This window comes from Astatotilapia calliptera, chromosome 5 (genome assembly GCF_964374335.1).
Source record: "Astatotilapia calliptera chromosome 5, fAstCal68.1, whole genome shotgun sequence".
Classification (NCBI taxonomy): Eukaryota; Metazoa; Chordata; class Actinopteri; order Cichliformes; family Cichlidae; genus Astatotilapia; species Astatotilapia calliptera.
Window position 1 is genome coordinate 16,140,721 of NC_137426.1, and position 122,623 is coordinate 16,263,343.

The 122,623-nt window shown below is 39.5% G+C and overlaps 9 protein-coding genes across 9 annotated transcripts; 4 read left to right on the forward strand and 5 right to left on the reverse strand.

Annotated features, from left to right (window-relative positions):
* The first annotated feature begins 4,882 nt into the window (after positions 1-4,882).
* sema3fa (sema domain, immunoglobulin domain (Ig), short basic domain, secreted, (semaphorin) 3Fa) lies at positions 4,883-49,609 on the forward strand. Its single transcript, XM_026167515.2, has 19 exons — positions 4,883-5,399; positions 6,787-6,940; positions 32,094-32,254; positions 32,340-32,402; positions 34,640-34,759; positions 36,145-36,234; positions 37,240-37,333; positions 38,648-38,767; positions 40,112-40,251; positions 41,251-41,365; positions 45,791-45,860; positions 46,681-46,825; positions 46,917-47,139; positions 47,431-47,519; positions 47,654-47,695; positions 48,139-48,296; positions 48,477-48,538; positions 48,648-48,781; positions 48,877-49,609. Exons 1-19 carry the CDS (start codon positions 5,004-5,006, stop codon positions 49,303-49,305), a joined length of 2,805 nt encoding a protein of 934 aa, XP_026023300.2. The 5' UTR covers positions 4,883-5,003; the 3' UTR covers positions 49,306-49,609.
* Positions 49,610-53,246: 3,637 nt separating this feature from the next.
* On the forward strand, positions 53,247-57,245 carry gnat1 (guanine nucleotide binding protein (G protein), alpha transducing activity polypeptide 1). The gene is made up of 9 exons (XM_026167517.2): positions 53,247-53,772; positions 54,786-54,828; positions 54,919-55,060; positions 55,156-55,313; positions 55,414-55,542; positions 55,649-55,778; positions 55,868-56,021; positions 56,106-56,322; positions 56,420-57,245. The coding sequence occupies exons 1-8, from the start codon at positions 53,667-53,669 to the stop codon at positions 56,294-56,296; spliced, it is 1,053 nt and encodes a 350-aa protein (XP_026023302.1). The 5' UTR covers positions 53,247-53,666; the 3' UTR covers positions 56,297-56,322; positions 56,420-57,245.
* Positions 57,246-59,567: 2,322 nt separating this feature from the next.
* On the reverse strand, positions 59,568-70,022 carry edem1 (ER degradation enhancer, mannosidase alpha-like 1). Its single transcript, XM_026167516.2, has 12 exons — positions 69,414-70,022; positions 65,946-66,018; positions 65,161-65,264; positions 64,779-64,950; positions 64,448-64,631; positions 64,137-64,311; positions 63,599-63,719; positions 62,972-63,142; positions 62,808-62,881; positions 62,577-62,673; positions 61,099-61,284; positions 59,568-61,008 (listed from the first exon to the last, which is right to left on the reverse strand). The coding sequence occupies exons 1-12, from the start codon at positions 69,875-69,877 to the stop codon at positions 60,919-60,921; spliced, it is 1,911 nt and encodes a 636-aa protein (XP_026023301.1). The 5' UTR covers positions 69,878-70,022; the 3' UTR covers positions 59,568-60,918.
* Positions 70,023-72,095: 2,073 nt separating this feature from the next.
* On the reverse strand, positions 72,096-77,446 carry arl8ba (ADP-ribosylation factor-like 8Ba). The gene is made up of 7 exons (XM_026167518.2): positions 77,186-77,446; positions 74,206-74,286; positions 74,043-74,116; positions 73,854-73,947; positions 73,657-73,724; positions 73,162-73,232; positions 72,096-73,067 (listed from the first exon to the last, which is right to left on the reverse strand). The coding sequence occupies exons 1-7, from the start codon at positions 77,306-77,308 to the stop codon at positions 73,018-73,020; spliced, it is 561 nt and encodes a 186-aa protein (XP_026023303.1). The 5' UTR covers positions 77,309-77,446; the 3' UTR covers positions 72,096-73,017.
* Positions 77,447-78,009: 563 nt separating this feature from the next.
* On the reverse strand, positions 78,010-81,910 carry LOC113021677 (tumor necrosis factor receptor superfamily member 3-like). Its single transcript, XM_080301742.1, has 7 exons — positions 81,760-81,910; positions 81,442-81,564; positions 81,215-81,346; positions 80,610-80,718; positions 80,451-80,521; positions 80,183-80,305; positions 78,010-78,657 (listed from the first exon to the last, which is right to left on the reverse strand). The coding sequence occupies exons 1-7, from the start codon at positions 81,887-81,889 to the stop codon at positions 78,521-78,523; spliced, it is 825 nt and encodes a 274-aa protein (XP_080157868.1). The 5' UTR covers positions 81,890-81,910; the 3' UTR covers positions 78,010-78,520.
* A 7,040-nt stretch (positions 81,911-88,950) lies between these two features.
* On the reverse strand, positions 88,951-92,899 carry LOC113021678 (tumor necrosis factor receptor superfamily member 4-like). The gene is made up of 7 exons (XM_026166377.2): positions 92,563-92,899; positions 92,309-92,419; positions 92,021-92,152; positions 91,862-91,931; positions 91,500-91,747; positions 91,316-91,420; positions 88,951-90,945 (listed from the first exon to the last, which is right to left on the reverse strand). The coding sequence occupies exons 1-7, from the start codon at positions 92,720-92,722 to the stop codon at positions 90,860-90,862; spliced, it is 912 nt and encodes a 303-aa protein (XP_026022162.2). The 5' UTR covers positions 92,723-92,899; the 3' UTR covers positions 88,951-90,859.
* Positions 92,900-99,026: 6,127 nt separating this feature from the next.
* Positions 99,027-101,940, reverse strand: LOC113021895 (tumor necrosis factor receptor superfamily member 4-like). Its single transcript, XM_080301506.1, has 7 exons — positions 101,934-101,940; positions 101,510-101,573; positions 100,741-100,838; positions 100,488-100,598; positions 100,201-100,332; positions 100,042-100,111; positions 99,027-99,927 (listed from the first exon to the last, which is right to left on the reverse strand). Exons 1-7 carry the CDS (start codon positions 101,938-101,940, stop codon positions 99,612-99,614), a joined length of 798 nt encoding a protein of 265 aa, XP_080157632.1. The 3' UTR covers positions 99,027-99,611.
* A 4,030-nt stretch (positions 101,941-105,970) lies between these two features.
* On the forward strand, positions 105,971-116,293 carry ddi2 (DNA-damage inducible protein 2). Its single transcript, XM_026167520.2, has 10 exons — positions 105,971-106,281; positions 106,437-106,608; positions 108,842-108,971; positions 109,134-109,400; positions 109,486-109,612; positions 109,773-109,900; positions 110,543-110,671; positions 110,850-110,953; positions 111,139-111,331; positions 113,704-116,293. The coding sequence occupies exons 2-10, from the start codon at positions 106,471-106,473 to the stop codon at positions 115,209-115,211; spliced, it is 2,724 nt and encodes a 907-aa protein (XP_026023305.2). The 5' UTR covers positions 105,971-106,281; positions 106,437-106,470; the 3' UTR covers positions 115,212-116,293.
* Positions 116,294-116,858: 565 nt separating this feature from the next.
* LOC113022293 (rho guanine nucleotide exchange factor 19) lies at positions 116,859-121,512 on the forward strand. Its single transcript, XM_026167523.2, has 12 exons — positions 116,859-117,118; positions 117,404-117,574; positions 117,651-117,715; positions 117,817-118,091; positions 119,448-119,608; positions 119,697-119,849; positions 119,932-120,061; positions 120,140-120,214; positions 120,455-120,547; positions 120,635-120,783; positions 120,928-121,092; positions 121,176-121,512. The coding sequence occupies exons 1-12, from the start codon at positions 116,988-116,990 to the stop codon at positions 121,219-121,221; spliced, it is 1,614 nt and encodes a 537-aa protein (XP_026023308.1). The 5' UTR covers positions 116,859-116,987; the 3' UTR covers positions 121,222-121,512.
* Positions 121,513-122,623: the final 1,111 nt, after the last annotated feature.

Sequence of the window (122,623 nt, forward strand, 5' to 3'; positions counted from 1 at the left end):
GCTGAAAGAAACTTCAAAAAGAAAGAAATGGATTAATAAATTTGCACAATTAATTTTTTTCTCTTTAAGTAATTAAAAAACATCCATCCATTCATCTGACCAATTAGCCATCCATTTTATTCTGTTTATCCAATTTAGTGTTGTGGTAATTAAAACTAGACTATGTCAGTAGCAATTAAGTTTTATCTATTCCCCATTCGAGACCACAGACAACAGTGGGTAAAGTAGGACAAAAAGAAGTCATTTTAGTCTCTTGTTCTGGCCAGAGACTTGCGGTAAGATGCTGATGAAGAATGACTGACAGACTAGACTCTCAGGAAACTCAAGCCAGAAACACTGCATGGGAAAACTATTACAACCCACACATACACAGACACCCTCCAAACAACCACAGGTTGCACGGCTGGGTCACCTTCATCCATGACGTCATGCTAAATAGAAAACTACTATTATTATTTGCAGTATATTTTATTGAGAATAACAAAAATGAGGGAGATGATATAATGCACACTCGATAGTGGTCTAGTGAATTCACCAGAAAAGCAAGGGGCAGGATCAGACCCTGTGGAGCCTGTTAGGAAACAGCTTTAATTCATACCAAATCATTCCACCACAGCTGCCCTCCTCCCTGTGTTCCCAGGCAGAAGACATATGAGCCAGATACAATGAGACAAACTTGTGTCGTTTTAAAAAAAGGCAGCTGTCCCATTTTTAGCCCCACAAAGCTCCAGCTGAGTCATAGTCAGCTTCTCTGACAAAAGACAGAGGAACAACTACAAGCAGAAAAATGACAATCAGCCAAGCACAGTGAGATCTGGATGGGGGGAATATGCAAGAAGAAAAGAGCAGCATTAATCTCTAGCATACAGCTCAACAGGCACATCATATGTGAGCAATTGTAGAAAAAGTACATTTTAAACAGAATTTACATTACAGCATACACATCTAATTAAAGATTCACTTAGCAAGCAAAAGCAATGCTGTGTGTTTGTTAGCATTACACTGAGGCTATTGTTGCAACATCACGTTGTCTTGCGTCTTTAATTGTTAAAGTCAATATGATGCCAGGCCAACAAAAATTGGGTAAATACGAGTTATTTTTCTAGTCTGGGTTCACAAGTAGTGTGTGGTTTGAATGGAAATCTAGAAACTGGGACTGAATGTCTTTCCTGTCGGCCTGAGTGCACTTAAAGAATAATAGACAAATAGTGCTGTATTTATTAAGAGAGCACACAATGTGGTTTTACTATTAACAAGAGAAAAAAAACTGGAACTACTCCAAAAACAAGAAACTGACCTCAGAGTCAGCATTTTTTTATTTGAGTGCTTGGTTCAGTTACATTTTTCTTATTGTTTTGCTAAGTATATGAACAGAAAAATGGCCTAATTCCCACTAAATCACTTTTACTTTTCCACAGTCAAGAGAAACGGTGCTTTTTACAGACATCTAGAACTGCTGATGTTTTATGTTTCTGGGTTTAAATACAAATTGACATGAATGAGCTCATTCTTCAACACACTACCGCAACATAACATAATGTGAATGTCTAGAGGAGTTACGTCAAAACAATCGTACAACTTTAGTAACTATTCCCAGGATGTAACTGTTTAAAAGCAGCCGAAGTTTCCAGGGTTGATTCAAGTTTTTCCTCTGTTTGCTAGGTTTGTGAAGGAGGTATGACTCTGCGAAGTGCAGTGTTATCCTTTTCTTATTTAAATGCTAATGAGCATACTGCCATACCAGTCAAAGCGCTACAGAAACAGTGTGAATTTTTAATATCTTATCACACCAAAAGGTAACAGCTCTCCCGGTGAGGTGGAGGGATGAGTACATGTTCCCTCATTAAATTCTACACAATCGATGCGTCCCTCGGAGTGTGCCATGGGCCAGTCTCCGTGTCGCAGCATCTTCGGCTGCGCGTGTGTGTATTGCTAGCATAGGGTTAACGGTCAGTTGTGTGAGGATGTGCGGCACACATCTGTCTGTGCCATTTAGACGTGTGAGTGTGTGTGGTGTAAATGCAGATGTGCACAGCAGTGCGGGGCTGCACTTGTTTCTTCACCTCATCAGTTATGAACAGCTGTTAATTTGCCAAAGCCAGAGGACCGAGGTTGAGGTTGTCGCAGCCTGTTAATAATTACTTTCCAGGAATGATGAAGTCATTGGTGGCAAAAGGTTAGAGGAAGAATTCAGTAAATATAATGAAACTCATATTAGAAAATGACCTCTGCTCTCATGCTGTCTGGATTTCTAGTCTCTACGGGCACCTGTTTCCATTAAAACCTCCACTGTAAATGTTAGTGTAGTTTCAGTTTCTTTTCCTGTTATTTATCATAATGTTGCAGTGGATAAATAAATGCACAGTGTTTTGTTATTAAAAACAAAATGCTCAGAGAACCCTGAAAGAGTGATAGCAGTAATCTATGCAGTGTTGCTTTCATGTCCTCCAGGAAAATGACAACATTTTTAAATAGATGTGTGTGTTCAACTCAGTGTCAGAGTGAAGAGCGGCAAAATTAGTGTTTGCTGTTATTGTTCTTTAACAGGGATATTAAAAAAAACAGCCAACAGGTGAAGTGATGTAATAGCTGTAACAAAACTTAAGAGTTTCCCACAGTGCAGTATTCAAATTCACATTATTAAACCTGGTTTCTCCCCATGCTGAGCAAAAGACTTTTAACATCTCATTTCAGAAAACCCCTCTAAGTGTTTCACTTCTGCGGTCTGGCACCTAATGCTGATGTTTGGTTTCAACTTTGTCGCATTTTACTCCTCAGATAGCTGCAACAGAAAACTGGATGAAGAACTGGAAAGCATGAGGGACTTTTCATGAAGGCGGGCGCTGCTCAAAGCCAGGGTTCAATAATTGCTTTCTTCTAGTCTCACGCAAGTGACAGATGGTGAGGCCACCAGAGGCCTGAAGATGGGAATAATGTTGTTGATTAAAAAGAAATATAGGAAACAACATGCAGCTGTTGGCTTTAGGACAGAAGAGTAAAGACAAAAAGAAAGAGCAAAAAGAGGAAAAAAATAGTAGATCAATTTGGGAATAAAAGACAAAAGTAGTAATGACACAATTAAACTTGGCTGGTCCACACACATTTCACTGGAGGTCGTTTGAACTTCTTGTACGTGAGCCTTAGAGAAAGTTTTTTTTTTCCTACTGATTTATTCATAGTGGGTCTTATGGGAGTTGAAGTTTTCTTCCAGATATCTATAAAAGTTGTTATTTATTTGGTGTCTCCAGCCTTCAAACACAAATAGCCACCTGTACATGTTAAGCTGTGTGCTTCACTGTGTTATATCCATGAGAACGAGAGTCTGATGGTCTTTCAAGATTGCACAAGATTCAGACGGACTGAAACGTATCAGTATCACCCACCCTATGCGCACAAGCTCGTGAGTATGGGGGTAATTGTTTCTCAGAGCTTTTTGCACATATCAGGGGAAATTTAACACTTCTAATGGCAAATGCTGATGCAGAGCACTCCTCCTTTCTCTGCTTTGAGCATCAAAGCCAAGAGGCACACTATGAAGCCTCTTTTGCATAGCCTGATGCGGTGATTGTCTTTCCAAGGCATCTTTCAGAGGACAGAAAACTCAAAAATCTCACCCAGAGAATCAGTGTAGTTTTTTGAGGGTTTTTTTTTTGTGGAACTAAAGGGTACTTTAGTGGCTTTTATGTAAGGAATTACTGCAACATAAAGTTGAGGACAAAGTAACATAATAAATATGCAATTGTCACTGTTTTTTTCACACATTTTACAGAAATATTTTATGATCCTTCATTCGTATTAATAAGTTAACAAACACATAGCAAATGACAAACCAAGTCTAGAGCTGTGACTGAATGGGCATTTATACCCTCTATGTTCCTGTACTATTCTACAACTGCTCTGTCAAGCAATTGCAATATCCCCTAACATTGCATGAAACCTAAGCTACTGCATGTAGCATTTATGGAATAATAAGCATGTACACTGGGCATCAGCTGCATTGTGTGTTGACTGAATAAGAAGCAAAATAAGCCGGTGTGATCAGGGTGGGAGATCAAGTGAGATTAAAAGATTTAAGGCTCCATTTGCCCATGAATATCTGATGCCTGTCTGAGGCGAGAGCCAGGGATCCACTGTCAGGTCGCCAAGGTGTTTGGGGAAATCTACCTCATCTGCATCTGGCCATTTTTTAAACAGTTTCTCATGTGAATAACGTGAGCATGCTCTCATCTCAGCTGTTCTGTTTCTTTCTTATCTGCCTGAGTCAAAAAAGCTAGTGAGTGATTCATGGGGCATTCAAAAAGAGGAAGTCCTATTCCATACAACGACACTGCCAGGACAAGACTACTGGACACGCAGGATGTGCAGTACTATAGCTCTAAAGAGCTGTGTGACTATTATTGCTGTAGTTTGGACAGCCCATTCAGACATTATCACGGGTTCCCTGCATTCAGTGTTAGATTCTATATGTGTTTATTATTATGAAATCAAGTCTTGTGGTGTTGAATTAGAATTATTAAGCTAGTGTGAGAGCTTCAAAGGAACTTTTGTTTTTGTTTTGATCTACCACAAACTTTAACTTAATTTGCCTTGTTGTCACACAGATAAATGCTTACAGATATGAAAACACTGAGTGAACATGAATAAAAACTCAGCATTATTCATGCTCTACTATTAACACTTAAAATTCCAGAAGATTCTGAATATATGGAAAATGTGATATGTTTATTACAGGCAGTGGGAATGCAGATGTTCCCTGATGCAAGTCATTAAAGGTAAAAACTGATTCTTCTGTGAGGCTTACTTATAGTTAGTGGTTGTGACAGTTGTAGCAGAGGGTGCGCGACAACTCTTCTATGCAATGTGGAAAGTAACATGAAAACTCACTAACTTGCAGGCGTCATGCTTTCTTTTGAGTAAGTTTACCTTTGTAGCCACCTGGAGTGTATGAAGGTGCAGAGCAGAGACGTTTTCTCTTCAATTTTGAGCAGGGACGACGCACACGGATGCTAAAGGTAGGTTCCCTCCCCCATGGGTGTGTCCACAGCCGGGAGACCTCAGCTTATCCACCTGCAAAAGCCGCTTCCCAGCACTACACACTTGAGCGTCGCTGCGCACGGTTGAAGATCCTCCCTTCTACGCACCAGGAACAATTCTTTCTTGGTCACCTTCTTGACTGGAAAATACAGATTCTGTTAATGCGATTTAGTGATCACTTCAAGTTAAGGCGGCCGCTTCAAGTTGATTTAAACCCAAGCTTTATTTGGCTCTGGGATAATCGTGTGGGATCTGCGGCGGATACACTGATACTCCTGCCTGCGGACAGAGGAGCTCAAACAATCTGTGGATGGTTTTCAGTGCTGACCAGCTATATCATAATATCCTCTGGACGTCACCATACGGTAGGTCATAATCTAAGTGCTTTTCAGCTACATGACAAGTTAAATTAAGTATTTATTTTCTGACAGATGCGCTCTTAAATCAATAGGAAGCCACATTTAATGGAATCGAGTAATAAGAATGTCTCCGTGTGTGCAAGATAGAATCTGTAATAAATAGAAGATGTATTTGAAATGTCTGTAAAATAATTTTTCCTTGAATATTAGAAATTTTCGTGTTTAGCACAAGCTTGCGCATATTTATATTTTGGTGTGGCTCTCCGGCGCGTGTGGGAGGTCGTTTTTAATGAGCGATACTCTGAAATACTGTTTTGAAATTTTGCAACAGCCAAGAGCAGCGTGTGTTTAATCACCAGTGCGAGTTTCTTTTAAAGACCTTAAAAGTTCTGACTTCGTGTGATGTCGTACCTTCAGAGGAAACGTATGTGCAGTTTTCAGCGGATTCTTTTTGACCGCTTAAAATCCCCGTTAACGTTATAAATGACACGTGGTTCATGTTCGTGTCCTCATAACTCAAAAGCCAAGTCAGGCTTTATTTTGGTTAACGGTCGGCTTTGGAGTTCTGCCTTCGGGGCTTAATGTGGAACTTGATCTTAAACCCTGACTGACAGTTTGACCTCATGCTCGGATCCGCGTTTACAACATCTGTGGCATGCGCAGACAATTACGGCAAAACACCTTCGCCAAAATTGTTTTTTATTGTTTCCAAATCTGGCGCTTCAGATGGCATTTCTCGTGACTTTTTGCGCTGGCGTTACGCGCATTTGTGCCGCCTGATCCACACGCGGATACCTCTTCAGATTCTTTTATGAGGACATTATCTTCAGCTCTCTTTGTGGCGGATAACAGCATGTTGATGCGCTTTGTGATTTAGTCTGTGAGCACTGCCGGTGCGCGCCAGGCGTGAGGGGGCAGCTCCGTGTACAACGGGTGAAACGAAGCTCTCGCTATAAACTAACAGTTACTGTTTTAAACTCTTAAACGTTTATTTATACGCACGTTTCATTGCACTGTTTCGAAAAGTAAAGATCTGCAGAGAGTGGCTAGGGGCGGGCAGCGGTATTTTCAGCTGGAAGGAGATTCCAGCCCATTCCCTGCTTAATAAAATGAAACGATCAAGTTGCGATTCCACCATATGATAGGCAACCAATTTAAAAAGGAAAAAAAAACTACACTAATTCATATCCAATTTTTTGCCATGTATCTCACTCATTGCTTGCTGTTCTGTGTGGTCTGACTTTAATGAAGGCAAAAGTAGCTGCATAATGCACCATTGATTGCAAGGAAACAACCAAATTACTTTAGTAACTACGAGTTGGTTACTGTACGAGTTTTGTGAATTGAAAGGGCTTTGCTCATTGTTTGATGGTCATCCCTGTCTGTCCCTCAGCTCCTGGATTCTCCTTTGTCCCTGTTAACAAACAGAGGAACAATGTTGTGGGACAAACTGTGCTGGTTGCTGGCCCTACTAGCTTTATCATCTGGGGGGCTGCCCCCTCCCAGCGAGCCCCTGTCTGCTCCCAGAATTTTCCTGTCCTTCAAAGGTAAGATATTGAAAATAATGCAGTGTCTGTGACCTAGTTGGTGTAGTTCTGTGTTTCTCTTCAGACATGCAGATTTGATTGCCACTTCGGTCAGCACTCTTTGATTTCGTGGGTTAACTGCTGGCACCGACTGAATTCAGGTCTTGGCAAGCCTGCCGTTTGTCCCTTCAGTGGTTAACACTGAGTTTGATTGTGTGATTGTGTGAGAGAGGCTTGATGAGCGGGATGAGGAGATGCGCTGCTGATTGTCCTGACTATTCAGGGTAAGAGAATATGTCTTCATCCAATCGCCTGGATGCAGTTTGTTCCCTAAACAGGCCTTTTTTGTGACCTCGGCTCTCTTCTGAAATCAAGTCAGATTTAACACTTGGCTGAGCACAAACTCAGGGTACACATCCAGCATGTTATGAATGTTAGCCAGTGCCATATGAGACCCTGTGTGTGTTGATCTGTCCCGTTAAAAGGCCTCAGTGGCAGTGTGTCGAGTGCTTTGTCATTCCATTGTTGGAATAGTCATTGCATCCATAACTGTTCTTGACATGTTATAGTACTTGTCCCTAAAAACACTTTAATAATTCTCAGATGAGGTCAGATCCTGGTCGTTTTATGAGATTACTGCACTTCAAATCTCATCTTTGTATTAGAAATTTGCCTAAATGTGATCATCTAGGAATGCTGAAGGTAAAAAGCAAGTGGGGGGGGGGATTTCATTTTTCTGAAAATGAAATCACAGATATCTCAGACGGTAACTTATGTTACATGTCAAGTGTTTTTACAGCACTGGTGTTTGCTTCAATTTCAATTGTGTTACTTGATATTGCAATCTTTATGCTAAGCTGATTTTAAAAAGCTCCAGGGGCTTTTCCGATTCTCCGGTTTTTCTCCTCAGATATTTTGTTTATCTGTTTGTTTTTCTTCATCCCTCGAATCCCATCTACTTCTCTTTGTCTTTAATCAAGCTGGATTTCACACACTAATGGTCGCACATTTACTTGGTAGAAAAGAGTTCATTTATTTTCTACTTCTTTTAATGAGTTCCTTTTTGTTTTTAATTAGTTTTCGAGGTTACTTTATGCCTCACAGGGCAACTTCAGATAACTGAAGACTAGAAATGCACCTAAGCTCTGCATTCCCTAATTGTATTGGTTTTGCACAGTACCGCTGGGAATACTTGTGTAATGTGCTTTTATTAATGTTTTTTTTAACTCGTCAGTGTATCACACTAGCGCTACCATGCAAATATGTTCACTTTAAATATTCTCCGTATGATAACATCCAGCTATTTTAACAAGCATCTCAATTTTGGAGTTAAAATAAAACACAGAGATACTAATTTATGCTGCCAAGTGTTCCCAGCTGTTGTTTTTGTACTACAATGCTGAATTTGCTCATTATGACCCAGCTTCACATATTTATCCATAAAGGTTAGACAGTATCGCTTTCTACTGATTATTTGCATTTTGTGAAGCTGGAAGAGAAGATTTTGCTGCGTTTGGCTAAAATCCAAGTTTGTTACAAAAAAACTCCACAATTTGTCTTTGCCTTTCAAATGTTTGCTCCCTATCAAAGCAAAAGACTGTGGGTCATACACATAGCTACACACAGTTGTGCATAATAAATATTACAATAAAATACACATACAACTTTAGTACTGCGTTTTATCCATTTATTTACTTTCCTTCAAACCCATTCTACATGCACTTCCACATATAGTTTATTAACGATGAGATTTAACTGTGTTTAACTGTGTTTTATATTGTTGATTCTCTTGGGACTGCAAAGAAAAAAAGTCCTGCACTATTATTGCTCGACTCTGGGCTTTTTTACTCGGCCTTCTAATTTTTAATTTTGTTTTTTTGTGTTGTTTTGTTTTCTTAACTGTATGGATTGGTTCATAATTTCAGTTTTGCTCTCTCTGTCACATAAAATAAACAAAGGTTTGCCTTGTAAACCACAACTATGAACCTAAGCCGATAAGTCTGACTAAAGCAGCTACTGAGTATGTTAGGGCAGGCTGAGTTATTAACTGTGATAAGGGCCAAGTGTGCAAACAGAGGCTAAGACCAAAGGAATGTCCATTCAAAGCAGAACATCAACCCAGACTTCAAAAGAGCTGACAAACACATGCAGACACACACATAGCATGCATCACTCTGTCAAGCAGCACATAAAGTCCCCCTGGATCCTTTACTCTCCTTGTAGCTGTAAAAAATGTGAAGTTTTAATACTCCCATCTAAACTCCCATCTACAACAAAAGTCACATTTATGCAGTTATGTACATGCACTCTTTGTCATAAAGACTGAGCAAGAATGGGTTAGATCAGCTGCTGAGAACTCCTATATTTACTTTTAAACAAGGCCTATAATCACGTGCTATTTTAGTGTGCATGGCTCTGAGAGGTTGTGACCCTGCAAACAGAAGCCAGTCACACCCGAGGTTAACTGCCCTCAAACTGTGGGAGAATGGCACCATATTAACAAGTAATAGCTTGTTAGGCTAATCCTCAGGCACATTTGAAAGTATTTAACTTTGTTTTTCTTCAGCCTCTGAACACCTGGGTGCAAGGTTACTTCTGAGAAGAAAGCAGCAGAGAAACAAAGACGAAGCCAGGCCGTCCTGTAATTGGACTAACTCTCGGGGACAGTCCTAATGTGGCTTCAGTCTTTGTACTCTCCCTCCCAAACAGACTTTTTGTCCCATCTAATGAGTCGATGATTGTCACGCCTGAACAAAGACTTCACTATCTGCTCATCTCTCCCAGCAGTTTTCAGAGTGAAGATCAGAAATACTGGCATGTCCCTCATGTCTTTAATCTATGGATAATTGGAATTTTGTTGCTTGTTCTATTTCTGACTACACAAATGGAGTCCTTTCACTGACTCTTGTGACTATAGGTACATTTATATGGTACATGTCAAGAGAAATTTGTCCTACATACTACATGCATCTTTTTGACTCCTGTGTTTCAAGTAAGCATTTTAATAATAACCCTTGCTTCACCGTGAGATAACACATCATTTTCAACAGATTATCAAAGGGACACTAATGAAACCCTTTTCCCCTTGCACCTCTTCCAACCTGCTTGCTTCTTATGTAGTTTTGACACCGGAGACAGAGTTAAGAGCCTCAGCCAAACCTGCCTGCAATCAAGTCTTAGCAATCAATGAGCTGCTGAAAGCTTATCCACAGCTAACCTGCATGCTTGCACATGATCCTTGGCTGCTCAGGCTGGATATTAAGCCTGGGAATATGTTTTTGCCTGATTCATTTCAGTAGATGTTAAAAAAAAACACGTGCAACCTTCTTAAATTGTCTTATTCGGTCTCCTTCAATCAAAGGCAAAGAGGTTGCACCAAACCATCATGTTATACTAGCAAATCACCGGGGAGATGGCAAATGCATTCAGCCAGCGAGTTTATAATTCTAAATCTTCTTTCTGTTCAGTTACAAAACTAATGCCTTTAATTAGTTTTCTCATCAGACCACATTGCACATTACATTGGATGTTATTGTATTACATGCAGCATCAACGGAGATGTTAAACATAATTGATCACACAGAGAAGCGTACAGTGTACATTACCACAATACAATCATTAATTTAGCATTGAATAAATAAAGATTATCCCTGATAGTGAGGGGTGCTTATGTTATTGCTTTTCCTAGTGATGAATTATTTTGTGTGTGGAGCTATGTGACTCACCTAAAGGTGGAGGGAGCTGAGAGTGTTGCTCTAAAGGGATAATTCAATTGATCTGAATGTGAAAGTTTTGCACAGAATCTTTAGTTCAGTGTGCTGCTCCAGGGTGACTCACCTGGTTTGTTGTTTCACTCTTTCAGATAGTTTTAAGTATTCACATCCTTTCCATTTCTTCATTATTTTTATTTGAAGCAAACTGGAGTTAGAAAAGTTTTACATTTTCCTTCTACATTTTTTTTCGCCCAATATCACGAATAAGTAAAAATTTAGAATTAAATCATTTGTATTTTTAAAGATAAGTGAGAATATTAGGCAAAATTGAAATTGCGAAACATTTTTGTCAAACAACTGATGTTTGTTTTTAAGACAGCTTGTAGTAGAAGAAGAAGAAGTAGTTTTTGGCAAACATATACACGTTTTGTCCCAACTAAAGTTCACATTTACGCTGCTCTAACCGTATACAGCATTGTCAAATTCAAACCTTGTGTGCGACTCTGCCTTCCGGCTGTGCATGTTTGCTTCTTTCCCAGCACAACGTCACTGGTACCTGAGGTTAACACATTTAGCACAACCCTTCACTTCCCCAGCCGACATGAAAGCAAATTCTGTGTGAAGATGTAGGTTGGAGGGTTCAGGGCTTTTTTTAATATATATATATAAATGTCCCAAATTCATATTACTATTTAATTAGCTGAACTATTTCAATATACTCCACTCACTGTATGCATCCATGCAAGACTGCACCTGTTGGCAGTTTGTAGGTTTTTCCTAGTATCTCCATTACAGAATGTAATGGTATCAAAAACGTTTCCAGAATGTAATATGTGCTGACTGTGGCACGCAAGCCCTCAGCAATTATTACTACACTTTGCTACTTTCTCTCAAGAGACGATGTTTGTGGAGGAGGGGAGGGATGTGCATCCCAGCAACCTCTGCTCTGCAGGATACATTCTGTCAAACTATGATTATTCAGGAGAGAAAAACAGAAGGCGACAGCTCCGGTGCTAAATATAGTGTCCTTCCTGTCTGTTTCTTTCTCTTTTTATCTTCCTCTCCTCCTCTGCCTCGTCATCCTCCTCCTCTGCCTTTACTCTACACTCACACCCTCTCTCTACTTGCCTGTTGATGAGACTGGCAGTGTGAGCAGCGGGAGGAGATCACCCCATGTGCAACCCACAGCAGGAGCATGTCGTTTTAGCACGTGCAAAACGCAAAAAAAGGGGCAGCTGTTTTGCCCAGACTTTACTTAAGAAGAAGCTACAACGGTGAGCTAGCAAGTGAATGTGTAAGTGGGGAGTGGGTGGACATCTGAAGGCTAAAGAAGGTTTCACGTACCAGCTCAACTAACATGCAGTAAGTGCTGAAGCTTGAAAGGAAATTATATGTGTGCATTATGTAGCCCTTTTATAGTAATTTTCACTCTGTAAATTACTGGCTCCCCACTCTTTAATGATGCCACAGAGACTAATACACACACACATCATTGCTCTCAATGAAAGGCACCACATTGAAAACATTTTCCCTCAATTTAAATACTTTTTCTGAGCTGGCATGCAGAACCCCCTGTCCCCCTGTGGTGATAAAAATGCTCAACATTCAAATGAAACTGTAATCACCCTGCTATTTATGATTCCTACTTTTAGGCATTTTAATCATAGTTTTAATTATTTGTAGAGGGGAGGAGCAGATATGATCATCTAGCTCCATCAGGATAAGCTTTTAGAGCAGATGCGACTAAAAATGAACATGCAGGGCACCCGGACTGTATCTTTATGTCATTTCAGAGTTGAAACTTTTTGAGTTACCGACATGAGTTTTGCTATAGGTGCAGACAATGCCCTCCCTAACTATAAATTCACATATTTTAACCTCAATTTGGGTCTAACTATTTTCACTCCCTATGTCTGGGTTTTGTTTACTTTTTCCTCCCCTTCACCTTGCACTGACAGCTTTATGACGATGAAAATTTGTGCTTTGATCAATGTATGTTTTTGTGTGCATGTGCAAAGTTTTCTCTGGTGACCCACAAAGTACACGTTAGACTATATTATAGTTAGAACTACATTGTAGGAGAGAGGCCTCGAGTTTAGGATTTTTCTTAACACTGTTGGCATTTTCATTGTTTTCTTTTAAAAAGAATCGCTTTGTTTGACCAATAAAAACAATGAAGTTTTATGACAGCCTTATGAAAGGTTTCTACATATAATATGAACATGCATATATTATATTAGATAGAACGGTTAGTGTCTGTGTGCCGCAGCTGATTGGTGCAAAATTGATACCATGATGAATTCAAGTTGCCCAAATTTTAGTCATTCCACTGGACAATATTGACCTTGACTCATTTAAATTGCAAAACTGGTATCATCATACTATGAATCATAATCATTAGCTTTGGCACAATATCACTTTTGTACACATTCAACCTTTAAGCTTTGTGTTTGGGATGCTCCACGGCTGTTCGGCATGCAGGGGATGCATTAACAGCTGTTACAGTTTCGTGAGTTGTGTAAAGGGGGCAACACTCAGCAGGGACAGAAAGACAGTCACACTATGATGGATGCACCTCCATGTGAAGGATGTGTAGGGGAGTGATAGAAAGTCTGAACATGTGTACATCCTGGTGTTTGTGTTTCAGGTCCCTGCTGCACTCTCTTTCTTTCTTTCTTTCTTTCTTTCTTTCTTTCTTTCTTTCTTTCTTTCTTTCTTTCTTTTTTAATCGAAAAGTGGCAGACAAGATAAAAATAGATGTCAGACATGCTTTTTTACTCCTTCATGTTAGAGAGACATATTGAAGAAAATTAGTTATTGTAGTCTTTGTAAGGGATAGTTCAATAATAAGCCGGTAATTTTTGAGGTGTGATTTTAATCCTTATTAAAGGCAGATTATTTAGCAGGCTGTGATGAACCTCACCACCCGCAGAACAGGCGGGACGGCGAGGGAGCGGAAGAGTGCTTAAAGATGGAGTTACAGAGGATGCTGCGGTTTTCTTAAGATTCAGAGTGACAGGGAGGAATGGGAGAGTCTTCTAATATTCATTTTAAGTCCATGCGGTTATGTCTGCATTGTTTGTTTGTGTGTGCATGTGTGTGTGTGTGCATATGTGTGTGTGGGTGCTCATATGCTTGCAGAGCTTCCTCTGTAAAGAGCTGCTATCTATGACACTGCTTTGGTTTGGTTGCCATAGCAGCATCTACCTGTCACTCCTCACAAACTGAATCGGGTTCAAATGATTCTCTCTACAGAGATGAGGTGGGATGCAATCACAGCTTTGTGCTTATTTCCCCAGATGTTTGCTGTCTCGTCTACTCTCAGGCAACCCTGAGGTAAAGCAGCAGCATCCAGTCTTCAAGGCTCAGTTAAGACAAATGAGACAATACATTTGTTAAAACAATAGACTTTGATGAGGTTGTGGTGTGATCTTCTGAAAAAATAGAGGATTGGGCAACGAATAAATTAAGGATTTAGTTCTGTGCAGAGGCTCCACCGGGACTAGACTTGCTCTCCAGATGTGACTGAGGTGTGGGAGTCTTCACGGGTTCACAACTCAGACTGAAATTAAGGAGACAGGGGGTCAAGGGCACCTTTCTACTTGTTTATCTTAGACAGCTATCATTCATTTTTATTTGTCTGTCAGTGTTTGGATCTAGTTACCGCAGTGCCAGTGACCTCATTCCTATGGTGCCCATTTTGAAAATATTAGATGGTATACTTTTCAGGGTACATACATTACTGTCTTATATGGCTTTAAATGTATGTGTCTGTGTTACTAAATATAAACTACCTTGAATAGCAACGTAATGTTGCTTTATTTTTACTTTGGAAGGCTTTCAAACATTTAATATCCATCCATTTTCTCTCGCTTATCCAATTCAGGGTTGTGGTGGGGGTGGAGCCTATTCCAGCTGTCACAAAGCAAGGGGCGGGGTACAGCTTGGATAGGTCAACAGTCTGCTGCAGGGCTAACTGAGAAAGACAAGCATTCACTTTCACATTCACACCTAATTCAGAATCACAAATTAACCTAGCATGCATGTGTTTGGGCTGTGGGAGGTTGATAGAGTGTCCAGAGGGAACCCAAACAGGCCCTGGGACAAAATGCAAACTCCACACAGAAAGACCTGAGTGACCATAGATCTGCTGAATAGCTTTTTCCAGTACAAATAATACATAAATTAAGCCTTTCAGATGTGAGTGAAATTTCCCCAAACTTATTATCATGTGAATTAGAAATTAGCAACTTTAATGTATCCCAAGCAAAAATACTAAACTTTTGCTAAAAGAAGCGTTCCAAGTGCAAGGATTTGTTGTTGTTTTAGCTTTTATCAATAGTATCGGTTATGGCTGAAACAGTAATATTTATAATCAGAACATATTTTCTCCAAAATCACTATCCAATGTTTTGTTTGAGACATGTACATTTATCTGCATAGTACATTCTGCAGGCAACATTTATAATCGGCTTGATTGGTCAAGCAACACTTCCCACTGTACTGCTTGTCTAGTGTTCAAACCATTGCATTTTACAGAAAGGATTGATCTCGTTGGATTAGAACACATACAATCTTGGAGTCTTCATCCTTTTGGGGGGCTTTTCCTGTCAGCCTGGTCCTATCTGCAATAACAGGTCTGTTTGAGAGTGACTTTGCATTAGAAGCGATGATGTGTAGAAAAGTTATCAGTGGTATCATGTGTCTAAGAGGATTTTCTGCAGCTGCATCACTCTAGTATTATCTGAATCTGACTTGAACTGTGATAGGCTCAGTTCCCGTGATATGTTCAACTTTAATGAAATCCAGTTAAAAAAGAAAAACTTTAAAACTTCATTTAAAGTACATAACAGATATCAGTATGCATAGCACAGAACTGTAGTCGCATACACAAGATAGTGACAAATAAAAGTTGAAAAATCAAAACGTATAAAGCACATAATAATGACTGTAAATGCTATAAAAGCCTTTTGAACTTGCCTTGTTCCAACTCAGATATCTAGGAGGACATACAGAAAGACAGAGAATGCCAGATAAGGGTTGAGAGAGAAATGAGGATTGTCGGGAAGACAGGCTGAGAGGAGGAAAAGGTGAAGGGAGCAACAGAGCTGATTCAGAGAAGGCTCTAAGAGTGCTAATGGACTACAGGGCATCAGTGTCAGGTTTGCTATCTCAGCCCGAGCAGAGTGGATAAATGGAAGGATTTGAGAATGAAAAGGAGGAGAGGAGCGTGGGTGCGCAAAAGGCATACTCGGGTCGAATTTTGCGTCTGCTTCCCATTAGTTGTATATGAGTGTTGGATAAGATGGTTTACTTCAGCTTGTGCCTTCATGGACAGCCTCCACAGGTCAGTCCTGTGCCAATGGCCTGGCTGTAACCTTGTGCTGCGAAGCCTAATGTTGGAATCCATAAAAACTGCTGTGTGTTTATTCACATGCACATATTGTCATACAGATTGGCTTAGGAGTGCTCTAAGAAATTTGGACTAAAGCCCCAAGTGTGTCACACATGTCTTCACCAGCAACACAAAATGTTTTGAAAGCAAAGTACAAACTTGTACAAATATTTCACAACCATTACACATTGCCAAGTTGGTTTTATGGGAAATGCTTGCTTTCCTAAGTGATGGGCCAAAGCTGACTTTAGGCAGAAAGCCGAATAACATCAAATACCTGTAATCGTATGATTTTTTTTTCTTTTGCAGGTGTGGGAGATGTAGTCTGTTAAAGTCTCTGAGTATACACACTGGATAACTACCAAGTAGCTGTCTATGTGATTGTGGCAGAAATGAGGCCTATGGTTGAGTCTGACCATGAGTCTGTGGGAGGCTGCAGCAGTCTCACTATTGGATTAAAAAAGGAGGAGGAGAACATTCCTCCTCCTCCTGCCTCCTGTCAGAGTTGTATTTCATCATTTAGTTACTAACCTCTCCCTTCATATGCTCTACATACATTCTCTCTGCATGATGCATAACTGGTGAAAACCGAGCCTCTGTCAGATGCTAACATCATTACCAAACCCACCTTCAAAGTTTGAGATGTAAATGCTCAGTAAATAGCAAAGCTTTCCTTGTCAGATTGATTTCGCTTGAATCGGATTTGTATTTCCTACGTTCCATTAGCTGCTTTGGCTTCAGGCAAGGAATGACCGAGTTTCAAGGTCAGAGCTTTGAGTGAGATCACGCTTGTGTGGCCAAGAACCCCCCTGAACCCATTTAGTCCTGGACGAGCAACAGAGAGGAACTGGGCACAATAGGAAGGGCAGAATGGGGTAGAACATGAGTTTTCCAAGCTGTGTTTTCTGGGTTTATACACTGATGTGCTTCCTGATAATGTGTCGATTGTGGATGGGAGGATATGGCCTCTCATCCGTAATCATTGTAGCGTTTGCATTGACACGATGCCAAGATTTTTCTCCATGCCTGGCCTATTTACGCCCCTTTTCCTCCAGCTTTGTTACTCAGCCCTGTTCTCAGGAACCTTCTCTAGGTGTCCTTAATGGTATGTTGGCAGTGTTGTCCATGGTGTATGCGCCATATGTGTGTGCCTGTGTTACTGCATACATATGTATGAATGAGAAATGGGAGTAAAGGCCTCCTATGTTGCTGTTGTTATTGTTGTTGTTGGTGTCGACGCCTCACTCATCCCCGTGAATGGACTGCTTGGTCTCAATAGAAGAGGGGCGTTCATGTGGGTTGGGTCCATCATTCATTTACTTCATTCATGTCCCCAGGGAGGCAGAGGGGGAGTGGCATACATTGGCATGGCATTAACGCTCAAAGCATCTCTGTCTGTCCTTTGCCTCCCTCTGCTCACACTCCCTCTGCCTCTCATCATTCTCGTCTCTCACTTTTTCTCCTCTTGGCACAAATGGCAAAACAGTCATTACTCAAAGCTTGGCTATGATCCTGGGCTTTCATGTTCTGTAGGATTTCATGTTAGATGGATTGATGCTCCTCTGGATCTTGTGCTTCACCACACTACAATGATGGAAGACCACAGACAGCCTTTCAGGAACCTTAGAAGAGGCAGCACCTCTTGGCACAAACACAGAGGCACAAACTATTTTCCATGGCTGACAGATTTAGTTTTAATGCGGTCAGTTCAGCTGAGAATCAGACAGAGGAAACAAAAAGTATGATCTCCAATCCAAATGACGCTTCGTTCAAGTGTTATCGTATTTAGAAAGCATGAGATGCTTCGAATTCATTCGCCTGTGGCTCTGATTACACGAGTGCCATTAGCAAACAGGATTGGTGCACAGTGTGAAATTTACCATTTCACTACCGTGGCGAGATTACACCGTCCTATTAAACCTTCTGTTCATGCGTATTCACAAATCTTTGCAAGACATTATGAGCAAATTAGACCCTAAAAGCAACAGGATCCTTGTTTGCTTTTCAACATTTTTTGCATGGTTTGGTTTTTAACTGAATTATGTTTATTTTTGCAGTGAAAACTAAATGGTAAATAGATACTGGTGCTTATATAGTGCTTTTCTGCTCAATTTAAGCTCTCAAAATGATTTGTTACTACAAGCCTCATGCACACACATGTGCTTTTTTTCACTACCTTCAATTTTTTTAACCTAACATTCACAGACTTACTGAATCCAGAGTTGCCCATGATGAATCCACGTCTTGCCCACAGATACTTTGACATACAAGTTGAAGGATCTAACCACCGACCTTTTGATTAGTAGACGATCCCAAGTCACAACTGCCCCAAAACTACTGCTGTATGTGTAGTCAAGCTGATAGTCAAAATGTAGCACATGGGAGCAGCAGATCCCTGGGTTGAAAACTTGCTGTCTTGCTCTTTTCCTCAGCGCCTGTCCTTATGAAATAAAGACTCAAATACCCCACAAAATTACAATGCTTCAGTTCCACAGAGAAGCCCAGCATTTTTACAAACACACAGAGTTGTCCAACAGGAAGTTAAGCCTAGTGGGTATTGTGGACAGCAAAATGAAATTTCTGTGTAGTAGACAAGATATAAATAATACAGTATGGAGTGCATGAGAAGTGTAATTTTTCCCTTAGGATGATAGCTTCCTCATGCTCCAGTGCTTCAAGGATTTTAAGTGTTAAGATTGCCTAATATAACCTGAGTGAGTTATTTTTTTTATCTGAAAGTGATAATGTCTGTAAAGGTTATCTCAACGCTAAAGGTAATTGGAAAGGTCATTGGGGAAAAAGCACTAAGAATATTTCCTCAGCTATGAAAACACATAAATTGTTAAGATAAGAAACTAGCTGCGGGGATTATGTATTGCCTCGCCTACCAAATATGAGATAAACTGCGCAGCATACACTTATTGTATCGCAGTAGTCTCTTGACAGCCTATTTTCAGATTCAGTTTAAATATCTTTGTTGCAAAATATTTTTCTATTGCAGGACCCAGTTGCATGACAATCAAAAGACTATCCCTCAGCTCTTCCAGCTCTATCATGTGTGAGTGCTGCGGATGATTCACTAGTTCTTCAGATGATCATAACCAGACTGCTGGAAAAGCTACAAGAGAAAATATGGCAAGCTGCAAACAAACAAATCTCAGGCACAAAAAAAAAAAGAAAGAAACTTGTCTGCCGTTCAGATCTGATGAATGAAAAAATGATAACGAAGACAGGAGATGGGAGTGCGAGTGGGTGAGAGGGGCCACTCATAAAGGAAAAAAGTCTCTCTCCATTCCTGATGTAGAATAGTCTGTGTTTGGGTTCCTTATCAGTGCAGAGCGGATGGCTAAGCACTGATTTATGACAAGGTATGACAGTGCAAGATAAGAGCATTTTTAGCCTCTATGTGTCTGTGCAATCATTGGCCTCTTTCAGCACCCCATGCAAGGAGGGATGGAGGGTGACTGTGACCAGCATTTCCCACTGTCACGCAAGGCGCCTCCTTCCAACTGATAAGCGCCCTACCTTCCTCTCATTCTGTTGCTCTTCGTGTTTCTCTATCTGTCGTCATCGTTCTCCTATCAAAACGTGCTTCCAGCTAATACTTTCTTTTGTTAAACATGATGGATGTAAAAGTGCAGACAGCAGTATGTATGCTGCGACATATGAGCCTAAACCCAAATAGCTACGAACCACTGAATTTTAAAGCACAATGTAATGTGCTGGTGGAGGCTTAACTGTGTCATGACTGCTTAACTGCTGAAAAGGTCATTTCAACATTTCTTATCTACCTCCACTGCATACTAAATCTCACAGAGCAGAACTGCCAACAATAACATACCAGAAAATTCTTCACCATTTTCTGATCCGTTGCATCCAGAGTTTTGTTCCACATGGTGTATGTAATTGATAAAGCTTGCAATTTGAACACAGGCCAATCTCACTTGCCCATTTCATGCCTGGAGTGCAGTAATTGCTGCACGGCATTGACACGAAGGTCTTATGTGACAGGCCTTGATGTGGGCTGTGTAGGGCAGACAAGTTATCTTGTATCTGTTTTTTCTATGATTTTATCCATCTGTTCTCCATTCCTCACTTTGAACTCTGCCAATTTTGATACCTCTGCCTCCTATATCTGCGAAAAATCTCACCATTCAGTATCACAGTTTCACTTGGGAAACTTCGAATGAATTTGAACCTAACCGTAGCTATTCACACATTGTTTGAGCTCTGTTCTTAAACAGACACCCCCTGAATGCTGACCCTCGTGGTCATGGGTGGGGAAAAAAAGGCCACAAGGGTCACAAGGTAGGATGTCCCAGCTGTCTATCAAACATAAAAGCTGCCAAATTACCAAGCACTGGTGTTTAAAAATTTCAGAGTGTGTGCGCCAGTCCGCAAGAGAAGCAGAAAGGATCGTGAATTACACAGACAGACAGTAATCTATAGGTCTGTCAGCCTGTCACTCAGCCTGACCTTGGATAGCTTTACTTTAATTGCAGGGTGGTATGAGAGAGTGGGGCCCACCTTCAGCAGACAATTCACTTTATCCATTAAAGATATAATGGCTGCCAACGTGTTTCGTCTTGAAAGACATTTTCTGCTTTTAAAGCGCATGTTTAACCTGCTGGAATGTAAATGATCATTTTTAGCCTGTAATTATTTTCTGCAAGGCCCCTTCATTTTTAAATAATCCAGGTCTTCCACTTCAGAGCTTAATATTTCTGTAGTCACATGTGGAAGTTGATATTGCTTGTAAGAAAAAGGTAACACTAAAGCTCATGGCATTGAAATTCACTGTTTGTCTGTGAGAATATAGTTCCACCTGTAGTCCCTGCTGCAACCGTGATGTATTTTTGCACTTTAAAGTTAGGATTAGCTCTCCTGCCACTGTGTCATTTTGTTGTCTTTGCAGAGACCCTTTGTAAACCACAGATGCAAAACAAGCATGCATTAATAGATCTCAAAGATATCCCGAAACCGAGTTATTTCTAAAGCTTCTGTGGCTCTACGTTTCTTTCAGTTACCCCTCCCCCCTTTCTGCTCCTACTCTCCTCTCCCACATTCTTACTATAGCCTATGTCCATCATACAGGCGCTAAGAAAATATGAATACCCCTGACTGATGGTCATCATCTCCCACTTTGTTTTCCCCACTCATCTCCTCCTATTTATGCCAGATAGACTGACAGACAGCAAGTAGACAGTTAACATGGATGCTCTTTCACTCACAGCACCCAGTCAGCTAATTCTCACCAGTTGGCCTTCCCTACTTTCTTTTCTTCCCGCAGCTCTCACCAAACTTTCCCGCTGATCTCATTCAATGTCAGAATCAAACCCCCGTGTGCACGCATGTGTTTGTGTTGATGTGAGCCTGCATTGAATCTCTCTAATGCTTGCAAATGTACTAAAATCCAAAAAGGGTTAGTGTTTAAAGGGTGACGAACAAAAGATGATTGATGAAAAGAGGCAGTGGGATGCTAGACTCAGTGATAACTGCTGTTGTCTGCAGACAGAATATAAGTTTGTCTGAAGTGTCAGTCCTTGCATAAAAGCCACAAAACATAAAAGAATCACAGAAGTGAAGGCTGCTGGACTTGGTAGACACACAACACAGAATCAGACGCACAGAGATATAGTTGCTGCCTCAATTTGGTCTTTTTCTCAGGGGGATTTAGTTATAGGAGATATTTGGTGTAAGCAGCTTAAATCAAAGAAATGAAACGCTTTAAAACAACATCAGGCATTAGTGGGGCTCAACTACTCTCGCCTCGGCCATAAGAAGAAGCATAATATTGTTTCTGGGCTGCTCCTGAGTAAAAGAAGCTCGGGTATTACCTATAAAAACTGTTCAGGGAATATATGTGTATGTTTGAGTATATGTTCAACTTTCAAGAGAATCTTTGCAGGTTAATTAACTTTTTTTTAGCCAATTTTGTTGTTTCAGTACTTGTACTTGGAGGCAGAGTTTTGTTTTTGTTGTTTTTTTTCCTCTGAATGTAATTATCTTTATAGTCATCTTGTGGGATCAATGCCATTGATCTGCTGGTTGACCAGTGCACAGTCTGGCCTCTAATGGAGTGGATTACTGGAGGAATGTTATATTTGATTCGTCTGGGAAAGATCATCTCTTGAGGGAGTGTTTTGAAAAATCTTGACCTTCATGGAAGTTTCAGTCAATAATTGCTCGTAGTGGCAGCCCATAAATATTTATATTTATGGGAATATTTTTGTAATATATCTCAATGTAAACAAATGATCATTTATCAGTGTACTCCAATTCTAAACGAGACATGAATGTCAACAGCAGCTAATATCTGGTGAAATAACTATTAGAGAAAAATTCAGGAAGATCCCCAGATGTCACTGGTGCTCATCCTCTTGGGGATGTGTGGAAATTTCTAGAAAATTCAATGAATATTTCATCCAAAGTTGAGATATTTCATACTGATATTGACTGGCCAATAGAATACCATTGTCATACCCAATGCTATTCTGCTACTGTCAAATAAATGGTGTCAGTAGTCTGTCAAGAATGTGACAGTGCAACAGATGGTGCGGGAAACATTTACAATGATATTTCCTTTAATTGGACCCTTTAAGCTGGCTTCAAAAGGACACTAAGGTCTTATGAGCTACCATGCCTGCTTCTGCCATTGCACCAACGCGTAACTCCACAGTTTCTGAGAACAAAGCCTGTCAGACAGCTGAGGAGGTCCAAACTACAGCAGCCCATCGGACGACCACACCACACCGCTCAACAACCAGCCGCATGATTGTCGAGAATTATCTGGTTGTCTTTTGCCTGTCATGCAGCATTAGTGCACAAGGCTGAACTGGGGATGTGTGGTGACACGTACCTGGTCGGGGGTAACCCCGCTATTGTGTAGCTGTGACGTGGGGTCAAGTGGATGTATGCAGCAGCAGGGTATGTGGCATAATGTCAACTGAGCTGACTCAGATGGGCTTCTGGCACTTCCACATCAGTGGGTTGTAGAATGATCATTTCAGAGATTTTGGTGGCCTTGAAGCTTGGCCTGTCTGATCATTGGGGTGTAATGACAGTGTTATGTTAATATTACAAAGTTTTACTGATCATCTTATTTTACACAATCAAATATCATAGTTGGTGAGTAGCAATAAAAATAAATTTTATGTTCTTTTTTTTGTTGTTTTTTAATAAAAATGTTAAAACTTGTTCAAAAGGCCTAATGTTATTAGACATGCCACTTGAGAACCCTCTTTATACATCTAATTTAAATGGGTGAAGAACAAGAGTGACAGCAGGAGCAAAATACATCTTCACTGAACACATTTCCCGAATTTCTCTACCTTTTCCACCTGCAGCATGCTGGGTGCCAAAGAAAAGAGAAAAAGATTCGGCAGAAAAAAGGCATTTGTTATCTCAGTGGGCTGGTATGCAGACAGAGGCTAGTGGATACTAGCAGGATCAGACAAGCCAAAGAATATGAGAGGTGTTTGAGGAAGCTTGTTGATAAATGAAAATGGCGTTAAGCAGGAATGATTTAATGTAAATAGGGGTGGTATAGCTGCTATAATATATTTACTAGAGCTGTATGCATATATCTTTAAAGAATTCCCACATTGTTCTGGGTGGTGGGCAAGGCTGATGGAAATGTTCAGTGTGAAGAAATTGTTGCTGGATGGCAACGTGATAAATGATCTTGAGATATTTGTTTACATGTCGCTCCTCTCTGGGAAATGATTTGGTTTCATTTTGTAAATTAAAGGAATAATTCAAAAGTAATTTTCTCAAAAATATGAATTTAAAAGTTCATTCGTTTTGATCCCAGCTGATATAAATTGTTACATTGTTTATTGGCTTATCTGGACATGAATTAAGAGTTTTTCCAATTGGACAATACTACAATGCTTGATTAATGCACAAAACCCTTTTTATCAGATTTGTAATGATATTTGTGGTGTCACAAAAGACCGTCAGTTCAGAACCTCAAATAAGCAGTGGTTTCCTGTGACCTCCAAATCTGTCTGACCACCTTCCTCTGTGGACGGTGTGGTTTTTAAACAATGCAACACTGTTTTCTCCATTCCCCCTGAGAGACAAGAGTCCCGATTTCTACAGCCGCTAGATATTTTTGTCACTTACATTAAACCTTTAGGAGGATTTGCTGAAAAAACTTGTGCCTGCACCTTCCCACATATGGCTGCCTGTGGAGTGAACTGGATTTCCAGAAGAGAAGAGGAATAAAGTTTCCAGTTTCTGTCCAAGATATTAAAGTTGGACTACATCATACCACGTGACCAGTTCATCTGATGAGGCTGACCACCACCCAAGGGATTGTTCACCAATACACTGTTTGTTTAAGCCATAGTTTCTTAGATGCAAAATAAATAAATAAAGGAAATGCTAAAATGAGTCTCCATAAACAAAACGTAAACACAAACTTTACCTGGGCAATGAAGGAATACACTGATCTGTTGACCTTATGTTGCCACAACAGGTGTGATGTGTCCAAACCCGCAGGAGGGTCTTGCACTTTGACGCTGGTAGTGAATCTTTTGGTCCTTTGAGTTGTGAGTTAGGGCCTCCATGGATCATTCTTGTTCAGGTGCATCTCGTGGTCAATAAGATTGGGATCTAGGGAGCTTGGAGGCCTGTCTGCCATAAAGGAGTGTGTTTATTTTGCATCAGTGTTTACGTGGGTGGTACCTACCAAGAAGTAGACCCCACATGAATGCCAGGACCCAAAGGTTCCCATCAGAACATTGCATGCAAGATGATTAATGTTAATCACTTCTAAGCGCTTCACTTAGCCGTCAGTGTTTTTGTTGTTGTGGCTGATCTCTGTGTATTTGTGCTGTTTGTATATTGTTGATGAAGATCATACTTGCTCATTACTTTGTTGACTTTTAAGTCTCTCTTCCATCTCTTGTTTTTTAACTAACCTGGCAGCGGAGGTCCTAATCAGTGTTTGTGTGTAGCTGGGCAGACAATCAGGGTGTTTTCGTCCTCACTCCAACTCATGATTAGAATTGAAGAGCCTCTGTGTGCCTTTGTGAGCTTTGTTTTTGGCCCTGAAGCAGCTCTAGAGGAGTCTCAGCCTCTCTGCCTTGGCTGTACAGAGGAGCTTTCATAGAGTTTGACTCAGAGTTTCTATGGCTCTCTCCTGCCTGCTTTGATAAATGGAAGTTCTTAGGTTCGCTGTCAGCCTCCTCTACCCTCGGGACTCCTCCTTCCATTCTCACTCCTCTACCGTAACATTTGCTGTTGTGGGTGAAAAATCACCATAGGGAATAGAGTAGATTCTCAGTGCTTGACTGAGAGTGGAACACCCGGAGAAGGTAGAGGTGGCAGTTGTCCCCAGTAGACCCTGAGTCAACACTTGCTGCTAATGGTCTCTCTAAATTTACCTTCTAATTACCCTCCTCTTATTGCCCCCAGCTAACAGCATACTGGCAATAGCCTTGCAACACAAGGAAGCCAAAAGACATGATGAAAATTACACTTTGTTCAGTTCTGGCTAAAGTCAGCAGGAAGGGAACTGATCCACTGACAACTTGGCTTGAGAAAGATGCAAATTTTCCTAATCAAATCAAGAATCAGGAAAAAACTATAAATAGGAATCAGAAGATTCCTTTGAGAGATCTTTATACATCTGGCTCTGTGTTAGTGCAGCTGACAAAGAGGGAGAGTATTTATTCTAAGTGCCAGGCCAAAGGTCAGCCGGGGAGAGGAGGATTTTTCACTCATTCACACCCGCTCTGTCTCATTATTCAGCCCTCTCCATAATCCTTCTAAACTAGGTTGTCACCACTGACCACTGCCGCCATCCTGACCAGCCCGCTGCAAGCGATGGCACAGCTACAACAACAAACAGCTTTATCACAGCATAAACACCATCCCAGCCATACGTGTACACAAACATTCGTGCATACAGCAGCCAGCCACAAGAGCGCACAATGCTATGGCATAAAACCGAAACCAAAGTAAGGAACAACCAGTTATTTTCTTTAAAATCTAGAGATTAGCGTTATAGAGGAAGAGAGTCAACAAAATTGTGCCCTCCCCCATTCAGACTTTTCAATATCCCACCTCTCACCGGTCCCATCCTCTTTAAGCACCCCACCCAAACATCATCATGACCACCCAGCTCTGCTGAACGTAAGGAGGCCACTGTGAGCTTTCACCACAGACCCCTCATGTCCTTTAACCTTTCACCCTCAACTCTGCTGAGGACAGCTGTCTGTGGCACTGTGTACAGAGAGAAAAGCCAGCGTTCTGGACCGGGAACCGCCTCAAGCGTTTGTATTGGTTATTTAAATATGTTTCAATCAAAACTCTTACACTGTGTTTTAAAAAAGCCTGAAGTTATTTTTGCTTTTCTTTAAAAAAGAAAATCAACAGTAATAACTGATTGATGTTTGCTGTTCTGTCTGAGGGTTCAAAAGCCATAAGGCAAGTCAATCCTCTTCAGTCTCTGGATGTAGTTGCTCTTGTTTCTGATCACGTCATATAGATACCATATAATGCAACTTTAACAAAGGTCAGGTTTGTGGACCAGATACAGAGAAACTGCATGACCTTTGCTGTCAGCTGAACCAGGGATCTTCTTCTCCCATGTGCTTTAATTAACCTTTTCTGTCATCTGTAACAGCAGAAATAGATTTGTTATAATCTCTCATTTCCACTCAGGAAGTGAACTTAAATCAATCTTTCCCTGCCTTCGATTTGTGCAGTGGGAGACAGGTGTCTCTGATTTGATGTGAGGATCAGAGAGCTCTACCTCTTTCTCTGTGAGCACACACACACACACACACACACACACACACACACACACACACACACACTCGCGCGCGCACACACACACTAATACCGTGTATCAGTAGCAGACAAGCATGAAGAGCATCTGAGTGACAGCATCCGGAAGCTCTAAGATAAGATGTAATCTGGTGCCAATTATTTCTCCTTGACAGGCGCAGGTAAGCAGCAATCAGCTCCAGTGACATGTGTTGTGAGTCAATAGACCTTACCCCAAAGGGTGGTGAGAGGCTGATTATGAGGTTCTGAACTGAGGCAAACACGAAAGACAAACACCAAGTCGGGTTGAGCTGATAAGCATTCCCACCGCTGTTCAGATGCTCTTTTATCCCCAATGACCTCTCCATTCTGTGCAAACACACAAAGATACACTGGCCCCAGACATTCAGTATTCACTTGAGAGATGCACTGAATGAAAGAAAGTCCTAGACTGCATGCGTCTTCAAGCAGATTAAAGTCTTCGAACCTAAATGGCAAGTGTGTCAGTGTTTTCCGAAGTAACTCTGCTAATCCACAGCTCATTTTTATTTATTTTAGAACTAGATATTTTCTTTAAAGGTAAGCTTGCTCAAAAAACAATGACACTTCTTTTATCATATCTGTATGTCACACGGGCAGCAGATGAGTTTAGCTAGTGAAACGGCCTGAATTCCAGTATGTTTGTTATGTGGCTATAAGCGCACAAATAAACATGCTGTCGTTGTTTGTTTAATTTGTGCTCAAACAGCAACACAGAATTTTTTTTGTTTTACTTTAAGTTGTTTGCTGTAATTTGATGTTGAGTATGTACAGTGTATTCCTCCTTTTTAAACCACTTTTTGTTTATACGGCGATAAGGTAAAGTGAGTATATGTGGACATTTAGTGGTTCATCGTGTTGTCAGCTTGTCCTAAATGTGGTATCTCTTGGATGCCTTGTGGGAATTTCCTCAGATTTAGCATAAACATCCACTTGGACTCAAAGACGAAGAAATCAGAATTTGGTGGTCAAAGGTCGGTATGACTTCATAGTATGTGTTTGGCTTGTGCTAAATTTACACAAATCTAAAAAGATTAATAAAAGAAAGAAATGATGGCTTGTTGCATCCGATGTTCAAAGGTCATGTCTTAACAAAATTCTAACTGGCTAGTTGGGATGTGCAACCACACCACACTAATTCTAGTGGAACATTTGACAGTCACAGACAAGCTAGTTTCCTTGCTTGCAGTCATTATGCTTAATTACTATCACCATACTTAACAAATGCTTACCAATGAAGTTGATCATCCTATTGGGACTCTAAACAGGTAAAAGTGAAAGAGTATTTTCAGTAATCTTGCACAACTTGGATTGTCGATATGGTTACAGAAAAGCAAGTTCAGCTGTTCATAGGGTATTAATTACAGTGCTAGTCAAGGGAGTTTTACAGACAGTCTTATATATAAAGTTACTTTTAGGGACACATCCTTGCATGCTTGGCTGCAGACAAGCTGCAACAAGGTAGAACCACACCTTTACTTTGGAGAATGTGAACATAAGTAAATTTGGAAATTTAGACCACATGCCATGAATGCCTGGGCAGGTATGCGGGATTTTCTGTTGCCTGCTCCCTCGTACTAAGTGCAGATTGATTGTGAGGAAGGGGCTTAAGCTGAAAGAGGCATTAAAGAAGCAGTAGTGGTGTCTGTGTGGTACGTGTTTTATTATCTATTTATAGATACAAAACAGGGGTCATTTATGTCCTTTTGAGGACCCTGACTAGGGTTGATCCAGGAACAACACACCATGGTACAAATACTGGCCTATAAAAATATAAAGTATATAAAAGCCTATATACCTTAGCTTCAAAGCAGAGCAGAGGGATCACATAGGTGACTAACTAAAGGATCAGTTGACTAGTCTGTGTTATTCACATTTCTGCAGAGTCGATTGAGTTTTGTTCAACAAACTGAAGGCAATTAGAGAAAGGTCATAGAGAAAGAAAAAGACAATGTTCTGCCTGCCTGACTGTCTGGTAATTATTACAAAGACCTTGCTGGGAAGCTGGGTGATATACACGAGGTTCTGTGGTCTTTAAAAAAAAATGCAGGACCTGGTGCACTATCATTGCACTTGTGCCCTATCATTGCTGAATGTACCAGCTGGTGGTAAATTCAGCCATTTAATTCCATGTTAAATGCCTGTTTTTGGTTGTTTTTTGGAGCGTTTTTCTTTGCTTCAAACAACCATTTAGTCTGAGCTCCTTAACACACAGGAATGCTTTTTGAGAAGATGAATTTGTGCTGACAATAGAGTGTATGTGTGGTTCGAGGTGGACTGTTACCATACTTCACCACTAATCTCACCACACCTCAGGCATTATTTCAAGGTAAATGTGTTTTAGCGTGTCTCACCTTGCAGGGATGTAATGTTTCTTCTTTGTGAAAGCTTGCCACGTCATTTGCACCGACTAAAATGTCAGGATGAGAGGAGCCAGTATACTTTAGAAATCTCACGTCGTATTTTGAGTTGAGCTGAGTTCATTCACAAGCTCAAAAGAGAGAAACAAAATAAACGACGTTAAACTGATCTACTGAACTTGCCATTTTCTATAAATCACAAAAGGTGATCACGTATTGCTTTGAACATAATTCTCAAATTTTCAAGTCAAACAGATCATGAAGTTTTACTAACGGAGTTCAGATGGTGCGGTATCTTGAACCCACTTTGTGTGCTGTCCTAATTGTTGTTAAGAGTTTTTAATTGATGTCATATACTTTACCCCATTGCTCAGCACAATAACTGAGATATGCCAGAATTTAAAAAAGAGAATACTGTCATTTAAGAGTGTTTTAGGCCTGCGAGTTTTAACTTTGTGCAATATAGATATCTTATATCTGATTTCCAAGAGTTTATAATAATAATAATACATTTTATTTAAGGGCGCCTTTCTAAAGCACAAGGTCACCTTACAAAGAGAAAAAGACATCAATGAAGCAGTAGATTAAAATAGATTCTAATAAATTAAAATACAGAAACCAGCAAAATACAACCACAAACAACAAATTAAAAAACAGAACAAAAACATTATTTGACAGCAAGTAAAATCTGTATTAATTTAGTTAATTTTTACAAAAGAAGTGATTTCATCCACCATTTCAATCTTTGTTCTATTTTAGCTGAAGGAGCTGTAGTCCTCATGTAGACAAACATCCACAGCACATGGAATGAGTCCGAAGTGCTGTAGATGTTAGGATGCTGGTGATGTGTAAGTGACATGTAATCTTGGACAGGTACCTCAGTTAATATCTGTTAAATCATGGTTCCCATATTAATACATGTTGAGTTTTCCCAGTGCAGCTTTTTTAGTATACAATTGACTGGTCATTTTCCCCACATCGGGATTAATTAGGTCACTTCTGACAGGATGAAATTTGATTTGCTTTGGAGTGAAGCACATCGATCCAGTGATCCTGGATGGGAGATTCACAAGAGAGAAAGATGACAGGCTGTCAGATACTTGAAGCTGGTTGCTATTAACAGGTGATATGTTTAGGCGAACGTTTACTTGTAATGTAGTAGGTTGTCTGTCTGTCTGTCTGCCCGTCTAGTCTGGTTTGCAGTGACCTAACTGTCTGATTTATGGCAGCCGGTCCTCTCCCTTTCTGATGCCCGTGCATGTAGATCTGAGTGCAGAGGTGATAAATGTGGGGTCACGGCTGAAGTTCCAGTATCGTTTGACTGCTGGGCTTGCCACAGCAGATAACAGGCTGTGTTTAGTTGACTAGCAAACGAAGATGGAAGATGTTTATAGAACAAGTCTGGTGCTCGACTGTCTTAGGATACTATCTATGTGTTTGTGAGTGCGACTTTTGCATGAATACAGTAATCCTGGATTACACATGGCAGTCTTTCCTGGAAATCCTCAAATACACTGAAAAAATCAAACCTCAGAAAATATTCATCTTATTTCTGATTTAATGCTTTTTCAGGATTCGGGGAACAGAATAGACTTAAAAATAAAACCCCTGACGTGTACTTTCACCACAGCATGGCAAAATCGCATATCGGGGTTACTATTAAACTGTTTAATGTGTTTGGAGGCATCTTATGAGAATTACATGGGTGACAGGCACGTCTGTTTCTGTTTACTACCCGCGCACCATGATGCTGCACCGTGACTGCAGCATTTCACAGTTTCTGAAGGAGCTCAGCAAACCAACAGCGAAGAAGCTCTCTAGGAGAGGATTCATGTCAGTATTTCCACATGTCCCGTGCAGGTGGAGAACTTCATGCTGTCTTTTATTTCCCTAAGTAAGACTTTCTTCCTCGGTCGGGTTAAGGAAAGTCGTTATAGCTGCCATATGGAGTCTTTTTCATCTCCAGTGACTCTTAGATTTGGCTACACAGAGCATAAGAGCATTTGTACGGTCCCATTAAAGTGGAACCTGAACAGGCCTTCCATGGGATCCTTGGGCTTTCTCTACAAACAGAACAATCTCAGCTTTCACAAAGCAAATTCTGAAAGACAAGAGAAACAGATACACTTATCAGAGCTGCTCCAAAGATAATAAGAGGATCGGGGGAGGAATCTGCTTTTTGTACAGCAGCACTGAAAGTCACATTTTCACACCACTGAGCCTCCCCGTGCAGTATGTGAGCCATCAGTTTCATTTCAAAATAGATTTAACAGCGATATGGAGGAAAGTATGCTGCGGTGTTTTGCTTCCCAGGGAGCACATCGGTTCATTCGTGGCTAATTCACCAGGGGAGATTGTTACAAAGTCTATCATCCCCTTCACAGCTTGTTACAACTGAGGTTCAGACTCCACGGCCCTGAATGTTATCAACCATGTGGCCTGTTGTAATAAACAGCGTGGTATTTGACTTCTTACTGTTCCCATAACTTGTGACTGATCTTTTGCGTCTCTCTTGCCATTCATTTAGGATTCCCGTGAGTTATTTTTTGTCTGCTTGCTTTAGTCAAGCCCGCCGTACCCATATTTAGTCTGACCATAACCCCATTATGGCAGGATGTAATTGGGGGGTAAAAACATAATCTGTAAATTAATCTTGGATAGTTTGATGGTAGGCTTGGCATCATTAGTATGTTGCCATGTCTTTAACAATAGAATACTTTGTGTGTTTGTGCGTATGTGTTCCAGAAAAAGGCAGCCGACACACAATTCCTGAGACTATGTCTGTGGTTTGGGTTTTCTAGTTTTATTGTGTGTTTTTCTACTACAGTAATTGCAGGTTCAGTATGAACAAAAACATTTATTTTTGCACTTTTTTTGCCCCTTTATAGAGCTGAAGTCTACCGGCACTGCTCACCACTTCTCCTTTTTGCTGAATTCAACCGACTATCGGATCCTTCGCATGGACGAGGACCATGACCGCATGTATGTGGGCAGCAAAGATTATATACTCTCTCTGGATCTACATGACATCAACAAGGAGCCTCTCATAGTAAGAAAGTTTCTACCTAAACACTGAACTGCCCAAGCTCGGCATGGGTTTACAGCTAACCAGCTTGTGTATTTTTCACTGTCAGATCCACTGGCCTGTTGCCCCCCAAAGGAAGACTGAATGTGTTTTGTCAGGGAAAGACATCAATGTAAGTATTTAAAAGAAAAAGCAATTCTGACGAATGAAAAATCCCAAACATTTTCTAGTTTCATTTATAAAAACTTACTATTGTTAATTGATTTTCATCTAAATACTGAATTTTTGGTTGTTGCAAGTTTTCAAATCAAATCATCAGTGCTGAAGGCAGACTAGCATCATACAAGTGATAGCTTCTGGAGACACCGTGCTACAATTATCCTTATAATGCATTTAATGTGGTTATTCAGTAGCACTCAGACTTCAGCTGGACTTCAAACTGAAATTTAAAAATTCAGATTCTACACTCTGTTTATAAAGATGGCTATATGGGTATCACACTATCACAAGTAAATAAACACTTTGTTTCCAGGGTTACCCCTGTTCAAATTTAACAGTGTGTTTTAATCCTGTCTTTTTTTGGTGATGCTCCCAATTTTAATGTTGGACTGGGGTTAACAGAGGACATTTTCAAGCTCCTCCAAATGTGTGACTGGTTATGAAGCTCTTATTTACTGCCTCTGAATCCCTGATAGCTAATTGCACACAGATGCCACCAATTTAGCTGAAGCAGGAACTTGAACCTTGCAAAAAAAAAAATGCACCAGTCTAGAAATGCCAAATTATTATCATTATTTTCCTTTCTTTCCACACCGTAATCATTTTACCTTTTGTTGTTCAGACAAGCTTCCAAAATGAATCGGTCACTGGAAGCCTCAGACCCATATGAAGTCTTAAAAGGGTTCAGAGACATTCAGACATCTCCTTGCACCTCCTGTGCAGCCCCCACAAAGAAGGGATGGAAACTCATCATTGAAATTCATTTAAAAACCAGATTCCTCTCCTTTGATTTCGTTCACACGTTGATCCCCCTCCTACCCTCAAACACACACATATGCACTTGTTTTATCCATGCTAGGGGTGAGAGACGGCACAGTCAGGGTGCACCAACAGTTTGATGAGGCTGTGGATAATAATCCTTCTCTTCCTGCTGGTATAAAGCTCAGGCAGCTGTTTATCCTACTAGAATGTTCATTTATGCACGTCTGGTGACCCAAGCCTCCAAGCGCCTCTGGCTACATTGGCCTATGTATGTTCATATGCGCCTGTATCAGCTTCTGTGTATGTGTGTGAGGGGATGGGTTTGAAATTTCATCAACAGAATAAGAGAATAAGAGATAAGACCGGCTACTGCAAGACATCGCAGCAGTCTTGGCCGCTCTTTAGTGAATGACAAATGATGACAATTCAGAAGCAATTCAGAGGGGATGTTGGTTCAGGCAGGAGGTCAAAGGCAATCAGCCCCACTGTGCTCTCTGTGGGGGAGCACAACTGTGCACTGAATGATGCGTAAACACACGCACAAAAACACATCCTCTGAAACCTCTGACTTGTGCATCTGTCATGCTGTTAAAATCTGCCAAAATGGCTCATCCCCCATCCTGCATACAATCTTTTTTATCTACTTGGTTCATCCTTTCTTTTTCACCAGCTGTCACTAGCAGAAAACATGACAGACAAATCTGAACAGAGCTTATCGGCTTGAACATTTCTGTAGTTGGAATTTTGATTTGGTGGATTGTGACCAGGAAGGCAGACAGCTGGTCAGGCAAACAGATTGGAAAAAACCTAGAAAGCACAGAGCTGTGCTCACTGAGAGCACCTCTTTGTCTTTAGTCCAAAAAAGGAAAACATTGGCATTGCTTGAATTTCGCTACTAAGAAATTAAAATTCTAAATTCAGGCCAATCAGTGTTGAGCTTTTCACATTTTTGGCTTTATGGTTTGTCTAAAAAAAAAAAAAAAAGAAAAGTTAATTGGATTTCAAAACCTTTTCATTTCTTCGAATTTTTTCATTCAAGCACTCTTATTTGCTCTAACCAAACTCTTTCCCATTTGTCAAATTTGACAGAACACTGAATTGGGTTTAACCTCAATCCCTGAAGCAACCACACTTAACATCTCAGAGGCGCTGCTTTCCTTGGTTTCAGCCACACACTTAAATGGTGTTTGGAAACATTTTCCCTGTGAGAGTGTGGTCCGATTGGAAGCCAGAGCCAGCCTGACACAGAGAGTGGAACAGCGCTGCCAAACAAAAGCCAGCCAGCAGAGGAAGTGATAGATGTGATGTTTTTAAGGCAGACAGAGGAGTTATTAACCATCAGTAGGGCATTGTATATTAAGCATCTCCCTTTATCTACTGCATTTTCATTATCTTGTGCTGTCTGTGTTTTGTTTTGCTGTCTCTCAGGGGGAATGTGGTAACTTCATCCGTCTGATTGAGCCCTGGAACCGGACCCACCTGTATGTGTGTGGGACAGGCGCCTACAACCCCATCTGCACCTATGTCGACCGAGGACGCAGGTCACAGGTAACCAAAGACACAGCCAGGCATCCATGGAGACATTTTGACCTCTACTCTCTACTTCCTAAAGAACCATATCAGTCGATCAGTCTCAGGTCAGAGACGCTCCTCCTGCTCTCGTGCTTTAGTTTCATGGGCTTTGCTTCTCTTCCATCATTTTCTGCGTATTAGTTTTCATCGATTTGCACTCTTTCACGGTCTGGAGGACTCAAAGAAAAAAGCTTGGTTAGACCTCTCCAGATCACCATTAACATTACAAAGTTGAAGTTGGTAAGGCAACAAATAAGAGCAGCTAAGTGCTGCTGCTTAGGGGCCATTGAGGCTATAAGCTTCTCTTACCATTGTGAATATCACGATGACACTATATCTATAGAAAATATCTCTGCTTGTGGTCCTCCATCCCCACCCTCACCTGTTTATACACTGTGGCCCTGTGGCCTGTCTTGCTGTCTTGCTGAAAACCTCTGAAAAGCAATCATTACTGATGGAGCCTCTCATCCATCATCAGCCTTGTAGCTCACCCCTCCCTCTGTCCCTTCCTCCATCCCTCCCTCACTCGATGGCCACGCAGAGCTTCGGCAGCTGCCTACCCAGTTATAGTCGACACACTTGCATTCACCGCTCTGCCTGTTTAGTCTCACTGTTCAAATGGAGGGTTCAGATTTCAATGTAAAGGTCAGTCTGTCTCTTGTCATTCAGTTTCTCCCCTAAGGCCCAAACGCTATGTTACTTCACACTGTAAAGATTTTTCTCAGCAACAGTAGATGTAAACAAAAACCAGTTGTTCAGAAATTCGTCCCTGTCTTATACAAAGGGCTTCACACATTTTTTAATCCCCAGTTCATGCCCAAACTTTGTCCCGTAACTGCAAACGTTTTCCTTTAACTGCATCAGCTTTTATGCCTTTTCGAGGCGGCTTCACAGCTTTCTCTGCAGGCTGATGAGCTCCACATCAAAAAGTGTAAAAAACGTGAACATTTAGTTTGGTTGCTAATAACAGTTACACTGTGAACATGCGTACACGTATTTTCTCATATGTTGATGTAATTATATTCAGTGTATATGTTGTTTGCGATTTAATGTGTTCTGTATAACCTGCATGCTTTACAGCTGCGTTTGCATGTCTCTGAGTCTAATCGCACATGGGTATCAAATGATCAATGCCACTCATCAGGCTCTCTTCGATCACCTTTGACCTCCACTTTGACCCACTCACATTTGTATTTTCATCTTTAAGAACTACTTTTTTTTATTCGACTTCTTTTGTCCAATCCCTTTTGCTCTGACATATTTACTCTTCTTTTTATGTCATGGTCGGCATCAGTTGACTTTAATCTGGGATGTTGTACGTCGGTAATGAGATGGCCATTGTGCCATGTCTCTGTTTTTAGGGGTTCCACTACCAACAGGCATCCCAATCTGGAGGGAGAACAAGTCGAGCAGCAGACTACAGCGCTACATCACAGCCTTTGGAGGCGAAGGTGGGCTGAAAGTTTTGTAGAGTTTTATGCCCACCTGGAGTACTTTTTTTATTAGAGTTGGGGGAAATAATAGGGGGAAAGCATAACTATAAATAAATTTCTTCTTTTAAATATCTTGGGTTATCGAGGCAGCTTGCTGAACTACTGAGCCTCCAATCAACTCTGCTTTCAAAACTGAACTGAACGAACAAAAAAGTTCTGCATCCTGTTAATGACTAGTATTTTTTTTTTCAGACATTTATCTCCAGTATTAAGCAGCAAATGTACACAAACAAAATATGCGGGGGGAAAAAGTTCCCCCTTTCACTAAAGTTTTCAGACAAATGCACAAAATCGTTGACCCAAACCACGGTTGTCATCTTCATTGATTTACGCAAATGGTAGCGTTTTCATCACCACACACATATTTATGAGTCATACTGTATCTTGTTACTAAAAAACAATATCCAAGCTCAGGTTACAAACACAGCTTTACATCTTTTTTGCCTTACATATTTCCTACCTGTCAGACATCATCAGTGAGCTTTGAAGTGCCTGAATGACCTCCGTGTAGACATGTACCCAGTGTTGACACAGATGTTCCAACATGTCCTCTTGCACTGTGGAATAATGAATTCTTGTTTGAGCCACTAACATGAGAAGCATGGTGGATGAGTTTTGAACTGCTGTCAGCGTTTGCCTCCACCTCGCCATCGACTGATAACCGCTTTTGTGCACTATTTGTTCCCATTAGCAGAGCCATGTAAGCTGCCTATAGGGTCACCACTCACACTTAATCATTATTACCAACTTAACCAACTGATCACATTAGTTTGATGACGCCATTGCCTTTTTAAAACTTGTAAGTCTTGTAAAGTAAATGATATAGCCAAACTGCCCCCCCCCCCCCCCACCCAAACACACACACGCGCGCGCGCGCACGCGCGCAAACAAAAAAAAGTTCCTTAAACATAATAAATCTGTTACCATGTGGTTAATGTTTTTCTTCACCTTTTACCATTACAGGAATACATTTTCCGCCTTGAACCTGGTAAAGTGGATTCTGGGAAAGGAAAATGTCCCTATGACCCTAAGCTGAACAGCGTCTCGGCTTTGATCAGTAAGTATCAGCTTTTGTTTTTCCTTCCAACGACGTGTGCAGGCGTGAAAGACATAAAAGATCTGCAGTTTGTGTTTGGTTTGTATTGCTGAATGGGACTACTGGTGATCACTTTGACACTGCAGCGCTGTGTTACCGAATTTTAAGGAGACTTGACGGTTGTGCATGATGTGATGATAAACCCTTTTAATTAGTTAATTGTTCATTTAAAAACAAAAAAGGGCAAATAAAGAGAGCTTTTGGGTTTTTTTCTTTAGATTGTGTTTAAATTAACCAGTATTTCAAAACTAAACACTGATTTTAGATTCACACAAGATAGAGAAAGTCGATAAATGATCACATGTACACAAGTAAATTAATTTACTGATAACCATCTCAGTCATTAGTCAGTCAGCTGTTTCAAGTCTAAGCAGGTCTGCAGATACGTGGTCATTTAGCTGGTCAGATGGACGTGTGCGCTCTCATGTCAGTAGGTGGTCTTTTGTTACCAGCTGCTTACAGGTGGTTAGACATGGCTCCAGGTCAGCGACCTTCTGCCCTCTGTGTGTGCATGTGCTCAAGCGTGCATACGTATGCGTGAAGGACAAAGGCGGAGAGCGTCTCTCTCTCTTTTGCTGTGCCATGTCAGCTCAGTTACAGCTGACCCAAGCAAAACTGTAACACCAAAAAAATCATCTAAATGTCGTCTCACATAGTTGGCAGGGCAGAGGCATACCGCACTGACACAACAGGAAGGTGGAATTTCCCTGGTTTAGGATTTAGGTGGGTTTTTTTTACACTACTGTTTCACAAGCTATGCCTCCACTTCACTCCTCATAAGGTTCACAGTATAGAAAGCAAATGCTCCAAGTTTCTGCTTTTTTTTCTAGGTGCTGCACAGAAAGTTTCTGTTTACGCCGAACATGTCAAATCTGACTGGCTTTCCTTGATCTCTAAACTATACGCCATGAATCTGTCTGATGTGAAGTTGACTTTCTAATTGCAGCTGTTCTTTCAAATTTCACTGATTAGCCCAATAAGCACGAGTACAGTAATTATGAGAATAGCATTTTTGTCTGAAACGTGACACAGACACCTGTGAGCTGAGTTTAATCAGACTGAACATGTTTTAATTTGGCACTGTCCTGAGTTAAAATTCCTGCCTTTGAATGGCCACATCTGCCATGCATGCCATCAGTCAGATGCTGGGGAAATCTAGAGGGATGGCGTCACTTTTTAATGAAGTTCTGGCATGGTAGATAGCATGTTCTGTATAACGTGAAAATGTTTTCATCCATCATGACTTCACCTTGGCATTTCATCTGTGATTGACAGATGGAGAGCTGTATGCAGGAGTGTACATTGATTTCATGGGAACAGACTCGGCGATCTTCCGTACACTGGGGAAGCAGACAGCCATGAGGACTGATCAGTACAACTCCAGATGGTTAAATGGTAATGTCTCAACTCACAGCTTGTTCTGCATCCAGGATTTTCCTTGACTCATTTTGCTGTAGACCAGTTTTTATTTACTCCTCAGTTTCTTAAGATCATTACTGTAATGTTTTAGGTTACCAAGTTAAACCTTGGGGTTAAATACCATCCTGCTGATAGTCAAATTAAGAATGTTCCCTTTCCAGTCAGTTTCAGTTGACTGAATGATCAATTGACTCAAAGCATGCCATTCACTACACTAACTGTTCACTGCATGCCTGCAGCAGAGTCTGACAACAGGGTCAATAGTGTAGTTGCAGGAGAAAATTAGCGCAAGTCAATAATGACTCAGAGTAGCCTTTGCTTTGTGAATGAACTGTGATTGGCTCAGTGACATAAATGCTGTTCGAGAGCTTTCATTTGATATGGCCAAATCAGTCACAGCATCCCCCCCCCCACCCCCCTGAATCCTGCAGGCTCCCAGATTTTCCTCTGACCCTGTTGCCCTGACAACAATCCCCTGGCAGTGGTTCACTGAATCGGGACACCTGAGTCCTGCTAATCAGCCATGTGAGATGTCACAGATATCCCCCCTCCCCCATTACATGGTTCCTGGTTATCCCCCCTCCGCTTGGTTTGGTTTGTCCTCATTTGGGACCCTGGTCTGTCACAGTGGGGAGGGGCACTCTGTGTTGCGTGTCCAGTGTTGACCCAGTGAATCAGCCAGCGGGAGCAAACTGTGATGCCATATTGAGCATTGTTACTAGGAAGAAATAAAGGGACAAGTTTAGAGTGTCAAAGTGCTGTTTAGTCTTTAGGCTGCTGTTATTTTGCCCATAATAGTATTAATAAAAATAAATAAATAAAAGCATTTTATTTCGAAGGGTTAAGCTGTTGAATGAAACAAGATTTTCAAGGTCTCAAGTATTTTTCTTGATAATTGACAGCTTTCCTTGTTTATCTTAAAACAATGGTCAGGTACACGTGTAAACTAAAGAATACAAAGTCAACATACAGCCATGGTCAGAGGCAATTTTGTGTGCGTTCAGGATGTCCCTCTTCTTTTCTCTTGAATGCTATTAGGAAGCTTTTTGACATTTGGCACAAAGGTTCACGAGGACCGAAGGAACTGATTTGATTTGGTGGTCAAAGGTCTCTGTGACCTCACACGGCACATTTGGCCACAACTCAAAAATCTGCACGTGATTTCACAAAATGTTTAATGGGAGGCTACTTTTAGTGTGACATCATGACATTTTGAAAAACACTTTTGTGGCTGTAAAGAGGTTTTAAATATGTTGCCTGCACACATAATGTATTTTCCAAGACTTGTATTGAACATTTTCTTTCCTTTTTTGTCTACAGATCCCACATTTGTTCATGCACACCTCATTCCAGACAGTGCTGAAAAGAATGACAATAAACTCTACTTCTTCTTCCGCGAGAAAGCATCTGAGATGGGCCAGAGTCCCATGACGCAGTCCAGGATAGGGCGGATCTGCCTGGTGAGTTATCACACCAGTCATCAAATTTAATGCTTATGTGTCTCCGTAATGGTTAGTTATGCTCTGCTGGCAGTTTGAGGCCCATAAAGGAAGTCCCCCATGATCATCAGAAACTGTTTTCTGACTAATAATTACTATGTACAACAGAGTGATGCTTAGCAAAGTATTTGTCATTTGCCTCAAAGGCCAAGTCTGAGATCCTTTATTTCTTTTCCTCAGGGTGAAAGGTTTGAAGAGCAGGGTTGACTTTAATCCACGTCTGTAGGCATACAGAGACATCTTTGCAAAGCCTGTGTTTAATTAGCATTGTAGTGTTGTAGACACGCAAACAATTGAGCTGTGTTCAAAACTTTCAAAGCATCTGCACGTAGACTTCAGAAAAATGCATCTGAAGGGTTCTGTGTTTGCAAGCTGCATCCCTTAAGTGTGTAATTCAAAAGAGATGAAAAAACAAGACAGTCTAGCTGTTCTAGGAGGCTTAGAGCTAAATGCTACTTTCAGCATCCTTACAGTCTCACAGTGTTTGGTTATTTTTTCTATAAACAGTTGCTGTGTTTTTCTCACATCTTGTGTGTTAACAGTCTTGAATGTTTTAGAGGTTAAATAAGATTATATATATCCTCCAAAAAGATTAAAGTCAAGTCAAGTTTCTGGACGATATTAATTGAAACATTTAAAGCACACAAGAAAATTGGAAACTTTTTTTTCCTTGTAAATGTTAGTAGATAAAAACGAACATTAAATTTTATTCTTCTAACCCCTAAATCATTCTGACTGTGAAATGCACTGATTTCATGTATCATCCCAGTTCTTTGCCTCAGTAGCAAAGGTTTTCTGACCGCCTTGTGAAGACTGGCCAAGCTAAAACATAAAGCTATGTCTTTATTTATACAGACCAGTTGTTCCAAACAGCTGTTGGTCAGATATTGCTCAAGCTCATCCCGTTGAGTAATTTTTGGAGCAGTGTGAGAATGACTCCCGCGTGTCTCTGCTTTTCAGAACGATGATGGTGGACACTGCTGTCTGGTGAACAAGTGGAGCACATTTCTAAAGGCTCGTCTCATCTGCTCAGTGCCCGGAGCTGATGGCATTGAGACACACTTTGATGAACTAAGTAAGTTGAATTATTTCCCAGGATCCCTGACCCTTTTAGAGCTTCTCTGATGCTCCCTTTCATCTCTGGATTTTGAACACCGCATCGCGTCACCGGTAGTCACTCTAAACCTAAAATTTAAGTTTGCATATTTAAAAGAGAAATGAACCATTTTCTTTCTAAATGTGTCGCATGTTGCATTTTACAGCTCAGTTAACGCAAGTCAGGGACCGTATAGTGCATTTGGTAGGAGTTAATGTAAAGCACATAATGAATGCATCGCTGACCTCACAGAAACCCTGGCAGATGGAAAGTGAGAATTCTTAAATGGCTGCGTAACCGCGACTATTCAAAACAAGGCCCTGCAGATGGACTTGTTGTTGACAGATTCCGTATCAACAACTTCATCATTTGTAGAGTTCTCTTCACATTTGCTTTGCATACTTTCTCCATGATGTTAATCCACATGTACTCGGCATTTGGTGCGGTGCGTGTGGGCCAGCAGCTTACTGTACTATAGTCCGGGGACACATCCAGCAGCATTTAGCACATCTCTTCTTACGTGCTGCAATAGCAGGAAGAATCCCCGAGAAGCTGCAGCTTTAGATTAAGGTATCACTGACTCATACATGTTAATCTTGACATGTATATTCCTTTGAACCTCCTGTAAAGTAGGTGTCATCCTAAAAAAGGTAATGTCCATAATGTCAGAATGTAATCAGCCTGCTTTCAAGCACCATCAGTGTCTCACAGCCTTGTTTTTAGAAAAAGGAACCACATAGACACACATGCAGAGTAATCAAAGTAATGAGCAGCAGGAATCAGTCCAGCACATTGTGGATCATCACAGCCTCACATGACTGACGGGATTAAGGAGGGATTTGTAGTATCCTTAACATTGTAATGACAGGTGGAATGAGCAGCACTTACATTTTATTTTACTACACTGACTAGCTTCTGCTTGCTGGGAACTTATTTTCACAGTAATGCAAAACATATTTCACGACAGTACAAAACAAATTCTATAATCACCTTTATCCCATGTTCACATTCAGTCTGAATTGCCTTGTGAGTGCCGCAGGTGAAGCAAGAAGTTCTGATAGTCCAAGTTTGCACCTATCCAATATTATTATTAAGCAGATACAAACTACTACAGACTGTTTTTTCACTTAGCTTATGTATGAAAACACACACGTGTGTGTTAATTTAGAATTTATCATTAGATGACAAAAATTCCTGTTCATAAACATGGAAAAAATGAACAATAAATACATATATTTATTATTATTATAAATTACAGGCACTATTAACATCATGTTTGTGGAACACTTATTTACAGATATGCATCGCAACACATCCCAGTGACCTGCAAAGTGCCACTGCACTAAAAAGTTAAGCAAAATGTACACATACACATAATGTACATGTAATGTGCCATGCGTTTTAGGATTAGCTGCTACACATAATATATATAATTTGTAAGGGTCCTAAATACCTAGACAGATGTTGATAACCCTGGTACCCTAGATAGTTTATAAAGTTTCATGGAAATCGATTAATGAGATATGCTCATACGTTATGATCATTATAGTAAGATTATTATTACTAATATTACCTGATACAGTACTTAAAATGAATTTACAGAAAGGCCTGAATAACCAACTCTTTAAAGTGTCTTTTAGTACAATGCTGAACAAACAAAACAACAGTCTTAACTCAGTTATACAGCTTTCCCTGCAGTTGTGATAAGGGAAAATGCCAAAACATTTAGGAGTAGAATATGTTTATTTATGTCTTAAAGTTGTGCAATTTGACATGGGGGTCTATAGGGATTGATTATCTGATTAGCTTACCCTTTTAGGAACGCCAGTTTTTGGAACGTAGCATTGGCTTCAACCTTTAAACACCAGAGGGTGCATTTTCTGTAACCAATTACAACTCAGATAACGGCCTTGATGTGTAAAGTGTGCAGGCTTGCGTTCAACAACATAAAGCACCACCGACAAAACAGCCTTCTTCATGCCTGAGTCTTTCAAAACCCTGATTTGTACACCTTTTCAACTGATTATATTTGTACTTTGCCTGAGTTCAACATCTAAGCCAGTCCACAGTGAATTTTGACAGTAGTATTAAACATTTCATCAAGCGACGGTGCAGGTATGAGCTGAATCTATAGTAGGCCTAATCTTGTGCAGTGATGAGGCTTTGCAGATGTTAGTTGTGTGTTAAGAGCACTCAGTGTCTGTGACAGAAAAGCACTCTTTTGTCAGTGTTGCTGTACTTTTAGCGGTCCATCCACTGTCAGTTGTAGCCTCGGTGCAGATGAGCACTCGTGATGAGGTCATTCTGAGTCCTGAGGTGCAATGTAACATCCCACAGCTCTGTGGTCGCTCTTCCCACAACCACAGACAGTCTGGTAAAAATGTATTCTGTCTCCAGTCCTGCTGGTCCTGATGGAGCCCAGCAGAGGCATCGGAGTGGTTGTATGAGGACTCGGGGGAGAGAGTGGAGTAGATTCAGATGGTGAGGCTAACAGAAGAGAAAGCTTTCAGTGTTTTGCCGAGAGGAGGGAGAGGAGGAATATAAAAGCAGAGAGAAAGAGGCACACAGACACGAGTGGTGAAAAATGTCTGCCAGACAAAAATGAGAATTAATTTGTGACCTATAAGGTTTTATTGCCTTTTTCCAAAATGTAATTATGGAGAGAAATATTCTTTTTTTTTTTGTTTTCTTCAGTTAAATCTAGTTATTTTTTTAGTCACTGAACTCCATAAAACATCCTCACTCTTCATGTATTTTTGGGGGAGAGGATTGTTTTTAAATTTCCGCCACAATCATTTCGACTGGACATTTTAAGAACACATTTTAGGTGCACATCTTTCAGAGTGGGTATTAGGGAGATAATAATATACAATCTGTCTTTATTTGACAGTTTTTCTTCCACACAGTGACTGTTTACTGAGTGCATAATTCACCTGCACTTTGATTTTTACTGCACAGCACCTTATTTAGCCCAGCCCTTTGTGTTCTTTCTGCACTTACAGCAATTAAAGATGTTTCTCTGCTAATGTGATGCTGACAGCGCCTCAGAGACTCTGTCTGATCTGACACATCAGAAACAAAAGTTCGAATTATGCAACTTGTTCCAGTTCGTTGCCGATTTATGACTTTTCTCTTTTTTACTGCGCTTGTTCTATAGCCAGGAGGTCTGTCAAACTGGCGTCGGACGGGTTATGAATTTCTGCAGTGTTTGCCAAAAGTTAATTTTTTGCTTAAGCGAGGGGCCATTACCTGTCATTTTCATACCTTGGCATGTAAGGAGATTTTTTTTTATGTTTGAAAAGATTTTAAACTCCTGATCAAAAGGGAGTTTGTTTATTAAGGAGCTCTGCAGAGTCAGGAATGATGTTTTTATGCAAGCCATGTGGATTTAAGCTTCTTCTTGTTTATCCAATGCACGCTGAGTAAAGTCGAGGGTACAGAGATTAAAGCGTGTGTTATTACATTTCACCTTCAGTTCCACATGCATAACTTTCCTTTCGCTCTTTAACATGCTGCTTCTTACTTTCAGTCAGTTGATATTTGAGCGAGAAATCTGAGCAGGCCGATCCACACTCTTATTGTTGCTTGTTTTCAGCTTTTCAGATAACCATGGGTTATAAAAAGAGAGGCTAGGATTTCATGGCTATTCACTGAAATTGGTATTTTCTAAAGACTTTTGACTATAGGGTATTTTTTTGTCCAAGGCCTTTTCAAACAAGTGATTTGAGAACTTGTTTCTTCTTTTCCATTGATGAAAAACCATGAAATGGAACTGGGTGTTTTTCTGCTCTACCTGTCTACATTAAATGTATTTCAGTTTTCCTTCTTATTGTTTTTCCTTGCACTTTTCTCTAATGAAACCATCAGAGGATATGTAGGGCTCAAAACTGCCTCAGTCCCACAGTCACTGGATCCATATGGCTCCTATTAAAGCCATGTTTCACCCGAGATCTCTTTTTCACATATATTCCCTGCTGAGGCCAAGGAACTGTAGTTTCAGCTTTGGAAGAGTTTAGATTCAGGATCTCATTGAGACTCTCGTAACCGCAATTCATGATGAGCTCACAGCGAAGGAAGAAAAAGTCTCAGTGTCACAAGTACTATTACTTTGGGTTAGTTAGGTTCATTTTAACAGTTTTATTTCTTTCAGATTTAAACAGGTCAGAGTAGGGAGGAGTATCACAGGAGTAACGTTGTGCATTTGCACTCATTACATGGCCATTTTGTGCATAGTAGTTCTGTCTACTTTTCATGTATTTTTGCCAGCAAACCTGCAGAATGTCTACTAATGTGATATCATTTAACTGTTGCAATCGACTTAGGGATCCAAGTACTTCGTCATGCACTGCCTGTTATGGTTTATGACTCTGACTAATTGCTATAAATCTTTTCATTATCTTGTAGGAGATGTGTATATCCAGCCAACTCAAGACACAAAGAATCCTGTCATCTATGGCGTCTTCTCAGTTTCAGGGTAAGCATGGCTTTTTCAAACTCTCTAACTTTGATGCAGTTTTGGATAGAAAGTGTGTTTTGGTTCCCTCCTGTGGTTTTTATTCCTTTCCGCTGAGCCCGAAGGTGTCTGCTCTGTCTGATGTTGAAATGCGGCGTTGCATTTGTGTGGGCCGTCACATTCAGGATGCAAAGACGAGACAGAAAGTGAATGTTGAGCCCAGAGGGAGTAGCGTTCCTCTGGGAGGCTGACTGAGCCTATAAGTTCCTCGGAGGTCAGGTTTGATAGCAGGTTGTCATTCAGCACACAGCATTAAAATTCAAGTCAACCAACCAGACGTGTAAACTGAGATTCTGACGGCACACAAAGCAGGAGGAGGTGCGCGCAGAGTCATAATAAACATGTCCTGATTAATGTATTTGAGAAACAAATACTGTTATTGTTTCCATCTTCTCTTTAGGCATCAGGCATGTTTAAACCCAGCTGATAAAAACACATGTGGTGCTAATGACAGGGGCCCATGACAGAAGTTACAAACATAGTACACCCACCACACAGCGGCAAGAGCCTGTACTCTGGCGATTCTCTGCAGTATGTGGGTGTTTGTATGTCAGTGTGTCAGACAGCTTGACTCTACTTGAGTCAGTTTGAGTGTGTGTTTGTGCGTCATAATGTTTCAGTGTGTTCCTGTAAGTATGTGAGTACGTGGGAAGGAAGTAGATTCTACCAGCCACGGAGAGCTATCGCACTAATTATCCCAGGGAGTGAGAAAATCTGAATCCTCGAGCTGCTGTCTTTATGTGTTCACCTTTTCTTTTCTTTTCCTCCTGCCCTCCTCCAGATCTGTGTTTAAAGGCTCGGCAGTGTGTGTGTACTCTATGGCTGACATCCGTATGGTCTTTAATGGGCCATTTGCCCACAAGGAAGGCCCCAACTATCAGTGGGTGCCATACACTGGGAAAATCCCCTACCCTCGACCTGGCACTGTGAGTTAAAACATATAATATATATGTTACTAGAACCATGAATAAGATAAACAAGTAAATTGCTCAACAGAAATTTTTGGTTTCTTACTAGTGTCCTGGAGGCACTTTTACCCCCAACCTGAAATCCACAAAGGATTACCCAGATGAGGTTATCAACTTCATGAGAAACCACCCCACTATGTACAACGCTGTATACCCAGTGCACAAGCGCCCCCTGGTGGTCAGAACCAATGTGGACTACGAGTTCACCACAATTGCTGTTGACCAAGTGACAGCTGCCGATGGGAGCTATGAGGTGCTATTCTTGGGCACAGGTAAGTGTTTTAAGAACAAAACTGGGCATTGTCTGATGATTGCACAGTAATCTTACACGTCTATCATTGTGCACTGTTAAATTCTGTGGCCTTGGCTTTAGCTGGGAGGTTTGCATACGCATGTTGAAACAATCTGTCTCTTAAACATTAATGAGTCATAGTGTGGCTTTCCAAAAACCAGTTCTCTGTTGCAGATATTTTAGAATAACAATGAAGAAACCAAGGTCAAGGTATTAATAGCCAAATAAATCAACAGAGCTCAGCCAAAGTTACTTCTTCCCACTCTTTCAGATCGAGGTACAGTCCAGAAAGTGATTGTCCTGCCAAGAGATGACTTGCAGACCGAGGAGCTGGTGTTAGAGGAAGTGGAGGTGTTCAAGGTCAGTCTTGCAGCCTTAGTCACTTTGCTACTAATCCTCTTTTTGCCCTACTCTACATTTATATACCATGTTTGTTATCTGTGATACAGAATAACAAATCCAGCATTCACATGTTTTTAATTATGTCACTTCAGGTTCCCACTCCAATCACTACTATGAAGATTTCATCAAAAAGGGTAAGTTAGTGTAATTTGATTCAGACCAAACAGTTCAGCTAACAACAATCAGACAGAGAACACAGTCGTCAAATTCAATATGAAAATACACAATCTAAGGAAAAAAAATGCATGATTAAATACAAAACATTGTAGTACGCAACCAAGACCTGATATCCAACTATAGATTTTGTGTAATTTGGTGCAGCTTATACTGAAAACAGACACAGGACTCTAGGTTAGGTTAGAGTATAGCCTAACCCGGAGCCTTCTTATGTCACTTTGAGGATGATGGCTTAGAATCTCAGTGCAAGTAGCTTCAATCAATTATTCATTCTTTAAATATAAATCTATAATTCTTCCTTGAAACATTAGCGATGTCCAGAATTGTAAAATAAATGGCCTTTGCTCGAAAATATGTTCCTGTTTTAATTTCTAATTTGTATTTGTTTTTCTTTTAACAGCAACAGTTGTATGTCGGATCAGTCCTGGGTGTGACCCACTTGGCTCTCCATCGATGCGATGTGTACGGGGAGGTCTGCGCTGACTGCTGTCTCGCCAGGGACCCGTACTGTGCCTGGGACGGCAAATCCTGCTCCAGATATTCTGCCTCACAGAAGAGGTGAGGGTCAGGATTGTGTAGACAGGGAATATATAAATGAAGCAGACGAAGTGCAGCAACAAAGTATTTGCACTTCATTACTTCCCACCTCTGCAGTTGGAGTATTTATGCAGATTTCTTATTTTTCAAGTGTGTTTCGGTTAAATTTTATATCTGTGGCTGTTGATTTGACCCCTCTAGGCGGAGTCGTCGGCAAGATGTGAAGTATGGAAATCCTATCCGCCAGTGCAGAGGTTATAGCAGTGAGTGTCACGTTGTACTAAGACTATAGCATTTAGACACCAGCATTTTTTCACTCGGGAGCTATCTCACAAATAAAATTGCAACTGTACATCATGTGTTGTTTTGTAGCCAATAAGAACCCTCTGGAGACAGTTCAGTACGGGGTGGAAGGAAGCACTACATTCTTGGAGTGCCAGGCCAGGTCTCCTCATATGTCTCTCAAGTGGCATGTGCAGAAGGAAAACAGTGACCGGAGGAAAGAGGTGAGTACAGCTCTTATATTAAACCTTCTATGATCTTTTTTTCTGTTTATCTTTTTTAAAACTTAAAATCTTTACTGGCCTTCTGTTCGTCCCAGATTCGCTCAGAGGGTCGCATGCTGAAAACAGATCAAGGACTTCTGATCCGCTCTCTACAGTCATCTGACGGCGGCATCTACCAGTGTACGTCCACAGAGAAAAACTTCAAGCACACTCTTGTGAAACTGCAACTGGTGGTCCTTTCTAGTCGCACAGTCAACAACATTTTGGTGGAGACAGGCAGCCCGGCTCTTCCTCAGCTTCAGTCCAGTGCCTGGACTCCAAGTGCCAGTCAGTATAAGGACCTGCTAACCATCCTCAGCCAACCAGAGATGGGGCTGATCAACCAGTACTGCCAGGATTACTGGCAACTGGGAGACAGCAGCTTCGGGAACAACAAAGGCAAAAGCCTGAAAGAGCTGAAAGAACAGAAGAAGCCTCGTAACCGCCGGCATCATGAAGAGCAGACAACTCCAGCTGAGACATGAGAAGCTTGATGTACATCGTATTCAAACAACCCCCTGTCTACCTTTACACACAACCTCCTAAACATTGCAACCCTCCATTTAGGGGAATGACTCCAGTCAGATAGAAAAATCAAATTCTCATCAAAGACAAGACAGAAACTGCAGAAACACAACGCAACAGCATCAAACAGTTTCTATGTAACTGTCGGGGGGAGGGGGAAATACACAATATTTATTGTAGGTTGTAAAAAGTAATTATTTGTACCTATCTAGCAACCCTGTTTTTTGTGAATAGATCAATCTGTGCAAATATTGTGGTTATTATATTATTATTATTAGTGTTATTGTTTATTAAGATGTGTTATTTTGTTGAGAATATCTTTATGTTTGGTGTTTTTAAGAAACAGCGACACTAAACCCAGACATTGGGAGTATCCATACATGGACAAGAACTGATGGACATGTATTCAGAAACTGCTAAGTGAAGACCATGTTGGATCCTTTGACTGCTGGCAGTATTCAGTGTCTAAGCTGAAAGAGGAGTCGGGATGTCCGCGAATGTCTCGTAACTCTCTGAACTTCTTCACCAGATCTATGTACTGTATATTGGACAGTTTGTTTGTTTTGTTTTTTTACTGCGAAGTACAAGCTGTTGACAGAAAAAAACAATAAAAATGGCATTTCACAGGACATACACGGATAATGGAAATGCCCAGAGACTGCAGCTGTGATGTCACGGACGCACAGTTATATGTGAATGAAGAGCCCTCTGTGGCAGGTAGAACGTCTTTCCTTTCACGATGTGGTCCAGTCGGGCCTCAAGTAGAGCTGTTACTCATCTTCTTCCAGAATCGGTTGCTGCCAAGTGTTTGTTTTGTTTATATGTGAATATCACATCTCAGTGTCGTATCCTTAACGTGATCTTTGTGATAAGCTGTTTTCTTTTTTGGGGGGAAGGGGGAGGGGGTCTTTTAATGACACAAAAGCTGATAACATAACATTGCCTTCTCTTTTCTCTCTTTGGGAAAAGATATTCCAGCAGGCAGCTATGTGTGAGTTTGTAACAGTTTGTGATTATAAAATGAACAAAGCACCTTCTGTTGTCGAATTGGTCATTTCAAAAATATTAAATACTTCCCCAATATCTGTGGCATTTTACATAGTGTATTCATATAAGGCAAAGCATTCAGTTTGTAGGCTTAACAATTTCTTTTTAGTTCTCTTAATCCATTCCTGACATTTCTATGCTAAATATCAGTTCTCAACAGGGGGAATATGTAAAATGTAATCAGTCTACAAAAACTGGGCTGATGTTCAGAGCTTTGGAGAGTAATGTTTCTGATTAGGGATGTGCTTAATGTATCAACTACTTACCAACAAAGATGTTTGCCAGTACAGTTCCGCCACAGACGTTATATAAAAGCATGGAAGTGATTAAGTTCTACAAGGTGTCACAAATACAAACACTAGCAAAGCTGATTGCCACCAAACCTGAAGAGAAATCTTTCCCAAAATCTTTAGAAGGTGGCTTTTCATTGTGCATGACGTGTACAGTGTATGTATGTGGTATTTGTCTAAAATTCTACATTGCTGTGGATGTCAGTGAATGTCTTTCTTGTTGTGGGAATATGGAAATGCTATGGATGTGGTCACACCTTTTTATGGTGGGAAAGGCTTGAAGGCAAGATTGTGATTTTTATTCTCTCTCTCGCTCTCGCTCTCTCGCTCTCTCTCTCTCTTTTGCTCTCAAAAAAATTAGAAAAGCAAATGATTTGCAGACTTTGAGGTAAAGTTATGTATGCACAGTTGGTGTTATTGTAATGACTTGTAAAAAAATTATTACCTTTTCTTCCTTATCATTGTTGCTGACTAATAAATTAAAGCTCTATATTTTATAATAACACACGTTCTCTTCTGTTTGCCAGTGTTGATATAGTACGATATGCTTCCTGCCATGCAGGCACTTCTTTCTTCGTAACAGCCTTATAACCATAAGTAAATACAGATGTGGTTGACACTGTTCTAAAAATATCTGGGAAAAAAACCATGCTGCTTACACATCAATCATAGTAGCACCAGAAAACGTCTGCATTGGCTTTCCCACCTACTCTGTTACTTTTCAAATGAGTGAAAGTTTTTACTTTAATAGCAGACCTGATTCTGCTGTAAAGATCTATTGGAGTGGAAATGGTAGTATGAAGAGCTAACCACGCAGTACAAATACTCAATGAAGTTGTAAAATTTGCAGATAAGTAGACCGACAGCAACATACTGAAAACACTTCTGAAGACAGCCTAGTAATAGGCCTGAATGTTTGAGAGCTCAAACTATGATATTATATCAGGGACAGCACAGTCTGTTGGGATTTACATCTTTACTTTTCTAAATTCTTGAATCATCTGGATATGAATACATTAATTTTGTGTCACTTTACCTAAAATATTTCCACAATCTAAACAAGAGAGATAAAAGAACCAAGCTTGAAGCATGTTTGTGTTGTATCGTGTATCTTGTCGATCGTGTCGAGTTGGGCGTTCGTCTTGTAATCGGAAGGTTGCCGGTTCGAGCCCCGGCTCAGACAGTCTCGGTCGTTGTGTACTTGGGCAAGACACTTCACCCGTTGCCTACTGGTGGTGGTCAGAGGGCCCGTTGGCGCCAGTGTCCGGCAGCCTCGCCTCTGTCAGTGCGCCCCAGGGTGGCTATGGCTGCATTGTAGCTTGCCATCACCAGTGTGTGAATGTGTGTGTGGATGATTGTGTATAGTGTAAAGCGCTTTGGGGTCCTTAGGACCAAGAAAAGCGCTATACAAATACAGACCATTTACCATCTTCCAACTAATCAAGATCATGTGTCTTTTGTTCCATTTGCAATCTGACTCCATATGCATGAATACAATGTCAGTCTCTTACTGCCCAAACTAAACAAAAGCTGTATGGATAGCTTAAACACAGTGCCGGTAGCTATTTTCCTGAGAGAGGGAAAAGGCCCAGAAAAAAAAGTTAATAAAGCCTAATTGACCATGTTAACATGTGCACTGGGTTAGTGCTCTGGGACTGACTGATAGATATTTCCATTAACACAATAGTTAACAGGTGTACCTAATAACGTTGTGGTCAATGTATATCAATAATATTAATCATATTAATAAATAGGACTCTATTTAAGCACAGTAGTTGATCAGGTATCTTATTCTTTTTTTTAAATCTTGTGCACTCCTTAGTCAATTAATATAAAAGTTTGGTAACTAGTATTTGTGGGTGGCAAATAAACCCAACGGAGCAAAAAGTATAAGATTTACTCTGAAATGCTACAAACCCAAAGTGTAAAGTGGCTTAGAATGTAAAGAAGTGACTAACAAATTTCACTTACCGGTATACTAAAGTAGAGCTCCTGAGCAAATTCTCTCATTGTGCTGATTGGCTACAGTGTATTCAGTCACAGTGACTTTATCATTTTGAGCTCCTCAAAAGAGCAAAGTAAGATTGCTTTATTGAATTTTTAAGGAAAATGTATTTCATCCGTAACACATCAGTGCACATGCTGTACATGCAAGCATGCATAGACAACTGAACGTGAGTAGATTAGGATCCTTAACCAGCTTCAGATTGAGGTCAATGAGATCTGTCGGGTGAAACCCTAAAGCCCTTTAAGCACTTCAGAACTCACCCTTCAGTCTGTAGTATGTAATAAGAAATGTTAGTATTTCATATTTGGACCTGGAACTGAGCGTCTGGTTGTGTATTTCGTTGGCTAATTGATTAAATACAATTGTTTATTTGTTTGTCTGTTTAAAAACAAATTACAAAACCTTTATCTATCTTTAGTCCCTTAAAAGCACTAAGCACACAACATGCAAACATGCACTCATTATCTTTCCAGATTTAATAATTTAACTTACTGCTAATGTGGAATTGATTTCGTTTGGTTAACCAAAATTGCACTTATATAAAACACCTAGCATCACAAATATTTAGCCTCACATGGTCCTGTTTGAAGGCACCTAAAAACAACACAGAGAGATAAGCACTTGAGCCGCTGTTCATCTTCTGCTGAGCACAGCAAAATCCCCATAAAGGTTAGATAGGTTAGATCCTACACTGATGTATGCCCGAGTCTTCCCCTGCACCTTTCGCTCTGCCCTAAAAGCACTCCTGTCCTTGTGCTCTATTGGTCACCACTGATCAGGTGGGTAGAGGATGCCCAAAATCCTTTCCTAAGTCAGGAAAATGCTCAAACATTCTCCAGTGTTTGCAGCACGCAGTTGACTCATCAGCTGCACAGTTGAAGGCTCCGGTCACATTGTTGACGAGCAGCTAGGACCTGCCTCCATTTTTCTTGACACTTGGCCTTGAGCAAAGGGGGCCCACGCCGGGTAAAGTAGGATGGGAGCTGGAGCCAGCGCTGAGGAAAAACGCTCCAGGGAGCTGGAGAAGAAACTGAAGGAGGATGCCGACAAGGATGCAAGAACTGTCAAGCTGCTGCTGCTAGGTAAAGACAGGAGAGCTGGTAGAACCAAATGGCTAAGACGCATTAGTAGAAAACAACAATATCTGCTTATACATATCTAAGGGCCCATGGTGATGATAATTAGAGCACTTTTAATTCTAATTAAAGTTTTGTCTGTAGCATGTTCTGTTCGCAAACTTGAGTTTGTAAAGAAAAAACATACAAAACTCCCTTTTTTCTTGATGCAATTTTTTTTCATATACTTGATGTCAAATAATCATACAAATAAAGTAGAAGTACTGCTATGGATAGATCTTATTTACCCCAAAACCCTTAAAAACTTACCAAATTGCCTAATTTTAAAACAGCCTAGGTGTTGATAAGAAGTTACATGTCTGTGTCATGTAAAGGCCTAATCACCTGTGTCCCTAAATTGCTGAGACACCTTGATAATCACTCAAGCCGATCCTCTGTTAATCCTGAAACAACAGGTCCTTCAGCACAAAGGGCTTAACCGTGAAGGACAAGGATACTGTACCACAAAACCCAAACACAGCCTGTGGCTGTAGCCCTCAAATATATTTTAAATACACTTTAGGCAATGTGTCAATAAATCAATGAGAAATGTGCGTTTAAAAAGTCATTTCTGTGAAGATTTACAGTTTTAAATTGATCAGCAGCTTAACCAGTAATTTCATACACCACACTGTGTTTTGCTGTATAAAGAAATACTGATTTTTTCAGGAAAGTCATTCAGTATTACAGTCAGGTATATTTATCTGACAAATGGTCATGGATATTGCGTCATTTATAGCTTTTTTGAGTCCTCTAGTAATGTAGGTCAGGGATAAGAAAAGATTAGACCTGAAGTAAGAAGTCCCTTTATCTGATGAAAAATTGCAACGTCTTCTGTAATTAACTCAAAAATACAAAATTAGCACCAAAAATAAGGTCAAAATTACCCACTTATCTTTCCCTAGATCCTTAAACATGATGAAAGCATTTTTATAAATATGTCATTCAAACAATTCAATTCTTGCTCTTCTTCCATACAGGTGCTGGAGAATCAGGCAAAAGCACTATTGTCAAACAGATGAAGTAAGCTGACTTTGCATCTGAGCATTGCTGACCTTCTTTTAGAGTTGACTATGAGTTGCATTTTTTTAATGCTACATTTTTTCTCACCAGAATTATCCACAAAGATGGTTACTCGCTTGAAGAATGCTTGGAGTTCATTACCATCATCTACAGCAACACCCTGCAGTCCATCATGGCCATTGTGAAGGCCATGAACACGCTCAATATCAACTACGGGCACTCTGATCAGCAGGTAACCACTGCTGACACTCATTTCCACATACATATGAAGCTAAACAGCTTTCGTGGTCCTTATAGCTCACTAAACACACACATGCCTCCATGCAGGATGATGCCAGGAAACTCATGCATCTTGCAGACACCATTGAGGAAGGCACTATGCCTAAAGAAATGGCAGATATCATTCTGCGTCTGTGGAAAGATTCTGGCATACAGGCATGCTTTGACAGAGCTTCAGAGTACCAACTCAACGACTCTGCTGGATAGTAAGATATCACATTTACTCAGGTTTAACACTGCTACATTATTTTAATCTCTTGTATCAGGATGTGTCATTGACTTATTCTCTTCTCCTTCCCCCGGCAGCTATCTGAATGACTTGGAGCGACTGGTCCAACCAGGCTACGTGCCCACTGAGCAGGATGTGCTGCGATCAAGAGTGAAGACCACTGGTATCATCGAAACTCAGTTTTCTTTCAAAGATCTCAATTTCAGGTGAGCCAGAGCAATGTTTATCAAGAGAATAAGACAAACAAATCAGCCGCTGGGCTTCCTGTGTGCACGGTGGCAAACAAGGCAACATGCTCCTGTTCTCATGCAGAATGTTTGATGTGGGAGGTCAGAGGTCAGAGAGGAAGAAGTGGATCCATTGTTTCGAAGGCGTGACCTGTATCATCTTCATTGCTGCTCTGAGCGCCTATGACATGGTCCTGGTGGAGGATGATGAAGTGGTATGACAAGTTAAACTAGATACTTGATATTCTTTTATTAGGGTCCATGTTTTTGGAAAGTCTCTTCACTGGGATTTTTTTTCTCCCAGAATCGCATGCACGAGAGTCTGCACTTATTTAACAGTATCTGCAACCACCGCTACTTCGCCACCACCTCCATCGTACTCTTCCTCAACAAGAAAGATGTGTTCGTTGAGAAGATCAAGAAAGCACATCTCAGCATGTGTTTCCCTGAATATGATGGTGAGATAATCATTTCAAATACATATTTAAGATAGTGGCAAGCTAAGTAAAAGCAAAACTTTATAATTACACTGTCTCACCCAGGCCCCAATACCTATGAGGATGCTGGTAACTATATCAAGATGCAGTTCTTGGACCTGAACCTGCGCAGGGACATCAAAGAAATCTACTCTCACATGACCTGCGCTACCGACACAGAGAACGTCAAGTTTGTGTTCGATGCCGTAACCGACATCATCATCAAAGAAAACCTGAAGGATTGCGGTCTCTTCTAAAAAAACACGCAGAAAACCAGATGAAGGTGAGCAAAGTAGAAAAATGATTTTAAAGATAATCAGGATGAACTGTTGTCATCGGTCACTATGGTTCACTCCTGTTTTGTTTTTTGTTTTTTACAGGGTGCTGGTAGAGCCCTATCACATTTCACAGATCTTTTTCTCAATTCAAACTGAGGCCTGAAGATGAAAACTGTCCCTGCAAGCGGCCATCCTCAAATCAGCGAATGCAAAAAAGAAAAATCTATTTTTTGTGTTCAAAATTAAGTTCTAGCTTTGACAAAGAACTTTTTTTCAGATAGCTCCAAATTCAGAAACTTCCGTGCAGGTTTCAGATGAGTTGAATTTCAGTTCATCTAAATTTTCCTCTCAAGTCTCTTGAACTGGTCTTTGGGGGGTGGCATGCAGTGTGTAGTTAAAACATCAGGAGCTTCTGTCAGCAAACAGTGATTTTTTTTTCTCATGTAATGTGAAAACATTTCCGGCTAATGCATTGTCTGTGTGTTACGGTAAGTGATCAGTGTACGGCTAAAAGGGCAAAGAAGATGACCTAACCACCTGCATATGCACTTCAGCCTCTGTTAGATATTTTAACAGAACCTTTCACTAGAAATGGCTTTTATGTACAAACACACTACAGCAGTTTGTAACATAACTCGAGCATGTCACAAATCGAACCTGTGACATGCTCGAGTCACATGAAAGTGTTAGGAAATCTAACTCTTTACAATAGTTGAAAATGGCCAGTGTATATAATTAAGCAGATTTCTGTTGGACAGTTAATTAAGTATGGCGACAGCATGTTGATATGTAACAATGTCGAGGGATAGATTTGTCAAAGATTTGTTTAAGTTAATTAAAACTCTGGGCCTTTGAGCCAACAATTCTGTACAGAAACCACTAATTGTATTCCTTGATCAAACTTATTAAAGCTTCTGTAGAAAACTCAGTACTTCTCAGTCTTTCACAAATTAAAAGCAACTCTGCAGTGTTGTGTTTAGAATTTTACATTTATTATTTTCACTGAATATTTCTTACTTAAATCATTGAAACGTGTCATTTTTACAAGTGACCGCCTTTAGTTTTTCATAAATGTTCAAAGAACAGCTCTGCGTTGAAGATTCTTTGCCTCCCTGTTTTTTAAATACAGTAACTATTCAGCAGTTACATTTTTTTATATGTAGATTTTCAGAAGCTCAAAATAGAATAATTGACAACTCCATGTCCAACTGAAGCTTGTTGCTTTGTCAAATTAAGAGAACTGAACTTGAGTCCAGGGGTTGAACTTGCATTTCATATATTTTCAGTGGAAATCTCAAAATTAGGACCAAAGGGATCACAAAGTAAGTCAAGAAGGTCATCATTAGGCCGAAAATACAAAATAAATGTCTCAAAAAGGAAAAATGTTACAAGTGAAAAATCTACTATCTTCATCGGCAGAAAAAAGCTCTAAAATGTATTAGAAAACAATTAAAAGTCAAAAAATTTCAGCCATCTGCTCCAGAACTCAAAAACAGATAGACAAGATTAGACGTTGCCTGAAAACATCTTACAGAGCCTGCACAGACGAAAGGTCGTAATTTGAAGCTCACCGCATGATGAGTCAAACACGGTGGAGGCAATACTCTGGTACGTGCATGTCTGCCAGTGGAATCGGGATCAGACAGTGCTTCACAGTGCAAATAAGTACTGACCCAAAGCATACTGCAGAAGCAAGACAAGAATTTCCCAATGCAAAGAAATGAAATATTCTTGAACGGCCAGGTCAGTCACCCGATCTCAACCAAATGCGGTATTTTTCTCAGTTACTGAAGGTAGAAAGTCCAGCAAATAAGCTGCAACTGAAGAAGAACTCCATGGGCTCTAGCCATTGCCTGGAAAAAAATGTTACTTAAAATTCATCCTTGTTTAAGCAATAAAAATTGCTTTTGTTCCAAAGTAGTTAATGCTATACGTTGTAAAACCCATTAAATTAAAGCTGAAGGTTCTGCACTTCAATCACATTAAGATTGTACGACTTAAAACCCACTGTGATGGTTTATCCTCCTGAGAACCAGCCTGTTCATTTATGTCCTCTGTGGACATTTGTTTTTGGTCTATATCTTTTGACCCTACTAAGTCTGATGTACTCAAAAGAGGACATCTGGGGCTTTCCATTGATATCTCATGTGTTTGGGTGGCCTTTTTTAGCTCCAAAGAGGAAGGAAATCCCCCAAAAGGTTCAATGGGAAGATTCCTTTTTCCTCGATTCTCAAGTGTTTAGAGAGGCAAAAAGAAAAAAAGCGTCATCATCTTAGGCCTGTAAGATGACATTGATGGTCTCTTCTGCTCTAAAGGGGCAACTAATCAGGAGAAAGTTATCCTACAGAACGGGAGAAGGGAGCTAAAAGAGCTTGTTTCAGAAAGGAGGAACTGAGGGCCTGAACCAAAGCCATTTGATCAATATTATTTCAAACTGTGAAAAATTCAAAGTAACTATTAGAGTTCATTAATAAAAATAAGGAGCTGGAAATGAGACTAATGGATCCCCTTTAATGTATTAGAGCCACAAACAGACTTTTCATTTTGATTAAACAAATTATGTGCTGAGCTTCAGTGTACTTGAGAATGTAATTTTTTCTCCTTGGACAGAGCAAAGGAAACTGTTTCCCTCTGCAAACGTAGGATAATTGCTCTAATAAACAGTACAGTGGCCTCTTTTAGCAAAGTTATGAATGTTCTCTCAAGCTAATAAAAGGCATATTTCCAAACTCTCTGAATAAACATGTAAAAGCTCTACAATTGATAGCTCTGAGCAACAAGTTTGTGACATAGCTGTGATTAGCATTCTGTGCTTTCCAGACTATCAGCTGGTATCAATCATTTCATTTAACTCCTCGGAAGAGGAGTTGAAACGTGTACATTACCTGCAACTAAAACTTTGAAGCGATCGGGGTAATTGCCTTTAGAGAACTTAAATATCACTGATATAATGCAGCACATTATCAAAGAAGATGAATAGCCATCTCCTACAAATAAAACATTTATATTGTAATGTCATTGTGTAATGCAGTCACTACAGTCAATATACAGTCAGGACGTTTGGCAAAAGTGGAAAAAAAACCCCAAAACTAAATCTGTACACGAATAAAACATCACAGCTAATTAAAAACAAAACAAAAAAAAAACAACATTCTCTGTTTATATTTGTGGAAGAAAATCAGTTTTCACAGTACAACTGTACTTCAGTGTAGCCACTCATTTGCAAGAAAATCAGCACCATCTCGAGATATTGTAGGCAACGTTTCAAAAAGTTTTATTTCTTATGAAAGCATTCATTGATTATGTGTTTATTTTAAACCCTGAGTTCTCACCACGTGGTAATCATCCTGATAACAGAAATTAAATTGCAGGAAAGTCTGTATACTGACCGTGTCTGAGAGAAAACTGATGAAAAATCAATTTGCACTTCTTGAAAATTAACTATCATTGGGAGAAAAAAAAAAACAATACATTTTATGGCTTGTTTTTTTACATCTAAAAAAAAAAAAAGAGCTTCATGTCATAATCAGTGTAAAACTGTACATACATATGGAATGACTCTTTTTGCAAAACATTACAGTGGCCTTTTTTCAGCCAAGTTATTCACAACATTATCATATACATTGCACAGCATCCAGAGAAACGAAGACAAATTGAAGGCACTTTAAAGAGTCGTCATTAATCTCCCGCTCATACAGTTGTGGCACTGCTCTGTTCTTTGTAAGACATTGAGTAGCTAGAAGCCTGAGAGATCAATGTTTAGCTCAATACTAATCAGAAATTAATTAACAGCTAACAAGCAGGAGGCAGTTTACCTTTATGTTGTCTGTAACTCCCTGGATACTGAGGTTTGATGTGATGTGCAAAACACAACTAAGACAGAAGACAGTTTAAAATCCTTGCAATATGGCTAGTGCGGTTTAAGAAAAAAAAAAAATTCATAGTGGCAATAGTTTAGACTCTTTTGCAAACCAGCCTCAGGTGTACAAAAAGAACGACATTCCTATGACCACGATCTAACGCAGCCTCTGGATTTGACAGTTCGTACCTGTTACTATCATCTGTTAATATACAGCCCTTATGTAGAAGCACTGATCTAGTGCGAATCACCTGCAAGGAGGCACCATATCCTCATGTTTAGAGAGACTTTTGTTAAGTTGAGTGTTTTTATAGGCTATGCATTTTCATGTGGCTAGATGGCACTGTTCCCATTAACACAGCATTATGATTCCCAGCTCAGCTGAAAATTCAAATGTGCATACACAAACATAATCACACACATTCATACCTGAACAGACTTTTTTTTTTGTTCCATAAGAACACAACAGTTATTCACCACTTTCTCAATGATTTGCCTGCCAAAATGCAACAAAGGATGAATCCTCATCTTCTCACAGAAAAAGTTTGGCAACATTTTCATCCAGCAAAACAGAAACAAAAAGCTCAAACTTAATTTAATCAAATTGCTTTCTCAGGATTACTTTAGTGTGAGTTTCCCGAGCAGCACAACAGACAGGAAGAGGATTTTAACCAACAAGTGGTCAGTTCATCTGTGCAATAAAGGCCTGCCCCTGCCAATTTCATTACATCCATCCCATCACTCAAAAAACTCCCACCATGTGATCTATTTGCCTCATGTAGATGCTCTTTAATGGGAGAGTGTACCGTCGCTCCTCTGGGATCCTGTTACACTGCAGAGAGTTTTAAAAAGAAAACAATTACTGTTGAAATATTTGTAATGTGAGAACAGTGGCCTAGATTCGACAGGAACATGGCCTTACATTGCTGATGTTTCTTGGAGCAGGCTGGTTGACTGGCTCTCTTTCTGTCAGTGCTCCCTCCTCACATGGAAAGTCATCATTCCATTGTTTCTCCCTGAAGCGTTTGTCTATAGGCACAACATGACCCTCGGTTGTGAAGATGTACTTGTTATCGGATTTGTGAAGTGGGTTGTCTTCATCAAACAGCTGCAATGCATAGGAGAGGTTTTTATTTACACAGTATGAAGACAGGCAGGACATCAGTACTAACACCTGGCTCATACCTCATGGAAACCTCAATGGTTTGGTCCCCACAGTTAATATGTCCATTCAATACTTACCCGTTTAAACAGCATAACAAAGATGATGCTGTAACTGGGCGTGGTCATTTTGGGCAACAACAGCTGCCTGCAAGTCCTTATCTCAGCTAATTTTCTAAGCCAGTGCACTGTGAGTACACTGGCTTAGAAAATCAATCTTTTAGCCACGTAGGACAGTAAATTACTTCATGTGGTCATGGTATGTGAAAGCAAGACAGTTTGACAAAGAGGATTTGAAATGCTGAGACAAACTGATCATTAAGTGGAATATGAGGCCTGGGCAGGCAGGCAGCACACCTTAGAATCAGGAGAACATACACACACAGCTTCAGGGGGCCACAAGCTACAGGTGATTTAGACTTCGTTACATTTTGAAGAGTCTATGACGTAAACTACACAAGTAGCTGACGCTGTTGCCAGCATTCACGATTGTGTGTGTGTTACACATTAATGACCTTGTGGTTGTGTCCTGGAGTTTTATATGCACTGCAAGCCACAATAGAGACAAGTAAAATCCGGCAACTTTTTCCCTTCTGCGTCCTTACTCTTTGTTGTGGTCAGTGGGTTTTTGTTTCTTTGTGTGTGTCATTTCGGGTGCAAACATACTTTCCCCTTAAGTTTTTCCACTTATTTGTACATTCCCAATAAGTTCAGCAATGTCCCTCCAGGAATTTGCAGGCATCTTTAAATATTTATATATTGAGGCGATTGTTATTATTCTCTCAATGATAAATTCAACTGTGGTAAAATAGTAGTTGAAACTCTGTGAACACAATACTTGCACAATGTGTCAACATGACATGTAAGTTACATTTCCATGTACATGCACATTAGGTCATGTAACAGGGTTTAAGAGGGATTTGCGGCTATGATGTACCTATGGTGTGGATTCAGTGCAGAAATCTAAAGCAACTGGTATGGTACTCCCACTGCCAGTCCCAAGCCGGGAAAAATGGGAGGGCTGCATCAGGAAGGGCATCCGGTATTAAACCTGTGCCAAATCAAACATGCGGATCCACCCTGTGTAGCGCCCTCTGGGGAAATAAGGGAGCAACCAAAAGTACCATCTCTTGCAATAACTTGAATAAAGATCTATCTCGACTATATACTGCGCTCATATATAATTTTATAGCCATATAAGACATAGCTTTCTATCTGAATGGTCAAGCTGCAACTTACCAGATAAAGATATTTGCATGTCTCGCTGAGGAAAAAGCTCTCCATGCGATCCTCTTTGGATTTATCCACGACATGATGGAGAGTGGCATACCCACATCTGCAAAGAACACAATTCCGCTCAGCCAAAAGCAAACACAGAAGAGCTTTAACAAGCTCAAAAAGAGTAAACAGTGTATTTTTCTATTATTATTTCTTGGACAAAAGCATCTACAACTTTAAACTTAATCTCACCTGACTTTGGCATTTTTCTCAAGGCTCTGTAGAATATCCATTCCAACATGCAGATAGAAAGGATTTTTGGTTGCCTGCAGAAGTTAAAAAAGAAGACTTGTGTGAGATGTAACAGTCACTGACAGCAGCACCAAACGCTGTGGAACAAAGACCATGACTGTTACCTGGTACAGCAGGTAAGTAGACTCTACTAGTTCTGGTCTTAAAGGGTAGAAAAGCACATCGGGAGCCTGCAGCTGCCAGTTGTATCTTTCTGGCAGAGCTCCAAAGCGCTTCCAGATGGCATAGTAGAAGGCATGCAGGCAAATGGCATCATCTACATCGCCATTCAGTACCTATGAGGCAGAAGTAGAGCTTTAATTTAGATTAACAAAACAATGTCTTTTAGACACACAAAACAAAGATTCTAGACTTCTAGAGAAATTTCTCGAGAAATCTAGAGAAGAAGATGAGAAGAAGACTGAATTTCCCTAACATGTGTTATATGTAGTTATTTGTGAGTCTTTACTAGGATAACATGACAATGCAGTTTAAAAATAATCTTGTTTTAATAGCATAATAAGTATTACTGACTCAGAGAGGATTAGTTGCCAGGCAGGTTGCAAAGTGCCCTCTGGTGGACAAATCATGCAACATCAACCCTCATAACATGGTTAAAGACCATTTTTTAAAACATTTTTAATTTTCATTTAAGAACTGTTTTACACGGCAATACAAATAGATCAGGAAACAGACAATATAGGCCGATACCTCGGTCACGTTCTACTCACAGCTGCCACTATAATCCTCACCTGAAGGCCAGGAAAGAAAGCCTGAAGTGAGTCAATCCAGGTGTTCATTATCTCACCACTGAACATGTTCACATTAACATAGAGAGGTGGGTCACCTTCTCCTTCATTGCACGACTCTCTCCTGGGGAAAAAAACCACAGAAATAATATGTAATACTAGTCCCTATGCCTCTAAATGAAATCACAGTGAAATTGTGATTTTATACGCTGCAAAGAGATTTTAATCATAAAGACAAAAACACAACTTCAGATCCTTAACAGGTGTTTATCGGTGTTTACTGATGAGGAATAAAGGGCTGATGTGTATCTCTGTTAAGTCTCATGACAGCTTTAAGTTTCTGAATCTAGTTTTCCTTCCTTCCTGAAGTTTCCTTTAGTAAGAAACTAAAACCAAAAACCATCAGCAGTTTTATTTCCTCTTTGCTTGTTTAATCCGACAGTGACTGATTTACATAGCTGGGATTCATTTCACATTTCATTTGCAACCCAGTGAAGCTGTGCAATGCTGCTGTGTCACATTTCTTTAGTGCTGAACTCACCCTCGTCTCATGTGATTCTGGATGCTTTCATAAGCAGCTGTAAACATACGGTAGTCCTCTTTTTCTCCAAAGAGGATGTACGACTTAAGCAAGTACTCATAGAAGGAGTCCATACCAGCTCCAAGACCACTCTGCTTGCCAACCCACTGCCCTGTTTGAATATTAACTACATTGCCTAAAAAGAGAGAAATTTAAGTTTATATTCACATTGTGTGGCCATATAATTTCAGCAAATAAACAGAAAAAAAAAGAAAAAACAAAAAGAAAGTTTCCAGGGGAAGTCTTTACGCTGTACTAAACAACATACATACCCAAAAGACCGGTTTCGTTGCTCCTCAGGTTCCACAGGGCTCTGACAGCTCGTCTAGCTACCCACTCAAATGTCGAATCCCCAATTAAGCGGCTCAAAATTCCAAACTCCACCAGCAAGGACCCGGCTCCTGCAGTGCAGGTCTCATTCACACTGTCAGGAGGAACTCCGTTCTTCAGGTTCACCTGTGATAAAGATACAAACAAATCAAATCTAGTGCATTTACAGTGACCAATGACAATTTCTGCTCACATGATAACTAAGGTGTGTGCTGCAAAGTGAGACCGAAAGAATATATACCTCTAATTTGTGGTCACAACAGTCTCACTCACCCTGGGGTAGGGAATGCCTGTGCTGGTGTTCTCAAAGGCTGGCAGCAAACGCACAGCCAAGTCATGAGCCAAATGTAGCAGCTCATTATCGTAACCTTCAAAGCCCACATTGCCAAAAGGATGTTTTGGGTCAGTCAGCAGAATGTGTGCTGAAATAAGGCTTCCCAAGATCCTTCAGTTTAAAAAAAAAAGAAAGAAAGAAAGAAAGAAAGAAAGAAATATAACACCAGAGTTCTACACATAACCAGATATTTAAAAGCTTATCGAAAGCAATTATCATGATAAATGTTACACGAGTCATCATATCAAATGTTTTGCTTTAAAAATGCGTACACTGACATATTTTGATTCCTACAGACTCTGAAAATAGTGACATATGTACCTGATGTTTGCCTCAAAAACTTGCACAGTTGAGTCCTTGTCAAAAGATACAGTATCTATAACCAGTTTGACGGCTCTTTGAAACTCTGACACGTTGCCGAGCACCTGGTGAGAAAAACCACATACTGTATAACCACAGTAAATCAACAATCAGCTGTCAGTTTTAAGACTGACACGGTAACACTTGCACCTGGCTTCATGCAGGGGAACTTAAAAGCTTGGCAGAAAACCCACAACTTACAGAGGAAGTGCTAACAACGTTGTTCTGAATGTAGTGCAGAGCAGAGAAACTCGTATATTTACTTTGAATTATGCTACTGATTGGAAAAAATACAACGACATCGCCTTGGATTAAACCAGAAGCTCCCAGTGTGAGAGACTGGAGAAATTGGCTAAAGACTGTATTTGTTATTGAAAGAAAAAGAAAAAAATCACTGCAAGACTAAATAATTGTTTTGCATTGATGATAGAATGGTCTTTAAATTATATAAATGGGAAGTGACAGCAGTTTTAATAAAAAAATAAAAAATAAAAAAAAAGATTTCATTGATGTTTAAAACAAAGAAATGCCAAAACTGGAATTGGAGGCTGATTTAAGGAAAGTATTTAGGTAAAGATATGTGAACATCTTCACTTTATTCATGTTCGATCTGGTATTATGTCTAAAATATAAAACTAAGCCAAAAAAAAAAAAAAAAGGAAACTGAAAACCCACAACTCACAGAGGAAGTACCAGTCACCATTGCTTTAATGCAGTGCAAGCAGGGCAGTAAATAAACAACCTACCAACAGAGTGTCCAAGGTGTCAATGAGAGTAAGGGAATAGTTGCCCAAGACATCATTTATGTTGATATTTGATCTGAAATAAAAGAAGTGAAACAGACTGTGGTTTCACACACAAGTGGGAGACATACATTATACTGATCTCAAAACATAAAGCGTACTTTAAATTCAACAACAAAGTGATATTCACAGTTTTATCACTGCATATGAGAACAAGTCTTCCCATTAAGTAGAGCTGGGCGATATAAGATTTTTTCATATCACGACATGTTTTTTTTTTTTCATTTCAGGCAATGACGATATCTATCACGATATAAGCCAAATAACTATATTTGTAAGATTTAAATGTGCCGTTGCTCACAAGTAAAATGTGAAATAATCAGCAGCTTGTTTTTATTTAAATATTTATTTCCCATAATAAGTTCAACAGGGTAGATGTACTTAAGGAACATGAGACTATTTCAGATAAATAAAGGCAAATATTGCAAACTACACAAAAGGCAGCCGCTAAAGCGTTTAAGTTTCAAAATAGAACAAACGAAACAGACTAAATTGTCAATTCCACTTAGAAACAAAATATTAATTCTAAAAATAAATCTTAGTTTGTTTTACAGAAGAACAGACAAAATTGACTAACTTTTGTCAATATCAAATAAACTGAGAACTAAAAGGAAATTCTCAATCTCTCCTTGTTGTATAGCTTAGCTTTTCAAACAGTTTTAACAGTTACTTTAGTCTGACAAAAGCCGAATGACGAATTAGCGCTTCCAGTCAGAGACTGAGGCTACATCCACACGTACACGGGTATTTTTGAAAACGGAGAATTTCCGTTTTCGTTTTAAAAAATAATCCTGTCCACACATAAAGGGAGAAATGAAGGAAAACGCCACTATGAACATGCCAAAGCAGCAGGTGGCGCTAGATTCCTAACCGTGCAGAAATGTTGGCCAATCAGAAGTCTAGAAGCCTCGGTGGGAAAAAGTAAACAAAGCTGGGGCATAGAAGCAGAACCCAGTCATATGTGTGGAGGGACAGTAACTGTGTGTATATGTAAGCATTTAAACACTGCAGAGAGTAGAATTAACAGTAACAGTATTGTAGAAATTCATTTCACCGAAACAATAACGTGGCGCACAGTGTGACGTCAAAAAATGCGCACACCTTTGACGCTGCGTTTTCTCCGTTTTTCTAGTCCACACGTAAATGCAAAAACGGAGTTTTCAAAAATATCCACCCTGGCCGGAGTTTTTAAAAATCTTCGTTTTCAGTGACCAAAAACGCCGTTTACGTGTGGACGAAAGGTGCAAATGCATAGAACAAATGCATCTGCGTTTTCAAAAATACCCGGGTACGTGTGGACGTAGCGCATGCAACAGTTTATTGTATTTCCAGACTTGCTTTCGGCACAATTTACAGTGCGCGCTATTCTGTTTTTTGTCAGACTTGAAATAGCCGAAATACCTTCACACTACAGAACTTCTATGGCTCTTCCGTTCGACAATCTCTCCGGCGTTGGAACCATCATCTGTTTTCTCTTCGGTCACGCTCGGTTGATTTTTCTAGTCGGCACACTCATTTCCTCCATTACCCGGGCGGTATGGTGGCTGGCTGCTTCCCAAACAAATACACATGTGCGGCTTGGCACTTGTGCTGTACGTAACAAGTCACGTGACGTGACGCTGCGGCTGTGATTGGTTAGGCTCTGCGCTACTTAATTTGGATTGGCTGTTCTTTTTTTTTTCTTTTTTTAAAGAGGACAAGAGCGGCGAGGTCTATCGCAATAGTTTAATTTTTCTATCGAGAAAAAGTTATATCGCGATACATATCGTTATCGTTCTATCGCCCAGCTCTACCATTAAGTAGGGATTTTTCTTCTGATTTGACAACATAAACAGTGTAGGACTGATAAGAGGGTATTAAAACATGAATACTTATTTATCAGTGCAGCTCACAACAGGGCAACTCAAAATTATTAATTATAAAATAATTTGCAGATAATCATTGATCATTTTGGTGTCATGAAAAGGAACTAGCCATTAAAAATGATAAAATCCCTTCTTGTCTTAGAAAACACTTGAGAAAGTCCCCCCCACACACACACACACAAAATTTCTCTTAATGTTAGTGATATATCTCAAAACGTTTTCTGATACAGCTGACTGATTGAGGAAACCTATTCTGCCTTGAACCATAAAGCTCTTGAACGCATCACAGAAGAGGAAAGGAGTCAGAGATGCTGCCTTATCAGCATAATTTTCTGCATCAGATAGTCTTGATATTGGCTATATCAGTGCTATGCACAGACACATTTACACTTTTTGTCCAGTTTTCTGACAGTTTTCTTTACAGTGGTAATAATTCTTGCATTGTGAATGCATCCTGTAATGTTTTTGTATGGGGATCACCCTTTGCACTACCTACACTTTAGCATACCTCACACATCATACTAGTTGCATATCTTACAACAGGGACAGCTCTCATTAGTGAGGTACCATCTATTCGCTTTTGTAGTTTTGCACAACCTTTGGTTACTCCGTTATAATATTCCTCTAGTTTCCCTATTCAAATCTGTATTTGGTGGCTTTTGTGTTTAATGCTCTGTCATTCACAAGCTACAAATGTCAAAATTTCCTTTGAGAACAATGAAGTATCTAGTTGTGGTTCTGCGTGTAGTTCCAGCTGAAGGGAAAACCTGTTACAGTTTGAAAAGCATTGTTTCTTTTAAAGGGACTGAAGGGAAAGCTGATGGATAGCACTGCTGACTCAGCAGTGGCAGATATGATCACAACTGCATCAGTAAGTAAGTTTTTAATTAAACAAAGTTTAAATGATTTGGAAAACTATAGCAGGCTTTGGAGCTTTTTGCTCAGTATCAGACTCAGTTTTGGAGAAACAAGACTGTAGACTAAATCTCTCCAGGATCTAGAGGCTTTGTCAGAAAACAAACAAGTATATGTCACCCAACCTTGGAAATAACACTTACTGATTAATTCAAGACAAACATGAGGGTAAAATAGTTGTTTCACTCTGTTTTTCTTAAACTATACATTTGCTTGAGATCATTTGATTTCATAATTTTGTATATGTTATGAAGAAAAACAGGCTATACTTCACAGAAACCCACAGGATCCCTGTTAAGACTCTTTAAGCTTGGAAAGTACAGGACTGTTCAGTGAGAGTCATCTGACCTAGGCTGGCATTGCCACAAAATAATAAGAATTATGTAAATGCTTTCTATTTAGAGAAAACATGGTTTGAACTCTCCTCCGGTTCCCACTTGTAAACCCTGACCCGTTCTTGAGTGATTCTTGAGCAGCGACATTTTATTACAAGCCAGTTTGATTACAACTGCATGCAAACTGCAATGTGCAGAAGACAGTTAAGATAACTGAGCGCCTGGAAGCGTGAACTGCATTTCACAGTAGCAGGTCCAGTCAGTTCAGGTAATCGGGGTAACAGTGAATGACTCACGGGTTTTGCACGTCTGGACCCCTCCCTTCACAGTCAATTGGATTCAGCTCGTCCTCGGGAAAGGCATATTTCATATAATTGTCATATCCGAAGTAGAACATTTCTTTGGCCATGTCTTTCATTTTGGCCTTTAGTGTGTCCGGGAAAGAGCTGTATCTCCGCACGTACTCGTCCTTGTTGCCATCGAAGAAGCTCAGGTAGGACCTCTTTGGGGACTCCTCTCCCGCCGACGCACAGGTGGTCTCCGTCTCTTCATATCTGGGGCCGTGTATTCGTTCAGACCACGAGTTATCTCGCGGCTCGGTCTCCTTTTCCTCCCTGAACAGCAAGTCCAGTTTGTGCAAATTGAAACCGAGATGGAAGTTGAACCCCCAGCTAGGTCCCAGTCCGAAAGCTAGCCACAGCATGCAGCTGAGAGACAGTCTCAATACGACAAGACCAACAAGTATTGACCTCCATTGCATCTTTGCCCCGCGTCGGTCTTGAAACGCATAGTTTAAGTCCACATACCTCAGAGGGATGACCAACTGTCAGCCCCGCTGTTTGTCCGGCTGAACTACAGGCGAGAAGGGGTTGTGGAAGTGAGTCCGCCTCGCATTTCCTGTCAACAAACCAGCTCCTCCCACATCCTGATAGGCGATTGGTGTCGTGTCAGCGGGTTCTACTAGTGATTGGTCGTAGAGATGTCAATCTCGACGGTGCGTTTCGTGGCATTCCAGATTTGTACGCCAATAAGAAAGAGCCACAAGAGTGAAACATTTAGTTTTCAAACCGAGAAATTATTTACATTTCGAAAGATGTAAAGTTGGAAAGGTCAGTTAAATGTAAATATATTGAAAAAAAGGGGGGAAAATGAACATTTTGTTCTATATCTTTAAATGCTTTCAAAGATCCCCAGAATTAATACGCTCTTTTTATTGGTTAAGAAGCCATCAATTAGAACATTATCGTAATTAAATGGTAAAAAATAATAATAATAAAGCTGTTTTGACTTATCCGCTGAATACGAGCTGCAGAGCAACTCAACCACAACAATAATACTGAGTAATTACTATATGCATACAAGCACATGGCTTTGACCGTATGTAGGAGCTTGTACCTGATTTTACTGTATTACTACACTAAGTGAGTATGCTGACCTGTAAACCCTACCAAGGGTCACCTAATATAGATCTGATCACAGGTATAATAGGCTAGGTAATTGATAACAGCTATGTAGAGCTTTTTGGTATGTAGTCATGGCAAAAAAAGAAAAGTATATCCTGAGGTTTTACATATTAGAATATAATAATAACAATAATGAAAAACTGCTCCTTAGCAGTTCTTTAAACTGGGTCAATACAACCGCAGATGAATTTCAAAACATGCAATATTACATCATGTCATTATTTTTTTCACAAAAACTAAACCAAAATGCAGAAGCAGTGTGTGAATAAGTAAATAAATACACCCTTACTGCTTCCATAGGAATTAAGAGGGAAAGTTTCAACAAGGTGTTCATAATCAAATGCACTTGTTTAACTGATCATTAGAAAGTGTGAGCACCTCTATTAAAGCAAAGGTTTTGGCAAGTACATTGATTGATTTGGCAGACTAACAAATATAAAGAAATTAATCAACAATAATGTTAAAGAAGTAACTGTTGCTGAAGATCATTTCCAAATAATCTCACGCAAATTCACCCAACAGTCAAACGATATAACGCCAAGAGAAACTGCAAAAGACACCTCAGACTCTGCAGTACTCAGTTATGATGTCAAATATAAAAGTTCATGACAGTACAATTTTTTTTTTAAAAGACGGAACAAATAAAGTTTGTTTATAAGGGTTCCCATGACCTAGGTTTGCAACATTACAGCTGAACAAAACACAAGATTTCTGGAACAATGTCCTTTAGATAGATAAGACCAACATGGAATTGTTGGCCCTGCACAGCACTACGTTTGACAAAAGTCAAAAACCCTACACCAACTGCCAAACTGTTGTTATCACCTGTTGGCTGGTGATAACTTGGAATAGTTTCGCAGCCACAGGAACGTAGTATTCTCTGAGTCAACCATGATCTCTTCAATACGCTAAAGTATTTAGAGTCAAATGTGAAGTCGGCGGTCTAACACGTAAGACTTGGCTGAAACTGGGTCATGCGACAGCAGCAAACCTACAGCAGAGTGGCTGAAAAAGGATCAAGGTGTTGCAATGGGATCTTAAGAGATTTGTACATAGGCACATGCAGGCAAACCTTTATAAAGACAAAGATCCTCCACAACAATGATGAAGTCACACAGAAAATAGTTACTTCAGGATAATACTTTTTAAAGTTGTTCTAAAAGCTGCTGAATCATGGCGTGTAATTAGTTTTCACACTCCTGCATTTCGGCTTAGTTTTTGTTAAATAAATAACGACACAGTGCAACATGTCATGTTTTGTAGTTCATCTGAGGTTGTATTGACCTTATTTTAAGACCTGCTAAGGAGATTATTTTTATCCTGTCCTGATACATAAATTCTTTCCACTGAAAGAGGGTGCACCTTCTTTTTACCATGACTGTAGTACTTCATATAAAAGAGCATATTAATGTTTTCCCCCACCCCCATACAGTGACTGTTGTTTTGATGAGTACATTCTGTTCAACTAGGTAGAATATCAAACCAAAGGACAAGAGAAAAACAAAAAAAACAGTGTTTAAATTAAAAAGCATGCCTTTTTTTATTCTAGAATACATTGAAGTGGTGTTTTTATGATGTTACTGTAGGCACACCTTGCATGCTGCTTTGCTTCAGAGAAGAGACACTGCACAAGGCACTTTAAATCCTGCCTCTCTCTCAGCTTTGAGGCAGCACAAAAGGACATTGTTCCACTGAGGCTAATTACAAATAGAGGCCAATATGAACCACACAACCCCATACAGTGTTGCTTTTAGTACATTCAGAACTTTAAATAGAATCATATATTCATACACACACATCCCATTTCAGTAAAAATCATACTAGCTTGATATTTTTTACAGATCTGCTTCAACTGACTTGCTTAAATGCGCATTTTCTAAAACAACTGGCACATCTTTGAAAGGAGAAAACCTGATCAAGGGAAGGCTGACAGTCAAGATGATCACAGAGCCGAGCTAGGCAGAAAGAGGAAAACCTGCGTGTTCACATCAGCCGTTTCTAAGCATCATACCTGACTGTCTGAAGAACCTCATCATACTGTGAGATCTGTTGAACTGAATAAACCCTCCTAGAAGAAGGTGATGTTACACCAACAAGGGTAACAAGCTACCTGGCAGCATCAACTGTGTAATGCCTGAAGACACAAAAAGGTAGCTTAAAAATAGTTTCTCACTCCTAATTAAAGTACAGCTTTACAAGATGTATAATGCCAATTTCTTTCTTAAAGTTCGGTACCAGAATTGTTGTAGTGCATTGTTGGGATTTGTTTAAGAATATAAAAAAAAGGTAAAATGCAAAAAAAAAAAAAGTCACACAAGCAAAACAGTGCAGCACGGTGAAGTGCAGGTGAGGATACGACTGTACATCATTGCAGAGTGATGAGGGTGTGACATGACGGTAACAGGGCAATAACAGCTGGAAAACAACTTGGGTTTTTTCAGCTCCTGCGTGACTTTGAGTGCTGGATGAGCCACTGAAGTGTGATATCTGCAAATAAATGCATAAATAGAAATATGCAGGGTCAGATTTAGTACTGCAACAAAGAAATCAAACGATTGTAAGAAATAATGCCACAACTTACCAATGTTGTCTTTCTCTTTGCAGGAAATAGAGTAACAGCATATCTCCCTGTCCTGTATAGCTGACAGATTCCTAGAAAGGTAAAGAATAGTTATTTATATATAACCAATCCCTACATTTTAAGACAATTTAATTTAAAGTAAAGGTACATAGAGCAGATTTATTCCCCTTTCACCAGTCAGCCATACAAGCCCTGCAATGGCCCTAAAAGAAACCCAGGGGGCGTCCACACCACAGTTTGAAAATGACAGCGTTAAAGTAGTACTAGTAAGAGTCTCAGCACATTTTTGACAACTTGACAGGAGAGGAAACCAGTAAGATTACAGCTGGATATAAATAAAGACAGTTCCCCTTTACCAAGAGATATACATGAGAAAAGCATCCTAACGGTTCTTTAAAAAACAAAACGAGATGAAAAACTGCGAACACGTCTGATATTAAGAACCTACAATGCACTGATGAAAAGTTGAAATGCCTTCAAGATTTTTCCACTTACATTTTCTCAATGAGCTGCTTCTCGTCTAGTGCAGTGGGGAGATCCCTTTTGTTACCCAGTACCAAAACCTAAAAAAGGGCAGGTTAAATTTGAACTCTGAAACTCCAGTGGAGTAATCCAGAGAAGTCACACACAGATCTCTGTTACTGCTTCTGAAATCACACAAATATCTAAATTGGTTTAAGTGGAACACTTACGGGAATTCCTTGCAACTGAGGTTTGTCTAATAAATTATGAAGCTCATTTCTCGATGCCTCCACCTTTTCTCGATCTGCAGCGTCAACCATGTACCTTGACAAGATCAAAATCAAAATTAGTCATCATTTAACAACAATAGTGTTTGTTTTATGAAACAAAAGGTATGAAAGGCAGTCGGGGATACTCACACGATTGCATTAACTCCCCGACAGTAACGCTCCCACATGCTCCTGAACCTCGGCTGCCCTCCTATATCCCAGATCTACAGAATTAAGACCAAACCTTTAGATAACTTTTCCTAAAACCACTCTGGGGATGGGTTTTGTTTTACCAGTTAGATTAAAACTGAACCTTGATCGTGACATTTCCTTTAGTGACCTTCCTCATGTTGAACCCGACTGTAGGAATCATATCTTCACTGAAATGCCCAGACTGAAAGGAAAGACAAGTTTATCATTTATTAAAAGAAAAAAAAAAACAGTAATTTCAAATGCACATTTTACAACATCTGCACTATATAACCAAGTATAACAGCGCAACTGGTCACTCACATATGTACTGCATGTGTGCTGCACTGATTAACTTCCTTAAAAAAACAGGAGTCATATACATTAAGCTGTGTGCTTATAAGAAATGCATAGCAACATGCTGCATGGAAATACACGCTGCGGATTACAAATTAAGTGGCAGTTCTAAGAAACGTTTATAAGTTTTTACATTTAAACTTCAAGTGACCTTTAACAAGCAATTTATAACTTATGGTAGCTTATGAAAGCGTGACTGACATAACGGCATCCTAAGGTAAAACCACAGCTTTAATGTTTAACGTTTGTTTTTGATTCATTCATGAGGAATAATCCAATCATAAAAGTGTTTTCACTGAGTCTTTATTGCAAAGGAGGAAGGGACTATAAAAAGTAAAACATTCAAAGTTGACTCTAATTTGAGTATCATAAAAGAAAAAAATAAACAGAGTGAATCATTTTATTGAAATGACAATAAAATAAAACGTTTAGGTTTTTTGTGATTGGCCTTTTGTTAATGCTTTGTGTAAACTGCAGTGGAAAGAAAATGTGTTTGTGTATGAAAAATCAGTGGAATTTCCCTTTTAAGTTCACAAGCTGCAGATATCCTTCTCCATGCTTCGTGAACCTGCACTGCCGGGTGCACGAACATTTCACAGCACATGACTCGCCAGAGTCACCTGACAAAGCTAAGTGGAAATGAGTGAACGGTCTTATGACTGAGAAAGGCGGAACCACCCCTGCATAACTACTCATGAACTCTATTGTTAGTGTCTGGTAGGGTATTTTTTTCATTTACTCAGCGTAAAGGAAGGGGAAGAGTACGTTCCAACCCCAAAAACCTTGATATCACCAGATAAGTGTGGGCACCAAAGAAAATTTCTATAGAGATGTCGTCTTCTTCGCAGTAAATGCCTGATAAAAATCTGTTTTTTTCAGCACGCATATAACCTCAGCACAATTCAGTGTTTCTTTTAAGTGTTTCAACTGTGCAAGTCGGAGTCTTTAGAAAGAATTACTTTCACTTTAACCTAATTTAATAAATATATTCTTTAAAAAAAAAAAAAAAATTTTCACAACTTCCAGTAGCCTGAGTGTTTGCGTAACAAAAAGGACCAACACATAAATATACAATGTATAAAACTGAGCTCACATAATAGTAGAATACCAATGTTGAATTAGTGGCCGTAGCAAATAAATGATTGAGAATTTTTTTGAAAGCAGAGGTTATACATCATCAATACACTGACTATCACCTAGTAAAACTGATTAAAAACATAAAAATACACCAGCCAGAAACCAGAATGCCAAGGTTTAGCAGAGGAAGTGCATACTTGTTTTTAACTCTGGCAGCGTAGATAAACATCTCAAGTGCACAAATGTTTTTAAGGAGCTTCCTCTAACATCCCGGCAACATATCTCTTTGAAAATTGATTACTCATCCATACTTTTGATAGCAACTGTTACATAAACACACACAAGATGCACATTAGACAAAAGTACAGAATGAATCCTGACTGATCTGAAGCTATTTCGTTTTAAGACGAAAGGCTGCACCAATCAGACCTTGCCTACACCAGATACATTTAATCTGATTGGTTATCTGACAGCTGATGGAGTAAAAGGCATGCCTGCCATCTGTTGCCACCCTCACTAGGGCCCCATATGTGAAACTAAAACAACCAAAGGTTAGGGGGGAAAAAGAAAGAAACCCATTTTAGCAATAATAAGGCAACCTGGATTGCCCCACCAGTCTTTGAGAAATAACTGCAAAGTTACATGAGAAACCAACACCCCTACCAAGAAGCTACAATCTGCTGTTGTGTTTTTGTGTCTTTTTTACATAAGTGCAAAAATGTCTTCTCCTTTTGTTTACGTGTGCTTGACTTAAGTGCAGTGTTAATCTAGTCCCTTTTTTAGATGTGTCATGGAAATCTGACACTGCTTTATAATCTCACATTTAAGCATTAATGCTACAGAAACTGAGAAGCTGACTTTTATAAATACAAGAAAATAAATATAAAAAATAAAGAAGATAACCCACCCAGACTCTGTTAGTTGTCCTCGTGATTTTGGAAACCAGTCGTGCCAAAAAGTGATTTGTGTGTTTATGTTTTTATGTGCAACATATTTGCTTATATTGGTAAAAAGGTTGGAGTCGGGATCATTTTCAAAGGGGTTATTTATTTAAAAGGAAGAAGAAGAAGACGAAGAAGAAGAAGAAATTACCTGTAGAATATGTTATGTTATAGATGAAATAAATATATGAAATAAAAAAGTTATTGTGGTACATTTTTCACTGCCCAATTCATTTACATTAGTTTAAACACTCGCAATTATTTTTTGGCAGATGATCTCCTTTGACAGGACACCTGTATAACACTGGTACAGGGGACCTGTACTACAATGACACATAAGTGATCGTTCCAGTTTGGCTGCACCGCTGTCAACAGTTACTGTCAGCGTGTTATTACGTTAACTTCCTGGTAACTAAAGCACTCCAGACAGCTTTTAACTCCTTCGTGTAAAACTATGTCAAATACTGCTTTTGAGCTTTGGAGTTTAGACCATAACACTGCATCCTAGTAGCCGGTAAGTTGCAAAACTAAACAGCTAAATATAAAACAGCAACTCCTCTTGACTGCGGTGTGTGTTATGGATGCTGGCTCCACCAACAGAGCAAAGCACACCCCAGAGAACCGGACAGTGTTTAGCCCACTTCTAGCTTAGTAACCTCTATGCAATTATGCGAGTTAAGGCTGTTAGCCGTATCCTAGCAAGGCGGCTAGTAGCAGCTGGAGACTTACAGCGATCACGTTTACAAATGTTGTTTTCCCCGAGTACTGCAGGCCGACCAGCGTCAACTCCATCTCCTCCTTCCAAAACAGAGACTTGATCCAGTCCAAAAGCCGGTTTATTAGTGCAAGCATCTTGAGGTCGGTGGTCAGCGCTCCCCTGATGGTGGTACCTGTTTCGTCTCCCTCCCTGTCAGATGTGCCGTTTTTCCAGTGGGGAAGCGAAGAGGGACAAAAGCAGCTGTCATATGACCGATCAGCCAAAACGTGCTCATCAGCGCCTCCGCAGGGACGCAGAAGAAGTGCACCCTTTGTGTAACGCCCACTGTTTGCGTTCTTTTTGTCAATAAGAACTTTTTATGAACAAAAAAACAACAGTCACACGTTTATTATAGCATATCCCGGCCTGCACGTCACAGCAACACTACAACAACCACTGCCACTGAAGGTGAGACATTGAATAATGTCACTTTTTATATATATATATATATATATATATATGCAATATGAAAATGAAGAACTATGATAACATATATTAAATAAATTATCTTAAAAACTAGAAACACAATTCACAACTCTAGTATTGCAGCATGATAACAGAAAAAATATATAAAAAATAATTAATATTTATAAAACAGTCATTATGCAGTTACAAAAGAAATATATATTCATAAAAGAAACAAACATGTGCTGTTGCAATTAATAGATATCCAGTTGGAGCTTGACTGTTAAAGACAGCTTTTGACAAACTTTAACAATGTTTTAAAAAGCAGTTCTTGTAACGACAAAATGTGTGCAGATTTTTCATTAATCATATAATAGATCAACAAAGGAAAAATGACTAAAACCATTTAATTTATTCTGATTACAATTTATCTGTTTTGCTATACTACAGAAACAAAATAAACCAACCAGATTTGCTTTCGTTTGTAGAATTTCTTTAACTCTACCTACCTAAAACATTCCCAACAGTGTGTTTATTTACAGTATAATAAGCATAAAAAACTTGTGTAGCTCATCTGTAACTCATGCCAGAAGGGCACAAACTGCAAGGCCCACCTCAGGGACGAACACATGTGTTACAGACCAAACTGTAATACCCCTGAATATTCAGCAAGAAATCATCTATTTCAAGTATAGACTTGAGATAAACTCATTACCACATCAAAGTGAGGTTTTAAATATGAATCCATACATATGTGTTTCTGCTTAAGTCATGCTAAAGATCAAAAGGAATCATCAAGTCTGTTCTACAAATGTTTTTCACTTTCCCTTCTAGATCCTGTGCACTGACGTCAAGCAAGATAATTTTTAGCATACTGGCTGTAATTGAACAGAGTTATAATATCATCTTAAAATAATGCTTTCTAGATCACAAATGTCACTGTCCTTGGATCCATCCTGGACAAACTGAAGCCCGCTCTCTTCCTTTGGTAGGTGAAAGTCACTGATGTTAGTAGGAACAGCCAGCATGGGTTTGTGGTCTAAAGCAGGGAGAGAATTATTACCATCAATGATTTAGTTGAAATATGACATTATTTCCTCGCTGCACACCTACGCATTCGATAATAAACATCACACATTTCATTGCTGCCACCCCCATTTTCCACTTCACTTCCACTTCATTTTTCATTTTCCAAGTCACAGGAGTTTTCTGATTTGATCACCAAAATGCAAAATTTTAGGCGAACAAAGGCAGATTTATTGTAAACATTTCACTCCTGTGAAATAGAAACATCAGAGAGGAGTCGATCCAAAGGAGAAGGTGTTGCTGCACGTAAAAACAATTGTTCATTAGTGACTTTCCATGTAACTAAAGTATAATACACTGAGCTCCATCCATTGCCTTACAGATGTTCTATAGTGCAATTTGTTTTAAACAAATAAGTGGCATAACCTTAATCACTTTTCATAGTGAGAAATGGCAGCAAGATAAGCAGACTTTGACGTTTTTGACAGAAGGACATCATGGCTAGAGTTTGACTATCCATCAGCTTTGTAACTGTATTAAAGGTTTTATCACAATATGCTCAACTTTTTTTCAAAAAAGTTATGTGACTTTTAAGACTAACCTTTAATTATTATTAACTTAATGAGAGGTTTGGTTATTTTAATATTCCCAAACCAGACTTAAAACATGTCCAGCTTAATTTAGGGGTTTTTTGCCCTGTAGTGGACACCATGCACACAAGGGTTTGAATGTCTTTAATGTAAGACACAACTCATCTATCCATCCATCCATCCATCCATTTTTCCTCTTGCTTATCCAAGAAGTGGGCACAGCTAACAGATATATTTATAAAAACTTCCCACTTTATAAACTACATTAATGCAACTGTTAATTTGTGCTACAGAATTTTTGTATTTATGTGTTTGACTAAATCTGCCTTAGAGGATTTCTAAAAAGAAGAAGAAGAAAAGGAGTGTCACATGTGCACAATTTAACTGAGTACATCCTGATTCTGCTCTTATAGGCTATCAGATTATATTCCAATGTAAATCAATATTTTTTCAGTAAACTGGCATATATATAGTACAGTGATGATCATAATATCACTATAGCATGATGTTCACTACAGTTGCATTTTCACTCCTGTCAAAGATGTTGTGAACTTGTGAGAAGTGTCCCTCTGGACAGACTTTGCAGGCAAATATTATAGTGTCCAGTAATTGACTACTATAGTAGTTGTAGTGCATTAAAGTTCTATAGCCAACTGCCACCGTGGGAATTTAGATGAGTCCTTTTATCTGATGATCTGCATTTGAATCTTTTTTTTCTACTGTTGATACGTCACAAAAATATATGAAAATAATTCTGGGAAGTTCCCCTTATGATGGTATTTTTTAAAAAGAGCAGTAGCAGTGATATTTAGGTTGAGTCACATCAATTTCTTCTGTTAATGAATACTTATTTTGATTGTTTAAATGCCACATGTGGTTTTCGGAAGGAAATCTGCCCATGCCAGTGATTCCACTTTGACATACTGATATGATTTTCCATGAACTTACTTGCTGTGTGAATCCTTAGGTACTTTATACATGTGTAGGACATGAACAGAAAGAGGCTGAGAGACAGCAAAATGACACTAATGCCAAGGATCACATGAATGACGTCTCCACCATCTTTGGGCCCTGGTGAAAAGTCAAATCATAGTTAAGTTTCTTGATTGCAGCATATTGTCACTATGTTCTGTTGTCGTGTATCACAAGTGTTACATGCTGAGCAATCAACAAATTACAGCCTGTGTCAATAAAATGTGTGAATATGTGTACATACCGGGTCTGTCACAAATTGAGTCGTGTGTCCTGTTCCCTGGAAACCTTTCAGGAAACCCCAGCACGCTGCACCTGTTTAGCACAAAGCTTTTACATCACTGGCATGTTCACAACTTCTTTTACTTATCACTGCGGCAGAAGCTGTTTAAATCGATCTTACTGTGTCAGTGGTTTGCAGTCATTCGTTTGCACATCGAAATATTGTTTTTCGCCACATATGGCTTCACACTGATACGAATATTCTATCACCCTTGCATTCGAGGAGACGACTGGAACAAAAGAAAGAAATACTATTTCAGTAAACATGAAAGATACTTTGGGGGGGACATTTGTGGTTATAGGGTGACAGATTTTGTCAGCTTTGGAGATCCTGTGATTTATCGTCAGTTTCCGCCGTGAGGTCAGTCATGAGTGTAGTGATGAGGTTTTATGAGTATATATCTGATGACATATAGTAAGGACTGCAGCTTAAGACAAAAGGGAACTGAGCATTCACTCTTTGCTAAACACTCTTGACATTATGAACAGCTCCTCCTTCACCTGATCAGTAGGCTCAGGTTGAACAGCAGATGTGGAATAAAATTACAAATTAAAAAAAATTCTTTCACATGGATCTTTTTGAATCATGTAATAATAAACATGTCTTGACTTTTAAGGGATTAGTCTAAATATCCACAATTACACAGATGCAATAGTCAAACCAGTGTTTGTGGCAGGATATATATTTTACTCGTAGCTGTAAAAACTCAAAATGTCCATTCTTACCTGTCCTTTTTGGTTTCTCTCCTGTGACGCATTTGTCTTTCACACAAGTCGAACAGATGCTGTTGGAGCACAGGAAACCAGCGGCACAACTACAGGTTGCATTTGTGGTTGATGTACATTTCACAGCATAATCTGTAGACAGACAAGAATTGAAACCACTGAATTCAACACAATATTGCATCTTTTGCTAGTTCTGGTAAATGCCTTCTCAGCTTCTCTCAACTTACGCTGACATGTCTGACATTTTTCACATCTGTCAAAGAGGTTGGGAAGTTGTGAGAAATGTCCGTCTGGACAGGCTTTGCAGGCAGTTTGTTGTCTGTCAGAGCAAAACTCTTCTACATAAGTGCCTTTAAAACCAGGAAAAAGTTAAAATCAGCGACTTTCAGTATTTTTCAGTATTCTTGAACGAAAAAGTTCAGCTTAAACACATAATCTGATCATTACATCAAACAGATCACTACTGTAATAATTAGATCAAACTAATCAAAACATTAGATTGAAAGACACTCATCTGATTTTTAAAAAAGTTTGTTTTTTATTACCTGGGGGACACTTGTTACAACACCGTCCACTCATCTGAGTCTGTTGATCACCGCAGCTTTTAACGCATCCTATAGTCCAAAAGGCCACAAATAATGCTATAAGTGCCATGGAGAGGTTCAAGTGAATCATTGTGTCCAGTGCTCTGTGTGCGCTTACAGGTTTTTATATCGGTGGCTGACGTCAGCATGACAGAGAGTGTGACTGTGTAGTCAGGAAGTGAAAGACCACTAGTAAATATAGATCACTTCACGAACACGCTAAACTGAAAAGAAATTTGCTTAGTTCAACTTTTTTTTAACTGCTGTAAATTTACCAGATTACTTGCTATTATATTTTATTTTATTGTACAATTGAACTGGATAAAGCTGTACTTCTAAGCTTATCTACAGTGAAGCTGTTGGATTTATCCAAAGCAGACAACATTTAATGCTTGTTGTCACCTCTAATATAAATCTTTCATCTAAGAGACTTTCCTTTAAAAGCATGTGTTGGAGGAGCTTGTTTTCGAACACATGCAAGAACGTCTCAAACACTCCTGAAATAATGTCACACTCTCACAAATGACAGGTGACAAATTTCATGTGACAGCCTCTTTGTGTTTATGACAGCTTCTTTCCTAGATTCCACTCCTCTGTGGTGCTCACTATGGCTGTACAATAGGTATACCTGTGTATTAGGTATACCTGTTAAATAGCTTGATGATGCAAATATCTAATCAGCCAATTAAACGGCAGCAACTCAATTTTGATACATAGACATGGTCAAGAAAACCTGGTGAAGTTCAAATCAAGCACCAGAATGTGTGAGAAAGGTCATTTAACTGACTTTGAACCTGAAATAGTTTTCGGAGCCTGACGGGTTGATCTGGGTATTTCAGAAACTTCTGATCTGCTGGGATTTTCCACACAACCATTTATAGGGTTGACAAATTTACAACCAAATTAAGAGCAACTCTGAAAGAACAACACATCCATTTTTGGACTATAGCAGCTGAAGATTACACCAGATGCTACTCTTCTCAGTTAAGAACAGAGGCTACAGTTCACAGGGGTTCACAAAAAGAAGATTGGAAAATCGTTACCTGGTCTGATGAGGCTTGATTCCTTCTGTATTGTTCAGATGGTACGGTCAGAATTCGGTGTAAACAACGTGAAAGGAATTATTCTGTCTTGTATCTACAGGTCAAGCTGGTGGTTATGCGATGTGCGGGGATTATGTTCTTGGCACACTTTGAGCCAAATACCAACTGAGCATAGTTTAAATGCCACAGCCATAGTGTTGCCGTAGTGTTGCTGCCTTTATAACCAGAGTGTACCCATCTTCTACTGGCTGCATCCTACGGGATGATTTGCCATGTCACAAAGCTCAGCTCATCTTAATCTAGTTTCTTGAGCATGACAATGAGTTTATTGTATCTTTGGTATATGATGGAGCAAAATTTATATTATGGATGTTCAGCTGACAAATAACCTGCAGGAGGTTTTCCACAGTCCTTCACTGTGGGGCCAGGCAACATGTGCACGGCAACTTAAACATATGGAGGAACAATATGTTTAGCAATGAGTCCAGATTTTGTCTATGGAAACTGGCTTGTATGATTAATGTGTAGAGAAGATGCAAAGAACACTATGCTGATTGTGCACATATAAAGTTTCCCTTTAGGTTTTTTTTTTTTTTTTTGGGGGGGGGGGGGGGGGGGGGATCACACTGATGTTGTAGAAAAGATGATGATGATGTAGAAATCTTTACAAAAAATAATAACTCACGAAAACTATATACTTGGCTTTATAGGTATAAAGTACAGAGCTTTGTTGCTTTCCTTTGTGCTTTCTCTCCAAAGGTGTTCATTAATTTTGCTTATTTATTATTAGTTTTTATATATAGTTTTTTTTCCCTATAGTATTTATCTAATGGTAATACATTTTACTGGATAAGATGTATGGGTCTTTAGTTCTATGCAAAGCCATACAATGGTATGGCTTGTAGACTAGAAGCCTATGAAGGTCTGCCACTTAACATCAGAGGCTGAAACCTCAGATTGCTGTCTGTGGGTATATATTTTCACGGACCGGCCTTTAAGGTGTCGCGGATAAATACAACAAAATAAAACTAGTACTGGTACCGAAAAAAAGAAGATTTATTCATAACACACGTGAAAAGACCCAGGAAAACCGAGTTAACGATAAAAACGATAACAAAATAACGCTGAAAACTGATAACGACCCTGAAAACCATACATTTCACACCTGAGCCTCAACTCTCACTGCCCGGTACCAAACGACTCACGGACCAGTACCGGTCCGAGGCCCGGGGGTTGGGGACCGCTGACTTAAGTGATCTGCACTTCATATCTTCCACTTTAACCCAGCTTTAACTGGTCATTCCAGCACAATGGTTATTGAATTTAACGATTTAAACTTCAAATATACATTACCTGTCAACATTTTTAGAATGCCCCAATGTTTCCAGTTTTGGTTCAGGGTGCCTCTCACTCTGTACAAGTCACCAACCCAGTATCCAGCAAAACAGCCACAGGCCATCACACTTCCTCGTCCATCTTTGACAGTTGATGCTACACACTGTGCAACCATCCTTTCACCTACTTGACGGCATACAAAGATCCTGCTTGATGAACTGAAGATTTCAAATTTTGATTCATCAGTCCATGATACCTTCTTCCCATCTTCAGCAGTCCAATGGTGGCGTTTCATGGCCCAGTCAAGCCTCTTTTTGTCTTATTCTGACGCTTTCTTGTTGCAACTCATCCTGTCAAACCTGCAGCTCGAAGTCTTCACAGTTGAAACTGAGACTTGCTTACTACAACCAGCTTTGGTCAAGTTACTTGAAAATAGTTATTAGAAACTACTTACTGATTACTTCTCCAAAAAAGTAATCCCGTTACTTTACTGATCACTTATTTTCAAAAGTATTTAGTTACTTTCTTACTTAATTACTTTTTAAAAGTATATGCAACATTCTCTGACTGGAAAAAATTTGTTTAACATTTAAACCTATTTTCTACCAAGTCCTGTTGTTCTTAAATCTTTTTTCACCTGTCTAGCAGGAGTGGGACGGGTGGAGGTTTGCCCTGTGCCACAGTGGTAATGTCAGTGGGGGATACAGGGGTTTCTCTGTGAATTTCACATTCCCATGCCAGCGTGATAGGTACTGTCTCAGATTTGAAGTTTTCAAAGTAGAAAAAAGTTTGTTCCCACGCTGAGTCTACAGTAGACGCTAATGTTTTTGTCGCCTTTTACAGAATCAAACACAAAGTAATGTCAGTACTTCCAAGCTTTAAACGCCGCATGGTCGTACTCTCTCCAACACTCCATATTATAGTTGCTCTACATACGTCTGGTGCTACCACGGACGTCGCACGCTCATGCATCATTGTCATGAGACGCTCTCACAAACAAAATCACAGTTTAGTAACGCAGTCATGCAGTGTGCTTACAGGAAAGTAACAGTAATCGAATTACTTTTTTGCAATAGTAATCCCTTACTTTACTCGTTACTTGGAAAAAGTAATCGGATTGCAGTAACACATACACATCTCTGACTGCGACCAATATTAATCCGTGCTTGAGGCTGTTATCGTATGAGCTGCCTATCAGTAACTCTCAGAAGCTTGTTCTCTGATTCAGTTGTGGTTTGGGGTCTGCTAGACCTCTTCCTGTCAGAGTTTGGCCCAATTTCTGAGTGCCTTTTTTTAGTAAAGGAAACAGTACTCACTGACGCTTAAAGTGTCATGACGGTCTGTCTCTCTTCTATTGTTAATTGCCTTTTTCTCGCCATTTTTGTAACAACACACTACTTTCTGCAGTACAATACTGTTCTGCTGATGCTCATGAGGGTATGGTACCACATTGTGTTCCAACACTGCTATCATGCATTTGGAACACCTGTAGGAATTAGTAGCACCAGCTTTCAAGGCTTGATCAACCTCCATTGCTGCAGAACAGCAGTTAACCCATTTTGTGTTCCCTGAAAACACAAAAAGGCCTTTTTGTATAATTCTGAAATGCACATTGTTTTTCAGTTTTGGGTAACCTTACTCTTTTTTCTTATCTCTGCCAGTTCATCACTTACCTTTTTTTTATCATTTCAAGCTAATCATTGGACTTGAATCACTTGAATTGCATTAAATAACTGGAAAAATTGGGGTGTTCTGAAAGATTTGACCGGTAGTGTATGTTAATCAAAACTCTTTTGTTGTCCAAGCACCTACTTGTCTGTCTTCTATGAGTCACTCAGCCTCTTTTCTCTGTTTTTTTTTTTTATTTGCTGTCACTCCCCCTCTTTCAGGCTGTCTGTCATTCAAGGTCATCTGTAAAGGTCTTATGCAAATTCTACAACCATCTGCTCACTCATCTTCACCTGTATTTATATGCCTGGTGCTGTAGTCACTATTTTCTCCCTTTTTCTCAGATTCTGCCCTGTAATATTGCTTCTCACTGGAGTCTAACTATCAAAATATGTAAATTTTACATTTTCTTACATGAACTTTGCACTCTCTGCTTTGTAAGTAATGTGTATCTGTCTGCATTTTTATTTCTGCATTTTTGTTCACTTATACTTACTTTTGAAAAAGATCACACATTACATATAATTGTTGGAGCAGATGAAAAATGTATATACAGTGCTCCCTCGCTATAATGCGGTTCACCTTTCGCAGCCTTGCTGTTTAATGGATTTTTTGTGCAATTTTGCACGCTTTTTTTTTTTTTTTTTACAGTGCATTGTGTTCTGTGTCCTGATTGGCTGTAGACCATTTTCAATCAGTATCCTCTGTGCCACGTCTCCTGTACAGTACAGAATGCGTTCAGCTTGTCAAATTTACATAAATCGTCGATCGCTAGCAGTGTGACTCTGATGTGCTGTACTATATGTTTCTAAGTTTTCTCCCCAACAAACACAATGTCGATGAAACGTTTTGCACCGTCAAAGGCACCTGCGGTAGCACCCAAAAGGCAGAGGAAGATGCTAACCATCGCACAGAAAGTTGGACTTCTGGACATGCCAAAAGAAGGTAGAAGTTACTGTATTTTACAGATTATAAGGCGCATTAAGCGAAACAAAACAGTCAGATAAGTCAAACTTTACTCAACTCATTCTTCTTGCTTCCTCCACTTCTGTACCATTGATTCATTAATGTAGAATTATCTCGCAGCTGCTCTATTCCCATGTTTTGGACCTGAAAACAAGGTTTGATCTTTGGTTTCATTCTATAATACTGGACTGATTTTTCTACAAAGGTTTGAACTTTGAGAGTGTTTAAACAATAGAGAAAAGTGTGAAAATGTTCATGCCTGTCTGAGAAAAGTGTATAAGGTGTGTAGTGAGGGGTTAAACAGCCTTAAAACATCTATAATAATTGTAAAAAAAAAAATAAAGCTGGCTACTTTGCGGATTTTACCTATCGCGAGTTATTTTTAGAACGTAACTCCCGTGATAAACGAGGGACCGCTGTAATGATATGGAAATTTTGGCGGGAAAAAACTATTTTTTACTTTTCTGATCTAGAATTGTTCAACATGTTCTTACAAGTGTACTAACTTAAATTGTATATATAATACAAAGCAACTAACAGAAGTAATAACAATATTTTATAGTTTTGTGCCTGGAAATCCCACAGCCCACAATGAGTGAGTATGATAATCCCTGCTGAAACCCAAAGGTGACCTCAGTGAACTCAAAAAAGTAAGGGATGACTAACGATGTACATGGTATGTACAGAAAAACAAGCGTGTGATTTTTTGCAGGGTTATTTTTGTAGCCTACATGTATATGTTGCAGGAGCACACAGTGCAAATGGATGATGATGTGAAGATTTTACTGTCGTTCTGTGACCTTTTAGTGACAGTACCTTAGGTTGCTTTTGTTGACGGGGAGTTTCCTGGCAAATCAAGAAGGTGCTTAAATTTTGTTAAATGAGCCACTTCATTTATTGTAATTAATAAGCCAAAGCGCCATACATGTGGCTTTCTCTAATCGGAGGATTTTTTTCCCCTTTGTTTAACATTAGGCATCATGCTGCTGCAGTAGTTACTGTGGTTTAGAAAAAGCACCTGAATGGGTTTTCTCCTGACACTCTAGCTTCCCCACCCCAGTCCAGAGACGTGACTGTCTCTCTCAGCTGGCCTTGCAAACACGCTGACTATCAATTTAATACTTTTTTCCTGACTAAAGTTTTGACGGACCATATTTGCAGAAGCTATGGGAGTACATCAGAAATGATCAAATTTAGTCATAAGAAGTAATTAATTAACCCTCTGATGCATATTGGTCACTGGAGTGGACAAGTCTATAACTTTATAAAATAAAAAACATATTTTTGGAAAAAAAGAGTTGAACATTTTTTTTCATGTCCTTAGAAAAATAAAAGCACTTAAGAAAAAAAATCTTGAGAAGGCTTTCATAATTCATGCATCAGAGGGTTAATATCTGACACCCCTGTGCAAAACTGCCACCTACTTAAACCACATGACGTGTGCCCTCCTATCATAAAAAAAAGAAACTACAGACATTTACTTCCGTCATTGACAGACAGACCAAACCACATGGTTCAATGTACGAAACCTTCAGGATGTGACGTTAGCATATGCGTGCTCACTACGCAGTAGACAGTAGCTACTAGTACCGTCACACTATATAGCCACAAAGGGCGGCAGTGACACTGTAGAAATCAGGATTCCCCTTCACAAGTAGAGCACAGAAGTGCCACCTACTTTGTGGGTGAAAGGAGCATGTTCTGTAACAGAGCCTTCCAACTGATAAACTTTATGAATGGTGCCGTCGGAACATTTGATGCAGATGAATAGAAACAGCATGGCTTCAATCAAAAATAATGACACGGTTACAGTATTTACTTCTCTTAGGCTGTTCGCTAAGGAGTATATGTAACTCCACTGATGTTATACATATAGGTCAAAAAGCTACACGTGTTTTGTGGCTGGAGTAAAAGTGATGTGAAACTGCTCACGTCGTCCTTAAGTTATGTCACTTCAGTCGGCGTCACACTAAAAGTTCAAGATGAAAGAAAATGTGATCAAGACATTGACCTAAGCAGCCCACTTTGGGTCTGCTAGTGGTTAACAGCTCAGGGTGACATTAGATCAACTGTTCGCTGTGTAGTTAATGTGTTAATGGGTTTTTGACATTACAGGATGTACAAATTCAGTACCTGTAGATCAGCTGTATCTATTTAGATCATTTAATTTTATACTTCCTATTGTAAAAAAGATACAAAACAATACAAAAACCATTACTTACATTATAAACATAGCATCAAAATAAAGTGAATATAGAAGCCAAGATACATTTTTACAAAAAGAACACTTTTTTGTCTTGTCACCAAAACAAAAAAACAGAATAATATATGTTATATTTCAGGAAAAAAAAGTCCAACATAAACATTAGGCTACTATGAGTTTGCTGCAATAAGGGTTAAATGTCAAGCAAATGCAAATACATGCCTACTCAGAAAAGCATGTACGGTTTCCCAGAATTTGCACACATAGAATTATAGAGATTGCCGAGTTAAAAAGCTAACAAATACAAATAATAATAAAAACAAAAGGGCATATATTGTATGTACAGCATACAGCATGAAGTATAGCATGCAAGCTGCTGTACTTCAAAACCAGACGAAAGGTTGTTTCAGGTGCTGTATTTTTCTTTGAAACCACACACCTACTTCCTACATCTCTGACATTTACTGAAAGCAAACTACCTGCAGGGTTTCCAGTATGTGTGTACTCTCTGTAAGTCATATTTGCGTTTTACAAAAAGCAGCTACAACAGTAAAATGTTGCCTACTCACAGATATATTAAGATTAATTTAATACCTAATAGTACACAAACTAATAAAAAGTCATCTTTACTAAGTAAGAATGTTTACTTCCTGTGAGTTATACTTAAATAAATGCTAAATTTTTAATATTAAGTTAAGGTTGGACTGTTATATACATGTTTATACTTAAATAATGGATCTGAAAACTTGATATACTTCTGTCTTTATTTAAATCACTTTCCTTGGGAAGATTTACGGTGCGGTAGCTTTTTCTATATTCGGTTCTTCACAAAGAGTCAACCAGGCAGACAAAGCATTAACTGAAATTTATGAATGTGTGTGTCTGGTTTCTGGTGCAAAACATAAGTGAGGAGAAGTATGAGGACGCTTTCATAACTCCTCTGACTATGTGATCCGAGAAACATCTCCAATGAGGTATAAACAACATGAAAGTCCTCACATTTACAACATCAGTCTTTCCAAAGGCCAAAATGAAAACATGAGAGGATGTATGTCTCAGTGGGGAAAAAGAGCCACATTTAGGTGCCTGGGGGGAACTCCGCCAAACCCACACATCACTGAAAGCATGTTTGTTTTCACAGACCTGCTAATTTGAACAGAGCTGAGTAATCAAAAACTGAGAAACAATGGGCAGAAAGACTTCGTGCAAAAATTAAAGTAGTTCATAATATATCCTGGATCAGTGGTATTGATTGTACTGGTCTTACTGGGTATTTCTCAGGCTTGTCACAAGCCCCAGTTAGTCGCATTAAGTTATGTCATGTCATATATATATATATATATATATATATATATATATATATATATATACATACATACATACATACATTGAATATACAAACATTTCACAGAGGCATTTAGTGGCATGATTGCTCAGGTCACTGTGCAAAAATCTGCATATAGAAAATGTTGATCAATACTAACATTATACAGATTTCTTTGAGCAACATAATAATATTAATAAAAATAATATTATGGTCAATTTACAACAGTTCAAGTAGTGAAAACTATTGTTTACTACTTGCTGTTTCACAGTTTAAAAAGTGAGGTAAGAGGCTTGCAATATGTTTGTGATAATTCACGATTCTACTAAAACAGAACAAACAAAAGTCAAATATTGACTTGAAAATACACCTGTAACAATACAGATATAGTAAATAGTTTGATGATGTATTTCTAATACAAAAGCAACACTGTAAGGAAAAATACTGATATAACGATTACCTGAGTCAAAGGTTCAGCTGTGTATTTCATGCCTAAATGAAAAAAAAATAACAAGTTTAACTTCAAGGTTCCATGTAGTCTGACTTGAGCGGGGTCTGGCTTTCATTACAGCTTTCCTCAACTGGCGTGCGGCACAAGGAGTCCATTGCTGTAAACAAAAAATATATATTTTATTTCAAAAAGCTTAATTAACTACCAATTAGTTAATTAATTCAATAATATTGTTGACAATAACTATTTCCCATTTGAAACAGCACAAATCTCAGAGTGTGTGAAGCATTTTGTGAAGAAATATTGCCCATTTTTTTCTAATAGTGGTAAAATATGATAAAGAAATAAATCTCTGACATGATTAAAGATTTTCTGGGGGGGTGTGGGCATATATCTTGATGCAAGAAGGTGAACTGTTGTTGCCTGTTGCTTCAAATTTTGGTGCGTCACTTTTCTCATTCAACTTCTCGACATGAAACCACCAAGACCTTTCTTATTGTCTGAAGTGTGAATCACTTGCCACATACGTTGTACTGTTTTTTGCTTGTGCCAGCAGTCAGTGATGTGCAGCTTGCAGGTCACAACAGTTAGTACAACTAGTCCGATAATTCCGAAAATAAGGAGGGCCATACCTGGTAAGACAAAATAAACCTGCTAAGTTAACTTAGCTTTACTTTTGATCTGAGGTTGCATGATCGGAAGATGGCTTACCAATGTGGTTGCCTGGATATACAGGAGGAGTTGGAAGCACTTTCTTTGTGGAAGTGGCCACTCGTGGAGTAGTAGTAGTATCCATCCCCTGAGTTTTGGCCCCCTCATGTGGACGTTGAGTTATTAAACCTCGGAGAGTAGTAATTGTATTTGATGTGGGAAGTGTAGTGCTGTAAGTATCACTGTTTGGCTCATTACAGATGGCATCTGACGATGCAGTTCCACTGATTTTCACCCCTGATTTACATCTAGAATGAAAGATGAATGACAAAGCTGTTAACAACAAGTGTCACGTCCAGACCCTGTTGAAAATTTGTTTTAATCATATATCATAAAAGTACTAAAAACACTAGAATACGTACTCTTTCCATTTTTTACAGTCTGAGTTTTGAGATGTAATGAAAAATCCTTCTTCACATCGTTTACATTCTCCTAGCAGGAAAAAAAGAATTGATGATTTAAAAAGACATTTTCTTTAGTGTGTATGGTAAATGATCCAATATTATGATCCAGTCTTGTACCTCCTATTCGTTTAAATCCCTCAGCACATTTGCAGTTGGAAGAATCACTGTCCCATGGAACAAAGTCTTTACGGCACGCACATTTTGTGTTTTTGAATGTGGTACAATGCTCTTTAATGTCACTACCATGATCTGCAATAAATAAATAAACAAAGAATGTTCTTAATCCTGATGTCGTAATTTGAGTGTGAACTACATGTTTGGTCTCCATTAACAGAGCAGGTTTATCATCAGCTGCTCACATAGCAGCTGATTTTTTTAATAAATTACAAAAGCTTCAGCACTTACTAGTGTCACACGTTCTACATGCTTTACAAGATTTTGAAGTATTTTCATGATCCTGATAAGAGCCTGATTTGCAGGGTTCACATCCATTTCCATTACGGGATACTTTTTCGCCTTCAAGGATTTCACAGTGTTCAAAGAAAGGACACATTTTAATTACAGTAATTACTATACTTTCAAAATAAAATTCAGAAAGTGAAAAACTGAATTTTACAGCATTATACAGACTCAGTAAAATGATAAAAGGCACACTTTACCTGTTTTGCATGTCAAACCAGTAACATGTTGGTTAAAAATCAAAAAAAGTATGAGGACTTTGAGCATAGCCATATTCAGTTCTTCAGTGCTGAGAAATGCCACTATTTCCTGTGTGACACACAGCATAAGAATGTGACAAAAGAGAGACGCCACCTGCATAAGCTCTTTATATGGGGCTGTCCCAGACTGCTCACCTACTTTACTGATAAAACAGTTACAATTTATAAGTTTGGTGACTATCCTGTCTATCTTACTACAACCTGTAATGTTTTATTAATATTTATTTTTAAAAAAACTTAAATTGAAACACATATTTTACATCTATGACATGTCAGTCATAACATAGTTTCTAACAGGTATTCTAAGATACTAAATATAGTGTCTAATTTTTTAACACTGGATAAATTAATTATGTAAGTCAACAATTTAAAGAGCCATCTTACTTAAAATTCACCCTATATGTCTACAACTTGAATATTGATAATAAAAAAATTCTGTACAATTCAGTACATAAGTAATAAGATGTTTTACTAACTCAAAAACCGGTAAAAATATTTTAGATCCATATAAAGTATGATGGAAAAAAAAGATCTTTTAAACTGAAATACAGCTTTGAGGGTATTTTTAGCATGTTTATTAACCTTTTTCTGGGCTTTTTTTCTTTGTTCAGGAAAAAAGGTATTGGTACTGTGGTTAAGCTATCGGAAACAGTTAACTATGTATCTTTGTTTTGTCTAGGCAGAAAAAATTGACATTGTATTATGGCATATGGACTCAAATGGCAAATGGAAAATCCACATATTCTTGATTAGTGCAAGATACAAGATACAACCACACACTCGCTTCTTGAAAAACGGATGTTGAAAAAAACAACCCCCGCTCCTGTTTTATCTCTCTCTCTGTTCGTTTATGAACTTTTCGTAGGTAAGGCGACCCAAAATTAATATGTTTATATTCCAATCATTCAAGAGTTCAGGAAACTAAAGATATAAAACATAACAAACTGTGCTGTCTTTACTGTTCACTTTGCCCATTGTTTGTCTCTCTTTAACACACAGCCCAACTGGTAACATATGATGACAAAGCTAGTTTCACTCACTGGCCATTTTGAAAAGTACACCTATTCAACTACTTCTTAAAGCAGCTACCTCACAAGCCATAGTCAAGACAACCTGCTGTATTTAAAATGTTCAAACTGAGCATTGGGATGGCAAAGAAAGGCGACTTAAGTGACTTTAAACATGCCAGACAGGCTGATCTGAGTATGTCAGAAACTGCTGATCTAATGGGATTTTCCCACCTAACCATCTCAAGAGTTTACAGAGAAAAGTCTGATAAGAAAATATCTACTGAATAGCAGTTATCTGTATGAAAATGCCTTATTGAAGGTCTGCTTCAAGCTGAAGGGAAAACAATAGGAACAACATAAACATAAGCAACATCAAAGGTATGCAAAAGAGCATCTCTGAATGTAGAACTCACTGAACAACGAAGCAGATGGTCTACACCCAAGATCGCACAGTGTCACACTGTCAGCTAAGAACAGGAAACTGAGGATTCGAAAGAAAAAAAAAGATTGGAAACACATTAGAAAAACTCCCTTGCTGGATGAGTCTCAGTTTCTGCTGCAATATTCTAATGGTAGAGTCAAACTTTGAACAGCATGAAAGCATGGATCCATCCTGTCTAGCTGAGCATGATTTAAACACCACAGCCCCAGAACATTGTTGCTGACCATGTCTTTCCCTTGTGATCCAATGATCACAGTCTGCCCATCTTGCTCACAGACATTAAAGAGATAATGGAAAAATAAGAAATTGTGTGTTTATCTACACCAGGGGTCGGCAACCCTGGGCACGCGTGCTGGTGGCACGACGATAGCTGGACTGGCCATCAGGCATACCGGGCATTTATTTGTCCCGTATGCCCGATCTGATATTTCGTTTTTATGGGCCGATGATTTTTATTTTTTATTTTTTGTAACGGTATAAACAGTGAAAAGTGGTGGATTGGCTAGATGCTGGTCGATGTGTAAAAATAACTCAGGATATACAGGAGGAGGAGAGACCCGGGGTGGCTGCCGGTCCGAGTGTCAGGTGAACTGAACTTCAGGTAGGAAGTTATGACCTGCAGTCCATTTGGGTCAGATATAAACCAAGTTTAGTTTATTTTCGTTGTGCTGACGTTTTACAGTCAGTTACAATAACTCGTACTGCGTGCTAGCTAGCATGACAGAGTTTCTATACAGCTGGGTGGGTGCTATGATGTTACTGATAGTGAACTTTATTTTATTCATAAGGCTAGTTAGTAGAGTTGCCAACCGTCCTGTGAAAAACGGAATAGTCTCGTATTCAGAGAAAATGTTACGCTTTTCATTTGAGGAGAAAGGGAACACAGTTTGTCCCGGAGTTCAGCTAGAATGGGAAAAGACGCAAAGGTGGAGTTCTTCTGCGTCTTTACGCTGCAGCTGCCTCTTCTTCTCTCATTCTCTCCCCCTCCCTCTCCTGTTGCTACTTCAACCATGAAACTGATCAATGATCAGCTGATCGGCTTTTCTCTCTTGTTTGTTTATCTCCCACTTTGTGCCAGAAAGAGGAAACCGCCGGATGTCGCGTTAAACAACAGCAGCACGTTTAAGCTTCATCAGCTGTTGCTAGAATTTATTTAACATTAATTTCTAGTATCAGCTGATGTTTGCTGGAGCCACAGCTGTAAAAGCTGCTGGTCATGATATCGGTTTGGTTATCTGCTGAGAGGGAAACATGCAGATGAAACCAGTAGAATCATCAGAGCTGAACAGGTGATGGAGAAACAGGTTTACCTTTTAGGTGACATGAATGAGTTGAAGGGAAGTTATGAACTGTTTCTGAGAGACAAATAACACCAGGATCTTTTCTAAGTAGCTGACAGTTGGTAACTGTGCAGGGACGTGTCTAGCAAAGTTTTGCCAGGGGGGCCCGGTAGGGCATTAACAGGGAAAGGGGGGCACGAAGACATACTTTTCTTTCTTATTCTCATTTAAAATGTCTCACTTTTATTAAATAATTATCTGAATCTTACAACCAAAGTTTTTATCTTTGGTTGTACCAAATCCTAATTGAGATTTTTGGGCCAAGTGCAATAACGTCAGATTCATCTGAATTTAGAAGAAGGAAATTAGAAGTCATGCAGGTCTTTATGTCTTCAAGACATTCATGCAGTTTGACTAATTGTTATGTGTTTTCTGGCTTCATGGATAGGTGGAGCTGGGTAACATGTGCATAGCAATCAAAATGTATGTTGAATGATACTGTCCGAGAGAAGCACGTAAAATGTAAAAAGAATTGGTTCAAGCACTGAGCCCAGTGCAACTTCAAATTTGACCTCAGTGTGTGAAGACAACGCCCAAATTAAAATTAAAAAGCAATGTCTCTTTTCAGGAATCAAATTTTTTTTCCCTGTGAGCTGTTTTATATTGCTGGCTTTCTTTTTTTTTTTTTTACCAAAATGCTCTACATCCATTGAACAAAGAAAGCACTCATACAGGTAACAGTACATCTCAGGGTACACCAATGATTGTAAATCCTGTCAGTGGCACTTGCCTCTTGTAACTCTTGACATGGGTCAATGAACAATTTGCATGATCATGATGCATTTGCATCATGAAAGACTAAATGATTCCTACCTGAAACAGCTCACACAGCCACGTTTGTAGCTTATTGACTTCTAGAAAGCGATAAGTTTCCAGTTGAATACCATAAGGCAAATGCCAGTTAGTTGTTCCATTATCTACACTTTGTACCTTTGTTGCTCTCAAGGTAAACAGTTCTGCAGCGTCAATCTCCAAAACTGAGTAAATAATGATGAAATAACCTTAGATAGATAAATAGCCTACAAAGCAGTGGAAAAATATGTGCACTGATTGTGCTGTGAAGTGTCCCTTGAACACACTTCCTACTGAATTCTCTCTTAAGATGAAACATATGTGGAATATATATTTGCTGTTTCTGAAGACACGGCAGAGAGTATATGTTGAATTTTGCAGAAGAGACAAAGCTAACACTGCAACCAGATATGAAGATTATCATGTATAAGCTACCTTTGTGCAGAATTTTCAGCCTCAGTTTCAAAAAAACGAAACAGTTATCGTACATCTTTGAGTAATCAAGAATTCTCAACTCTGAATACTGAGTAAAATCTAGATACATGAGTAAAAACCTCTAGATTGCCTGTAAATGTTGTAAACTGAAAATAGTCATCATGTTTGGTGTGACTATGAACACCAAAATAACAAAATCAGTTTACAGTTGTTTTGTCCTCTCTGCACATCAGCGACAAAATTAACGCTATTGCTGTTTGTTAAAACTCTTAAAACTCTGCTTTCATTTGTGCACTTTTATAATTGCTCAAAGCTTTGTATAGTTGACATAGTGTTTGAGGAACTGAGCTGGTTAAGCACGAGGACACACTTAGTATTTAGAAAAAAGTGGTCTTTATTTACCCCTAAAAATGCAAAAATATACTAAATAAACTAGCAATACAGTGCCCATAAAAGAGGTCAAATGACTAGAACTAAACACAAATAAAAACAGCAACTTAAAATATCTCCATCTTAAGACCAGGTGGACACATGACGGGAACACAAATACTAGCAAATTAACCAACACCAAGCAAACAAAGCAACACTTCACTTCAAACGGCCCCATGCCACTCCCCTGTTTTAAATGCATTTTAGAACAGCACGCATCAACACCACATATGAGCAGGTAGAGTGAGGTATGGGATCTTCACACACCCCCGTTCTCTATTGTGGTGCCTGGACCTGGGAGTATAGAGTATGTATGGGGAGTGTGAGTGTGTGTACTGGGTTCACTTCTGTGTGTCTCCATGTCAGGTGAGTACTGAGTATTTGTGCATGTGCGCATGAGGGGGGGAATGTGTGTGCATGTTTGTATTTGTGTGTGCCTGTTTGTATATACTGGCTCACTCCTGTGGCTGCTTGGTGCACACTGGCCCTCCTGGCTCTGTTGGGCCCCTTCTAGGGTGTGAAGGGCGCTTGGATCCTGGGTCTCTGGGCCCAGGGCTCAGTCTGATATGGTACAGCTGGCTGCCAGTGGAGCCTGCAGCCTCAGTGCTGCAGGCCCTGTGACTTCTGCACCTTGGCTGCTGGGTGACCCCCATCCGAGGCACTCCACAGCTCTTTTCTAGGTGGCTGACGTGACTGCCCCTCTGGTGGTAATCCTTGCTCGTGGCCCGGAGCTCCTCCATCCCTGCTTCATGTCCTGGGGGGCAGGGCTATGGCTCCTAGCACCCACTACCCACATAGCAAAATTTGTATGGCCTGGATCTGGCCCACAAATGTGCTTACACATGGCCCACATACCGCAAAGAATGACGGCCCTTTGGTGGCCCAGATCAGGTTTGCCAGAGGTGGCACACACATGGCCCAGCACAAGGCCAGTTGCAGGCACACTGGTGGTCCTGTGCTGGCCCATGCGTGGAGTACCTCTGGCAAACCTGATCTGGTCCACCAAAGGGCCATCATTCTTTGCGGTATGGGCCATGTGTAAGCTGTGTGCAGCCACGGGCCAGTTGCAAACACACTGCTGACCCTGTGCTGGACCAGAATAGTTTCAGCTCTTGCCCCAAATGTCAGCCTAATGTGTACCTTAATCAAGCCATGTAATAACAACATGTGCCATCATTGCCAAGCCATGCCCACGTCGGGTTGACATACACCCTGCCATGACACCGGTCAGTCAGAAGTGCAAGTTTGATGCCAGATCCGGGCCAGACCTGTTTTCTATGAACCTGGGCCACATAAACCAAACCACAATCTGGCCAGATATGGCATGCCATCACATAAACAGTGCCATCTATATCCGGCCTGGTCCATGTCTTGATGACATACCACTTACCATGCCAGAAGTCATGTGGGTATTAGACACTTACATGGAGAAATCTTATGAATGTGCTCACACACACAGGTTTTACACATAAGTGTTCATACAGGTTCATACAGGTGTACAAACAACTTACAGACACACACTATCTCGCTTGGCTGCTGCCTCTAAACATATCATGTATTGTACAGTTAACATTACATTTTTATTAATTGCTGTTACTCATGCCCATATTGGTTATTGCTGTGGTTTCCTTACTGTGCTGTTTTATTTTTGCTTGTTTTTTTTTCAATCTGCTTCCTTCTTCTCCTCTATTTTTCTTTCCCTCTCAGTCTGTTAACTCTCTTCCGAACTTCTCTTTCCTTCTTCTTTCTCTGTCCTGTCCATTCTGATTGTAATAACTTAAATCAAAATAATAATAATAAAGATCAAATAAACTATGACAATCAATTGAACCAGAATTGCAAAAGCTGTAATGGTCCACTTGGAAAAATAAATCTCTTGGGCATTTTTCTTGACCTTCAGACAGTAATTCTGATTGCTACAATGCCGTACAGGACAGGCAAAAAGAAGAAGAAGACTAAGCAAATTGACAATTTATAAATCAAAGAAAATGCACAACATTAAAAGTTAATTACATATAATTGCCACTGATGAAAGAGCTGCACTTGGGCCAATCAGCACTTCCCATATATAACACAGCCGCAACCTAGAGCACATCTTTTGCCCAACTTCAGAGTTGTGTTGCTGCAGGCGCATTAATAGCAAATAATGTTTTGGTGATACAGATAATACACAAGATGTTTTAAATGTTTTAACTTTTACAGATTCATATGTTTCAAACAATCTTTTAAAAAAAGATAACTGTAAAATACTTTTACTTACTAAACCACAGTAGCAGTAGTGGCAATTGTATACATGTAATGAATATGAGTGCTATAGACATCTAAGTTATCCTTACGTGGATTGCTCATGTAAACAAATTTGGAACAAATTCCAGTTATAAGTATTCCATTTCCTTCCTCCCTGATTGTCAGAGTGACAAAAGCCTTTTAAAGATTACAAATTTGAAATTCCAAGATAATGAGCCATACCTGGTAAGACAAAAAAAGTCAGCTACAGTTTACATAGCTTTTTTTTTTTTTTTTTTTTTTAAATCTGTGCCTTCATCTCAGAAACAATGGAAAATGAAGGCTGTGCCAAAATAATTTGGATTTTGTTGTAGAAGTGGCTACTTGTGGAGGAGAGCTAACAGATCTAGGAGTTGGAAGCACTTTCTTTGTGGAAGTGGCCACTCGTGGAGTAGTAGTAGTATCCATCCCCTGAGTTTGGGCCTCCCACTGTGGACGTTGAGTTATTAAACCTCGGAGAGTAGTAATTGTGTTTGATGTGGGAAGTGTAGTGCTGTAAGTATCACTGTTTGGCTCATTACAGATAACATCTGACATTGCAGTTCCACTGATTTTCACTCCTGATTTACATCTAGAATGAAAGATGAATGACAAAGCTGTTAACAACAAGCGTCACGTCCAGACCCTGTTGAAAATTTGTTTTAATCATATATCATAAAAGTACTAAAAACACTAGAATACGTACTCTTTCCATTTTTTACAGTCTGAGTTTTGAGATGTAATGAAAAATCCTTCTTCACATCGTTTACATTCTCCTAGCAGGAAAAAAAGAATTGATGATTTAAAAAGACATTTTCTTTAGTGTGTATGGTAAATGATCCAATATTATGATCCAGTCTTGTACCTCCTATTCGTTTAAATCCCTCAGCACATTTGCAGTTGAAAGAATCACTGTCCCATGGAACAAAGTCTTCACGGCACGCACATCTTGTGTTTGTGAATCTGGTACAATGCTGTTTAATCTCACTACCATGACCTGCAATAAATAAATAAATAAAGAATGTTCTTAATCCTGATGTCGTAATTTGAGTGTGAACTACATGTTTGGTCTCCATTAACAGAGCAGGTTTATCATCAGCTGCTCACATAGCAGTTGTTTTTCTAATAAGTTACAAAAGCTTCCGCACTTACTAGTGTCACACGTTCTACATGCTTTACAAGATTTTGAAGTATTTTCATGATCCTGATAAGAGCCTCGTTTGCAGGGTTCACATCCATTTCCATTACGGGATACTTTTTCACCTTCAAGGATTTCAAAGTGTTCAAAGAAAGGACACAGTTTAATTACAGTAATTACTATACTTTCAAAATAAAATTTAAAAAGTGAAAAACTGATTTTAAAGCATTATACAGAGTGAGTAAAATGATAAAAGGCACACTTTACCTGTTTTGCATGTCAAACCAGCAACATGTTGGTTAAAAATCAAAAAAAGTATGATGAGTTGGACGACAATCATATTCACTTCTTCAATGCAATGTTTCCTGTGTGACAAATAGAATAAGATTAAGACAAAGAGAAACACCACCTGACCAAGTTTAAATTGGACACTCCACACAAATAAGACAGCAACATTTATCACTCATAACTTTGGAACCAACGTTTTACTGTTATTGAAAATACCTGACAACAAAAGAGTTCCCTCTCTGAGGGACATTTCCAGAAAATTGTTGAATCTATGTCCCAAATAATTAAACAGTTCTGAAGGCAAAAGGAAGAGCAAAGGGTACAGTCAGAGGGGTACAGTCAGAGGCTAGACAGTCTGACACTCTCCCCTGTTACCTCAATACTGCAAACCACCAAATCAAAAATATGAACTCAGTTTCATTGAACTCTGTTTCCCAATTCCCACCATCTGCCAGTACTAACTCTGTCTTTCCCTCTTTGCAGACAGCCCCATAGTAAAATCATGACATAAATAAAGAACATTAAACCAAAATACAGAGAATCTGAAGTCAGTCACAATTTCCAAACCAAAAATTAACAACCCAAGCTCACACAGCCAGCATAAACCCATCACAAATTCCCACAGGAATTTCACAATAACTTGGACCTTACAAAAAAAAAGAGAACTTATGTGTTTATCTGCACAAATAAAATAAGGGATTAATTTCGGATATAGAAAAGAGAACAACAAAAAGCAGCAATCCCCTACCAGCACTCTTCCTTCTGCCTTGTTGACAACAACTGAAGAGACAGGGGTGTGTATGTCTTTCTCTCTCAATATATAATCCTCTGGTGAGGGGGTGGATGTCTCTCTTGCAACAATAATTGGTCATCTACTGAGAGCGAGTGACAGTATGCCAACCGCTACATTCTCAATTTTTCTCTAGCTTTAAACATTCATGCTATAAACCTTATTTCTGTAACAACTGACAGGTACAACAGGGATGTGTTGTGGAATTTTCTGTAAAAAAAAGAAAGGTCTGCAGTATGTTCAGCTGTGGTCAAGCTATTTTATTACTGCATGCATGCAGGAGAGCAAACACACACACATCAAAACATCTCAGGTCTAAGTAATGAGCACACTCCTTTATTCCATTCCAAGGAAGAGGGAGGAAGTTACAAACTGATCATACCACACATCACGCGCCTCGCTATGAAACCTAATGGAGCAATGGGCCAAGGACACAATGTTTTGTGTCCTTGGCGTTATCAGCACCTGTAAAGGGAGTTGTCTTCTACCAAACTGCTGTACATTCACTGAACAAAAAAAAAGCATGCAGACAGATAACATTACAACTCAAGGGACACTACTGATCGTAAATGCTGTCAGCAGCACTAGCCTCTTGTAACTCTTGACATGGGTCAATGAATAATTTCATCTGCACTGTGAAATGATTCCCATAAGAAACCGCTCACACAGCCATGTTTGCAGATTACTGACTTCTAGAAAGAGATAAGTTTCCAGTTGAATACCATAAGGTAAATGCCAGTTAGTCGTTCCATTGTCTACGCTGTGTACCTTTGTTGACTTCAAGGTAAACAGTTCTGCAGCCTCAATCTCCCAAACAGAGTAAATAATGATGAAATAACCTGGATAGATAAACAACGTTGCAGGCCAAAGGGAGAATATGTACACTGGACTGTGTTATGAAGTGTCCCTTGAACACACCTTCTACTGAATTGACTCACAGGATGAACCATGTGTAAGATATATGCTGTTTCTGAAGACACAGAGAGACAGAGAGTTTTTGTTGCATTTTTCAGAAATGACAACGTAAAGCTAACACTGCAGCCAGAGACAGAGATCATCACTAATGAGCTAGCGAAACATAAAACAAGGTTATCATTAGTCTTTAAGTAATCAAGAATTCCCAACTTTGAATGCTGTGAGTAAAATCTAGATACATATGAGTAAAAAGCTCTAGATTGCCTGTAAATGTTGTAAACTGAAAACACTTATTCATCATGTTGGTGTGACTGTGACACCAACATATCAAAATCAGTACATGTGTTGTTTTATCCTCTCTGCACATCAGTGACAAAACTATTAAAAAATCGATTAACAACACTATTAATCTACACTATGAAAACGTTTGTTTGAAAGTCTTCTGTTTTCATTTGTGCACTTTAATCACTGCTGAAAGCTTTGTTTAGCTGACATAGTGTAACTGATCACAGGAACTGATCATAGCTTCTTAGTCTATAACCTCTGCTGTTGTATATGGCAAAAAAAAAAGTTTGTAAACCACTGAGATGGGGAAGGGGTTTGCCGTACATTAACACAACCAGTTCACATGTAGCCTTATGTCAAATGGAGAGCATGCCTCTCAGAACCTGCAAAACTATGCAAACATCACAGCAACACCTCTCCCTATACATGATTCCAGTAACAACTGCTTCAGTTATCAAAAATAAAAATCACAGGCTTCAAAATTAGTGAAGAGTTATAAACTTTCAACCAAATCAAACATGTTTAAAGAAGTGAAAAAATGACGAGGAACTGATGCTTATATGTGACTCCTTCCAATCAGCAGAAGCCTGAAACATAATAGATTCTTTTTCAACTTCTTTAGATACAAAGGGACGTTAAAGAGGAACTGATCAGAGCTTCATAGTGAGTAACTTGAAACAGAGGGAACAAAAAGTTGTTTTAGACTTTCAGGATAGTTAGAGTAAGGACATTCAAAGATAATCAATGTGCGGTGTGAGCTTTCGTAATTGTACATGCCAGAAAAGGTTTGGCAACCACTAAGTCAGATTAGAGTTAGATGTGAAATCCTTACCTTGTACCACTTAAAAGCTATGCTTCTGAGAACCTGAGACTTAGATAAACATCAAATAGAACAACACCCCACAAGGTGCAAGTTCCCAGTACATTATACAGAGCAGATAACCTGAAGTTACATCAGAATCGTTCATCACTATGCTCAAATATGCCATTTTGAAAACACATAGCAATTGCATTAATGGACATCCACATTATAGGTTATGTGGTACCTTTGAACAAAAACAGAGCACATTTAAAATAATAATATCAATGAAAGCCATGAGAGCCATTTTCTTTTTCTCCTTTTCATTGGCTGTTCCACATCTAACCAGCCCATATAAGTTTCTACACCTTTGGTTGCACCAAGCAAATCACGCCTCTGCACCAGAATGTGCAGAACAAGTGGTTTTTCTTTTTTTCTTGCAATAGAGGCAACATTTGCCTGGAATTATACAGGATAGATGTGGTTAGAAAAGCCTTTTATGTACTGTGGGTGTGCAAAGAAGAAAAACTCAAAATGAAAAAAAAACCCGTAGGAAACTGACACCACGGTAAAGGCATGAACTTTTGATAAAAAGCACGCTCCACAGAAGCGATTTATTTAATGTTGTGCGTTACCATGGCAACTCCGACTTTACTCCAGTCATTTTTTCCCTTTCCATCCAAAAAAAGTCAAAACTCTTCCACCATACAGCAAGTCCTCATAACCGGTTTCATATCACTGCTTCTCCTGTCAGTACTTCTATAGTAACTGTGTTGAAACTCAGTGGTTATTACTCATTATTAATTCATATTCATATTTAAAATAAATTAAATGCATTTTTCCCTTTCACAGTTTATGCAGTACCAGAAATGAATTCTCTTTAGTATCTTTTGGTTTAACCTGTTTTGAAACTATTCCCTTCCTGTTTTACTAACCTTAAATTCTTTACAACTTTGCATGTAACCCTCAAACAACCATTAAATATGGTTCACATAAGAAATCAACCATGAGAACCACATAATATTCTACATGTGCACGTACACATTTTTTACTGTTTATTGGCATATTTTTTCCCCCCAGTTGATACTAAATACTTTTTTGGTCGAGAAAGATAAGTATACAAAGCATTTTTAAATGTCTACAGGACCTGTGCACATTCAGATGGTTTAAAATAAAATAGAGAGAAATAAAGGACAAGCCGTGTCCTGCATATAGTAGACCTAAAATATCCTTAAGCACATTGTTTGTGTAAACAAATTTAGGACAAATTCTAGTCATAAGTATTCACTTTTATTTCTGTCTTATTGTCAGAGACAGGTAAGCTTATAAGAATGAGAAATTTAACATATATAATATTGCATTTTATTTTCAAAACAGTGAAACTTCAGAACTGCTGATGAAGCTTTAGATACTAGCTTTAGAAGTGAATGAATGAAATGAATAAAGAAACACTTTCATTCTTGAGATTAGATCAGATTACTGATTTAAAAAAATGTAACAGAAACACAATATAATACACTACATTACAATAGAGCAGCTGAGTAACTGCACTTGGGTGTATTTGTACATGTGGAACATTGAAGCTGTTTTCTTTGTTAATGATGAGGTGGACCTGATGACAGCATCTTAGTGGGTGGGAAGTGTCCTAGATGATCCTGGCTGCTCTGCTGAGGCAGCGAGAGCTGAAAGGCTCTTCCAAAGAGGCACGTTTTTTTAGTTTGTTTGTTTTCTGGGCAGAGTTTATGATCCTCCAAAGGGCTTTCCTGTTCGCGTCTGAGTTGCTGGCGTACCACACACTTTTGATGAAGCTGCTGGAAAAACATGGCAGCAGCTCTCCTCATAACTCAGGAATTAGAGTCTCTGATATGCCTTTTTGACTGCTGCTGCTCCAATACGTATACTCACAAACTTAAAGACAACAATAATAGTAAGAAGATTATAAGAAAAAATAAGATAATAAGAAGGTCAGATGGGAAACTGTTATAATAATAATAATAATAATAATAATAATAATAATAATAATAATAATAATAATAATAATATAACAATTATTATTATTATTATCATCATCATCACAGGGTAAAATATTGTGTTATTTAAAGTGTTATTTATTTGTTAAAAATAAAAAATAGTGCAGTTTACAATAAATAAACAACACAGTTAAAATAAAAGTGCCGTGGACACTTAGTGTCTGCATTACACTGTAAGACAGTGTAATACAGGGACTCAAGTTTACTAGTAAAACACCATATTTCGGTCATTTTCTTAAGGATGTAGAATTGTACATACAATCAGTATCAGACACCACCAACAAAAAGGCTCTCAAAACAATATATATATATGTGTGTGTGTGTGTGTGTGTGTGTGTGTGTGTGTGTGTGTGTGTGTGTGTGTGTGTGTGTGTGTGTGTGTGTGTGTGTGTGTGTGTGTGTGTGAATTTTTGCGTGTATTCATTTTTACCCCTGGTTTTGTGTGTTCATGTTCTGTTCTTCTGTATACTTTATCTGTCTGTGTGTTGTATACTCATTGATTGTCCAATAAAGTTCATTAAAAAAAAATACAGAGACTACTCACGACCGCGGATGCAAGCTGCCGTTAAAACGACAGAAGAAGAAGAAGTACGCACGACCGCAAATTCTGTATTGCGACATGCCAGAAAACGGGTTGAATGAGATGCAATACTTGTTTGGCTCTTGTTAAAAGAGAAACTGTGACATCAGGCTTCTTACCAGTAAGTGCAAAGCAGTCACTCTCTTTTCATGTAACTACTTTCGCTTTTGACGCAATTTCTACAGAAAGTCGGCTTAATTAAGAGGGGGGAAATCCACAAACTAACTGGGGTTCCCTGTGGAAAAACTACACCACACTAAACGCATTCTATTGCAGCGGACTTGTCCACAGATCCTGCCCCAAAAAAGCGATGCTGGTGACCGTTTTCTGCGCGCCGAGGGATCGCCAAGAAACCACCTTCGCCCTCGATGTGTCCCCGGAGCTGGAACTGAGAGACTTCGTAGCACTTTGTGAGCTGGAATCAGGAATCCCAGCAGGGGAAATCCAGGCAAGACCCATGCTACATGTAGCAACGGAGCTAACGTAGCTAGCAGCTAAGCTAGCTAGCTGGGTTGCTAGGATGAATCGGACTTTTGCTGTTTTGATGGACGAAGTGTTACGAAACCTGCGTTGTTATCCACAACAGACACGTTTCCAGAATTATGTATCCCACGTCTAAAGTGTGTGTAGCCTTAACCTAAGAAAAAGTGAGCACACTGGCAAACTAAGGAAGCTAATAGTTGTCCGGGTAATTAATGGTTGGAGAAGTTTAATTCAGGGTTAGTTAGTGAGTTTTGTACGCCTGGTAGCTCGAGATATAAGGCTAACGTTATCTGGGCTGAAGGAAGAACCCCAAACAAGTGATAACCTACCAAATGTTTTACTGCGTGACGAGCTTTGGGTTTCAGCACGCTATAAAGGGGATAATAAAGTTAGTGCAGCAGTGGTATACAGTAATAAAGCGAAAAGTAAAACTACTCGCCAGAGCCTTTAATTCTGGCAGATTTAGAAAGTTTTAAACACATTTAATACACGCACCCGTAGTTTATGTTAGATTGGAAGAAAAATAAATAGACTCTAAACTTGACTGTAGATCAAACAATTAAATGCAAAGTGAAAAATAATATAACATTTAAGAAATAATATTTATAGTAATGAAAATAAGTGTTTGTTTTAGCCCTGAATCAGTTTCTTCTGCTGGCTTCAAAATATAGCATTTCGTTTACACACTTTGGTCTGCACAGTGTTTGTGGGTAAACTGGAAACAGAAAGTGAGGATGAGGAGTAGAGGGTCATTCCGTGTTAGCTCATCGGATACAAAGAGAAAATAAGAGAAACATGTTGTGGTGTCTGGGGAATATCACACTGAAGTTGGGTGAAAATGTGTTTTTCACATTTAAGCTTTAGTGGTTGGTATTGAAAATTTAATCAACCCCTGTCTTGGTCTGGTTTCCATTCTAAAAGAGATTCGATTTCAGTGGAATTTCCAGGCTAAATAAAAGTGGAAGTAGTAATACTAATAGTATCTGTGACTATTTATCTGATTTGGAGGGTTTGTGATTTCTATATGAGGAGTTGGAAATAAAATATCAGTACCTGCAAAATTGTGGTTTTGACATTCTCCAAAATATTTTAGGGACTTCAAACATACATCATTTGTTTTGAGCTATACTCATAGAGCCATACTACCATGATAGAAGAAAATTCCTAACTTCATCCATTGAAACTTTTTTCCCCATTTTGTCAAAAACATTGTACTAGAAATTTTTTGTAATTCCTGTTAAGAAGTGTGTATTTCCCCTGAAAGTTTGTCATGCAAACCTATGATGGTCACGTGGGAAATATGGCTTTAATTTGATGAATTGAGATTCAGTTAACAGTACTAAGATAACTCATTGTCAGTCAAGTAGAAAGAAGTACTATACTAGAACTATATAAATGATAAAAGATAAGCAGCAAAAAGAAAAGAAAAAATCAGACCTTCTTAAAATCACACAGAAAAGTGTGTGTGTGTGTGTGTGTGTGTGTGTGTGAGTGTGAGTGTATGTTTGTCTGCAAACTCCCCTAGACCATCATAAGTTGAGTAACCAATGCTTGAACACAAGTACATCTTAGACCATCTTAGGTTTCTTATCTATGACATTTTTTTTTAAATCATAAAGTTGCCTAGCAACGGGCTAAAATAAACTAAAAGTTAATCATTTATGCACCTTTTAAAAGTGTTGTTATCAATTTTATTTCACAACAACAACATTCATTTATATCTACAAAATTTGAATTACGCATGCTTTATGGTGCCGTCATGTGGCAACCAGCTAGCAACGTGCTAAAATTACCAGTTTTTATGTTATATTTTCATAACACTAGAGTCTAATTTAGATCCACAAAAATGTAATTATACGCACCAAGAAACCACGTAACAGTGGGATCAAATGATCCATATTGACACTATAAACAACATCTGCCACCGCTATTTAATTAATTGAGTATATCAATTTATCAACAGAACGGACAGGCCAAACAATACTGTAGCATGGGCATGCACTAGGAAAAAAAACAAACAAACAAAAAGAAAAGAAAAATAAACTATTGAAACAGATAAGAATCAATAGAAATCTTTACACATTATTCAAGTATGACCAGTGTCCACCCATTTCTGCGTCAAATAAAATGTGAGCAAAAACTTGTGAATCTTATGCATGTTGATTTCTTCTTATTTAGTGTTTTTTATTTTTGTACAGATCACATATGTTGAACAGCCCCTAAAAGACCTCACTCGTGCCTTGGGGACATACGGTGTAAAGGATGGAGACGTGGTGGTTCTCCGGCAAGCTGACAGAAGGCCACCAGCGGCTCAGCCCGCCTTCCCAGGTAATACACATGAAAACTAATAAACATGTTGTTTATGTATGTATTTTAATCAGGGAAATGTTTAATCTGAATCTTATTGTTGTTGGATGAGTTACGAGAGACGTGACATAATAATAATGTCGTTATGCAGTACGCTAATCTTCTACCCTTTCTGTTATTTAGGTCTGCCCCGTATTGACTTTCGTTCCATCACAGTCCCAGGCACCTCTTCTTCAGCCAATCAACGTGGTGCCGTACGACCACAGCAACAGGCTCCACCGCAGCGTGCCGCACAGCCTTCCACGCCAATGGCCTTTCGTGGGTCCTCTCCTCAGGGGCTGGACGACCCCGCCTTACTTCAGCAGATGCTTTTATCGAATCCACACGAGCTATCGCTCCTCAAGGAGAGAAACCCGCCGCTCGCTGAGGCCCTGCTGAGCGGAGACTTAGGTGAACTAAAACAGAGTAATGGGTGTGCTTGTCGTCTTTTAATTTACAATGAGTCGGCCATGTTAGCATAATTGTGTTTCCTTAGAGCGTTTCACCAAAGTGCTGCAGGAGCAACAGCAGGATCGAGCCAAGAGGGAGCAGGAGAGAATCAGACTTTTGACCGCTGATCCTTTTGATTTGGAAGCCCAAGCAAAGATTGAAGAGGACATCAGGTAGGAAAAGACGTTAATCACTTAGAGACATTCACAACACATAATAATCCTCATCCTATGAGGCACAGCTTCACTTTCATCTGCCACTTGCGTGTTTTGGTTTATTATTTATGAATTGTTTGTGATTTTTCTTTTACACTTACTGTTGAATTGATTTTAGGCAACACAATGTGGAAGAAAACATGACCATAGCAATGGAGGAGGCCCCAGAAAGCTTTGGACAGGTGGTTATGCTGTACATTAACTGCAAAGTCAATGGCCACCCTGTGAAAGCTTTTGTTGACTCAGGTAATGAACATTAAATCCTGATACGAACAGTAGTGGGGCTGCACAATAAAATTACATTAAAAAAAAAATTAAAAGATTTTTGTTTTTATTTTTCTCCAATGTGAAAAAAAATGCCAAATGATTTACATTTGCTCTCTTTGAAAGGAATAAATCACATTATTTTGTGGGGTGGTTTTTCAGGCATCAGTTAGAAAATATAAATTCTTTAACAAGCTTAATGATATCCTATTGGTTTTAAAGTGTCGTCAATCTTGCTCCATACTCTGAGGGTGAGGCTTTTTAATACCCCAAACACCTTGCTGTCTGTGGCATCAGAGGGAGATGTGCCACTTAAAGGCGGAGGCTCGAGGCAGGACTGTATGAAAACAAACAAAATACCAGCCTAATACTTATCAGAGTGTGTGGGATTCTGTTTGTTTCTCACAATCATTAAAGAAGTGTACCCAGTCTGGGTAGCAGTCTTGTCGGGTGGAGACAGGACTGTTATAGCAGCTTTTCAGGTCTTTATAGGTGTGGAAAATAGGATTGTACCCATGCAATATGGGCTGACAAATACAGGTGTGTAGTTGTGGTTTACATATGAGGTATCTTTAAACACATTTTGGTTTTAGTTTTCACTGATTTTTTTTCCTTCACTTTTAGGAGCCCAGATGACCATCATGAGCCAAGCATGCGCAGAGCGCTGCAACATTATGCGACTGGTGGACAGACGCTGGGCTGGGATCGCCAAAGGAGTGGGCACCCAGAAGATCATTGGCAGAGTTCATTTGGGTTTGTGTCAAGAGTGTTTCTACTATGAACAATTTTACTTTTTATGCAGAACATAAATGTTTGCCTAACTATCTTGCTATGCCTTCTAGTAAATCCAAATTTAAGTCTCTGCATCACATTTTCAGTGTATTCTTTTTTTTTTTCTTTTTTTTTCCTTTTTTTGTTCCTCATAATCCAGCTCAGGTCCAGATAGAGGGAGACTTCCTTCCTTGTTCTTTCTCCATTTTGGAAGACCAGCCTATGGATATGCTGCTTGGCCTGGATATGTTGAAGAGACACCAGGTGTGAGCTCCTTTTATCTGAGCAGTGGTGTTTTCATGAGAAACGGGGCGCATGGGAGTTTTTGCTTAGTTATCTTCTTATTTTTGTCAGAAAAGAAATATCGCTGACAAAAATGATCAGTCAACAACATTAACACTGGAAACTTTAGAAAAGCTTAGGATTATACATTTCTGTTTTTCTTGCAGTGTTCGATCGACTTGAAGAAGAGCGTCCTCCTCATCGGCACTACAGGCACAGAAACTCGCTTTCTGTCTGAGGCGGAGCTGCCAGAGTGTGCCCGACTAGCCTACGGCACAGAGGGGCGTGAAGATGCCCGCCCAGAGGAGCTGGCTGACAGAGAACTGGCAGAGGCGCTTCAGAGGTCCATACAGGAAAGCGGTAAGAAGCCGTTTATGTGTGCACTTCAGGCTGTTTCTCATTGAGCTTTTTTCCAGCTCAGTTGGAACTACATTTGCATGTGCCACTTAAAGCTTCTTACTCTCAACTCCATTTATGCAGTCACATGATCACTTCATGTCATCACCTCAGCAAGTTAAATGTACCTTAGTATAAGACAACAGTCAGGCAAATGAGAGCACATTTAAAACAGAAATAAGCTTTTTAGGCTTAAAACAAAACAAACTGATGAATGAAACAAAATGATTTAAACTATATATACATATATTTACCATTTATAAAGTTCACCATCCTTACTGTCCATACCAGGTGTATTGTGATCTAAAAGTACCTCTTCAGATTAGGTTTTAGCGAATCATGTCCCTGAAAGTGCTTCCTCAAAACTGTTTCATTATAGTGAGTTCATATAGGACAACTAAAATTTGTCTGATTATGATGTAGACTCGAGTGCAGATGGATCTGAAGAGTGTGAGAGCAGAACTTGAAACCTCCTACGCAGACAAATGGAAAAAAACATGTTGTGCCAACAGAAACGTGGGTGGGGATTTATATGAACCAGAATCTATGGCAGACCAGGAAATAATAGATTCATAAACAGGATTAAATGTTGCCTTATCGTCTCGTTATTGTTTAAAATCTCCGACAACATCTGTATCTAACTAAAAGTTTTAAAAAGTGTCCTCTAATTGTGAAATAAAATCTATTTTATATATATATAAGAAAAATGCTTAAAATGTCTGCAGTGTTGACAAAACTAATAATAAAAGCAATCGCTCCCATTGTATTTGTGCAGTTACTTAACTTCACTATGACAAAATGTTAGCATGGGAAACATCAGTTATGGTTAATGGCAGCTTGTCGGTCCCCTGCCGTCTCACTTTGTGGACAGTGTGAGTTTTTCAACCACTTTAATGCTTCAAACGTTTTATTTTTGCCGTCGGTCTAGCCACAGACTCGTTTTACAAGCATTCTTTTAAATTACCATAATTCTCTTACTGTTTGAGTTAGACATAAAATTCAAAGGGTTTTGGAAAGAAGAGAATATGAGCTTTAAAGATTGATTTGGTGTATCACAGTAGCACAAAGCATTCACAAGGTAGGTCTGTCTGAACACAGAGAGAAAAATCGGCTCTATCTAGATGAAGACATTACAATACGGTAACTCCTTAACTGTGTTGAGCTAGAGAGAAAATTTAAATGGTTCCTGAAAGATGAGAATTGTTTTATGATTTCACAGTAGTCCAGGCGACATGTCTGATAGTTGTGTGATAAAGGGTTAAACTGTTCATCATTAGCTATTCCAGCACCAAATAAATACTTTGGCATCACTATAGTGAAGTTTCTCCTTTAGGGTGTTGTGAGTGTTTTAAGTTAGTGGATTATTACATGACAACATTTCTTGTCCGGCAACTTTTCTAATGTATAAACAGGTTTTTTTAAAGAAAATATTGAAATATAAGAGTTTAATTTATTGGAATTATGTCATTTTTTGACATCGCTCACTCCTACTTTATAAAAGTTACCAACACAGATACACTGTCAGTGGAAAGTGGTGCTTTTCCACCCATACAGGACTCTTCAGTTTCCCTTTAATACTCACATTATTATTTGTGCAAGAGCCCCATTAAGTCTTTGTTGTTGTTTCCAGTGATGCCCAGCAATGACTGGAGGTTGTTAATGGACTCGAGTCAGGAGAGACAGTTTAATCAGCCCACAGTTTTAACTGCTGAACAACCCTTTGAATTGAGCTCCCCTGACGTTTAGTGATGGGGATGTACACTGCAACCTCTTTGTCAGGACCTAGACCCGAGAATTTTTTAATTTATTTATTTATTTTTGGATGACACTTTTCACATCTGTGTGTGTGAAAAGGCCGATAGTTTGGTGCATGCCCTGTGTGTGACTGCTAACTTTCTCCGTCCCTTTGCATGATGTGTGTGGTGTGTGCCCTAACCCCTGAGCAGGACAGCACTGATGCATTTGGAGACAGCTGGAGAGGGCCCTACCAACCAGGTACTGCAAAATTCACAAGTCCATTGCCAGTGCTAAGTCCATTGCTATTTGTTTCTTTTATTTTGCTGTTATTTTGCTGCTGGGTCAGGTAATCAGTGTTGTACCTTTGTTGTTATTTACTGATGCATTTTATTGTGATTATTTATATTTGATTGAATTAGAATAGGAAATTCATTATAATTAATATTAATGAATAAAGTATGTTAGTATAGAATGCATTGAAGAATTTGGGCAAGAGAATATGTATTTGTGTTTGGATCTAAAGCTATTAAATTGACATAGTTACTGTCCCACACTGGAGTTCACAGTTTAATTCCTAGGCATATTTTCTCTTGTGATAGACACTGCAGATGGACAAGCTACCTCACCGCAGCCCCAACCATTTTCATTACCCAAAACCTTAGGCCAAACGTCGTCAGCCACCTCCCCTTCCCAAAGCCTCTCCTCTGATCAACCCCAGAACCCAACCCTGGATCGCTCTCAGTCTGCCCCTGCCGCCATGCAGCAGTCCTTAGCACCAGGGCAGTGCCAGGATCAACCTGGCTTCCAGGAGCTTCCTCAGCCTTCATCCCCAGCAGAGGATGGAGCTTCTATACCTCACCATATCCACCCTGACCCTTTGCCTCTCCATAGCAACTCCGTGGTGCCCCCTCTAAGCAGTCCCTCAACAGATGTTGTGCGTTCGTGTACCCCTCCTGCAGACATGAACTACGTATCCCAGGATCCAGGGGGAGAACTACAGCCTGGAGCCATAAAGGGGGATGCTGAATCAGATGAGGTGGAGAACAGCTCCATGCTTCCCCATGCAGAGGAACTTTCCCCCATTCAGCCCATGGAGCAGGAGGTGACAGAGTGTGATACTGCTGTTACAACGGAAGTCGGTCCAGGTGCTCCCAGGGAACCTGACTCAATTGAAATGGAGTCTCCCACTGCTTCTGACAGTGTGGTGTGCTCTGAGAGGGATCAGCCTGATGGAGAGCACTGCTCCAGCTCTGAAAGCATCCCCTCGTTGGCATCTGCCCTTAGGGAGCTTCATGAGCTGCTGGTATCCAACAACTGTGCTCAGTCACAAAATCGCAGCACCTCCTGCTCTCCTTCAAATCCATTCAGGCAGGACACAGACAACATGTCCCCCGAACCGTGCACCTCAATCCCCGAAAATACCCAGCTTACCCCCTCTACTGCCATTACACCCGGTGCAGAACCAAGCGATGCCAAAGCCAACTATGCTGCTGCTGTGTCTGATGGGGAACCATCTAAGTGTCTTGCGCCCCACCACTCTGGCCAGAATGAACATCTGGGCGGTGATACAGTAGAGGCTGTGATTGGACAAGGACCACTAGAGTGTCCACATAGCTATGAGGAGAGGAGGGCAGACAGATGTGGGCAAGATGAGGCGAGTAACATCAGCTTTTCTCAGTCTGAGCCAGAGGTTCCACTTGATCCCCCTGAGGATCTGGAGTTCAGGGAGCCTCCTGAGGGGCAGCATGGGAGAGGGGTCGCAGATGGACAAGCCTCTGGCACCAATACCCCAGACAACCTAGGCCTCCAAACTGAGCACACTTTCCTCAGCCCTATGTCAATGGCAGCGGGCTCACCAGAGGAAGTTTCAAGCAACTTGTCCTCATCAGTTCCTCCTCTGGCTCAGACTCCCCAGCCTTCATCTCCAGCCTCTCCTCTCCCTCCTCTACATCCCTTTATAGAACAGTTTCCAGCCGAGCACATCCAGAGAATCCAGGCAGCAGGCTTTTCTGCCAGGGAGGCTGCAGAGGCACTGGAACAAGCCCATGGGGTTGTGGAGCTAGCTCTGCTGGCACTTCTAGCCCGCAGTATCACTGTGCCCACCTAGACTCAAAACCAATCATGCGAGTCCCTGGCCTCCCAAATTAGCATCTGTCTTATTTGGAAACTTGTTACCAATCCAGATGTCTCAGTCCCCATTTTTAGCAGGGACCACGTAAAAGAAACAGGGAAATGCTGTCTCTTGGTTTGTCGTACAGACTATCCGAGAAGAAACAGGACAACTGCTGATACTTTTCTGGCTAAAAAGAAATGTGAGGTGTGTTTGCATGCAGATGTTTTGGGTCCTCACCCACTTCATTGGTTTTTAGAGATTTGGTAACATAGAATGATTTTCTTCTCATTTCATCGTTCAGCATTGATATATTATTAAATGCCCGTTATTGATTACTGAACCATTAAACATTATTGTAATTCCCCCTCTTTGACATATCATACAACTACTCTTGTCTAATTTGTTAATCGTCAATAAAACAAAACAATCTCAGAGTGGAGTAGCATTACCTGCTACTCATACCACAGTAACTTTTGTTTGGTGAGCTTGAGATTGTTCAGCACAAATGTGGATATTTTAATGATTTTTTTTCCTTTTTTGAATAAAACCTAATGCAACAACCCAATGTTGGAAGAACTTTTGCAGTTAAGGAGGGTTGATCATTTTTGATCAAGTTTACAATTTCCATTGACAAGGGAAACCCAACATGTCAATGTTATCATCACTATAAAATAACGAGTGGGTTCGCCGAAGTACGATCATAAATGGGATTGATTGATTCAGTATGTTATTTACCGAAGGTATCTTGTACTGTATGTATCCACTTTTTTCAGCGCTTTGCCATGTCTAGATTACAACTCTGTTTGTAGCTCCCGTTCAGGAAGTCTTTTATTTTGTGTAAGTTCTTCGTAGTGTGTGATCATGTGTTCAAACATCCATATTTTATTTTATAATCAGTTTTTAAAAAAATAAATAAAAAAATGTCAGACGTTTCATCAGTATGTCATCTATCGGGACTTTTAATGGCTTTATTTGAGTCATGTACATTATCCACAATGTTCAGGCAGATTGAATTATTTACTTTTATCTTGTATGGAATTTTAAATTGCAAATAAAATGAAACTAGTATTTGTAAAGACGTGTGTGAGTTTTTAAGTCATTTTTTTCAAACACATGCCAAGTATAGAAAGTAAGAGTTTCCATATCTTGCTTTTAAAAAGTATTTTCCATAATCTTAAAAAAACCTTTTTTTTAAATGGACATCTTAAAGGACATCTTAAAGGATATGTGGTATCAAAATAATGATGTTGCCATGAGTTGGACTAATCTAAAAGGTGAAAAAAATAGCCCACTGCTCTTGTGTATGGAAGCTTGGTGGCACCACTGGGAAAAAGAAAAAAAAAAAAAGATCTTTTGACATCCATAAGTTTAACCTGCTAACTCAGACTTCTAAGAAAATAATGTGACACTTTGAGTTACATTAAAATTTTGAGATAATAACCTCAAACTTTGACTTACAGCTGTGTTGTTTTTTTGTTTTGTTTTGTTTTTAATTGTGGCAGAAACAAGCCTCCATAGTTGTAAAACCCTGAAGGAGCATGTAAAGAAACACACCTGCTTCTAGTTTGTTTTTTGATTGCTGCTAAACGCTCAGACTGCAGGTAACTCAAACTGTGTAGTCTGATTGGCTGTGGGACACAGGAAGGATCCACCCAAATCCACTTTGGAAAGGGTATAGTAAAAGATCAGTTCCAGACTACAGCTGACACCCACAGTGAGAAAAACCATTACAAACATACACTAGTTTAGAAGTCATCTACTGAGTAATTAATGTCTCAGTCACCAACCACAGAGGGGAGAGAGATGCTCTGTCAGGGCTTTTCTCTGGAAAACAGCAGGGCAGAGCACACTGGAGGCCTTGATAGAGGCAGCGGGTCTTTAAACAAGCCTGAGAATTGCAGGTAAGGACCTCAGCCCCTGAAAGATGCCAATGGTTTTTAAAAAACTTATAAACTGCTTCATTATGACTAAATGCATCTCAATTTCAAATGCAGTAAATGCAAATGTAGTGAAGTATTGAGTCATAATGAGTTTCCTGTTCAAATTTTTAAAGTTTTCATCATTTTAAGTCAAATTGATGCAATGGGGGAACTGGCCCCACATATGAGATTTTCTTTAATCTAAAATGAGTACAAAACAGGTGAGCCTTTTTATCCAGAACTATAAAATCTTTTATCCTGTCACAGTTTTCCCTTAGACATATCTCCAGCTCTCAGATTGGTGGCTTTAAGGCGCACATGGGATTTGAAAAAAAATCATTTGGCAGCGCACAAATTGAAAATCTTCTTGCCACCTGGACTTCAGGAAGATAACTCAAGCTCGTCCGCACAATGTGATCCGGATAAAAGCAAAGAAGGGTAAGATGAGGTGGGGATCTCTTAACTTTGGCAAAAATATTTTATAGCTAACTGCATGTGGCCTTAATAAATCCAGAGAAGAGAATGTGATTGGGGAGGAATTGCAGAGTGAACGATTCCAGTCGAAGTACATTCATATTTGTAAGTTTAACCTTCTTCTTAAGGTATCATCATCATCACATTTAAATTTTAAAGCGTAATTTTTGTAAAGCTGTTTTTGTCTTTCTCATTCTGCTCTGCAGTCCCACTGTATCAGGATTACTGTCTGCAGACAATGAAAGATGATCTCCACAGACTCAAAGACGGTCTGTTGTCTGAACTGATAACTCCCAAGTATCTGCAAAGCCTGCAGACACCGATGACTCGTGCTGAAAGCCCTCAGCGAAGCGCTCGTCATGCAACTCCTCGATCTCAGCCTATTAGGGTGACTCCAAGTACACTCTGGCAAGACCTGGATGAGGTGAAGGCATCTGGTCTACTCAGCAGCTTGACAGCCAGAGAGATTCGCCTTCAAGAGGTGTGCAAAAATGTAAAAAACAAAAAGCTGTTTCATGTATTAGAGATGATGCATGCAATTTAACTAAACTGGAAGGCACATTATAATCACACTCATGAAGCAGAGCACAAGTGTTCATATTGCTCTTAGGATCTTTAATGAAGTTAAATATGCCTGCATCAAGTTTGTTCGATCGCAACATTTCAGTCTTTACCTGTATAGCGTATGTTTGACTGCAAATGTAGAGTCCTGTAAAAAAGTAATTAAGTAATTCCATTTGGGAAATCGTGAATTGTGTTCACCACCCTTTTTTGTGGAAACCTTAATTCAGTTTCACTAGCCACATCTTAGAGTCTATCACTGCCAGACCTGATGAATCAAGAAATTACTTAAAAACTGATTTATAGTGAAATAAGATGAAAGATGTCAAAAAGCAGCATGTCAGGCCACAAACTAAAAAAACCGACATCTGGAATGGATTACAAAGCCACTTCTAAGGGCTTTGGGACTCCAGCAAATCACAGAGTGAGCCAATATCCATATATGGTAAAAACTTGGAGCAGTGGTGAACCTACCAGAAGTGGTCAACCTTCCAAAATTACTCCGAGCGCTTCAACTCCTCTAAGAGGCCACAAAAGAACCCATAACATCTAAAGAACTGCAGGTTTCAATTGTCTCCTTAAAGGTCAGTGTTCATGATTCAGCATTAAGAAAGACTAGGCAAAAATGACATCCATGAAAGAATTCCAAGGCAAAACAAAAACACTGCGGACCCCCAAGAAAACACAAAGGCTCATCTCACATTTGCCAAAAACATTTTGATCCTGAACTGAACTGAACTTTTTAATTCAGGTATCTTCTGGAATAATTCCAAAATCTTCATGAATTCTAAAGACTTCCAGAAAATCCTGAAGGAGAATGTCCAGCCATCAGTTCATGTCCAGAAAGAAAGAAGCATCAAATAAAGGTTTGAATCGGCGTAGTCAAAGTCTGGGTTTAAATCAGATTGAGATGCTTTGCAGTGACCTTAAACAGGCCGCTCAAACTGGTAAACCAGAGTGAGCTCAATTAATCCACAGCAATGGTTAAGAACTATTACCAGGAAATTAAAATAAGGGGAACTGCAAAAAGAAGTCCTTTTATAGGTATATTTTGGATTTTTAGGTAATTCCTTTCAGTTCATTTGAGTGCTTAAAAAATATTGTGCTGACATCAGGATTTAATTGTATGGCAACAGGAGCTGCTCTTCCAGGTTTTTATGGAATTTGTTGACATGGTTGGTATTTTGAAACACTATTACCTTCGTTGGAGATAAAGCAGTCTAAATTTTGTTTGATTGCCAATAACCCCCCACCTCCTCCTTTTCTTCCTCTAAAGACCATGTTCGAGCTCATCGGCTCAGAAGCATCTTACCTAAGGAGCCTCGGCGTGGCCGTAAATCACTTTTATAAGTCGCAGGAACTCAAGCAGACTCTGTCTCAAACAGAACATCACATTTTGTTTTCCAAAATTCAACACGTGATGGTGGCCAGTGAAAAGTGAGAGCTCCACACGTAGCACCTTGTTGTATATATGGGCAGGTTGTCCTGATGTTTTAACTTAGTTGGGTTCCTGGTGTCTTTTTAGGTTTCTTACGGATTTGGAAAGCCGACTGGGAGAGAACGTGTTGATCCCTCAGGTTGGCGACGTCGTCCTCCAGCACTGCAAACATTTCCAGACTCTCTATGTGCCGTATGTGACGAATATGATGTACCAAGAAGCCCTTATCAACGAAAAGCTGTAAGTGTACTCTGTATTTCAGAATACAAATACATTCTCAACACCTTGCGATGCAAACTCTGTTAAATGTTCCCTTTTCAAGGCAGCACAACAGAATTTTTCTGTATACCCTGAAGAAACTCGAGAGTGACCCGGTGTGTCAAAGAAAGACCCTCAAGTCCTTCCTCGTCCTTCCCTTCCAGAGAATTACTCGCATCAAGCTTCTGCTGGAGGTAAACGTCTGATGAGATTTGAACTGTTAAACAGATTTTTGCTCCATTAGCTAAGGTTTCTGTTTTCTTTCATTTCAGAGCATCCTGAAACTGTCTGAGCCGGACTCTGACTCAGTTTCAAACCTTAAAAAAGCAATAGACGCCATTCATGAGGTAATGCTTTTCAGATCTGTACACTCATGCCAAGACAGGCGAGAGAAAAAGATTCACTTTCCATTTTCTGCTACTTTATACTTGATCTTGTTTAAAAAAAAAATAAAAATGTTATGCTTGCCAATCTGAATGCAATTTTTACTTGCGACAGAATTTCTGCACTTCAGTATTGACAGCTTTTTTTTAATTTAAGTGAAAAATCTGCCTAATTCTTCTACAACTGCACTACTCTGACCCCAGATAGTGACAGAGTGTGACAAGGGGGTCCGAAAAATGAAACAGATTGAGGAGCTGGTCTGCCTCGAAATGCTGCTGGATTTCGGAAAAGTTAAGGTGATGACACAAATGTTTTTAATAGACTACAAAGTGGTCTTCTTTAACCTGCAGCAGTAACAGAGTGCGTCTTCTTCATCCATCCAGTCAGTTCCCATGGTCACAAGCAAGCGTTTCCTGGTGCACCACGGAGCCCTGAAACAGCTGACCAAGGAGAGCGCTTATAACTTAAGAATGTCATTCGTTGGCGTCTACCTCCACCTCTTCAATGACCTTTTGATCGTCTCTATGAAAAAGTATTTGACTAGCAATCCTAGCAATCAAACTTTTTAGTCTCTGTACAGTCCAAGCTGCTGCAAGTCAACAAAAAATAGGATCTTTATGATCCACATTGTAAATGTGCTTCTAATCTTACTTTTCCCCCCCCTCATCCCTTTCAGAGATGAGCGCTTTAAAGTAATGGACCATGCTCAATTCCCAGAACACGTGAGCGTTCAGCCTGTGAAGACTGAAGTCCTGGGTCTGCCCTCATACTCCTTCCTGCTACATCTCTCTAAAACTCAAACAGGACATCCGACTGCAATGATAATTGCTACAGACACAAGGCAAGAGTTAATAAAATCTGTAAGTCCTTACATCCACTGTTGGAGTCCCCCTCACCATCTGATGGCCTTCTTTTAAATTACAGGTCGGAGAAAGAGGCATGGATGAAGGCGCTGTCATCGAGACACTGACCTTTTAACAGCTTTAAACTTTAAAGACGAAACTTGGCTCCATGTAACTAACAACTGAAACAATGTTAACTTGTTCACTTTTTAAGGTTCATCAGTGGTTCAGTCTACGCTTTGCACTGTTCTTGGTGAAGATGCACTCGGTGCGCTTTGTTCAAACGTCCACTAACCTCACGATGAGCTAGATCATCGCTACAGACGTTTTTTGTTGTTTCTGACTGACTTTAAAATACCAATTAATTTTTAAGTAGTGTACAGTTTACTTTAATTGATAATAAAATGATTTCTAATTCACTTTCCGGAGTACAAGTGTATAACATGACAATCGGACAAAATATTTAATATGCTCACCATGCCATAGTGGCATTTTACAGGGAGTGCAGAATTATTAGGCAAGTTGTATTTTTGAGGAATAATGTTATTATTGAACAACAACCATGTTCTCAATGAACCCAAAAAACTCATTAATATCAAAGCTGAATGTTTTTGGAAGTAGTTTTTAGTTTTAGCTATTTTAGGGGGATATCTGTGTGTGCAGGTGACTATTACTGTGCATAATTATTAGGCAACTTAACAAAAAACAAATATATACCCATTTCAATTATTTATTTTTACCAGTGAAACCAATATAACATCTCCACATTCACAAATATACATTTCTGACATTCAAAAACAAAAACAAATCAGATCTCACATTTGATGATGGACCACAGGTTCTCAATGGGGTTCAGATCAGGTGAACAAGGTGGCCATGTCATTAGTTTTTCTTCTTTTATACCCTTTCTTGCCAGCCACGCTGTGGAGTACTTGGACGCGTGTGATGGAGCATTGTCCTGCATGAAAATCATGTTTTTCTTGAAGGATGCAGACTTCTTCCTGTACCACTGCTTGAAGAAGGTGTCTTCCAGAAACTGGCAGTAGGACTGGGAGTTGAGCTTGACTCCATCCTCAACCCGAAAAGGCCCCACAAGCTCATCTTTGATGATACCAGCCCAAACCAGTACTCCACCTCCACCTTGCTGGCGTCTGAGTCGGACTGGAGCTCTCTGCCCTTTACCAATCCAGCCACAGGCCCATCCATCTGGCCCATCAAGACTCACTCTCATTTCATCAGTCCATAAAACCTTAGAAAAACCAGTCTTGAGATATTTCTTGGCCCAGTCTTGACGTTTCAGCTTGTGTGTCTTGTTCAGTGGTGGTCGTCTTTCAGCCTTTCTTACCTTGGCCATGTCTCTGAGTATTGCACACCTTGTGCTTTTGGGCACTCCAGTGATGTTGCAGCTCTGAAATATGGCCAAACTGGTGGCAAGTGGCATCTTGGCAGCTGCACGCTTGACTTTTCTCAGTTCATGGGCAGTTATTTTGCGCCTTGGTTTTTCCACACGCTTCTTGCGACCCTGTTGAC

Bases quoted from the DNA above. Each gene is read 5' to 3' on its own strand.
- ddi2 (XM_026167520.2), top strand. From the start codon at position 106,471: ATGCTGGTGACCGTTTTCTGCGCGCCGAGGGATCGCCAAGAAACCACC. The intron at 109,401-109,485 runs GTGAACTAAAAC...GTGTTTCCTTAG, and splicing joins CCTGCTGAGCGGAGACTTAG to AGCGTTTCACCAAAGTGCTG. The intron at 110,954-111,138 runs GTGTGAGCTCCT...TTTTTCTTGCAG, and splicing joins ATATGTTGAAGAGACACCAG to TGTTCGATCGACTTGAAGAA.
- LOC113021895 (XM_080301506.1), bottom strand. The intron at 100,333-100,487 runs GTAAGTGCGGAA...TATTTATTGCAG, and splicing joins ATGTAGAACGTGTGACACTA to GTCATGGTAGTGAGATTAAA. The intron at 99,928-100,041 runs GTACGTATTCTA...CTTTCATTCTAG, and splicing joins GACTGTAAAAAATGGAAAGA to ATGTAAATCAGGAGTGAAAA.
- LOC113021677 (XM_080301742.1), bottom strand. From the start codon at position 81,889: ATGATTCACTTGAACCTCTCCATGGCACTTATAGCATTATTTGTGGCC. The intron at 81,565-81,759 runs GTAATAAAAAAC...CTGGTTTTAAAG, and splicing joins TTGTAACAAGTGTCCCCCAG to GCACTTATGTAGAAGAGTTT. The intron at 80,719-81,214 runs GTAAGAATGGAC...CTTTTGTTCCAG, and splicing joins AGAGAAACCAAAAAGGACAG to TCGTCTCCTCGAATGCAAGG.
- arl8ba (XM_026167518.2), bottom strand. From the start codon at position 77,308: ATGCTTGCACTAATAAACCGGCTTTTGGACTGGATCAAGTCTCTGTTT. The intron at 74,117-74,205 runs GTTCAGTTTTAA...TTAATTCTGTAG, and splicing joins AAGGAAATGTCACGATCAAG to ATCTGGGATATAGGAGGGCA. The intron at 73,948-74,042 runs GTGAGTATCCCC...GATCTTGTCAAG, and splicing joins CGGGGAGTTAATGCAATCGT to GTACATGGTTGACGCTGCAG.
- edem1 (XM_026167516.2), bottom strand. From the start codon at position 69,877: ATGCAATGGAGGTCAATACTTGTTGGTCTTGTCGTATTGAGACTGTCT. The intron at 65,265-65,945 runs GTAGGTTGTTTA...TTTTCTCACCAG, and splicing joins ACACCTTGGACACTCTGTTG to GTGCTCGGCAACGTGTCAGA. The intron at 62,674-62,807 runs GTGAGATTAAGT...TGTTCTTTGCAG, and splicing joins GAGAAAAATGCCAAAGTCAG to ATGTGGGTATGCCACTCTCC.
- LOC113022293 (XM_026167523.2), top strand. From the start codon at position 116,988: ATGTCTCAGTCACCAACCACAGAGGGGAGAGAGATGCTCTGTCAGGGC. The intron at 118,092-119,447 runs GTGTGCAAAAAT...CTTCCTCTAAAG, and splicing joins GAGAGATTCGCCTTCAAGAG to ACCATGTTCGAGCTCATCGG. The intron at 120,784-120,927 runs GTATTTGACTAG...CATCCCTTTCAG, and splicing joins TTGATCGTCTCTATGAAAAA to AGATGAGCGCTTTAAAGTAA.
- gnat1 (XM_026167517.2), top strand. From the start codon at position 53,667: ATGGGAGCTGGAGCCAGCGCTGAGGAAAAACGCTCCAGGGAGCTGGAG. The intron at 53,773-54,785 runs GTAAAGACAGGA...TCTTCCATACAG, and splicing joins TGTCAAGCTGCTGCTGCTAG to GTGCTGGAGAATCAGGCAAA. The intron at 54,829-54,918 runs GTAAGCTGACTT...TTTTCTCACCAG, and splicing joins ACTATTGTCAAACAGATGAA to AATTATCCACAAAGATGGTT.
- sema3fa (XM_026167515.2), top strand. From the start codon at position 5,004: ATGCTAAAGGTAGGTTCCCTCCCCCATGGGTGTGTCCACAGCCGGGAG. The intron at 46,826-46,916 runs GTGAGTTAAAAC...GTTTCTTACTAG, and splicing joins CCTACCCTCGACCTGGCACT to TGTCCTGGAGGCACTTTTAC. The intron at 47,140-47,430 runs GTAAGTGTTTTA...CCACTCTTTCAG, and splicing joins GGTGCTATTCTTGGGCACAG to ATCGAGGTACAGTCCAGAAA.
- LOC113021678 (XM_026166377.2), bottom strand. From the start codon at position 92,722: ATGCAGGTGGCGTCTCTCTTTTGTCACATTCTTATGCTGTGTGTCACA. The intron at 91,932-92,020 runs GTACAAGACTGG...TTTTCCTGCTAG, and splicing joins GGGATTTAAACGAATAGGAG to GAGAATGTAAACGATGTGAA. The intron at 91,748-91,861 runs GTACGTATTCTA...CTTTCATTCTAG, and splicing joins GACTGTAAAAAATGGAAAGA to ATGTAAATCAGGGGTGAAAA.